The 143006-nt window shown below is 46.3% G+C and overlaps 3 protein-coding genes across 8 annotated transcripts in view; 1 reads left to right on the top strand and 2 right to left on the bottom strand.

Annotated features, from left to right (window-relative positions):
- SLC1A4 (solute carrier family 1 member 4) overlaps positions 1 to 6722 on the bottom strand; it is a 31650-nt gene extending 24928 nt beyond the window's left edge. Inside the window, exon 1 of the mRNA XM_042825012.1 lies at positions 6199 to 6722. Within this exon, the coding sequence (XP_042680946.1) occupies positions 6199 to 6722 (524 nt within the window). The remainder of the gene's footprint in view (positions 1 to 6198) is intronic.
- A 35848-nt stretch (positions 6723 to 42570) lies between these two features.
- SERTAD2 (SERTA domain containing 2) lies at positions 42571 to 116851 on the top strand. 3 transcript variants are annotated; one of them, XM_042815862.1, is made up of 2 exons: positions 42571 to 42590; positions 112326 to 116851. In XM_042815862.1, the coding sequence occupies exon 2, from the start codon at positions 112330 to 112332 to the stop codon at positions 113278 to 113280; it is 951 nt and encodes a 316-aa protein (XP_042671796.1). In that variant the 5' UTR covers positions 42571 to 42590; positions 112326 to 112329; the 3' UTR covers positions 113281 to 116851. The 3 variants fall into 3 exon arrangements, with proteins under 3 accessions (XP_042671796.1, XP_042671788.1, XP_042671780.1); XM_042815854.1 differs by lacking the exon at positions 42571 to 42590 and adding an exon at positions 98288 to 98498; XM_042815846.1 differs by lacking the exon at positions 42571 to 42590 and adding an exon at positions 107184 to 110188.
- A 9746-nt stretch (positions 116852 to 126597) lies between these two features.
- AFTPH (aftiphilin) overlaps positions 126598 to 143006 on the bottom strand; it is a 43798-nt gene continuing 27389 nt past the window's right edge. For 3 of the 4 annotated variants that reach the window (XM_042834194.1, XM_042834115.1, XM_042834270.1), the window contains exons 7-10: positions 138416 to 138476; positions 136746 to 136829; positions 132808 to 132931; positions 126598 to 127802 (exon numbers count right to left, since the gene is read on the bottom strand). In XM_042834194.1, the coding sequence (XP_042690128.1) occupies positions 127658 to 127802; positions 132808 to 132931; positions 136746 to 136829; positions 138416 to 138476 (414 nt within the window). In that variant the 3' untranslated portion in view covers positions 126598 to 127657. The remainder of the gene's footprint in view (positions 127803 to 132807; positions 132932 to 136745; positions 136830 to 138415; positions 138477 to 143006) is intronic. The other variant, XM_042834337.1, reaches the window with a different exon arrangement.

Below are 143006 nucleotides of genomic sequence, written 5' to 3'. Positions count from 1 at the left end.
CCAGCTGTCAGCAAGCACTGAAGCAGTTAAATGGCATGGATGGAAGCAGTTGCAGCTTGGATGGAAAGCTGGAACATCTGAACTCAGCAGTGCCTTCATACAAACACAAATGGAGCATCAGGTCAGAGAGGGCAGTGTGCAACCTGCCAAACGTTTACACTGGGTGCAACGTGGACAGAAAAAAAAATTATTAACTGGGGTATGTAAGGAAAAAGTTGCTGGCTTCTTGTATTTTATAGTTCACCAGTTCTTTTTACTGCTCCGCTTCCTTTCTCCCCCTTCAGTGGGTAAAGAGCATGTGTTCTCCTGGCCAAACAGCATCTTGTTTTGCTGTGTCAGAAAGCAAAATGAGAAGGGAAACAGCTCACCTCTGGGCAGAAAACGAGACCCCAGGTGGCAAGGGCAGGAATTCTGTGGCTAGGAAATGAGAACGCTGCCAGCCAGCCGAGTGCAACAAAGATGCACGTGAATTCTCCTGATAAGAAAACAGAAGAGCTTACCTACAGCCTATCACCTGTGGCAAGAAGAACTGGGGGAAGCTTCTTCTCATCCTTTGTTCTGTGCACTGCATAAAAACAGCCTTCAAGAAAGCTCGAGTTCCCTTCTAATCCCACCAATAAAGAAAAAGGGAAAGGAAAATATGTTGTTGGGAAAAAAGAAATAAATCAGAATGCTTCCTCTCAGCTTTTCAAGATCAGGGTGGTTACTTCTCTTTGAGAATAGTCTGGGTTTTGAAGGAGCAAAGATGACCAAAAAAAAAAAAAAAAACAAGACGGAAAAACGAGCAGAAATCAAATTACTTTTTTAAAATCAGCATTTCCATCCTGACAAAACCAAACCGCAAGAAGCAACCCCAAAGCCTAAACAATATGGTTCTCCAGTGCTTCCATGTGGCTGAGGAACCTAAAAGCCCATAATTTACACAGTACGTCAGGCAAGGGCCCCAGTAATTAAACACTGACTGAACAACAAGCATATACTTATGGCACATACTGAGCAATGCCAGCAACCCTGCTACATGAAGGCAAGGGGCAGGTTCTTGCTTCCAATGCTGAGCAGCACACAATGCTGCACAAACATGAGCGTATTGCCATCACTCTGCTTCATCTCTGGAGCACTGCTCACTGCACTTGTTTCTGAGAACTGAAATAAGCATTTCTGACAATTGACCAAGTTGTACATTTGGATTTCGGTTCAGCAGCCCAGGAGGACCCAAAGATTTCCTTGCATGGTGTGTTCTGTCCAGCCCAGCTTTTAAGCACGCCTGACTACTGATTTACAATGACATGTAAAGAAACAAGTTCTCTCCTCTTTGTTCCAAACCCTGAAGTTTAACAAAGAATGTGCTCCAGGTCATAAAAAGCAATTAACAAATAAACAGCTTATCACAGAGGCACAAGTCCTGCACAGGCTATGCTCATCACTCACTAAGATCAGTTTGCGTGCAAATTAAATTAAGCCTTAATTACAGGTGAGTCAAACCACAGGTTTTCAGCTTCATTGCCCAAGACGGGTTTGTTCAAGAACACCACCCCAGTGCCTAAAAACAGGGGCCAGGATGCCGTGGGCTTCGGGGAGAGCCAAAAGCTGGCTGCTGACCTGCCTGGGCTCATCTGTGCTCACAGGCTTCACTCAGCATGTGCAGCCAAGCAAAGCTCACAGCCCCACAGAAAACCAGACCTCTGTCCCTACAGTCAGCAACCCCAGGTGAGCTGAGGAGTCGCACAGGGAAGTGCAAACATCCTCCTGGCCAGGTGAACCAGCAAGTAGAAAGGGTGTGTGACTGGGTGTGCAAACTAAATGCGGGTGTCTGCCAGTCAGAGTTCTTGCACAGATCAAACCTTCAGCTTTCTCGCCTTGGATGTGGAGTTTAAAGAAATCAGCATGGTTCTATCACAGGATTACTGACTACTGCTGCTTGTTTCTCGCAGCCCTGCCACCGCCGTGCCCCATGCTAAAGAACATGGTCAGCTCTCCAAAGCAGACTTGTGCTATTGCAAGAGCACGCCTACACAGAAACCTGAGTCTGTGTGATAAGGAGCCCCGCATGGAGCTTGGGATCAGGCAGCCCAGGGCTGTGATGCAAAGAGTGCAGCAGAATGATGCAATGTAGCAAGGCTTGACATCATGGCAGTGTGCACCTCGGCAGCCCCACTGCTCTACGCATCAGACAAGAACAGTTTTTGTAGCCTGAAGCTGAAGTACATGATAGAGGGAGACTGTGCACCGTCCTCTGAGCTACAACCAAACAGAGAGACAGCCCACCAGACAGCTGTCATACATAACAGCTGCATCCTGGGGCTGGAGCAGCAGCTGGGCTGTGCAATGAGATCTCCATGTACCTGCACACTGCCCAGTACAGGAAAGCACCACCTCAAATCCACTTAAAATAGGAACCACATACTGCAACAGTACCAGCTGCACAAGTTTCAGGGTTTGACTACAGTAAAGAACAGCATATATAAATGCTAAAGATGGATATGTTTTGCCATGCCGGAGCTCTTACAGAGGGGAAATGGGGTTACCCTTCTATAACAAAGCACAGTATATCCCAAACGTGCAAGTGCAGCTTCACTTTGGAGGCTGTAGCTTCCATCCTTATCAATTTTGATGTTACAATCAAATTCCTCTCTCCCTTACCTTGTGGAATAAAGCTGGCAAAGGAACTCCTTTGTTGCATGTATAAGGGATTATTATTAATCACTGTTTCTAAATGTTTCTTTTGCTAGAGCTCTGCAAACAGCTTCACTCTGGCAGCAAAACCATGAAGGGAAATCCAGGCGAGCAGAACAAAACCCTAAAATAACATGCATTCCTCTTCTGTTGCTTCTTACACAAAGGTTCCACTTTTAAGGCCAAAAGTCTTCTGTTGGAAAACATTTTTCTGAGGAAGTCTGGACTAAATGAGGTGAACATTAGGAAAATATTCTGTGCTGCTTTATCTCCCGGTTTTCAATGAAGTCTTTTCAATGGTAAGAGTCCACAGACAGCAACTTTACTGCCATCTGAAAACCTGCCAGAACACATCACAGCTTGGACTGCTCTACTAAGAGGCTTTCTTCTTCCCTCTTTCTCAGGATTTTCATTCACTACTACACAATCTTCTTTTTCTCATCTGTTTTTCTCATATCACTGTGGATGTACTATGCTTGTACATTATTTTTGGGCGTGCGCCACTGCTTTAACTCAAAGGAACTTGAGAATGTTACTCACTTATAGCAGGTATTTAATACTTTCCTGCCCTAAGGGTCCAGTCTGTAACTATTTTGTCTGGGAGATAAAGCATGACTGGGTCAAGTCAGTAGTAAAGGCAACTACCAAAGAACAAAAGAAAGGAGTAGAGAAGATCAACTTTCTACAAATAACATTAGAAAAATACACAGCGTAGGCATGCAAACAAAAAAGCCAAATGCTTACTACACAAAGAACCAAGTCAGCAATCCCTATACTTTGAGTGAGGATCCAGGCTCAGAAAATGACAGAAGCAAAGGCAGGCAGTAACATTCACTATTTCTCCTTTTTCTGCGAGCACCCCCAAGTTTCAGCCATCCAGCCTCAGTACTGTGGTTAGCGTGTCTCTGCGTAACTGCAGCTGCTCCCAGCCACTTCTTAATTCTAGTCATCACTACGATGCTAACATCTCCCCCTCCTTTCCTAACAGTACAGTTTTGCTGTTTCCAGAGCAGGACTTCAGAGCATACTCTGAGACCGCCTTCATGGATGCTGCTTTGGGTGAGTCACTGGAAAACCAGGATTTGAAGCAGCAAGTGCTACCGGGGTGACTGGTGTCTGAACAAGAGCCCACCTTCCCTGTGGTCCATCCTGGCCCTCAGCTCTGTAGCCCAGCCAGCAGAATGCAGCCACTGCTTTTCCTTGTGCTCAAGCTCCTGTGTGCCTCCCTCCGGCTCTGACGGCGCTAGGAGGTAATCCTAGCTTGCTCACAGCGCTGTGGGTACTCCTTTTGGCAGCCCAGCTCGTAACCTCTGGCAGGGAGACAGAAAGGGCAGGAAGGAGCAATAAAAGGAGCAGTAAAATGTAAATGCTGCAGACTCATCTGTCATCCCAAGAAACCCTGACACTACTGCGGGAGGCACACATCTTGGACCTCTGCGTACCTTTCCTATAAAAAGCAAACGATGCTACGCCCATCCCACTCACCACGTTACTGTGAGATTAAAAACAAAACCAGAATTCCCAATCCAAAGCCAATCCCATGGTTTCAAAACACATTTTCATCCCAAAATAAGGCAAAGAACGGCACCGTCTGAAGCCTTTCCTTCCACTAAAAATATTGCAAAATAGTCTGTTGAAACGTTCCTTTTTGATGAGCGAGACTTTCTACTGAAGTCTTTTGTATAAAGTTTCATCAAAACACTGATCTCACTAAGATGAAATGCCAGGCTCATCTGCTGTTAGAAATTTCAACAGAATCAGAAGTTCCTGCAAAACTGTTCGATTTCATTGAATCAGCAAACAAAGATCAAAGCCAAAGCAAAACTCCGACCCTATTTAAACACGCAGTCTTGACAAGAGCCCATCAGAAGTGACAAGAGCCCATCAGAAGCGTGGACAAATCAATACAGATTCTTGCAAAATATTTGCTCTTGCTCGTTCCATAGCACTCTGATAAAGCACAATATGTTAGCTGGTGACTGCTGTTGTGCCCTTCCCAACACCTCAGCAGCAGCTAAGTATCCAAACGTCCTCCAGACATTGTTGTGACAGTGGAAAGCAATGGCTTTGGTCACTCATTAATAAACTTCCCAAAAGCAGAAAGGATTGGCATCCTGGGAAAGAACAACCTGTGTCACCTCCACAGAAGCAAGGTAACTATCCGACTCACAGCTGTGACTTAGTCCAGTTCAGTGTGTTTTCAGTGTGGCTGTGGGACTCAGATTGCCCACTTGTACCTTCTTTCCATCTTTTTTCTGATAGGAACTAAACACTGAAGGCTCAACGGACACAGGGAGCCTCTGACACAACTGAAAACAGTTTCCTTGTATCCGATAGAAAAATTGAGGAACAAAAGTAAAACAGAAAAGCAAAGAGCGAGATGCTGCAAGATTGACACGTGCTGAAGGCAACGTTTCTGCCCTGCAGAGCTGAGGCCCCGTTAACTGAAGTCAAGGCTGCAAGAACCAAGATCAGCACTCAAATCAAAATACCCACATTTTTCAAGAATAATTGGGTTAAAAAGAAAAGAAAAAAAAGAAAAGAAAGAAGGAATTTAATGAGAGAGGTAGGTATTATTTTCAGAAGACACACAGCTCATTCCGTCCCTAGGTTCATCAGGGATTTGTTTGTCTTTGTTAAGACAGGAGCTTTTAGAGCTGATGGCACAGTGATGGCTCTCTGTCCATAAAGCTCCAAGAGAAGGCTGAATTCAAAGGTCACTACCATGCATATACTGAGGAAGGGTCCCCAGCCCTGTGCTTTCCAAAGGAAATCACTCAACAACCTGAACACTTTACCCAAGTCTCATTACTCTGAGCGTTCCTTCAGAGCTCAACCCTACCACCAGCAGGACACTTCTCAACTCTCCATCTGCATTTACAGACCAGAGCAAGAAGCAAGTTCACAACACTCAGAGGGTCTGTCCCATTTCTCACCCTACTCTGTGCAGGATGGCAACATGCAAACAAGCCACCAGCTACATCAGCTGCATTAGGACACACCGGGGAAAGCCACCACAACAGTCACCTTCTTCCCAGCTGTCACCATCATTCTAACTCCTCCTTTTGCCATTTTTCTTCACCTGCCTACACTGCTTATCTGCTCCATGTCACCTCTGCAGCCAGGCCACCTACTCGCACTGTCTTTAGTGTGGACTGTCAAGAATTGTCAGGCTCAACTGCAAGAGAGGTAGGTTATGGATATGAAATACAGCCTTGCCAAAGGGCAACTGGTGGGTCCGTGGATCTTATTTCTCTATGGCGTGAAAAGGGCATAAATTCGGATTTCTGAATACAGCCTTTTTTACTGCCAGTTTACCCAGCGCCCTGCTGAGCGCAACCCTGCATCTGCAGGCACACAGGGCAGACGCAGCCTTCCACTCCCGTTCACATCTCTTAACACAGCGCTGCGGCCGGCAAGCGGCGAGGGAGGAGCAGGAAGGAGGGGGGATCCCCCGCGGCAGCGTGCAACACTGCCGGCTCTGTCATCATCCTCCCAGGGCGGGAGGCGGCGGGGCGGCCCTACCTGACGAGGTCGAGGAAGGAGTCCACCGTCTTCTTGCTGGTGGCCGGTACGCTGCCCGGCAGCCCCAGACCGGGCGCGTTGAGGGCGGAGGCGCCGGCTCCGGGTCGGATGATGAAACCGAGCGCGACGGCGAGGCCGGAGGCCAGCAGCGTGGTGCCGAGGAAGTAAGCGATGGCGATGCCGCCCAGACGGCCGAGCGAACGCGCGTCCAGGCTGGCGGCTCCGGACACCAGGCTGCAGACCACCAGCGGCAGGATGACCATGCGCAGCATGCGCAGCAGCAGCTCCCCGGGGAAGGCCAGGTAGGCCACCTGCGCCGGGCCCAGCGCCGCGCCGCGCACCGCGGCCCCCAGCACCACGCCGGCCACCACCCCGGACACGGTGAGCAGCACCAGCGCGTTGCGCCGCAGGAAGCCCCGGCAGCCCTGCAGCCGCCCTCCGCCGCTCGCCGCCGCGCCCTCCGCGTGGCCGTTGCCCGCCTTCTCCCCGCCGTCCCCTTTCTCCATGCCGTCTGCCGTCTCCATGCCGCCCGGCTCGCTCCCTGCGTGCTTCCCGCTAGCCGCCCGCCCCCTACTGCCGGGCCCCACCTGCTCGCGCGCGGCCAGACCGGCCTCGGAGGGCGGCGCTCGGGCAGGGGGCGGCGCGGCGGGGCGGGGGGCGGGAAGAGCGCGCCGGGGCCCAGCGGCCGGTAGCGCAGCTTTTCCGCGGGGGCTGTCCTCGGCGCGCCCGGTTCCGCGCCTCCCCTTTGCGATCCCCAAAAAGCGATGTGCGCATGTCGCCTCAGCGTCCCGAGGCTACCTTAAAAGCCCCTCACAGCTCGCACGGCTCTCAAGTTTCCTTAGCGCACCCTTGGTGTCTGTACAGCTCTCCTATGTCCCCTTAGCAGCTCCCTTGCTTTGCCCCTCAGAGTACCTAGCTCGCACATGTCCCCTCAGTGTCACCCTCCTTGTCCCCTCAGAGTCTCCATCGCTCTCACATGCCCCTCTGTGTCCCCACAGCTCTCACATATCTCCTCAATGTCCCCCTCAGTGTCCCCCTTGGTATCTTTGAGGCTCTTATGTGTCCCTTCAGCATCCCCTCGGTGTGCCTCTCAGTGTACCTAGCTCTCACGTGTCCTGTTTATGTCCCCACACCTCTCACATGTCCCTTGGTGTCCCCCTCAGTGTCTCCGTCAATGTCCCCCTCGGTGTCTCCATGTCTCCCACATGTCTCCTCAGCATACCCAGCTCTCTCATGGCCCTACATGTCCCCACAGCTCTCCCATGTCCCCTCAGTGTCCCAGGACTCACACTGGTCCCTGTGTGTCTACCTGTAGCGTAGACCTCATTTCGGTTAATTTCCTCACCGCAGCCTAGCAGAAAACATGCTGTGAAAATAACCGGCCGTTCATCTGCTTTTCAAGTAGACCAGACTAATTAAACAGGCTGACAGAGCCATAATCCCTATTTAATGAGCATCTTTTCTGCTTTCCAGCCTCCTGGATAGACCTGAAGATCCTTATCCGGTAGCTGGGATCTGTCACTGCAGTAGCACCACACAAAGCAGCTGTGCCCCCCAAAGCATTTTTTTATTTTCCTCACTGCATTGAAAGCCCACTGTGACTTACTGTACCCAAAAGACCATTGAAAATTGTCCTCATGTGCCTGCTCCCTGCTGTGTTGTAATGCCCGATGAAAAAAAGCAACATGGTACTCCTCTTTGCCTTCAGCTGAGGCAAAAAGAATATTCTATTGGCTTTCATAATACTCATTATCATCACTCATTACTTACTTTAATGACTAATATTTGTGGATTATTCTAGCAGTACTCATTTTTATTAGTGTTCCCATATGCAAACTGAAAAGCTGGAGGATAAATTCAGGGAAGTGGAAGCAAGAAGTACATGTGAAATGGGAAAACCCACCTGTTGCAGCACATTGTATGAAACAAGTGCAAGAGTTAAAACAGGGCCTTTTCCACATTGTGAATCAACAGCAGGATCCTGCTCTCCTAGAGGTGGTTCTTGTGATCTTGTGGTGTTGGCTCTGCTCAGAGCAGTACTGGGAGAACCATCAGACAACATGTATGACCATATACTCACCCCAAAATCTTAGATCCTACTACATGTTTTATAACCTATGCTATGGCTGGTTGGTCACAGCCAACCTTTTGGGAAGAACAGCTCACCCTAGGGATGCATGTGTTAATCTTCCTGCTCATGACGTTATGAGAGTTCAGATTCTCAATATCTTCTCCCTTTTTTCTCTTCATTTTCTTATTCTAACAGCTATCTGAACAGTTATGCTTCTTCACATTTCTTCAGGTGACAAGACTTTGGGCAGAAAGTTGACTTTCAGGCAGAAAACAATACAGCATGTGATGCTCCCACCATAGGAATGAACATCACCCCTCTCCCCCCAAAAAAAAAACAAACCAAAAAAGTTCTAGGCAGAACTAACAGTGTTTCTACGCTCTGTGAGAGTTCATGGATGGCTGCAGTGATTAACATTGAAGCCTGCTGATTTATTCAGTAATAAGTGCTGACTGATCTGTTGTGTCATGTTTTCATTTCAGCACTTGTAGACATTGGTAGCTTTCCAGTCAATGAGTTTGCATGTTTCCAGTGTCCACCCTCCCTGGTGCTTCTAAGTTAGGATTTCTGACTTCCCCTACTGGGACTAGGAGAATATTTTTTGTCATAGAGAGCTTTCACCTGAACCAGGCCAGAGCCCTTCCTCCTGCAAACATCAAAGGGGTTCAAAGTAGGCAAAAACAAATAGGCAAACAAGCAGTTAATTCTAAACAAAATCAGATTTCCTTTGCTTTGAGGGAGGAAAGCCAACATAGTTTTCAACACTGGCCCAGAAATGAAGAAGTCCTGCTGTGTTTTAGTCAATTTCTGCCTGATATTATTTTTCGATGATGATTATTTCAAATTCCAGCCTCAATGGAAGGAACAAACAAAAACCCAGCAGCTGTAGTAGAATCAACTCCTTCTCCTCCACTTTTGAATTCCAAGCAAGCAGGGTACAGGACTTATTTTGAACCATTTCCCTCTGCATAAATAAACAAATAAGTAAATAAATAAATAAATTCCCCACTGTTTGGGGAAGTTGGTACAGAAACTCCATGATAAAAGATTTTCAGTTCCTTTTTCCTCCTTCTCATCCGCTCCCAGTATTAATGTTCTCCACAGCCTTGCTGCGCATCAGTGGAATGGATGCGTAGGATGGGATTTATGTAATCTAGAAGTTCAATTCCTACACCAGGCAAATCTTACTTTTTCCAGTGTTAACACTCCCTTCTGAAAGAAGTGGATGAGATACAGTTCCCGGGGAGGTATCTACTGCACTCCACTCAGTACAGACAAGACCTAGAAGATTAGCTTAGGATACCTAGATTTCTGATATTTTCTGTCACGCGAACCCCTCACAACTCACGTCAGTACTGTAGAAATTGTTTTCTCCCTCTGTACGTTCATCCCTCCTTACACACTCAAGCTTTTTGTCCTCAGAGCAGATGTAAGGTGGCACTCGAATGACATCCTACCTTTTTCCTGTCCTGTCCTCTAAAACGTAGGTGTACTTTGATTCTGGGGACATCCACATCTGGGGTTAACTCTGAGCTTCATGGTGGCCCCTGTAAAAGACCTCTGAAGAGCAAGGGCTGTGATGTCTGCCAAAAGTCACATTTGACTGTGAACTTCACAGTGCTGCTCATCTCAGCCAGAAATGAAGGTCTTAAAGCCAGATTCTGCTCTGCATTTCCATGGATTTACTATACAGTGTCTAATCTGTCTTGCATATGTTAGGTGTTATTATGTGCATGCACATACAACGCATGCACATACTGCACCACAGGTAACAGATCCTTTTGAGAGAACAAAGCACACAAGGTGAAGACCCTTAGGGCTTCATGTTCTGTGCTAGACCCTGCTTGACCCTTAGGGCTAGACCATGCTAGACCCATGTGCTAGACCATGCTAGACCCTTAGGGCTTCATGTTCTGTGATGATGATAAAAGGCCTGGTGGACACTTCTTCCATCTCATAGAGTAACATCAATATATTAAAAATCGTTATCACAAAAATTCTCCTGTGGCACTGGTTTTAGAGGGTGGAGAAGCCCGTAAGAAACTGAGGAGAAAGTTTTACGGAGGAGAAACTTCTCTGTACCTGAGGAAGGTTGAGAGAAAGCCTGGAAGAATTTTCTTTGCTAGAGGAGGAAGCAAATGAAGAGTTGCTTGTAGCATCTCGAGTCTCATGGTTGCTACATGCTTTCTTGGCACCCCATGGCCACCCTTGGGCCATGTTTCCTACAAAGCCGTGTGCCAGCTGCATGCAATGAACACTAATCGTGCCACCTCCGCTTCCTTCTTGCCCCCTGCAGGCAGGTATCTCCCTCTGTGTACGGCCAGCAAGATTGTTGGCAACCCTCAGAGCTTCCCTGGGTGGGACAAATCTTCAGCTGCACAGATGTGGCTGCTGTTTAGCCTCTGTCCTTCTGAGACCTAACAGAAACATGTCTCCGTGGGATTAGAACTCTATCATCAGTCCAGTCACTGTGTCTGCTTTGATTTGAAGCTGTTTGAAGACCAATGCCTCGAAGTCATGGTAGGCGGAGTAGGGAGGGAGATGAAAGGGAAGAGGGCAGGAAGGGGTTGCTAGTGTATTTTTGTTTTTTGATTGAAGCTTGAGTGTAGGTGCCCCAAAACATCCCAGCTGAGATGTTCTGGGCAGCTCTCAGTGTCCCAAGGGGCCTTGTAACAGAGCAGCCTTTTTCTAAGAAGCATGCATGAAAAGCATGTGGCAGTGGGTATGTTGTCCACGAGTCCTCAGTGGAGCTGTCACAGCTGGCCGAGGCAGGAAGGCCCTGAGCACTGCCTTGGTATGCAGACTTTAGCTTGGCAAGGAGACTTTGTTGAGCCAGGGCTGCTGAGCAATTTATAGTCTGCCTCTGGGATGTGCCAAGTCCTAAGACTGCTCCTTAGATCCCTCTGCATATACATTGCTGCCCACCAACTGAGACAACCCAGTCCCAGACGTAAGCCTAATGCAGCATCACATGTGGATTCACCATCTTCCCCGAGGCTGGGTAAGGTCTCAGGCCTGATAGAAAATACTCATTGTGAAAAAAAAAACAGGCTTTTGTGAGTCCATTTTACAATAGCAGAAGCAGGCAGGGAATTCTGCACACACCGCTTACTTGCCCAAACTCCAACAAAACATAAACTCTGCAGATGGGGGTGGTTGAGCTAGGGTAAATATTTAACTTTATTTTCCAAAGGCACATGCAGCTTTACCAACAACAAGATGAAAAATATAGAATAATACCCTCACACACACATGACATAGTTTATTACATGGCTCCCTTGAATGGTCTGAAAATAAAGCAATACTGAACCGGGAACCAGGAGTAAACTTAAAACTGGGTGTGCTGCTCACTTTTTCAATATCAGAATGGTGTGAAGGCCAAATAATGTCACACAGTGTATGAACATGAAGAAAAACAAATCTGTATGAACTGAAAAAGAAGGGCCCCAACTCATCATAACAGCTGTAGGGTCTCCATTAGGCTGTTCTTTGAAGGTAAAGAAGGAGAAGAGCAGGAAGAAAAAGAGAAGAACAAGCACAGATGCACAGGCCTTGGCCTTGTGATATCCTGTCATAGCAGGAGACATTGCCTCCAGCTGATGGGGAAAAGCAGGGTCAGGATTTTCAAAACAAGTGGGGCCGATCTGAAAACAAGCTGGCCAGCTTCCTACCAGGGGGAAGATTTGCTAGCGGAGAAGAAAGGGAAAAGAAAAGCAGTATGCATTCAGCAAGGGGAAACAGCAGAGTGAAGAACATGTGAGTGCTGAAAGCAGAAGTGCTGCTGCTCTCCTGCAATTGCAGGCAGGAGGCTGCTAGGTTGGACAGCTGAGACTTCGTGCAGATGCAGCATTAATGCACGAGCAGAGCATGCCTTGATTTACATTAGCTGTAAGGAATATGAAAACAAAAAGCTACATTACAGGAAGAAAAAGGCATGAGTAATTTCTAAATGTGATTCAGTGACTCAAAAGCAGCATAGGGAGTATCTATTCTTACACATCTTCTCCGTGACTCTGGCATGACAGTGAATCCTGTATCCCTGATTAGGGGTGGCAGTGTACTGGGATGATGGTGAGCAGGAGCAGTGCTGCTGCCACCGGGGACTGGGCACTGTGCAGCTGCCCTTTGCCCGCTGCAGAACATCTCCGACTGCACCCAGCTTGCTACCACATTAAGAGGATGCATGAGCAAGAGCAAGGTTCAGGCAGGTCTCTAAGAAGTAATGCAGTTTTAGAGATTCCTGGGACTATGAAAAATATCCTAAGGACAGTCAAACTGGAAAAGAAGAATGCAAAAGCAAGGCAAGACAATGTTGTATCTTCTGAGAACACTTTCCAAGCATCCAGCAACCTGCAGCTTGTGTGTTTTCCATGACGGATGTGGAACCCTTTGGGTTTAAAAGCCTTCCATGCATTTTTCTCCTGTGAATTCATTCACCAGTGTTTATTTGGTCCCTATGTTCCAAACTGAAGAGCCATGCAGAGCTCTCTGTACGCTTTTGTCGCCCTGTGCACTTTCCCTGTTCTCCTATACTCTGTGAGAGCAGTACACAAGAGCTCAGCATGGATTTATGATCGGTGGAAGCTCCTCTCTCCCATTGGGTTACCAGGGCAGGAGCTAATGAGGGCAGCCCATTAACCACAACGTTGTTTCCCCACTCCCAGCTGCACTTCTGCAGTAACTGCTTTGCATGAGCAGGCTGCTGCCAAGCCTGTGGCTGCTGGCTTCAGCACAGCCAGCTGTTACAAGGCCCCTGATGGCTATGCATGGATTAAGCAGGAAAGTAACCAGCCAGAGCAAAGAGCAATTTCTTGCTGGGTGTTTGTGTTGCTGCGATGCTCCAGCAGGAGGAAAAGTGCTGAGGAGAGGGCAAGCACTTCCATTTTTCAAGCCACTGCTTGAGCCCAACACTGCTCTGCCTGAGATTGTCAGATGTGACGTTTCTAATAACAGTTACATCTCTTTATTGTGGGCATCTGAAACGGCGCTTATGTCACTGCTTGGTGTAGAGCCTTCTTCTCCTCTCTGAAAAATCAGGTGTACACCCGGTTGATAGAACAAACAGAGATTGTGGAAGAGAATTCATCAGCCATTATAGCAAGCTCTCAGGGCTGTATAAACCTCTGTTGGACCAAAGGATGGGAGATGGGCAGTTATTGGGACTGCATCTCACCTGCTGCAGAAGATGGCACCTGACCTGTATGTGCTCTGTCTTTAACTGCTTGCTGCGCCCTGCAGGTGTGACATCCCCATCTTCCACATGCCTGTCCCTGAGCTGGGGGCCCTGGTGTCCACATATCAGCAGAAGACTGTAGCCACAGGGGAGGTTCAGGATGAATTTAGGATACATTCCTTCTCAGAGCAGTGAGGTACTGGCATAGCTGCCCGGGGAAGGGGTGGAATCACTGTCCCTGGGGGTGTTCAGGAACAGTGGAGATGTGGCACTGAGGGGCACGGTCAGTTGGGCATGGGGGAATGGACTGATGATTGGATGAGATGATCTTAGTAACTTTTCCCAACATTAATGATTCAGTGATTCTGTGAATAGGTTGAAAACCTACTTCTGTCTCCCTGTGAGAGTCCTATGGTTCAGCTGAAGATCTTGTGCACCCCTCAGCTTTCTGTGAGCAGGGAAATTCAGCCCTGTGTTCACCAGAAGAGGAGCAGAACTAACAAAGCAACTGGTTTCCTACAGATGTTTATCTTCCAGGTGGGTTTCCTGGGGTCTAGAAAGACAGGAGCTATACCTGAATCTTTCTCCCTTCAGGAGAACACCCTCCCTCACAGGAGAACGTGTGAGTCTTTGGATTGCTTGAACATGAGTCACAGAGAGGTTGTGCTAATACTGCAGAAATGGACAGTGTACATTTTCTCTTTTATCCTGAAAAGGTACATAGAAATGTGGGGAAATATGGAGAAGCGACACATGAATAGGGTAAGTGACAAACATATGCTGATTTCCTGGGCAGCAACATCAAAACGCCAAATTCAGGAGAAAGAGGAAACACAACAACCTGTGTAAAATGACCACAGGTTAGTGCCAAAGTAACCTCAAAAGCTTGAGAAGTCATAACCACGTGTTCCATTGCCACTCTCTCCCTATCCTCCCAGCACAGGAAATGAGGTTTTGATCCTGAAGTCCACTGCCTCAGAAATAATTCTTAGCCAGACACACATGGGCACGTAGCTTGAATTGCAATCCTCATTGATCTGAAAGCTTCTGAGAATCTGAACTTATAACATCCATCGTTCAATTTTCAAAGCTGCAAGGCTACCTGCTCACATAGGTATCTGGGATAGCTGCTGGGATGACAAAAGGCTTTCACTAACCCACACTAAAGCAAGCTGGTCTACCTTGTTAAGCAGCATCATTAGCAAATCCAGAGGGGAAAACAGCAGCAAACCCGTGCTGATCAAACCCTGCACCGCTGCAGCAGCATCAGATCCACTCACGGCACATTGTAGGGTTGTGCTTCTCAGGGGGTGGAGATCCTCACTCAGCCTTGTAACCCAAGCTTGCAATGGATCTTTAAGAAAGGCAAACCAAAGCAAAGCCACCCTTGCTCATGTGCTACTCTTTTCAGAGGTGAAAGCACAGCTCAGTTAGCATCCGAGGACGTCCAGGCAGAGCCTCAACATCTTGCTGGTGAACACCGAGAGGCAGAAGGGGCTGCAGCTAGTGTTTTCCAAGTGCCCCAGGAAAAGCAGCCTTTATGAGAGAGCACTAAAAGCCCATTCATTGCTAAGGAAAGGGCTACTGAAGAATGTGGGACCCATGCCGAAAACTGCCAGCCAGAGCAACAGGAGTTATTAAGCCCTTTGCAAAGACCCCCGTCTCCTTCCTTTGGCAGAAGTGATTCTGGACGTGAAGTTGTTTCAGGCCTTCCCATTGAAATCCTGTAAATAGCTGTCTGCAGGGAGGGAGAAGCTGGGTTACAGCAAAGGCTCCTTCTTGTGTGGGAACTGTTGGTTAAACACTCCTGGCAAAGCCAGATTTGGTTGGGAAGGAAAGCTCAGCACACCCTGAAGAAGCTCTCCTTGAACTTTTGCATGTCACAGGGAGTGACTTGGCCCTTGAATGAGATTGCTGTGCCCATAACTGTTACAAAACCAAGGCGCAATCTCGTGGGAACCCTCGTGGTAGGCGCCCTATAAACACAGCGGAGAAAAGTCCTGCCTTCAGGAACCTCCACAGGGTGAGAAGTGGAGTCACAGGGAGGTAAAACAACTTGCCCAAGGTTAGCCAGCACACACAGCTCTGATCTGCTCTGCGCCATGCTGTCCTCCCCCTGGGGCCGTAGCACAGGTTGGGAGGCAATGGGATACACAAAGAAGTGGGGTCCCCTCGTGTGCAGTGATGGCTGGCTGACTGCTGGCTGCCAGGACACACCAGCACCACTTTCACACCCAAGGGTTTTAAAGGCATGAGTCTCGTCCATCCCAAAACAAGAGGCTTTATGGTTAGAAAGCTTGGGATTTAAAGGAAAACTAAGAGCATGTTCTTCATTTGGATTCGCAGACAGCTCTTAGGGCACATTTTTGAGCTTTTCCCCCAGCAACCTAGAAATGTGCCTTTCCTGCTCCTTAGTTAGAGACCAGACAGCATCTTCCTTGTCTGCTGCCTCACTTATCTGCGTATTCACAGAACCTGAAATCTCAGAGTCCTCCGATCCACTGTTCATCTTCCTTGGATTTGGCCAATGGTTTAAAGATAAGAAGCAAGCAACTGGTAGAGAAAGACACATGCATCCACACACAGCACCACTTAATGCACCTCGAGTCCTTAGAAATAGCCTAGAAGTAGAGATGTAGAAGATTCCTGCGACCTTTTGGAAGGATAAAACGAGATCTTCTCAAAGTGGAGGAGATGAAAGGCATGGAAACTTAATGTGCTGGATCAGGAATCTCTCTGGAAAGCAAAAGGCACCTTCAATATCCAAACTACACTGAAGCAAAACCACAGAAAACAAACTGCCTGTGCCAGCAATTTGGGGAAAGGACCAATACTGGGAAAAGGAGAAAAAAGAGAACAGAGAAGTATTTAGTTCAAGTAAAAACAGAGCAGTAGATCTGAAGAACATAAAAGGGATGTGCATGTTACAACCGGCCAGGATGAAAAGAATTGAAGAAGAAAGGAGAGGCACATGCCACTTTAGAAGTACTGAACAAGAAATCAGATTTTCAGGCAGAGCTCAGACTTGCCAGCTAAGTGGAGCCTTGTGAGCGCTGCGTGATGCTTAATCCGACAGGAATCCCAAATTCCAGAAACAATATCTACTTCAAGCCAGCAGACACACGGGCTCACCCACACCCTCAGGGCACACAGAAATGCTGGTGTTTGGAAGGTTGCCTTTCCCTGCATCTACCCAACTCCTGACTCACCTGAGCAGGAAACTGGGCTCTAAATGAGGCAGGACAGAAGGTGGGAGCCGGGCCCAGCTAATGAGGGTAGTGAGGTCTGCCTGCATCAACCTCATGGTGCAAGCCAGACTGGATAGGGGATGTGTATGTTGGGGATGGGAATGCAGGTCACTTTGTTCTCCTTGCTTTCCCTCCTCAGAATTAAGCCATTTGGCTTATTAGTTCTCTGCCACAGGGCCATGCATGCTGCAGGCCCTCTGCACAGCAACCAGCTGCCTCTTGCTCAGAGCTGAGCAAATTGCAAGGCTCAGGGCAAATCACAGGAGACAGCATCAGCTACAGACACAAAGCCAATGGGGATGGGGAGTCTTGCAGGGCAGGAAATTCCTCCACAGAAAAACACCTCCTGCTTTTGCTCAATCCAAAGTGCAGCACAGAGCCCCGCCATCGGGAGCAGGCAATGAACCATAAAACATGAAGAGTCGACAATGTCACACAAAATCTGCTAGGACTTTGTCCACAGTGGGCTAAGCAAACAAGTCCGGATGGGCTGACCTATGGTCTGCACGGTTAAGGGTGGACTCTACACTTCATTTGTTTTAATCATATTAATTTACGACCCAAGTTTCTTGCTTAATTAGTCAAATGAATAATGAATAGTGAATGTGCAGCAGTAAGCCTTGACTTGTTCAGCTGGCTTATTACCTCCTTTACTGAGCTGGGAGAGCCGTGTTGCTTTGATGCCTCTGAGGTTGAATATTCTGCTCACTTAATGGAGAAAATGGTGGAGAACCCAGCTCAGAGCACGGGGCTGAGATGTCCTCCCAGTGAAAACCAAGGCAGTGACCATGGGATGTTTTGAAGGAATTAATTCTGATGATAAAGCAAAAGTGTTTTGTTTTGGGGGAGGGTCTTTTTCTTTGTTTGTTTGCGTATAGAAATAGATTTTTTCTAGCTTCAGAGGTAGTTTGTTTTCTCCATAATTAAATAAGAAAACTAATTAAAAAAAAAAAAATCTGTTGCAAATGCCTGTTTTCTTTTTTTTCTTTTCTCTTTTTCTTTCTGCTACATTTAATTTTTGGACCAGCTCTATTGTTGGGTAATTACATTGGCTAATCACATTTAAACAGTTTTAGCAATATCGGATAACTGCACTCAGGGCAATTGGGCTGAAAATACACAGAATCTGGTAGGAGCATTTCATGAGAGGCTGAACCAGAGACACAATGGGATGTGTTGGTTAATGTGAGTACACACATATAGGGAATGCAGCTCCAGCTCTAAGACAGGAAGATAGCCAAGACCCACAACCATTCCCCTGGAGCAAGAAACTTCACCTTCCTAGTTCTGTGCTTCAGTCCCAGTAACAAAATGAAATCCTCTCATTTTCTGCTCCCAAGGAAGTGTTAAGTGAAGAGCGTGTGAGAGTTGCTTGGCAAAAGGGCACTAATGTTTCCAATTTTAACTAGAGCAATTTACAGAGCTTAGGGTGAAACCTGCACCTGACTACTTTCCTTACCCACCTTCTTTCTATCTTCCTCACTCTCCCTCCCTGAAAGCAAGACCCAGGCTGGTGAGTCAGAAGCAGCCTAATTTGAGAAGAGGCACCAAGGCATCCCACCAAGAAACAACATGTCCCACGCAGCCCAGGCAAAGCGCTTTGCATTAAATGACTCTGGGAGAGAACGTTCCACCAAGGGCATTGATGGTGAATCCTTCAGGCCAGGGCTGTATAGAAGAGGTGAAGGTCTGGCTCTGTGGCACAGTCCGCTGCCCCAGAGCCTCCACAGAAGGCACAGTGGAGACTGATGTTGCTAAGGGCACAGAGGCAGCGTGTCTTGGGGAAACTGGTGTTTGCTCACACCCAGAAACCTCTTCTGAGATCAGAGCCCCTTTGTTGTCCCATCTGGTCCCAGTCAGATGGACCTTGACGGAGCTATGCTGAAACATCTGGCACTGTGGCAGCAAGCAGGCTGAGCCAGCCCCCAGCTAGCGTGAGCAAATGTAAACTCACTGGTCTCTGAAGCTGGACTGATTTGTGCAGGCTAGAGAATATAAAGAGCTGGCATAACATCCGTCGAGTCACTGTCTTTAAAAGAAGAGTAAACCCATGCATGCCCACATCCTTTGGTCATTCCCCCATAAACTTCTTCCAAACATCATATAGCAGAGCAAAGAACAGGCTCCTGCATCACTCTAAGGCAAACAAGTCTGTGTGTTCCTGGGGACACTGTCCCTGCAGAGAGAAGCCAGGTCTCACATCACTACTGCTGACCATCACAAGCCTTGGTTGCCCACACTTGTCCTGAGCCCATCGAGTGACACTGAGCATTTCCAGCTCACAGCCTGGCTTTTTTTTACTTTTTATTTACCAGGCATGACTTATATCCTCACTGATGGCTGTGTCCCACAGCCAGCATGCCAGGCTGAGCACAGCCTGTCCCCATAACCACACCTGCCTTACTGCAGCACATTATGAGGCACACAGCACATCTGGCTCTGTCCTCACCTGCCCACTTGGGTCTTCATGTGCCTCAGGGAACCTGAGCTGGTCAAGGCATCAGAACAGAGGACCTTCAGATAAAAGCCCTCTAGGGAGACAACATGTTGTTTTACAGCCCCTGCATCACCCTGCCTTCAGCAGCAGGGTACCATGTTATTTAGACTGCCCAAATAATGTGTGAGCACACAGCATTTTGCTCTCCTCACATGGAGCAGATGCAGGAGACACAGACACCTCTCAGAGTAACACACCACCTGGAAAGGATTCACCAGAACTGGGAAACTGCTCTGGGATGGCCCCAGTATGATGTATTTCTGCTCTAGTGCACAGACTGGTCTGAAACACAATGATGCTTCGAGATGCTGGGAGATTATGTGCTCTTATTCACTCACCATCAGTTCACATCAGTAGAAGTTTTGCAATGGGAGCTAATTAGGGAGAGCCCACCTGTGAGAAAGCAGATGAAAGGCAGACCCAAACATCACTCTTGTAGCAGAAATATGGGGGGAAGTGATGGCAGCAGATGCCAATCTGTTCCCCATCTCCTGTTAGCAAGCACCCCAGGACTGCCCTGCCAGCATCTCCATTATTCTGGGAGAGAAGGGGTCGCAAACTAGCACCAACCTGAAAGTGAAGAGTGGCAACGACTCCCAGTGTTTTACCAGACAGGACAACAACCTATGAGCCATCACAGCTTTCTACAATCCACGTTTCCTTGAAACAAACAAACCAACAAAAAAGGCTCAGCTTTCAGAATAACTTTGCCACTCCTGATTTTCCTAGAAAAGCATTCTCTGTGCAGCCCGGAGCTCGCTGCACCAATCCCCTCCCATTAACTCTGCTTTCGAGGTGGGAACCGGAGTGGAATAGAGCTGAAGCGACGCTATTCTGGGGATACAGTGCCACCCGCTGCCGGAGGGACAGACAGCAGCTACTTTGCTGCCTATACCGAGCGAAGGCGTACCGTACGCCCATATACCAGCTGCCTGAGACAGCTAAGATGCCTTTATTATTCTGCAGTCAGATGTCTAGGACAGCTAAGATACCTTAAAGGCAGAGAGATGCACCCAGTGAGAGATACACGCACGGCTCTGTGCTTTCCAATGGGCGAGGTGGTTGTGTTGTCCTGCTGGAGGTGTGCATCTTTATGCTCCCACATAGCTCAGTTCTGGATGGGGGAACAGAAACCTAGTGTGCTCACAGTGGGAAATCGGCCCTGAAGACGGATCACTTGTGTGCCAGCCCCTCGGTGCTCTGAAGACACAGACAGGGTGAGGGAGAAGACTGGCTGTGGCAGAGGGATGGAGATACGGAGATGCAGGAACATACAAGCCTGGGTGTATGCCTTCACAATGAAGGCACTAAATTTGCTGTTTGGATTTAATATGTGCTTTTGTTATCAGTTGTCTGTGCATGCCGGTCTGGAGGGAACTATTTGATGGAAAGATTGACCCAAAATCTCAAGCCATGCTCCGGACCACGCCATTTCCTTGGGTATCCCAACACATAACTGCAAACCTTTCCATCACCATGGACCAGCATTGCCTCCCAAGCACAGTGCAAGACAATAATAACAAAACCAAGATTAATAAGGGTCTTCTTAATGCTTCAGTGTGATTATTAGAATCCTCCCATTGCTGCTGCTTTCTGTTGCTTTTTCTCCATCTCTTTGCCCAGATGTCTGCAGGGAAGCAGACCTGTAGGTGCTTATAAGAAAGGAAGTCAGCAGATGTGTCCCATCAGCGCTGGGACACTCCTTGCCACCCCAGCAGAAGCACACACACACTCACACAGCACGGGAACAAGTTTTGACTATTTTAGGGCCTGAAATTTCCCTGTCGGCATGGCAACTTCCTACTCCGCACCTCTGATGGAAGCAGCTTAAAATAGAAAAGCGGCAGCAAGCCTGGCTCTGGCAGCGTGGGGCTGGCAAGGACAATTTGCAGGGCCACCAACACCCAACACCTGCCACCGCAGTGCTTAAACCAGCACCAAACCCTCGCCATGCTTTGGGTTGAAAGCCATCTGCTCACGGTTACCCTTTGCTCAGCAATGCTTGTCCACGACCCCATGCACGGCCATCAAACCCCGCAGATGCCAGCTCTCTCCCCAGTAGATTTTCATGCAGATCTTCCAGCATCACGGCGCTGCCGTTTTGAGAAAGTCTTCCCAACCCTTTGAGGTTCCTGTTTAGGATCACCTCTGCCCAATTTGCGAAACCCTTTCATTTTTATGTCCCAAACCATTTTCTTTTCGGCTCTGAGGTAAACAGCTGCGCTCGCGTGGGGCGAAGCGGGCATGTGGCGCATCTCCTCTAATCCCTGCTTAACCCAGTTCATGTTCTGTCTACGAACAAAACTCTGTGAGATTCATTCAAGGAGCCCGGATTACACCGCGTAGGATTAGCAAATAAAAATCCTGGAAGTCCTCTGCGGGCCGCTGAACCTGCAGCAACCCAACATCGAGAAAATCCCTCTTCTGATCATGGAAACACCCTCAGAGGTATTTTAGGTCTCTTGGAATCTGTAGGATATTTGTTTCCGAGGCTTTGGAGGGCCAAAAGGGCCTGTGCTGCACAAGCACAATCACTGCTGCTTCTTGTTGCTCCTGGGAGAGCCTGTGGGGATTTTCCCCCTCTCCTTCCAGTTGACGCCTTACTTTTTCTTTCTGCTTTAAGTCTTTTTTTTTTTTCCATTGAGTTTTGGCAGGAAAAATATTATTTATTGCATGTTTTCCTTTAAACAATTTATGCATGTTCTCTTCAGCGTGTTTTTGGAAGCATGACCATAAATCCAAACATTTTGTTTCTCCTTTATGCAGTGCAGCAGTGGCTATTGATGCAGACATCCATCAAGACTCTCTCCACCCCAGCTCCATTTTCTGCATTCCCATTGAATGAACAAGGTGAGCATGGACCTTGGAAACCATGAAACATGCTGGTTCCTGCTGCAGGCTGCTGGCTCCAGGGGGAAGCAGGGCAATGCGTGGATGAGAAGCCCTTTCTGACTACAGGAGAGCAGGCTGAGCTCCCTTTGGGAGCCTTTTTTGGGCACACAGTCCTTTCTGGGCACACAGACTCAATTAAAAGCCACCATTGGAAATGGGAACCAATGTATCTTACCTGGCTTGGTTGTTCTCCATCACTGCCAGCAGATCTGCATAGAGGATAACCAGAGATGCCTGGTGTAGAGCTCTTTTCCTCGACCTGAGGGAGCTTGCAGCTCTCACATGCAACACCAAAGGAGATTTAACGCTTTACTACCATGAATGTGTCCCCTTTTGTGGTAAACCCAAATTTTGCATGCAAAAGCTCCTCCTGAGCTCACCAACCCCAGCAGGTGGGAAGCTACTGTGGCCCCAGGGGAAGAACAAAACGTGGCTGAGATATAAAGAAGAAGCCCTCATATATGGCTCTAACCATTGTTATTACCAACACTCTCATTAATAAGAACCCCAGGGGCTTTTCTTCATGCTTCCATTGATAAGGACAAGGCACAAGGACAGCACATAGAGCTGTCACAGACATGCTGGGGTGTCACAGGGATGTCACCCTAGGAAGTGTGTTGACACCCAAAGGAGAACAGGGAACTGGTAATGCTGGTTTTCCTGGGCTAATAAAAAACAAACCAAGTGGTGATTCTTGTCCTTTGGCCTCCACCTGAACTCCTTTCTCTGACAGCAAAGCTGCAAGGAGGTTTGCTCCTGTACCAGAAGCAGGAGGGGAAATGCAAGTGACAACAGGAGCCATCTTTCATTTTTCTAGCAGTACACGTGTAATGAGAAGTCCCTGGATGGGGTTTGAAGACCACTCGAGGTCCTTTCCACCCCCTCCTTCCTCTCCCCAAATGCCCATCTGATGCTGCTTGCAGGACATCTGCCAGGGAAGGATGATACGACAAAGGAGCAACCATAAATCACAGCTGCTAATTGCAAAGCTGCTTGCATCCGTCCTTGCCCTTTTGTGCCTTCACCTTCACTCTGTGCTTGCCCATTCAATCCGTCTCCCTGTCACTGCTGCTCTTTTCGCCTCCCGGTAGTGCTCCCCTTTTTGCTCTTTTGAAGCACAGCCTCTTCTTCCCCGCTGTCAGCTTTACTTCTGGTGCCTCCAGCCTTGAGCACCTCCGGCCTTCCTCATCGAATCCCTTTTACTTTCCTCCTCTTCTTCCTCTGGCATCACCAGCCTCCTTACCTCTGCCTTTGTCTCTATAAGCAGACACACACAGACCACCTCGCTGTCACCGTGCTTTGCAGACATAAACTAATTACAGCCCACAAGCCAGCGGGCCTGAGGAATTATCTTCCTGTTTGCAGCAGGCAAGCTGCAGCCCTCCATCCTGCCATGTCAACACACACACAGGGAGAAAGGACAACAGTCTTCTGGGAACATGGCTAAGACTCCATCAACCCAAAGATTTGTCCCCTTTGCAAGCACAGGCTGCTGGAGAGAAAAGCTGTATCAGCTGCAGCTTAACAGCTGGGGGCATCCTGGGAGCAAAGCTGTGGGCCACGAGGGCATCTCTTCACCCTTAAAATACCAGTCAGCCTCCAGATTTCCAGAAATGGGGTTTTGATTGGCCAAAAGAACATTAGGGAGACTGTAAATGATAACTTTGTTGCTTTCAAGCAATAATAAATAAATAAATAGATGAACAAACAAACAAACAAACATCAACCCCAGTAAAAAGGAAAGAGGACAAGCCCACAGGGATGGCTAGGAATTAGTGCTTTCCTAGTGGGAAATATATGGCTGGGCAAACCAAAGAAAATGATGCGTAACCTCTGCTCTGCAGCTCACCCAGTGCACACTGCCTCCACCCAAGCCAAGTGCCTACACTTACCTGAGTGGCTGAGTGGTGGGGAACATCTGAGCTGTGGGATCTCAGTGCTTTCAGATCTTGTTAACGAGCTGCTCAAGCGCTCGGGTGACACATCAGGAGAGCAGGTTGTATGTCTGATTGATTTACTGACAACAATCACCTCTAGGAATTGATGCTCTCATTAGAGAGAGCAGATTAGCAATAGGCTCTTGGATGTTTGGCAAGTTCAGGAGATGTCAGGGTGCAAACGGTTTCCCCTAATAGCATATAAGTTACAGGCAAGATCTAAGAGACGAAGATCCTGCTAATATCAGCTGCTATAACAGCCCTGATTTACTGCATTAAAAAATCCCACTGTTGGTTATAGCCACTGAGTATTCTGATATGGTATTGTTATTTTGGGGAGGAGCAGTGAAATACCTGCTGAAAGGCAGTGCATGCTGCTGGACATCTTTGAAGCTCAGGGTATAGGATTCTGTTTTACTGAGCTGAAAATCTTGGCTGATGGTGCCAGCTCTACGCACGGAAAAAGCAGGCTAAAAACAGCACCTGGATGAAACACAGGCAGTGTGAGGCACAGAAATCTTCCCCAGCTGAAAAAGAATTCTAAAACAATATTGGAGAGTCAGAGGATGGTAGAGGTGGGAAGGTACCTTTGGGTCCATCAGGCCCAGCCCTGCTCCATATGGATCACTCGGAGCAGGATGCCCAGGGCCGTGTCCAGCCAGCTGCTGAAGATCTCCAAAGATGAGACCCACAGTCTTGGGGTCCTTGTGCCAGTGCTCCATTACATGCAAAGCACGGTGATCAGGGGGAGCATGCAGTGCTCCAGCCTGTCTTCTTACCCTCTCACTGTGCACCACTGAACAGAGCCCGGCTCTGGCTTCTTCGCAGCCTTGGCTCGGGAGTACATACACATGGATGGGCCTCCTCCAGGCTGCACAGCCCCAGCTCTCAGCCTCTCCCCACAGGAGACGTGCTTCAGGCCATTCAGCATCTTGATGGCCCTTTGCAGGACTCTCCAGTGTGTTCAGGTTTCTCTTGCCCAGATCTGGACACAGCACTCTCAGTGCTCAGGGGAAGGATCCCCTGCCTCCACCTGCTGGCAGCACTTCTCCAGACGTAGGACATGAGGTTGCTGGGCTTCTGTGCAACTGCTGGCTCTTGTTCAGCATAGTGTCCACCAGGACCTCTGGGTCCTCCTCTGCAGGTTGGCCCTCAGCAGGTCCGGGTGCCTGCAGCTGTTTCTCACCGGGGTGGGACATTGTATTTCCCCATGCTGAGCCTCATGAGAGCCCAGATCTTCGGCTTCCTCAGTTCCCTCTGGATGGCAGCACAACCATTTGGAGCACCAACCACTCCTCCCCCTTCTGCGTTGCCTGCAAATTCACAGTAGATGCACTCCACTTGCGCACCACTTGCCCCCAGGTGGGCTTTGTGCCACTGAGCACAGGCTTCTGGACCCAGCCATTCAGATGGCTTTCAGCCCATCTCACCACTCATTTATCCAAATGTGTTTTGCCAGCTTGCCTATGAGAACGTTATGGAGTCAAAAGCCGAGGTAAACCAATGCCAAAGCCAACCACCTCCACCGCTCCCCCCTCACTCATCTCCTTGCAGAAGGCGGCCGGGTTGGGGAGGCACAATTTCCCCTCTGTATTTCCACTTGTGCTGAAACAACAGGGAGCACAAGGACATGGTATTTTAGGGAAACAATGAGATCAAGAGACAGCCACTAAGTGTTCGCAGTGCTCCTGACAGAGATAAACGGCACTATCAGCTCCTATCAGATGGAGAGCACGTGGCCTGCGCTTCAGGGGAGAGGCTTAATGATCGAACAGGGCTTTCCTGCCTCTTAGCAGCGAGCTCCAAAGCACAGATAGGCGAGCACCAAGCAGAGACAGTCGCAGATGTAAATAAATGATGAGACCCACTGCACGCAGCAGCCTGCCTTCGAAGCTGAACCTGAGGATGCTGCTTGGGCACCTCTCACACAAGACACACACCAGGTTTTCCCATGCCCAATAACGTCCCCCCATCTCCTGGACAAGGGATGTTGTCTGGATCTCTTCTCTCTTTCCACCTCTCCTGGGGCTGGCAGATATTTCCCTTTGCTCCAGATCATTGTCAGGTATTAAACGTAGTAGCTGATCAACACACGGTTTATTTTGATAAAGAAAAGGGGAAGAACGTGGCTGAATGTACAGATCAACAAAGGGGGAAAGCCTGAAAACTCCATAAAATCTACCAGACTTCCTCATTGCCGCCACTGGGGAAGAAGGTATTTTCAAGCAGAGTGATAGAGGGCAGCATATAGACCAAAGGAGGAACAAGTGACGTGCTTCCACTCACCACCCCCGCAAGCAATCCTCCTACCAGCAGCACCCTGCACGAGCCTCCACCTTCCTGATGCCTTATGAACATCCTGCTGAGACCTTCCTACTGATGACAAACTGTATTAAGTTGCACTCCTAAAAGAGGAGGTCTGCACTGATGCACACCCCAGGAAGATCAGGTCCCAACTCCCACATAAGAGGCTCTGTCACCCCCAAGGTCTGCTTGGTTTGGGGTGCTCAGCTCAGAGGAGCTGTGTCCTCAAATGACAGAGCTAGGGAAAAAAAAGCCTCTTCTCAAAGTACAAGTAAAACATGCTTCTGATGCAAAATTAGCACTTGGCAGAGAAGTGACTCACAGTGACTGAGGGCTTCGTGCATCTCTCCTCTCAAACATCCAGGATCTTTTTTTGGTATGTGAATCACCAGAAAATGGCACTGAGCATGTCCTGACCTAGGCAGAGCTGGGGGTGTTGAGCTCTGCTCTGTTCCCTGAAGCAGCCCTATGGTGAGCTTGCGGTGCCAGGAGGAGGGGAAGCAGCATTAGCCGTGGGTTCAAAGATGGAACTGCCCAAGGAGGTGGTGGAGCCACCATCCCTGGAGGTGCTGAAGGAACGTGGAGATGTGGCACAGAGGGACATGGTGGGGATGGGTTGATGGTTGGACTTGGTGATCTTAGAGGGCTTTTCCAACCTTAACGATTTGCCAATTCTAAGATGGACAGCCTGATTTCCAGTGAATTCTTGGGATCGTGAGCTGAGAGTGGGTTCAGCTGCAGGCAGGTAAGGAGGGACCAGCACTTTCCAAATGTGTGCAAAGATGTCCCACAGGACCAGGAGCCACCAAGAGAGCCGGGAGCTGACCCCAGCTGTCCTACCAAGCTTTCCCACTGCTGAGGTCAGCCCTCGCTCCGCTCCTTGCTCCGTAATTATCCCCCTCGTGGTTCCTACATCTGCTTTAATTACTCTCCTAACACAGTTGGTTCCCCACAGCAGAGACCCTGACTCTCGCGGCCTGTAGCACAGAGAAATGTTGGTGATGCTCCTTACAAAGAGCTGCTGCACCGCGCTCTTCAGCTCAGCAACAAAGGCAGGCAGGGAGGAAAGAAAAAAAAAAAGAGGAGTAAAATTCAAATACTGCCACTGCTTTCACGGTAATCAGTGCAGCATTATGCAGAATGATTTGTAATTTTACACTGACGGCTATTATCTGCTGGCAGCCACCATGACCGAGACAAATGTCTGATATTCCAAGGGACTGGGTTTTGTGCCTCTGACAAGGACCTCCCCACAATAAGGAGACCAAGGAGAGAGGGAAACGCTGCTGTGCAGCCTCTGTGCCTGCCCTGATGTATGGATTGTGGCAGCCCTTCCTCGGAGCTCATTGTGCTCAGTGCTGACGGCGCGGCTTTGATGTCAGCCCCACTTGAAATGGCTTTTGCATAGCAATAGAGTCATAGAATCATTCCGGTTGGAACACAGCCTGGGATCATCTAATCCAACCAAAAAGAAGAAGCGGTGGCCCTGTGGACTTTGCTGGGAACTTTCTCCTCGTCCTTTGGATGGAATCATAGAATCACCAAGTCCACTAAATGATATCATCCAGTCCAACCACTCACTTTCCACCAATGTTTCCCACTAAACCACGTCCCTTGGTGCCACATCCCCACAGTTCTTGAACACCTCCAGGGACAGTGACTCCACCACCTCCCTGGGCAGCTGTGCCACTGCATCGCTGCTCTTTCAAGAAGAAATGTTCCCTAATATCCAACCTCAAGTGCTCTGAGAGGGCACACAACGAGACACTCCACAGCTCAGCCCAGCACGATGCAAAGCAAATTCCAAATATGAATAAGTGATGTAAAAGCAACATCCAGGCTCTCAGGTAAGAAGAAATATCTAAAAAAATTATAAAATACCTCCTAGACAGAGAAAGCAGGCAGGAAGACCTTGTCTACTAAGTGATAAAATATCTCCTCAGCTCTGCAGGTCCACCTCAAATCTTCTCATCTTCCCTATGGCTCATATCTATCATTAAAGAAGGGAAGGAGGAAAGGAAGAAAGACAGAAGAATATGGAGAATGAGAAGTATCCTATTTTGTCCTGACTTTTGTCTTGCATTTCAAATTAAAACTTGTAGAAATCTGAATTTTGATCTGCCTAGTTCTGGACTCTGAATGGAGAGATGGGATAAGGTGAGGTTCCAGAGCTGGAATTCTGCAGTTTGGATTCATTCATAATGCCCATATTTCTGTGCCTGGGCTGCTCATGTCTTCCCAGCCAGCAGAACACCTTGCCATCCACTGGGATTTCTTGTAATGCTGTTTTAAGAAAGTTATAGAAATCTGAAATGAAGAAAAACTGCTTGGAGCAGGAATCCACCCGGGTCAAAGCTAATTTTCAATCAAGCTTTTCCTTATGTTTTCCAATGCTGATAGAAAATGGACAGAAGATGATTGAGGATACTCTCTAGGAAAATTTTTGTAGGGAAAAATGTTGCCTTTCAAGCCAAGCAGCTATACTTTGCCCAAAGCTGATCCACACGTACCAAACTTCTTTGTTCTACAGGGATATTTCTAGTTTGTGTCTGGCCACTTCTGATGGTTTATTTAAGGATTTGTTGGCATGAGTGAGGTATTTCTGGGTCCTTTTTAAAAGCTGTTAAGGTTTTTGCTTTTATCCTGGAAGCCTTCGTGTGCCCAGCAGCTGACAAGCCGTTTCCAGCTCTAGCATTTTGTCCAATAAAATATATTAACATTCCCTGCAGCCTTGCTTCATTTCTTGGACGCTCAGACAAATAAAGAGCTGCCATTCCCACCTCAAGGCCTCTCACCAAGTCGTCTGCTTGGAATGCAAAAACCCTGCTGTCCTGAGGAGCCCGTGCCTTAAACTGGGAGGGATATGAGGTATATCCAGCTCAGTTCCCATGGGGCTGAATTCAAAGCCATGCCCTGACGACTTCAGGAGACTTTGGCACAAACTCAGTACTCCTCATTGCCTGTCGATTTTTGTCCTTTTCTGCATACTTTGTCACTGCAGTTGCACTGAGCAAACACATCAGTGGGCCAAAAGCCACCTTCTTTCACCATGCCTAAGGATCCTAACGGGGAACAAATTTATAGAGGGGAAACTCCCCCCCTTTTGTGGAAACTCCAAGCTCTAAGTCCCTTCTGAGAAACCTTGCCTGACACATCTCAAAGCTCCTTAACCCAAGAAGATATTCAGCAAGGTTTTTTGTTCCTTATTTTTCTTTCCTGACAATTCTTTGCTGTTTTCCTTTTTCCTCTTTGCTGCTCCTGTACACGGGGGAGATGTGAGCACCTCTTGGAGGTCTTGCCTGCTGCCAGTTTATTCAGGTCAGCCTGTTGCTGGTCTCTATGTGCTCAGCCAAAACCCATGCTACTCTGAGCAGCCATTCTCAGAGCATGTCCTGACAGATCTCACCAAGGGAGAAAAAAAAAGAGAGATATTACTGCCATTTCATATTACAACCCATCCTTTTCCACCCAATAACCAGCTGGGACTTTTCTTAAGGACAAATCCACCAAACACATATATCTCTGCTATTTCTCAGGGCATGTGCTCATCGCAAGGACACAAACATGGGTTTTGTTTACAGGGTCATGTCTCCAAGCTGCTGTCTCCTGCACATAATGACCTCCTGCAAGTAAGAGACCTGCTGGGCTTTCACAACACTGAGGAGAGCAGCTCCTATCAAACTTCTCCGGAGAAAAGTCTCCAGATCCTCTCAGCCTCCTCCTCCCCAGGCCTTTGCTCGGCCCTGGGGTCCTGTCAGTTTGAGATCCTCCTTTTGATCTCTGATTTAGCCTTGAGAAGAGTAAACTGTTCTCCGCCTGGCTGGAGCCGGCCAGCAGCTACTCCCCAATAAACATCTGGCCCTTTGTTCTCCCCAGCACTGTTATCTTGGGCATTGTTTTATCTTTCCTTCCCAGCCTCATTCAAAACCCATTTTGGGGCAGGTTCTGCAGTAGGTAATCCCAACATGCTGAACATCCTCTGTATTTATAAGCCATGATGCCAGCAGTTCCCACTTTGCAGGGTCCACCTTCAGCAGCCCTTTGGGCAGCCACCTCCCTGCCACGTGCTTTCAGCATCACTGCAGCTGTCCCACATCTGCCCCAATGGATTTTCTGTCAAAAACACAAAAACATTAAGGCTCAGCTCTGTAGAATAAGATTTCTAAGAAGACAGACAGACAGGCTGATAGATATGGATGGATGGATGGATGGATGGATGGATGGATGGATGGATGGCAATTAAAAAAGCAAAAGCTGACTTTGCATTTCTCCACTCAGCTTTGTGTTCACCTCTGGATGCCTGCCCTCATGGCAGGGCTGTGCTTCTTCATGACTCACCTAACCCCACGTAGCTAATTGCACTTAATGGCTGCTGTTGGTGGCTGGGTGGCACTCCTTTCCATAGGGCTCCTCGGCTCATTCCTGCTCTGCTGGCAGCTGGGGGAAAATCAGAATTTCCAAGGAAAAGACTGAGATGGGACACAGCACGCTGCCTTAGGCCAGTGGTTATCTGAGAGGTGAGAACAGCCCCTTTCATCTCAGCAAATTAACTCCGAAGGGGAAAGATGGTGACAGATCTGAGAGCAGCTGAGTTTATCGCAGCTTTTAATTTAGAAGAAACAACCCGCTAATGTATGCTCTGAGCAGATGGGTGTCACAGCAGCCAGGGTTTATGAAGTGTTCCCGAATTTTCCAGACTGAAGACCTTCTCATTACTTTTATTTAGTCTCAGAGAGATCGACAAAGGTCAGTGTGAGACTAGGGAAAGGCTGGAGGCCACTGTCTTCAGGGTTGCCAGACCTTCTGCACCATGAAGATTCACGATAGATCAATCCCTCCTGTGAGCAAAGGATTTGCTTCTGGAGCCATTGCTTCTATGCTCACACAACATACTGCTTTTCCCACCAGGAAAACGCCCTCCTTTTCCATTCCTTCCATGGAGCATACAGAATTGCTGGCTTTCTGTCATATTTTCCAAGCCCTTTGCGTGTGCTTACATTCACCTCCAAAATATCCAACCTTGCAGGAAGGTCAGCAGGGGCTTGGTGTCCACCCTTTGGGGTACAAGTAGGTGTGGGAGAGCATACGGTGCCTTGCATCCTGCCTGCCTGGCTTCTCGCCTTCTGGTCTGCTTGCTGAGAAGACAGCTTTATTGCCAAATAATTCTTCATTCTTGAAATCCTCTGCCCCAGCACTCTGAAATATCAAGTGATAAATGATAATTTCAGTGATTCCCAGAGCTGCACTCACAGAGCTTGATCACAGCGTTTCTCCGTGACACTTCAGCCAAAATTGTCGCCATACTTTTCCTTCGTAATCATTGGAAAAAGCCTCTGTGATGTGCCACCTGCCCCTCTGCACAACGTGCCCATCCCATTCTTTCACTGGCAGCTACAGGAACCAGATGCCAAGGTGCAGGAGGTAATTCCCCCGTGGCCAGGAACATCTGGCTCTTTGGCAGAATGGCAAGCCCATCGTGCTGAAGGACCGCTCTGGGGTGGCTGCTGCTTGTACAATGAGGCTGCTTGTGAGCTGGCAGTAAGACCTTGCCCCTGCAGGCACCGTCTGTCTTCGAGTGGCTTTTAAATGTGGAGGATTTGTTGCTTTACCCAGAACACCTGGTTCCTCCACAGCTTCTCACCTTACAGATGCTGTCCTCATTTCTCAGATGAACCTTTTGCTGGCCTCAGACCTATCCGCTCTTGTGATACTTCCAGCAGTCTTTTTTTCCTGATAAAAATTCTATGTTCTGTGCTACACCAAGATTTGAAGGCCTTTTCTCCAACACTCTGCTTTGTGTTTGCCTCAGCCCAATTAAAGGAGTTCTCTGAACAGTCAAAATCAGGGGCTTAGTCCTCCCTGCAGTCAGTGACCCAGCACAGTGGGGAAAACTCCCAGCAGGAGTTGCAGCTAGGTAGGACTGTCCTCTACTGGGTCTCTCTGCTGAGTTTAAATGAAACCTTGAATGGTCACAGCTCCATCTTGGACTACTTAGTGTCATCATCACTTGTGCTGTGACAACACCAGCAATGCTTTACTGAATTCTGCCTGAACCCATCGAAATACAGGAGCTTTAAATTAAACGATTTTTTTTTTTTTTTTAATACACAGTTGCATTTTTTCAAACATTATTATTTGCTACAGTGGAGTGATGAATTATTCTGGTAGGACTAAACTACTGCGGCTTGCAGTGTTTTGTAAAAACAGTTGTTTTATATTAAACAAACATGGAGTTTTGGTTATTCTGAGGTAGCAGCAAAGGAGGCAGAAATAAAAAACTTGGAATGTTAAGAGGCTGCTCTCTGTTCGGTTTGTTACTCAGGTAGGAAGCATTCTCGGTTCTTTCAGAAACTTTCTTTATCCCTCCTCTCTTAATCTGATGTCGTTCTTTGCCAGGAACTGGAATGTGAGAAATAAACTAACGGAATGCCCCACATTTAATTCCATCAGTTATGAGAAACTGACACCTCGAGTGTCTGTGGATCTGCTGGACTGTGATGCCCACTGCTCAAATTCCCTGCCCTTCCGTTTCTCTGAATTCTCTCCGATGTTTTCTTCACAGCCTTTGGAACCAGGTTCCACTAGGGGTGGAATTAAGTCCTCTCGTAGTTTCCCTCTTGCTATTAATACTTCCTATCATTCTCACAACATTAAAAAGATATGACACAGAGCAGGGGTAAAAAGTTAGGCCTTAACAACCCACCTACAAACCCTTGGGAAAGCCAAGTCCTGAAGGGAAGAAGGAAGAGGTTCTCCAGCCACTGCTATCACACAGAGCCTAGAATTTCTTCTCCTGTTAATCCTTCAGTGGAGGTTCACAGCATGCCACTCACAGGCATCTTTTAACAGTGGTGGACGAGGAAAAACCAGACATCTCTGACAACAGGCACCCCTGGAGCCCTGATGGAAGGAAGGAAGCTGGCCATGACTGGGTGGGTCCCCCTTGAGTTTCCCTGCCTACTGCTTTGACCTGCAGAGGGAAAGAGGAATATAGATGCCATAGTCTCCACTTGTTCGTAGAACATAGGGTCACAGAATCATGGAATATCCTAAGTCGGAAGGGACCCATAAGGATCACCGACCCCAAAGCCAGGCTCCACACAACACCACCCAAACCCAAACCCCACGGCTGAGAGCACTGTCCCAATGCTCTGTGAGCTCCAGCACTGGAATTGTGCCCACTGGGCAACCTGTGCCATGCCCACCGCCTCTGCAACAGACCCTTTCCCTCACCCCCCTCCACCAGAACTGCCTGTTCTGAGCAGGTTTTAACTACACAGAAGACATTGGTAGAAGCACACAAAAGCTTAGGTATGTTTAGGAGAACAAACCCTTTCATGAGAATTTCTCCACTGGGACTTTCTTTCTGGCAGCTCTGGCTCAAAAACAGAGTGACCATCACCCCATCCCTGTGGCAGAAGCCTTCAGAGCACAAAGCTAGGTGCGTAGGAGCTGCTCTCACAAAATGGCCGCGGGTTACGCGTCAGACTGGAAAAACTTTACTAAGAGGTGCATTGTGCTGCCTAAAAATAACCACCTCTTCTTCATCCAAACCACATCCCTCCGGAGGGCTTCGGTATTTAAGCACATTGGATGCTAAGAGGAATCCCAACCAGTGAGATGTTTTGCTCTGGTTACGGAGCTGGTCCGAAGGCTCAGCCTTTCCCTTTGCCTTTGCATTGCACCTGAATCCACTCCTGCCTCTGCCAACAAGTCAGCAACACAGATGGACATAACACTGGGCACATTCCTGAGCGTACACACAGGCCTTGCTCTCCTGGGATCTGCCTTCCTTTTAAGCAGGTGGATGGGATTTTGGACTGGAAGATCCCTCTGAACCCAGTAGCTCCCAAAGGCTTCCCACTTTTCTCCCATCATCACCCGACTGGGGCTGAGCACCACGCTCCCACGCCTTCCAGGAGAGGAGACACTTCCAACAGTATTAAAGTACAATTAAAAAATTGTTCCATCCCATTCCCGCTTTCTAAAGTGTCCCTTTTTAATTCTTAGCTTCTTTGAATTTAAGATGGTGCCGGTCACCTTTGCTCCAAAAATACACAAAGCTGCTGCATAACTATTTTCCAAATAATTAATCTTTCCAGTGGAATAACTTAAAGCCCCACGTTTCCTGTTATGCTATGCAGCTGCAATTTGTAACTAGAGATCCTGCGCTGCGTTACACGGGCAGAGGGCCAAGGACATGGCGCTTTACCTACACAAGAGCCCTACATAAATAATCCTTAACCACAAGCCAAACAGTTAGGCACTGTTCGGTTCAAGAAAAAGGGCAGGGAGACAAAAACCTTTCTTCTGGTCATCGTTAAAATCTCGGTGGACGTTTCTGCTATTTTATGCTGTATGCTTCAGTAACGGGAAATGCTCCTTTCTTGCACTTGTGTGTCAGGGAAAAACAAGTTTCCCACCAAGTAGCAGTTTTATCAATAATTCATGTTTCAAACAAATATTTTGGCTCTTGAAGACCTCAGCCACCTGCTTAGCTGTGATATGAAAGTATGGTGGGCACACATCTCTGTTTTCCTCCCCAGAATTGTGGTTGGTGAGGTCCTACTAACTCATAGCACTGAGCTGAATGCCATCATTCCCAAAGAACCCTGGTGAGGAGGAGCTCACCAAAATGGAAACAATCCCAAATTAGGTGACGGGAGAATGGCTTCCATAAGGCATGAAAATTGTCTTGTTTCATGCTTAGAATAACCCCATTACTGCAATATCCTGAACGAATTACGCCAAACTTGCCTTGCACACACACACACACACACACGCACACACACACACAAAGTCTCCCTTTGGGCTACTTAACAACAGAGAGAAATTTCAGAAGCAGAAGTTCCTGAAAAGAGAGAATTTGAAGAAAAGTGTACTTTGAATTTGACTACAAAGAGGGTATCATAACGCTTTGATATTGTTAATGGCACTCATTCTCCTCATTGTGAAATACATTTCTTTTGGACCTGAAAATTCTCAAAAAGCTTAATCTTGCACGCATTGTGCTAAGGGGCACGTTAGGAAACAGCTCAAATTAAGACTTCTTTGAGGCACTGATCTGTGCAGTGGGTTAGGTGGGGGGCAGAGGGCAAAAAGCAGCTCTGAGAGGCAAAATGGATTACTCCTGGCATGTTGTAAACGCAGACAGTAGGATCTTACGCGAGGTTATAAATGAGAGCATTGTGTCCTGATTTCTACAGTCTGGGAATGGAACTGGTTAATTTGCAGCCCTCTGGGCTGGCAGCATCAGGGATGATCAAAACACTGTTGGATCAGTGAGGAGTTGTGTGATTTTTCTTGGGTTGGTGTCCAATATCCAACACCTTCTCTTTTGGGAAAGATCAAGTCTGGCTTCCTTGGCACCGAAAGGAACTATCCAATTCATGGCCAACTTTGTGGAAACAGAGAGGAGTTCCTTTTAGATAAACCTGACCACACAACAGGCCAACAGCCCAACAACAGCAGAGGTTCTCTTAATGTCCCTCTGTGTTGTGTAAAGGCCATTCCAATCTAAGAGCACTTAATATCCTCATTGTATACAGATAAATATTTCACATACCTTAAACTCGGGACCTATTAGATTAGATTAAAATCGGGATCTATTAGAGCTTTTATCAAGGGTGGAGAAGCGATTCAATTGCGTAAAATGACGTTGTTTGTGGCTGTTGTGTTTGGTTGGACTGGGATAACAGAAAAGTGGAGCCCTTGCCAGTGGGCTGAAGGAAGAGACCTTCAGAAAGGAGGCACAGGGGCCAACCTTAGTTTGTCAGCATGAACATCACATTTACCCAGTTATCAAAGTGTGTAAGCAACAGCACTGGCTAATGCTTCCAAAATACCAACTGATCTATAAAAACCACAAGGGTCCTTAAGACAAAGACCTGCTTTGTATAAAGCCAGTAGTTGGAGCTGATAGCTCAGGTTCTTGGGGAATCGCCCAGGCACAGCTGTCACCTCTCTATCGTGGCCAAATAAACGACAGAGAGGGGAGATCTCTTGGGATTAACACCATGACCCAATGGGAATGGATCTAATTCCCATATAGCCCCACTCATCTTGTGCCTGGCATCTAAATCAGCCAATGGAGGCAAAGGTTTTGGCCATGGTTTTGGTTGAATGGTCATATTTTGGTTTTCTATGCAGCTTTTCTAAAAAGGGACTGTTTTCATTATTACTTTTTTTTCTCTTGGTTTAACATCTTCATCTCTTTTCCAGCAAGGAAAATTGAGAAATGCAAAGCCAGGTGAACAATAACGGACTCAAATGAAATACTTGCTTTTCCCTGGGTCTTGGTCTTAGTTTTTTATTCATAAGTGACAAAACTGTAAGTCCTCTCTTAAGTTCAAACTCATCTCAAAGACAAAGAACACCACCTGGACATATTGAACATCAGCACAAGTTCCACGAGACAGCAGAGAATCCCTACACGTGATGAAAAAAACTCCTATTAGCTCTCGCACATTGTTGGATGCAGAACACAAATCCAGGATGAATCTGGCTTTATTTTCTTCACTGATAACAGAAACCAATATTATTTTGTCATGTTGGGTCGCTTCTCCCAAATTTGAGGGAATGGGAGGCAGTTTGCTTGTGGCAAATGGACAGAGAAGGATGGGGAAGAAACAGCAAGGACAAGACTAAAGATCATATTGAGTCATGAGAAAGGATGGATGATGAAGTGGTGAAAAAAAGCAAAACAGCTGTAAAGTAAAACCAACCTGCAGAAACATGGAGGAGTTCCAGTAAAAGGGGAAAGAGAAAGAAGCTGGAAGCTTCCTGAGGCACTGGGGACAATGTATTTAGTTAAGCCACTGGCACTTTCTCTGGAGGGAAAAGTGACAATTGCAGGGTTTAGGTCTTAATCCAAAGGGGGATTTGCAACGTGGGCTTATTTTTAAAGATGTGAGTAATCCTCGTGGTTTCTGCTCGGAAAGGTAGCCCTGGCTTGTACCAACCTGCTTCCAGGATGGACATTGCTTTAGGGGAGAAAAAGACATGTATTTGTCCCTCCCTTTATGTGTGTGTCCGTGCTCTTGGTGATACAAAGATGAAGAGAGAAAGATGCTTCCTACTGCTTGTGGTAGCAGTTCTTCCCTTGTGAGCACTCTGGCGCAGCAGAAAGTAAAATAAACTCATTTATTTACCATATTCCTAGAAAAGGAGCACATCCCACACGGCAGCCTGGCATCTCTTCCTTCGACAGGTCAAGTTTTGAACGAGCAGGTGCAGAGAGGATGAACTCGGCAGCGGGTTCTCCTGCTCGTGTCTGATGGATCGGTGGAAGCAGCTCCTAACAGAACGAGGCACTGGGGGCAAGAACAGAGAAATAAAACAGGGTCACCGTGCTCAGAAATACATCAGTGTGGTAATACACGGAAAAAACGTCCGGGCAAAGCGACGAGCCTCCTGGGGTTGGATGGTTCCCAAAGTCGGGGCGAATCCCCACATTTCCATCCCTGGGGCTGCGGGTGCTGCGGGGCCGGCAGTGGGGTTGGAGTGGGGAGGGCAGCTGTGACGCACCCCGTCGGCATTACAAGACTTCAGCAGCTATTTATAGGCCCTGCCGACCGCAGAGAGCTCTCGGACTCGCCGTTCCTCCCTCCCTCCCTCCCTCCCCCGCCCGGGTTTTGTCGGGGGGGGGGGGAGCAGAAGAGCAGGGGAAGGGCAGGAAAGCAGCGGTGTGCCCAAGCGTGGCACTCCCGAGCACAGTGGGATTTCCACCCCTCCGCTACTGAGATCTGCCCGCAGATTCCATCCCAACAAATTAATTTCAGCACACTGCCTTTTTGGCCTGGTGTTCTTTTCTCTATTTTTTTTCTTTTTTATTTCTTCTTCTCTGCTTGGATTTCTTTCTCTTCTTTCCTCCCCCCTGGCCCCAGACTTTGCACAGTTTCACTTCCCAGTTCCTGCCAAGGGCATGAAGAGGAGGACCTCACTGTTGAGCAGGGCCCAATTTCCCCAGCTCCCGCTAAGCCCATCCCTATCTCCTTCAAAAGCCAGTTCCCTATTTTGCCCATCCTTTACAATTTCTGATCTCCTTACAACAGTTCCTATAACAGGGCCAGCTTATATCTCTACATCCCACCTGATCCATCACCTGTTTTGTGCACATATCCCTCCAGGCCCAAGGCCATCAGTGCTGATCCACATGCACCAACCTCATGTTCCTTTGATAATTTTCTGACTCCTTTTCCATCAGTGCTGCAGCGGGTACACATAGGTGTGTAGCCAGGCAAAAAGGAGGAGCCCTGCCCACGGCAGAGCAAAGCCATTTGGAATCCCTCCAGCGATGTGAAAAATCAAGGTCACTGGAAGTGCGCAGGGATAAAGCAATCAGGGAGCTGGTTCTAGCTGGGGGGTGGGAGAGATGAGCCTTATCTTTAAGTAAACCACTTCATCTCTCTGGCCTGCCTCATCCTTGTAGGCTCTGGGGTTATGTCCCACTGCCAGGGTACGTGCAGCACCAAGCACCGCTGCACTCAGTGAACAAACAGCATATTGGAAAAGGATGAGGATATTTCAAGAACTGCATTTGAATTTAGGGATGGTGCTTAATATCTGGCCTTTGAATAAGGGAGTGTTACCCTTCCTTTTTCAAGCTTACCCCTCTGAAAACAGGGTTAGGGAAGGAGATTTCTTACTCTTCTCATCCTGGAGATGGCCCTGCCTCTGCAAAGCTGTTCTAAAAGCAGATCAGAACCAACTGCCTGCACAGGAGAAGTTCGCTTCATTTTTCAGCTCTCAGTTTCTCTCTTTCATTTTGGAAAGGCACGTTCGTAAACTACAAAAGCAAATTATCCCTCCACCAGCACAGATCCAGCCCTGACCTTTCCACAGCATAATTAAAATTTCAGAGCGCTTTGCCAGATCACCATATGTCTAAAATTGTTCCTTTCATTTCTAACCCACTTTCTGCCAGCACTAACGTGTAAGGAATTGGTGGTCGCAGCTCACAATAAAAGCCTGCTCATTTCTGTGCAATAAAACCCTGCTTTTGAGGGACCTGCAGCTCGAGCCCAACAAACATCACACAGCATATGAGTCACTCTTGAATTTAGCATGCTTGTCCACGTGCAGCTTGCAGCTTTCTTAAACTTCTGTGCACAAAATCTTCTCATTTGTTATTCCCTGAAACTCCATTTTGTCCTCATGGACCACACCAAAGCATCACTGCTAGGAGTATTTAATATGTGGTATCCAACAGAGGAGCTGCACTGTGTTCTTTGTTGCTATTTATCCCATCTATGCTGGCATCCCAGCTCTGCTGCTTCCCTCCTAAGCAGGAAAAGAAGATGTGGCTGTGGTTGGGTGACAGCTGGCTACACAGACCAGGAACGCTCGTAAAACAGGCAATGAGGTGTTGGAGAAGTACTCCTACTAATGAAGACAGCCGAGTTTTCACATTTCTTGGGAAAGTGGTAGCACTGTGTGGGGTGTCAGGAGGAGGTGCAGCTTACAAACACGCGTACGAATGGCATCAGCTAGGGATAAAAACTTGCAGATGTTTTTCCATCGAGGCAAAGGACAGTCTGCAGGAGGGTCTGCTTTCATGCCAGGAGAGCTCTAGTGCTTCTCTCTCAGTCATTTGGTAAATGAAGAGATTTGGATGTGATGTTAAAACTCTTGAATGCTCACATTAGCCTCTTTCTGTGACAGCAGTAATGATGTTAACCTTAAATCCCTGCCTCTCAAACGACACAATTACACTGTATGCCCTGCAATAAAGCCTCATTTAAGAGAAGCAAGTATATTACACCACTATACCTCTATTCCTGCTTCTAACAATCTACAGAGGGAAAAAAAAAAAGTACTTGACATGTGCAGCAAAACGCTCAAACTGGCAGTTGACACCATCTCAGTACAAGCATTGTTATTTCTTCACTAAATTCAGATGGTCTCAGAGAATCTACAATCTTGCTGCAGCTGGACAGTGTTTATAGACATATGGCAGAGGATGGCTTTCAAAGGAATTTAAATATTGCAGGGAGTGGTTTTATATTCCAGGGCCCCAGGTCTGCTTTGTGATAGCAGTTTACTTCCACTGTTGCTCAAGAAAGGAGCTCTCTGTTCAGATGGAAACGCAGAAGGTGCAAAGTGAACAAATAAAATGAGAAATTTTCCATCCCTGGCACAGCAGAGGAATAGGAAGCAGCATGGCAGCCAAAGAGACGAGAAACAGGAGATACACGACCTGAACAAATCACTCACAACACACTGCTTTACATCCCCTGAGTCAATGAACATAAATTAACACCCGGTGAGATGACTGTGCTCACGAGATAAAATTTTGCCTTCCACGAATACCCTCTAAAATGGGCTTAAAATTCTTTCCATAAACATTTCTAGCCACTAATCTAACAGGCTGGAATGTTTTCAAAAAGCAAACACAGCTGAAGGAAATTCACTGCTTTTATTCATATATAAGTGAGTATTTGGAGGTTTTTAAAGGTATTCCCTGAGGTCAGTGGTGAGTAAATAAACTAATTTCGTAAACAGCTGTGGAGTGCTGGGCACTGTGGTCTTTGCATGAAGCTATCTGCCTACCAAATGGTCTGAGAGGACACAACACGGCTATACCAGCTAACTTATTGTAGCTCTGTTGGCTCAGTGAGCTGGAGCAAGTCTGCTTTTAAGCAACGGGCTCTACGCAACTCGAACAGCCAAAGCAGCTCCAAAGCAGCTCCAACAGAAATCCCTTCGGCAGCAAGGTGTGACCCTGGAAAACTCTGCATTCGAAGTTTTGGCTGTGATTTTGAAAGGAAAAAAGCTGAGATCTTCACATAACCGCCCCCTGTTTAGTGCTGGCCCTCAGGAAAGATGGCAGCACACCGGGAAAGCTGCAGCACTGTCACGATAAGAGATATTACCTCGGGTGCTTTCTCTGGAAGCACACTTGCAAAGCAGCAGAGCAAGATGATTGCTTACGGACCTACAGCCTATAGAAGCCTCGGTGCCCAAATCCACCAGCTCAGTTTCTGCCTCAGTTCTGTTAGAACATTAATTGCCCAGAACACATAGCTGCCAAAAGACCGTCCACCCTCAAATTCCCATCTCTTTCATCATCATCATCATCATCAGCCACCTGATGCTTTCTGCCGCAAAACCCAGACCTCGGCTGAGGAGCTCTCATGGCAAGAGGAAGGTGGGGAAACAGATTTGGATATCTCGTTTCCTTCACCGAGATTAAATGCTTGGGAGGGCTCCAGGATTTGCTGGAAACTCCGAGCGGGCGCCGCTTCCAAATCAAATTCCTCCGATATTAACCGCTTGCGAGCGCGGCACCGCTACGACCGCCAGCTCCGCACGGAGCCGGGGGAGGAACGCGGAACACCGGCCCCGGAGCCGTGACACCTGCCGGCACCCCGCAGCTCACAGCCGGCTGCCAACAGGGCTGCCCCGGCCTCTTCCTCCTCCTCCTTCTCCTCCTCCGCGCCCCCCCGCAGGAGGCGACCTCGGCTCGAGCGGCACCGCAGCGCAGCTCAGCGCCCCCGCCCTGCCAGCGAGGTGACTCCCGCCCGCCGCCTCTAGTCATGCACCCTCCTCCGCCCTGCGTGACCGGCTCCTCCGCACCCACCCGATTGGACAGCGCCCCGCCGTCCGTAAAAGCAGCTCTCGGCGCCGATTGGTCGAGGAGACAGGCCAAGCCGCAGCGCCCACCCCCGCGAGGCTCCCTCCAACCCTCCCCGGCACTTCGCGGCAGTGTCCTCAGAAGACTCATTGGGCCGAAGGGGCCGCTCCGGCGCGGGGGCTGAGCCGCGCTCCCATTGGACGTTCCCCGCGTCGATCCGCAGGGTTGTGGCGTCCCATTGGCCGGCGGGGCGGGGCGAGGGCGGGACGGGGCGGCCCCCTCGGGCCCGCCCCGTGACTAACTCCCGTGTGTGAGTCACGGCGCGCGGCCCGTCAGCGCCGTTAAATGCCGTGTGCGGACGGGCGGCGCCGCCTCCGTCGCTCCCCGAGCCGCCCCGCTCCCCTCCCGCGGTACGCGGCCGGCGGGCCGCGCCTGTCACCGTGTCACATCCTCCCCTCTGGCTGCGGCCGCAACTTCCCCCCTCGGCTCCGCCGCTCGGGCCCCCGCAGCGGCATGGGATAGAGCGAAGCCTCCTCGGCTGCCACGCGCTGCTGTCCAAGCGCTAACGTTATCCCGAGTCCCTCTCGCCTCCCCGCTGGAAAAGCCCTCCGTGCCGAGCGGGCGCATCTCGCCCCGCCGCGCCGCGCCGCCCCACAGCGCTCCTCAGCGGCCCTCGCGGCGGAGCCCCCGGAGCGGGTGAGTGCGGGGCGGGGGGCGGCGTGCGGCTCGGGCGCTCTGCTTGCCGCACCTCGGGGCTGCTCTCGGGCTGACTTTCCGCCGGGCGCGAAGCCTGAGCGATAAAAAAATCACCGTCGCCGCTATCGATCGTTCCGGGTGTATTTTTAGAAAGGTGAACGCGTTGTGGTCGCTGGAATCAAAGGGAGACGCGGGACGCTCCGCGCCGTATCCCTGCGTGCCGCAGCTCGGCGCTCCCCGCACCTCGGGGAGCTGGAAAGTGCGGGAATATCCGATAAACTTGGGTTAGATGAGGACCGGCGTCGCTCCCAGGGTCCTGCGAGTGAAGTTTCTTTGCTTTTGTAAGGCGAGCGCTTGTGTAAGGGGAAGCTTCAGTCAGGAGCTTCTGGAGTGACAGGTTGGTCATTTGGAGAAAAAATGAAGTTTTAAGCAGATCTTGGCTTGCTTGTGTCCGTGGAGAGGGGAGCAAACAGAAATCCCCTCAGAGGCGATAGGAGCGCTGCACGGGAAGCCGGCCCAAGCTCAGGTGCCAGGCAGCACCCTGCCCATAACTCCTACTCCTCCTGACAGATTTGGGTCCTTACAGCTGCACGGAGCAGGCCTGCTCCTCCTCTGGCACTGCTTTAGCACCATTAGCTTTCATGGAGCAGGTTCACATTAATGTGAGAAGTAATTAGGAAACCCACGTTTTCAGTGAGCCCCTCCATCAGAGCTCCTCACTGCTATTCCTCCTCTCCTCAGCCCCAGTTGTGCCAGCTATGCTCAGGCTGTGTGGTACGTCACTGCACGAGTCCTCCCTGTCACACTGGTGTGACCACTTGTGTGCTGCGCACCAACCTGGTGACTGGAGTGGCAGCTGGGTGGTTGTTGTGGGTTGTTTCTTTTTATCTCCTTTCCTTCTCCTTAAAAAAGAAAAAAAAAGGCTTTATTGTATAACTCTTTCTTTTGGGTTGTGAAAAAGATTTCTGAGGATTTCATGTAACGCTGCTCTGTGAAGTGACTGTACCAAAAAAGCCATTGAAGACCTTTGGGCTACCGATGAAACAAGCAAGTAAGTTTTCTGTGTGTTCAGCTTTCACCCGTTGCTATGGAAAGCAAAAAAAAAAAAAAAAAAGTTGTTGCAAAAGTTGTTATCTTGTCCTGAAATTCCTCTGTGCCTGAGGGAATCCATACCTACATGAGGTCTTTAAGTTGTGTGATTTTATTCTTGCTTTCTTTCTCCTCTCCAAAAAGCCCCCAAACTTGTTGATATCATCGCCGGCAGGATCAGGACCTCGGTTGTTTTCCTTCAAAGCGGTTTGTAGTGGCTTGGATGTGAAGTTACAGGGAGATAATATTATCTGGAGTGTCCACAGCTTGCATCCACTGTCTCAGTACAATCTCAGAAGAAAGCTCCACACAGTCTGTAAAGAGAAAATGTCTAACAAAGCAGAACTGTCTTCTTCCTTTACGTTCTTGTTTATGAATCTCTTGAAAGAACAGTTGATACTCTCAGAGTGAGGCACAGTTCTTTTGTGTTTATTTCATGTTCTCAGTTCCCTGTATGACTGTGTTCGTTGCTGAGCTATTGTGTCACTGATTGAGATGTTATTGTAATTAACGTTAATTATGCAAACTAGATTGTTTTTAGAGGCTCTCCAACTCTGTATTGATACTGTCAACTTGTTTGTCTGTTCAACAAAACTCCACACATTTTCATCCTTCTCAGAGGAAATAGATCAATTGGTTCCAAATTAATATACACAAAACCACTGCAGAATTAAGCTCCTTTAACTAAAGCACATTAATTCCTGATAGACATGGTGAATATACTTTGATCTGAAATATCAAGGCAGGCTGAACAGGGGTGGCAAGAAAGGGGACTCAGTGCAGCCATGTGGGGAGGGTGTTCACCCTGCAGACCTCCACTGCATTTGCTCCCAATAGTACTGGGTTAATTGGGCCAAATTCTGCAGCTCCTAATTGAGCAAAACTCTCACTGAAGTGTGCTGGAGCTGTCTGCTTGGCTATGGACTGCTGAGTTGGTTCAAGAAATATATAAAAGCAACAGAGCTTACTTCATTAATTGCGTAGGACATTTTGGATTTTAGACGTGGTATCTTAATTTATTTGGATTTAAAGAGTTGAGTTGTTTTAAAGAAAAACCTCTTTTAAAAAAGGCGATTATTTACTTATAAAATATTCCCTATAGCAAAGGTAATACTTTAAAATACCTTTTTGTATGTTAATTATAGTGACGCTCACAGGAGTCCTTGTCTGATTTGGAATCACCCCACTGAAACCCTACTGAGCAAAATCTCTTCCTAGAAGTCATAATTGTTGCAATATTTATTTGTTATATCATTGTCTGTTCTCGGGAAGTAAAAAAAAAAAATAAAAAAAAAAAAAAAAAAAAAAAGAGGGGTGGAGGGAAGAGTTTAAATAAGAACTTGTCATCATGATGTCAAATCTGGAAACGTGCAGGCTGGCAGATTATTCCCTGTCTTAAAAATTAAATCTCTCTGATTTCCCATTTAAGTAGCAAAGTGGGATTTGCAGTTTGCTTTGGGTTATGAAAGGGGTTTTTTCTGTTTCTCCTTTTGGTGCAGTGGTCCTCTGGAAAGTTAGAAGCAGAGCCCTGCAGCTCAGCAAAGTCAAGGGTGTATAATTATACGGGAAGGCTCCCTAGCATCAGTGAATTAGCATTAGCAGCTGAGTGAGTTTAAGCTGTAGAGATGGTATTATGGAAATCAATAAAATGCTGGTTTCTCTTTCTTATTGCAGATTCCATGCTGAAAGGGAAAGATGCTGTTTGTTTGTCTGCTTCTCATGTAGGCCTGCCAAACGGTAGTTGACTTGGAAAGGCAGGGTTTTTTTTGGATCAGGGGATGAGTTGCACATGTATATTTATTTTAAACACCTCCTTTAAATTTTGTTTCATTAGACAATCTTCTAGAAATCACACTAACATCCAGGCCTGCAGGAACCTTCAAGTGTGTCTGCTGGCAGAAGCGAGTGAAGGTCACTTATTATGACGTGCTAGTGTGATAGTGTTTGTTGTAGCTCAAATGCTACACGTTCCTTACATTCCTGTTTCTGCTTTAAATTAAATTAACTCGAGGGTTTGGAGGGTTCTGGTGAAAAGCACTGTAACCCACAGCAGAAATAAAAGAGAAATAGCGACCTTAGCTGTTGTCAGAGATGTGAGTCAGAAGGACTGATATTAATCACTGTAAGATCTGTAATGCGCATTGGCTTTTATTTCTTTGTCTCAAAGCTTCTCCTGTTTTTATACTAGAGAGGCAAGCAACCGGATCATTCATCACACTGAGCACTGAGAGAGAGAAATGACAAATTGACGCTCTCATGTTGAGCGCTACGTAACATGTATGATGCATGTAGTTCTGATGAACTGTATAAAACATCTAAATTGGGAGGAACAGCACTAATTCAAGGGCTTTATGGTGGGTTTTTTGATCACTGAGGGCTCTGAGGGAGCCTGGGGAACCTGGCTGCCTTAGTGATGGATAGCATGAGCAATGGTAACTATGGGCTTCATGGACCTCAGGAGGTTCATGCGATGAGAATCCTTCTTGTGACATGTGAGAGGTGTGTGTGTGGAGCTCAGGCACGGTGAGGTGTACAAAGCATGTTCTTGTATGAACAGATACCGTTCAAAATGACAGATGTATGATTCAGGCAACAGTAAAGGTCAGCGGTTTGAGAAATTAGTACTGTGCCTCATATTGACATTTCAGAGGGAATTCTGATGAGGGTGTGGTTCCAGCAAATGCAAACTGGTGAGTCCGGCCATACAGATAAAATAGACAGGCTTCCCCTTATCTCTTTGCTCATCCAAACCTTTTTACAGACAAACTGGCAAAACCATGTTTATAGCATATCTCGCTGTGCTTCGTTGTTCCTGCTAGTCTCCAATGAAATGGAGCTGGTGAGGGCCGGCATGGTGCTCCTAGTGCTCAGCTGTGGTTCAGAAATGGCATTCTGCTTTCTAGTGACCATAAGCAGGAGAAGTATTTGCCTGAGCTGTGCTCTACAGCATTTCCTATCTTTGGCATTTCTGTGGGTGCCCAGTGAGGGACAGCTGAGGAACACAGAAATGAATAAAACAGGGAAGAGATCTCATCTAAACCTCAACAGAACTTTCTTAGTTCCTACTATGTGAAACAGGGTTTCCAAGAAACACCAAAGGTGCTGCTTTTTTTTAACCATAAAGCTGCAGTAGTAAAGTGGCTTCAACAGAGTGGCTTCAAGACAGACAAGGAATTGCAGTTACTGTGCTGTCTTTATGAAAGCTGTTACTAATGTGGTTAAAGCATCAGTTCTGAGAACACGGCTGTTGAGATCTTGGATTCTTCCTCTTTAAAAATTAGCTTTCTAGATTTGTATATTTGCTGCAAGGGAAAAAACGTAACAGGTTGTTGGGTTATCCAAATTCAACGTTCTCATTAAAAAAGTGTGCACATTGAATTTAAGTCAACAAAAACCAGGTATTCACAGGGGTGTCATTTTTTTTACCTCTGGTTATCTTTTTTTTTGTTGTTGTTTCATTTCTTGGAAGTATCTTTTCCTCAGCTGCTTTCCTTCTTTCTCCTGCTGAATTCCTTTTCAAGTGTTTCTGGTTCACTCATTCACTCTTTGTAGCCATTTTCTCCCAGTTATTCTTTCTAATCTTCAGTATCAGATCTGCTGCTGGCTTATAGAATCACACTACTAACTGAATAATGCTGCTCTGTGCAGGTTAGTAATAAACAGCGGTGGTTCCTTCCTTAAAAAGCTTCCAGTGGCAATGTGAAATGTGGGGGACTGGCATGCAGCTCCTGTTTTTCATGGCCTGCACTTCATGTTTTGGTGTGGAGGGTGGTTGCACCGCTGTCATGCAGCATTAAGGTGCGTGTTGAGGTGTGGGACACTGGTGTGCTCTGGGTGAGAAAGTGGTTGGCCCTACTGACCCTTAGTCCAAAAGAAAAACATGAAGGGAGAGCCTGTTGGATATGTGATGTGAGTTGTTGCAGTTATCCAGGAGTCAGGGAGAGAGCCAGGAATAATACCCAGGCATCATCACCTTCAGACACGTGTCCTTCTCTGTACCAAGGCAGATTTTTTTGCCTTTACGGAGCTTGCTGTTCTTTTTCTTGTAGTTCTCCTTGTGTTCATTTGGCTGTTTTCTCTGTTTTAGTCCTTTCTCATCCCTAATACATCATATATATTGGATATACCTCCTAGATATTCCTCCTAGACTGAATGCCAGGGATGTTATTAAGCACTGATGGGTTTTCCCTTACCTTGTGCTGAAACATCTGGCCCTTGCCAAAGAAGTTGAGGTCAGGATCGTGGCCTCTTGAGTATCAGACACCAAAAAAAGGATGTGTTGAGGGTAGCCAAGTACCCTTTAAGAACAAACAAACAAGATGAGTGAAGTTAAAAAAAGGTAATATTTGGCTTGTGATGCAACACCAGAACTAAGCTATAAAGCTCAGTAGGTGTCCTGTGATGTAGAGGTAAAAGGTGAAGCCTTTTTAAAAGAATCTTTAAACTGTTAAACCTTTTTAAAGAAAAATGCTGGTCCTCTGCCGACCTTGCTGGCTTGAGGGGTTTGGAAAGCTTTTCTTCCTACGGGAGGGAATGTACCTGTTAGTGAAGTTTGTGATCAGAGCTGAATCTCTGAGCCTGCTGGTGGTTGTCTGATATCAAGAGCCAAAATGAGAGGTCACAGCTAGATCAGCAATGGGGAAGTGCTCAGTAGTGAAGCATCCTTCCACCATTCTGCCAAAACTAGAGACTCCCCAGCTGCCTTTGGTTTTTGAATATTTTGATTTATTTTACTTATTCTCAGATATTTCAGAGCAAATTGTACAGAAAAGCAGTTTGTCTTTTCAGACTTGCACATTTCTGTGACTTTCCTACCTTGGAAAGCTCAAAAGAAAAAACAAACTTTTGGGTATATTCTACTTCTTCCCCCCCCCATTCAAAATGACATAATCTTCTCTTGTTCGGAATAAGAACTGTGGTAATTCATTTCCTTTGCTGTGGTGATACATTGCCCAAATGTCCTGGTAGCATAATTTGATTGTGTTGCTTGGACAGCTATCGTATCGCTCCTATAAAACAACAGTGTTTGAAATCTTATAATCCAAGAAATCCAAACTAAAGTGCTTACAACAGTGACTAATTGCATGCTAGCGTGTATTACTGGATCTTCCTGAGTTTTGCCCCTCGCTGGCCAAGGCAGTCTTGCAGCTGAGCTCTCAACATGTAATTTAACAAGAGGATAGTGTTCTGAGTTTAAATTGCTTGTTGGTTTTGTTTTTTCTTTTTTCTTTTACCTTCTTCTTTCCCCAGTTCAGGATTCAAACCTCCCCATTTGTTTTATGGGAAAGCCACAGAGCTGGTTTCTTCCTAGAGCTGTTGCAGTATGAATGAGCAAAGTGTGCAGGTCTTCTTCTAGGAGCTGTAAAAGTAGCCTGTGCTCCTTACCCAAGAAAAGTTAAGAACCCTTTTTTGCCTTTTTTTTTTTTTTTAATCTCTTGTTTTTGGTTTTGTTCTGTTTTCTTTCCCTTTTCATCCCTTCTTCCTCACCTATACTCCAATTCTAAGGGGCCTGGAACAACCACTCCATCTATTTTACATCTTTCCATCTGGGGAATGGGGAGAGGTCTGCGTCGCACTGGAAATATTCTCTCTGGCCCCTTCAGCCATCGTCAGGTTTAATTTCTTCAACCAGAGGAAAAAATCCTTTTGAATGCTTTTTTTTGTTTGTTTGTTTGTTTTGATGAGGTATTAGGGAGAAATCTTTTGTTTACAGAGAGGCAATGGTATGGGTGAATGTATCTTTAGGAAAGGGTCAGCACCTCAGGAGTGCTGTTAAGAAAAGCTGCCAGATCTGTCATCGGAGGCTCCTGTGAGATGAAGTCTGTATACCCTGCATGTGTATGTGTATTTTTGATGGTTATGCTGGATTTCTGCCATGCCACAGAACTGATTAGAATAATTTATAATAAAAAGGGGGTGTGGATTTCAGAAATGGATATTATGATAGGGGAAGGAGGGAAGTGGAGGCAGGGTGGCCAAATCTGATATATGTATGTTCCTGTTCAGTGAATGTACCCTAAACCATAGATTTCTCTTCTGCTCTCTGTAGGAAGTTAGTACTGTCCTCAGTTATGCCATCAGAGATGATTGCTATGTGCTTGGCTAAAGACACATGACGTGCTTATGCCTTACTGTTTACTTGGAGTCGGACTTGGGTCATCCCAGGCACTTCCCAGATGCAGATGGATAATCTCTACTTCCAGTACTTACCAGTCAGAGACAGGCCAGAAGGTACATAGGTGGGAATCCTCAGATTGCTGAGATACACAGCAAGACTGAAAGGAGCCAGGAGCCTTGAGAGGAGTATGAGTGAGTGGCAAATATATGCAGATGGAGCAAGAAGGATTCATGCAGGGGGCTCCATGAAAGAAGTGGGCACCATGCAAACGAGCATTCCGACTGCTGAGCTTTCAGTCCAGTCTGCCTTTATCAGTCAACTAAGCCTAGTAAATTTGTGTATTTTGCTCCTTGGTGTGTCCAGAAAGAAAAGAGATCCTTTGCTTTGCTTCAGCATTACAAGTCAATCCCTGGTCAGTTCAGAACTCCTGACATCTGATCCATCTCTTGGATACCTTCTCCTGCATTTGTCAACACACGATATGATGGCTGTGTAAGTGGAGTTCTTTGGTCATCTTCTGCATGAAGAAATGCAGTGAAAATGACAAAGCAGTGGGTTGAGACACATGAGGTGGGTGTACAAAATGAGACTAGACAAGGCCAGCAGGAAGTCTTTTTTGGGGTTTTGTGCATGTATTCCTTTGGGCAGGAAGTGTTGTTATCCTAAGTCCAGTTTTTGCTGCTGTTAAGGCCCCTGAAAATGTCTGTTACACAAAAGGGAAAACAAAAAGAAAATGTTTTCTCTTCAGTTATCCTGGCATTGCTTATGTGATCGTGAATTGTTCCTCCTCCATCTGGAAGGATGGGATGCAGAGCTCTTTTCTAAGGAGGTATCTAATGCAAAACCTGGTAGCAGCCAGCAATTGGCATGACAAAAGGGTTCCAGCTAGAGGCTGGCACTCTTCCCATCTGTCTTGCCACTGGAAACATAATGCTTTGCAGTGTGCTTGTTCTTCAGGCGCTGCCGTGTGGAGCTGGTCCCTGGGATGTGTAACAGAGCAGTTGCACGTCGTTTGCTTCTGTTTGTGGTGCCTCCTTAGTGGCACGAGAATGGGAAGTGAGACTGAATTCAGTGGACTGTTTTTCTTTAGTAGAGTGCAACGTGAAGTGGATGAGGACAGTGAGGTTCTTGTGGAGTGTCCTCTGGTGTGGGAAGATGAGCAGCAAGGTGTCTAATAGACAGTAAAGCATCAAGTGTGGCAGGAGAGCTGGTTTTGTTTCTTGCATGCTTTGTGCAGGACAAGGTAAAATTTAGAAGTATGGAGTGCACTTGTTTTTTTGATTTAAAAAATATTGTAGATTTTGTTCATGTAAGCTGGCTGCATGGTATATATTCTGTCCTCCACTTGATTTGCAAGACCACCAAAGCTTGGCTCAATTCACTTAGTTTCAAATTGTTCCTGTGATATCAAGATTATATTGCCCACCTTTTTGTAAATAGGTATATAACATGGTGTCAGAATAAGCAGTAGAAAGGAGATCTCCTAAATTGTTATCTTTTTCTGTTGCTGAGTTTTGACAGGAGTTGTGCTCATCTTCCAGCAGTGCCCAGCTCCAGTTTGCCTTTCAAACCTTCACATAGAAGCTGGATGTCTTCTTGCTGGAGCTCCTGAGACACTCCTGAAATAAATCAGATGCATTCCCATGGGATTGGATATGTATTCATGTCTTCCCTCTTTAGAAGGAAACTTGGAGATGAGAGAGAAGAGAGCTCAGGATACTCTGTCTCTCCCCTGGGGCCTTGAGTGCTTTTCAAGAGTTGCTGCTTGGACTAGTTTGCAGTGCTGAGGTTGGTGCCTTTTTCTCCTTGGGATCTCTGTGTACAGGGGGAGCCCTCCTGTTCCCCTTTCCTGCTCTGTGTTTTAACCAGTGTTTGCTCCTCCTTTCTGCATGATGAATCTGTGACTCTTCTTAATACCTCCTTTCTGCTTCTTTATGATGGATGGATGTGAGGTGCAGCCCTGCTCCTGGTATCTCTTAGCTGACTCTAGACAGTGACACACTGAGGTCAGTGGAATACTGGCCTGTTCCCTGATGTATTTTGGGTTTGAGGAAGAAGGGAGATGGCTGGTAGGGCCTGCAGGCTTTCTATGGCAGAATTCCTGCTCCGAGCTGAGGATGGCTGTGCCCACTTCCTTCAGAGCTGTGGCAGTCAGCAGGGACTGTGAAGTTCTGTGCTGCTAAGGAGAGACCTGATCTGTCTGCTTCCTCCCAAAGGGCTTTAGGCAGAACAGCACGGAGTTGGGATGTGGAATGGTGTCCTGGAAAGCCAGGCCTTTCAGAAGGAAGCCCTGCTGCACACTAGCGCTGTTTTGTACTCCGTGCCTTTGGAGGGCTTTTCTCTTACTGTGTCCCCAGCACCCTCTTTTATCTTTCCGCTGGTACCTTATGTCCCACTGAAGACCCTTCAGGCAGAGATGCTTTGTTCCTTTAGCTTTGTGATTGTTGTTTATACTAGATAATAATAAACACAGTTTAATAAACCGTGTAATAAACACAGTTAGCATTTCTGGCTTACTTCAGGGTGTGTGCTTGTGTGAAAAAGATTTGGATACATTAACTCTATCTTTCTTTCCTGTATCTGAGACACTATCTACTTAGGACTTTTCCTGATACATAAGAGCTATGGAAAGGCAATAAAGCTCCCAATGCTCTTGGAAATGTTACAGTAGCACTGAGTTGGACAAACGATATAGCAATAAGAGGGTAAACTACACTGTCTTTCTTTAAAAACTGGCTTCTGTTCATGCAGAACAGAGTCAGAAGGTAAAGGCTGCTCTTATTGCACACTTCACCTGCAGTGTGTGTCCAGTTGCAGCATGCTGAACGTATGCAGATCTGGTTCTGGGCTCAAAATCTGGGGATTCCCAAGGCAGAAGAACTGGGTTTGCCTGTGTTCTTGCTCAGTATGCTGAGCAAGTACATTTTTCCTCTGTAATGTGCTCAGTGTCTTCCAGCCTGAGTCAGCTGTGTGTACTGCCAGTTGCTTGAGAGTTTGAAAAGCAGAATCTCATGGCCTGAATTCCTCCTTAGGCTCTGTGCTTGAAGGCCAGGAGTCAGCTGGAAGGAAATAAAAGATACAGGGATGTGCATGCATTTTATGGTGTGTAATCTGCCTTCTCCTCTCCTGTCATGTCAGCATGCTATAAGCACGTTGGAAGCTATTTTTTTTTTTTTTTGGGGGGGGGGGGGGGGGAGGGGAGGGGTTTGTTTGTTTTTTTTCCTCCTTCTTTTAAAATTTGGGACTATGTTGCAATCTTGGCCTGGAAGAACTGGGTAATGCTTTGTTACCTTTCAGCAGCAGGTGCATCAGGTGTCAATGCTTGAGCTGTGAAGGTGCTTTGCTGTGTTTCCAATGCACTTGCCTGTGGAGGAACTGAGCCTTTGGGGGCTTGTTTATGGACGTTAAGAGTCTGATCTCTCACTACCTGTGCCATGGTAATCTCTGACTGTCATCCTCTCCCCATTTGGAAGATGATAATGAGAGATGCATCAGCTCAAGTAATTTCTGTTTGAAGATATTAAGCTCTGTGAACACTGAAGAGTGTTATATCTGAAGCTTTTGAGTTCTGCCCATGGTGCAGTGCCACTCATGGAATTTATTTCAACTACAGGGCCAGTTTAAATGGAGCTATTAAATGTATGTTGCCGTTCCTTTTGCATCAAAAAGTGAAGTTCAATGAATGCGTTGTCACGGGGCACTGCAGTGAGATAAGGACTCCTCATAGCATTGCAATAAATAGCAACGCCATTAAAAGAAAAAAGACTTTTTTGTCTATAAATGTAATTGGAAAAGCCAGAAGTCTTGAGTGGAAATTTTTAGTATGCTGAGCAAATTTCTGTGTGCAGAGGATGTCTGAGACTTTACTGCATGAGCCACATAGCTGTGGGATATGATACCAGGTAAGCAATGATACTTGCTTTCTAGTCCAGGAAGGAAAATTAGTGCCTTATTGTTGGACAGCTTTACAAGGAGTGGCACTTGTCCTTAGAAGACAGCAGTGGACAATGCAGATGTATTTGACAGATGTTGACTGTAATCTGTGCGAGAAGGTTTGAATTGTTGATGTGAACAGAGAAGAAGCTGCTTTCCACATTTGCAGATCATATGGACTAGGTGTGGAAAAGACCATCCCCATTACTGAGGTTTGTAACAAAGCCACTACCTTTGAGTTTCCTCATTGCCAGAATATGGCTCTAACCTGCAGTATGTAAAGAGTTTTAAGGGGAATAATGCACAACATTGACACTGCTTTACTTCTGAGAAGTATAAACTTCGTATTGCTGTGTTCTCAGTGCTAGTTAGCAGGGCACTGAGATCTGCCCATCTGCAGCAGTTCTATTGGAAATGTCTCATCTGCAGGAGCTTTTGCTCTGAAGAGTAAAATGCAATGGAGCGTCTGGAGAGGTCAGTTCTATGGCAGAAATTGACTATAAATATATAACTGAGGATTTTTTGATCATTAGCCTTAAGCTGATTATTTCCTACCATTTGTGGGACTCATTATTTAATTAAAAAATAGTCATAAAATAAACCTCTATTTTTCTACCTCTGCTTGAAAGGTGTCAGTTTAGTAAGGAGATGTCATTCTATGGGTAAGGCAGAAGTAATAACGCAGGAGGAGGGACGGGGGGTGGGGGGGTGGTGTTTCTGTTTTGTTGTTTTTTGTTCCTAATTACATGGAGTTGAAGGAATGAGCTGGTAGGATATGAGTATTGCCAGCTGGTGAATAAGAGCTGTGGTCATGGGTGTCATGCAAGCAAGAAGCTGTGGAGGACTGGGATGTGTTGGAAGGAAAAACAAGAATAATTCAGGCTAGCACATGGCTTTCTCAGATAGAATGCAAATGCAGGGAATGTCTACAAAGCCAGTGCTCAAAGCAGGGATTCTATTCCTTGTTCCAGTTAAACCAATACACAAACCAGTTCACTTGATGTCCCCATTACTTTGGACTGCTTACCTTTCCAGTTTTTCTAGCTTGTGATTTGGGCAGAATGAGCCAGCAGGGAAATGACGATCTAGAACTGGCTTGACTCGTCTCTGTCTCTTCCCAGAAAGCTCAGTTTCTTCTCTACCACCAGAACAGTGACCGGCTCCACTACTATTGTTCAGAACACCTGAGACTCCACAGTAAAATCATCTGCCACTGCTCAGGAAAGGAAAAGCTTTCAAGCCTTTGCCAGCTCCTTCTGTGCTTCTCTACTCACTATGGCTTTTCCACACCATACACATGGTGTAGCAGCTGCGGCTTGAAATTCACTGGGGCTTTTCCCTCGCCCTGCGTTATCTAACTATATCCAGCTCTGGCACCTTTACAGGCATAGACAGCAGAAGCTGTGCGTGGGGCCAGCATCGTGTGCGTGCCAAACACTCTGATGACAGCCACGCTCTTGCTGTGCTTCCTTCTGAGGTGACCACAGAGCACAAAGTAGACTGGCCCATTGGAAGCCAAGTTGCTCTCTTCTGGCTTGATGCCTCGATGCCTGCGATAATCTTCAGTCTCCTGTCCCTGAAGATACCAGGGAGTAGTGGGAATAAACCTTTTCTTTATCGACAGAGAACCAAACTCCTGAGGAATTCCTGGGCGAGTTGAATTGAGTTTTTTTACCCTGTGTGTTTGAGATGGGGAGGTGGTAGCAGGAGACTGGATACTTAGAGCGGCATTTAATTCGATTTATAACTCCTCTCTGGTGAGCCTGTGACATGTGTTTCTGACTTAACCAAGAGCTGCTGCAAGTGCAAAGCCCCTTTGTGTCCTTCTTTGTTTCTGGAAGCCCTGAAAGTCTTCTGGCTAAACAGTTAACAAGTCCACAGGGTCGCTTTGGTATTTTGATGCCTGTGCAAAGAAGTTGGTGGTGGCAGTCTTTTTCTGGCTTATGCTGCTTACTGTCAAAAAAGCAAACAAACCCCAAAGCTTTCTTGAATTGAAAAACCACGGAGGCTGTGTACGGGCTGGAGGGTGCAGCATGGCAGTGGGCTTTCCCTCGTGCTTTCAGAAAAGATTTCCTTGACATCAAAGTAGACTCTAGTCCTTCATCAGAGCTGGCTGAAATCAGAGGTCCGTGGCTGAGATTTAAGGATTCCCTTCTCTGGTTTTCTTACCAGTTTTTTCTTCTCCACTTGTGGCAGTAATACAGACTTTGTACTGTGTTCGCACCTATTGGTAAGGGCCCCATGCTTTTGTATGCTGACTTTGTATCAGTGGATACAGCTGGTATGCTCACTCTCCAAAAGGGTTTCTTTTGTCTTACTGGTATTGCCAGAAGCCATTGTCAAGTATGTTCTGTCAGACAAAATGAAAAGAAACCTCTGAGTCTCAAGAACTTGTGAAGAAGCCTGAGTAGGGAAACAGTATCTCTGGCAGCCTCTAGGCCCTCTGACACACAGATCACAGTAATCCACGTCTTCCAAGACTCTGCGGAACAGGGACTGGATTTCTTTTCTTGCACTGAAGTTTGCCTACCTCTGACGAGAAGAACATTTTTTTTAAGGTAAAAAATGCAAGTTGGCTTCATTGGGATAAGACAAAAAAGATATGCTGAAAACCTGTAACCAACTTGTCTTGAGCTTATGATTGAAACTCTCACAGTAATTGGCTCTCAGCTGCTATAACATCCACATGTTGTACTGAAGAGTTTTTTGCCTGCTCGTAGATTTCTTTTCAGCTTTGAGTGTGCACGAAGAGGAGGGAATAGCACCAGGTGGTGAAGCAGGAAACACCCATGCATTTCAGTGACTGATGTTCAGTGCCTACAGTTGGGAGTAAGCCACATCTTAGACCAAGGAAAGAAAAATATGAAGCTGCTCAAGTTTAGTGTATGGAACAGAGCCTGGCAGGGGAGAGGCTGGCTGCAGCACTGCACGTCTTCCTGGACCGAGTGAGCAATGCTGAGCTGGGGATCTGAAGAGGCTGAAATCTACTGCTGGTTCTTGTCATGGTTTTGTCTGAGAGATCCGGTAACAGAGATTTACCAGAGGATCCAGTGGGAGAAGTGGAGAGGACTGAGAAGTCTCAGAAGACATTCAGAATGCTACATGTACTCATGTGAGGAATACTGCTTGGGAAGAGGATATTCCTGCAGTAGAAGGGTCAGGAGATCAGCTGAGACCATTTGATACAGCATTACATGGTAGTGTAAAACTCAGTCATGAGGTTTTCATTTCTGAATAGTTAGCAAACCAGGCAGTGGTGATGTAAGCAGTTAGAACTGTGATTAACTGTGGTGCTTTTAATTCTGTGGCTGAACCAAACGTGGGGGTTGGCTTCAACTGAAACACGAAAAATCACAGTTTGCTGAATGTAGTAGGGGATGGATTCACCTGCAGAGGGGAAGGGAGTGCTTGCACCCTACTGCTCACTGGCAGCTAGAATCTCTCCTATGTGATGGAGGTGTAATCATAACTGTTGAGCTCCCTTATTCAAAGCAGTGCTGAGCACACTCTCGAAACAATTATCCAGACCAAAAACTTCCTGGCATCTATAACAGATAAAACTGGAAGTCGTTCAGGGTGAGAAATAAAGCTTTTTTTTTTTTTTTTTTTTTTTCTTTCCAAAGAGCAATGTGTAACTGCAGAGTGGTGAAAATGATTCCCTAATGAAGAAGCAGTAAAAGAGCTAAAGAGCATAGCTAAACAAGGGTCACACTGTGTAGACAGAATGTAGATAGAGGCTAAGCTTACTTAAAACATGTACAGTGGCCAGTGCAGCATAAAATGAAGGTGGGCCAGCCCATGGAATATTATCACATGTAGATAATAGATGCATACATATATATATATGTGTGTGTGTGTGTGTGTATATATGTGGATGTAAATATGCAGTGATACATTCTGAAAGCCTGTCATCAGAACAAACTGCAAAGCACAGAATGCACACAAGTTCAAAAACCTGTAGCTGGAAAACAGAATACCAACATCACCATAGAAATGGTGTTCCTTAGGAGTCGCTTTGTTTACTGCAACTCTTTAAAGCTCTGCAACACGCTGGCAAGGGAATTCACAGAAAGTGAATTTCTAACTAGATGCTCAGGCTAGGTGCACGGAGATTTCCAGCACATGAATGCAGAAAGGATTGGTGCCAGCCTTGCCCAGACAAAGGCTAGTCACCCTCGGATTCCCTTGCTGGGCCCAAGGTCAGCCTATATGGCAAAGCTCATGTTGGTGTGTCTGTGTGAAGCTGGATGCTGTGCAGTGCAGGTTGGTGTGGAGCAAAGTGTCAAGAGCCAGTTTGGAAATACTCTGCTAATCAGTTTTACAGATGTATTCTTTAAAATCCATGCTCAGTGCATACAAGGAGGTTGAAGGAAGTTATACAAGATGGTGTGCAAGACTTGCAATAGCAACTGTGAGTACAATCTGTACTGTTTCCCCCTTGTCCCCTTGCCCCCAAGACAAATGTGTCTTGTCCCCAAATGTGAAAGCATTAAAAAGAGGCATTGCTGAATCAATGCAGCTATCAGCCAAATGATGAAGATACGGCTGCTGCTGTAAGGAAATAAATGCTATCTTGAATTATAGTCTTTACACAGGTCTAAATGAGGCCACCTTGAAAACTCTTTACTACAGCGTGGTTACATGAAGAAGGTACAGAGATGAGAAGACTTCCAAAAGAGGAAATCATGTCTAGACTTCAAAATGCCAATTCTCAGTTTTGGTAGTTATATCCTGTCTGATATCTTTGTGCCTATATGGAAGAGAAATAATTGACTGAAAGAAGGAAACAGACAGAAGCATAAGGAGATGCCATGCATTGTTTCACAGTACAAGATCTCAAATATTCATCTGGAAAATTATCACCAACCCTTAAAAATTGTTGCAGATTAGGAAGCTGTTATATATTTTATTGTCTGATAAAGTATCAGTTTTGTACCACTTTCTGCAGCAATGGGAAGCCTTGTGAAAGCAACCTGAAAGGTCTGGACCAACTTGCATGCTGTAGCTGATGTTCTTCAACGCTTTGTTAAGCATTAAATGTTTTTGCTTTTTCCATGTTTTAGCTATATTGGGATCTGGGATGTGTTTGCTGGTTCCCAGGTTGTTTTTTTTTTTTTTACTTCTTCTCTCCCCCCTCCCAGATATCTTGAAGATCTTAAATATAGATAGAGCATTGGACCCAAGGAGAAGAAAAGTTAGTGAATTTAACTTCACCAGTTCAAACCAAATTCGCCCCGTTTTGCATATTTTGTTCATGCTGGGGGGAAGGAAGATATCAAATTCAGTAGTTCCTTAAACGAGAAGGAAAACAATCATTGTGTTTAACTTATAGAGCAGTATTAATGGTCTCTAGAACCTCATCATTTGGTTGGCTCAATAGGAACTTGAGAAAGAGGAGTTCTGCGAGGAGACGGGATGAGGTGGATTTACAGTTGTCAGGAGAATGAGTTGGTGTGCATACAAAGATGCTTTTGTGATGCACTTGTGAGAAGAAGGCAGAGGAGTGTATATCTTGGTGATGAGGGGGGGAAATACCCGAGTGGAACCAAAAATCTTCAGTGCACCAACTTCTTTTACTCATGTGGTGGTGATCTGTGTGTGGATCTGAATGCTGGAAGCTTCACCTGAGGTGCAAATAATTGAATTCTGTGTTCCTCACATTCAAATATGTAGTCCTTTTTTTCCCCAGCAGAATTGACAGTGTAATTAAAATCCAAATGCATCCTTACACCTATTGACATTATTATTTGCAACATATGAAAGTTGTGCTTGAAAGTGGATCTGGATATTGTCTCACATCTTCTGTCTTTTCCCCTCTTTGCACACTTATTCACAGTTTGTCCCCTTACAGGGAATGACACATAAGCACAGGTGTTATTAAAAAAGGAAAGTCAGACCTCATCTGATTTCTTTATTCCTTCATGAATTGATAATATATTTTAGCATATTTTCGTACAGACTTGAGGTGTTTTACCCAACACTGACTTGGGGCTGTGAAGAAGAAGGTAACGTGGTTACTTTGAAAGCTTATGGAGAGTAAAACATAGCTGTTTCATCTGTTGTGTCAAGTATTCCAGTTTTCACCTCAGCCCTTTTATTCACAGGCATTTTTTTTAATTCTGTAAGCTTTTTTTAAAAGGCATTTTACTGGTATCCCAATCATTCTTTTACTCTATTGTGTTTTCCTGCTGTTTTTCTCTACACACTGGTGGTTTTTACAAAGCAGACAGTACTTTCTTTTTGCTTCTCTGTTTCTCAGAGGCAAGCGTTCCTTTTTTGTTGCTGTTGTACTTCTGGTATCAGAGTGGAAAACAAAAGTAAGTATCCTCTCTGACATCTGCATGTGCCCACAAATAGACATGTGTACTCCATCTCCCACATGTGCGCACGCAGGCAGGCACACAAGGAGTTTGTTCTTGCTTGTGTACGGCCAAAAGAGGCCGGACACTGCTGTCTTCGGCTCAGTGGAAATTGGCACCAGCCCATCTCCAGTAAACAGCAGCCTGACGTCAGCTCACGCAGTGGTGATAGCAGTATAACTTGAGAGATTTTTCAGCTGGCCAAGCTGTTGAAAGGCTATCACTGGGTTTGATAATCTCTGGCTGCACTTGAGAGGAGTCAGTGCAAAGGTGGGGGCAGGAATGGCTGCTTAATGACAGAAATAATAGAGCAATTCCTGATAACTTTGCAGAAGTGGAGAGGTGGCTTTTAAGGCTCATGCTGAAGGATATTTGGATTCCCATCTGGGCAGCTGCAGTCATTCTCCCCGTTGTTATTTCCAGGTTCTGAAATCCTGGCTACTTGGTAGCCTTCACGTTAGCACTGTATTGGAAGTTGGAGAATAATTAAAGTGCTGTATAACAGTCAATCAAGCAGATGATGAAATTTGACTTTTCTATTGTGTTGAATAAAGCACTTTCATCATGATTTTAATTCCTAATGTTTGCTTTATTCGGTGTAGATACAGTTGAAGGAACAGCCAGATGTGATACCAAGCTCTTCACTTGGTTCTGTATATTCCACTTACATTTCTAGGATATAAATACATAAACTGCTGACACCCCAAAGCTTGTCCAGGAAATGTTTACTTGAACAGTATTTAGTTATTCTTCGTTATCAAATTAGGCTGCAATAAAGGCACCCTTTTGTGGTGCTGAGTTCAGAGAACGTCTCTAGGAAAGCAGCAGTTTTCCTTTAGTTCTCCAAATGTGTTGATGGCAAAGTTAGCAAAGCTCCCATGGCATTTCTGAAGCGGAGCGGCTGTGACTTAAATTTAATAACAGATGGTTCTCCTCGTAGCCCAGCAGTTGAAAGAGACTTCTCTATTGTTCAGCACTACCACTGAAAACACGTTTCCATTATGAACTTACGGTATTCCTATGCCAAAACCAACAGTTAAAAATGAATGGTTTGCTCTGGTAACAGGACAAAACAAACACGAAAATCGCTGTGTTGTGTGACAGAAAATTGGAATATTACAGTGATGAAGTTGATAACCCTACCAGAACAACTACTTGATGGGTTATTCTTGAATTAATGACACTTCTAGGCAAACATTTCAAAAATATAAAGAACAGTGGGTTCTGCTTTGTTTCTTGTACTGCTGCAAAGATGGCAGTAAATTTGTGTTCCATCTAGGCCTTGTTGTGAGGGGTTTACAGGCTCAGTGAAATCCTGGAAGGGAATGTGAATAGCTGCCAATGTTAACACTTGCTAGTGTGCAAACTATACCTGTTTCCAGCGTGTATTCAAACTCTGTTAATAGTGAAAGGCCTCAAAGGAGGGACAAAGAAAGGAAAGGAAAGAAAAATGCATTTTTTTTCTGTGCTGCTGTTTGTCCCATTAATAGCTTTCAGCCAAATGTGATGGCGGTGCACAAGTCTCAAAGGTTTTCAACTTCTGTGGAAGTAGGTGAGAAGATAGGGATTTATGTGGGCCCTTACTTCTCAGCAAACTCACAGAGAGCTGAAGCAAGTGTGGAACAGATCTGTGCGTCTCACCAGAAGAGAGTGATCTAAGTGGGACTGCTGATCTTGCAGGGGGGAAGGAAAGGGTGAATGGCAGCCCTTTCAAAACCAGGAAGACGTGCAGCGAGTCTGACTGTCCTTGAAGTCTGGCGTGGCTGCTTGACGTCCTGCTCCCAGGGGGGCTGGTGTGTGGCAGGGCCTGGCCGTTTGTCATTTCTGAGAGAAGCCCACTGCGTTGTAGAGGGCACCAGCAGCCAGCCTTCAGCCAGTGTTGAGAGCTTGCAAAGCGTGAGGATTGCCCCATGCAAACCTCACCTTCTCAGCGTGCAGGAGAAAGGCAGGGCTCCTGGATTGCTCCTACTGGGCAATGCTAGGTCGTTCAGCAGTGCTGTGTGTTGTGTGAGGCTTGTCACAATCCCCGGCAGAACTTCCCCTTACAAAAGCTATAAGGGCAGTTAATCTCTCAGCTGTTGTGCCATTAGGGGGAGGAGACAAGCAGTAGGAAAATTAGGGTAGTTTCACTGTTTCAACAGTTTCTCTGTTTTGTTTTGTTTTTTTTCTTCTCCATCCTGTATTGTCTCTCATCTTGTCCAGCCAACTTGCTACTGCTCAAAGAAAGAGATGAGCTGGTGGGAAAGGTGTTTTGCCTCCACCTCTCAATGGGTGACTTGTATTTGTTGCCAGAATTAGCCAGAACTGGTCATGCTAGCCTTCCCCTAAACTGCAGGTCAGGGAGGCACTGTAGTATGTTTTCTCTTGCTGGGAACCTACAGAATGACCTTTTGTGTAGTCAGCCCTCCTCTGCTCTGTTCTGCATGTAATAAGGCTTCCTGGGTGTCCGTGGATGTTTGTGCTGAGCAGTGTTTTAAATCTAGCTTTAATGTGGCCAGAGATCCAATAATATGGAATCTTAACTGGCTAAAAATAAAAAGCTAAAAAAAAAAAAAAAAGTGCTTTAGTTTTATGGACATGAGTTGATCTGTGATCAAGGTGTAGTTTTGGTACAATTCGGTCATGCATCTTTAAAAGATCTATCCTTCCTCAAGGATTCAGAAGAGTCCTGTGGTCAGCCCATTCAAAGTGGTGTGGTAAGAACTAATGCTGGATGCTTCTTTTTGTTCGCGTTATTTTTACATCCGTGCTCGTCGATAGTTTCGAGATTTCTATGAAACAAAACCGAAGGAGTGAAACTGAAGTTCTCATTTAATCATTTGGCTCAGGTACCCACCAAAAAACCACTTCAGATTCTGTCTGAATTTTGATGTAGTTGCAGTATGTAGTAACAGTGCACGCTCCTACCATCCCATCCTTCTAAAAGGGTTACAACTTTACTTGAACAGTAAAGCACCAGCATAAGGGTGGTCTCTTCCATGCTTGATAGCAGTGCTAGATGGAAGCAGAGTGCTCAAACAGCTCTGGGCAGGACTGAATGCTGGAGGGAGGGTTTCTTAACCCTTTTGGGAGTTTTTTTGCTGCTTTAGAAGGCAAGAACTGCTCCTTGATCTGTTCTGTGTCTGTTAGAGCATGAACATTATCAAGATTAATGAGGTGGAGGACAGTCCACAGTAGCTGCTGGGGACTTCTTGTTTGTTCTAAGATGTTCCTGCAAAGTAAAGGAGCAGAATTACAACCCAGCATCTCTGGTCGGCTCCATCCAAACTTAAAAACCCAAGCACCCCCCATGTCTGGTTTCTCACCTTGGCTGAGTCCTCACAGCTTTGGCACAAAAGTGGGCCCCCAGCCTAAGGAAATCAGCAAGAGCAAAAAGGAAAGGAGCCACGGTGCTCCCATCTGTTTTGCAGCACAGAGATAGCTACCATAGCCTTCTCCTTCCTTGGTTTTATTATTATTATTTCTCCCCAGTGGGCACAGTGCTTTATGGAGCGTGTGGTGCCTTAGCATCTGCGCTCTTTCTCGTGTCTCACCCAACAGAGAACTTGCTCTGAAGTTCTCTGTAGCCTTTTTCTCAGCCTGGAAAGGCTCTTCTTGCTTCACTCTTTTGAAGATATCATCAGGCACAGGAAATTTAGTGATATCTTTGTTGGCAGTGCCATGAAAACTCACCAGAGAAGGAGAGATCAAGGGAACCAAAGCAAGGACTGGGGTAAACTCATGGAAGTGGGCTCTCATGATTCTGTGCAAAGCAAAGCAGGGATCTGGAAGCTGTTTTGACGATCTGGTGAGAAATGCAAAGCCCTCTGTTCAATTGCATGATAAAACTGCTACTTGCCAAGGTCCACTGGCTTTCCCTTACAAATACCTCATTTTTTTTTTATACCTGATTAAAACAGTGTGGTTAAAAGTGAACAAAAAAATTTCTGAGCTGACACGTGTGTTTCATCACTAAAAAACTGACTCAATTTTCTCAGCGATGCTATAGTGTGTCGAACTAAAGTGGCTGAAAACCTTTAATTACACCGAATTTATTTCTTTTTGGTAGCAGTAACACTCGAGCAGTGGCACGGCAACAAAGACTGCTTTGAAGGAGCAGTTCTGAGGGGTGCCATCCCACTCCCTTCCCCCAGCCCCATCTTCCAATTCCAGATGAAGAAAACAAGTTGCTGCCTCTTCAAGATTTTTCTTGTCCTTCCTGCTGGTGACAGAAGTGTTAGTAACATCTGCTGGCCCGGGCTTGCTTCCTCCAGCAGCACTGGTCTCTGGCAGGGCTGTGCAGCAGAGCCAGGAGCCACAGGCAAGCTGTGCCAAGCTCCAGTGTGGCTTGGCCAACCAAGGCTTCCAGCAGCACGGCTCGATGTGACTGGCAGGGCTCTGCTTATCTCCTGGCACTTTCTTAGGCCCTAACACTCACAAACGGCAGGGCTGGTGGTTTTGGTTTTTTCACTTTTTGTTTGTTTTCTTTTTTTCTCTTTTTGAATAATGAATGTTATTTTAAACAAAACAGCCTGGGGGGATAAGCAGCTCAACATGTGGGTCTGAAAACATTTTCTATTAGCTTTAGCTTAGAAAGTTACTATAAGTGACAGATGTTACAGAGAGCACTTTTCTTTCACAGTCCATTCTCTAACTCCTCTCTGTATTTCAGCAATGTTTTGTGAGTCACTAGTGATTTCTTTCTTTACCCTATCAGACTTCCTTGATGGTGACAGTAACTGGGAAGGAAAGTATATCCCTATATATTTTAAGAGGGACGTAGCATCTGTGAAATAACAAGAAAATGAGGAGTCTGTGAAAGCTGATGTAAACCATGCTTTATTTATTTTGCACTTGTCTGCTCCAGAATTCGGTAGGATTCCCTTTGGGTGGAAGAAACAAAATTCACTTTGTTTTGCTTTGCTTACTTAGAATAAGGCGTAAGTTTCTTAGCTGCCTCTTAAGACTGGTTGGTTGGTTACGTTTCACAGAATCACAGAATGACCTGGGTTGAAAAGGACCATAAAGATCATCTAGTTTCAACTCTCCTGCTTTGTGCAGGGTCATCAACCACCAGACAGGGCTGCCCAGAGCCACATCCAGCTGAAAAAATAAAAATAAAAAGCCAACAAGCTGAAGGGAGGTGTGGAGATTCTGTCACGTCACACATGAAGTCAGTGTAAAAAAAAAATGGTGTGCATCTAAGGGTAAAATTTATTTTGGATTTGTAGTAGTGATCTTTGTGCTTTCTCTCAGGTTCTGTAGTGCCTGTGGTATACAGAAGAAAAACAGGCAGTAATGCCGTGCTGCAGATTCAGTTCTGGGGGGAGATGGGAAGAGTTCCTTTTCTTTTGTGTGTGATTTCCTGATGTGAGAACTTTTAAAGACTCTTGCAATAATTTGTCCGGAGATTTTGTACTATCTACAACTAGACACAGCCTGAAATTGTACTATCCCGTATTTAACCCAAGTCAGCCTTATACAATAATGCAGTTGTTTCTTCCTTCTAAATATGCAGTGTGTGCGGGGATGATTCAGGAGTCTGCGTGCGGCCGCAGCAAAAAAGGACTTTCGTGGCTTGCTTTTGCTTTCTCTTCCTGTCCCCTCCATTTTCGTATATGGCCATTACAAGGCTGTTTCTGATGGATTGCTCATTGCAGAATCAGTGGAAAGTGAAACCGTAGAGAGCTTTGGGACTTGTGTTAATTCCTTTGGTTTTTGCATTGTACGCTGTCACAGGCACTGCTCTTAAAACAAACAAAAAAACTCAGTGGACTGAAAAATTAAAAATGTCAATTGATAAAAGTGAAAATCTGAACTTTAGAACTTTATCTGGAGGAAATAATGAAAGAAAAGCTGAGTATGTTGTGTTCTGTTCCCCCCTCCCCTCCAGCAGAATACCTAATGCAGTTTAGGAGTGACTCGAGATACTTCTGAGTAGCTGAAAGTGAAAAGATCAGAAATCGAGTTACTAATACAGTTTCTCTTGAAATGCTTCCTCTGGATGTTTAATAGTGTGTCCCTGAGGAAGTCCTGTTCTTAAGCAGTGTGACTATGAAATCATTTTGACTCTGCAGAGTGAGTATTTGAGGGGTTTTCCTCACCTGACTGCCACAGCTTCCTTTCCACGGTCTTCATTGCAGTGACTGCAAAGTTGTTGTGATCCACGTCTCTCAGAGTTCATGCTATCTCCAGTTGAAGCAAATTTACAGGGGTGGCAGGAGTTACAGCTGCAGCGTGTACTCCACAGGCATGCAAACCCAATCATGTTACTGGCCAATTCTAAAGGTTCCTGTAAACATTCTCCAGAGGGTTTTAGAGCTTCTCCACAAATGAATACCAAAGCGTTCTGTGCTTTTCAGACAGCTTTTTCTAACCATGATGTGAACTACAGTCACAATATAGCACATTCATAACACTAACAAAAGTAACTCAGCAGGTCCTACTTGTACGAGTTAATCACAGAAGATCCTAATGCACTTTGCAAACAATGTGTGCTTGCACACAGGAACTGTTTCTCTCTCCTGGTACACAGCCTGGCACTGGTGGAACACTGTCTGACAGCAGGATAGCACAGGAGGCACTGGGTCAGGAAGGGTGAGAATCTATGAGATGCAGTGGCAAGCTGTGGATAATTTAAGGTAACCAAAATGGAAGCTGATCAGTGTTTTTAATAGCTGGCTGATTGAGATGTTTCACTAATCTGCAAAGCGTTTGCTAGGTTTGTTTTCTTGTGGCATGAAAACTTGCTTGTTCCTTCATTCAACACTGCTGATTCCACTTGTGTGACAGCTAGTGAGCAAAGGTGTGAGGGTGTACAAGGTACTGTGCCTTCCTTCTCCTAGATGATAGTGCAGAATCTGGTTTGAAAGTGGTGTTATCTGTGTTGCATGAGGGCATCTTGTATCTGTTTGGCATCTGTGTGGAGAGTGGTTAGACTGTGAGATACCATACTGCATATATGCAGCTGAGTGACGATATAGCAGTTTCCCTATGGGTAGGCGAGCCTTGAGAAAGCAGGGCAGTGCTGCTGCATCCCCACCAGTTCTGGTATCTACAGCACTTGGATTCTTCCTTGGGGGCCTTTCCTTTGCCTGCTGACCCAACCTGACCCTGCTTGGCTTGCAGGGGCCGCCTGGATCACAGCTAAAGGTGGAATGGCTGTAGGCAGGAAAGCGCAAGGTCTGACACTGATCCTACCAATGAGCAGGAAGGCTTGTACCTGCTCTGTGTTCCTAATGAGTGTTGAAGCCAAAACATCCATGCATTTCTCTTTTCATCTATTATCAGTAAAGCATATTTAACAGTTGTCTGCAAAGCTAACCACAATGAAAGAAGAAAACAAAAAGTAAAAACAAAAAGTTAAACAGTTTCCAAAGTCATCTTCATATTCAGGATGGGCATGAACACAGTCAGAGTACCCTCATGCTTTTCTAACAGTATCATCCAACCTTAAATTGAAGTGGCCTCATTCTGAAGGGATGCAAGGAGCTCAGTCTCTGATTTTTTTTTCCTGCCATGGTGGTATTTACGCTTTTAGCAAGACTAAGGAGGTGGGTGGGCAGAGGATGTCTTTACGTATTGGTTACCAGTTGAAGTGAGTGTTCTTGAAGCGTTGGTTTCGTATGATTGTGTGTACCAAGAAAATAAGAAAAGAGTACTCAAAAACACTTTGTGTTCCAGAAACTGGTCAAGATCTGTTTGTCTCCTGGTTTTCTTTTTCAAGAATCTTTCCATTACCTTTGTGTTTCCTAGGGCAAACAGGGCAAACTTCAGCAGTGGTTTAAATGAGCTTGGGATAGAAGTTAAGCGTAAATGTCACCCAGTTGAGTATCCAGGTGTGATTTTAGAAGTGAATGAAGCAAAGCCAGGCAAGCTTTGGAGATGTATCAAGTGTTGAGGCAAAGCAAAAAGCAAGTCTGATACTTCTGATGCTGCTAACGCAAGTGCTGCTCGTGAAACTGCTGGCCATTAAAACCTGCTTATTACTCCAATGAGATGATGATGTTTTGGGAAGTGAATTGAACAGTTGTTGTGAAGCTCAGGCTCTGGAAATCCAGCTCTCCCTGGCTGTAATGGAGTCAGGATCACTTGCAGACCCTTTTAAAAGGGTTCAGGCTCAGTCTGTGTGGGGGATAGGTGTTTTCCTTCATGCTGCTGGAGATACGGGTGTGTGACTGTTGTCACTGCCCAGAGGCAGAGACTTGGGTTAATTAAGGAGGAGCGCAAACACCTAAAGAGAGAGAATCACCAATAACTAGACGTACAAAATTAAAACAAACTGGTGATTCTAGTTTCAGGTAGTGACTCTACTGGTTTCACACAGCAGAGAGTGCACACAGGGAGTGTTACGTTGTAGTGCCAGCAGTAGCTTTCTTAGCAGCACCCAGACAGCCACAACTGATTGATTTTGTTCCTCTAATTTTGACTCCTTTTGATCAGTGGGAAAAACAGGTCCCTCCAGGCCAAGGGACCAAACCCAGTATCTGGCAGTCGCGTCTCAGGCCTGGTTCTCCCCAGACTACATTGCGAGCAGTTGTATCATGTGTGACTCATGGCCTAATTAAATAGTCTTAAAAAGAACGCAATCCCCACATTAGCCGCATTTTTTACGAAGCATATCCAAGTATTTTCTGTCTCTTGGAAAGTCAGATAAGTGGTGTTAAATCGACATCAGGTTGCCAAAACACAGTGCTGTCTGCCCCGCGCGTGCAGAAACAGGCTGTCCTGTGAGCGTGCTGGACGGCTGCCGAGGACGGCTGGCTCAGAAGGGGAGACTCCTCAGGCTTATCAACAAGGGTGTGCAGCTAAGTGCTAACTGGGCCCTCGCTTCTTGGATCAAAAAAGCAGAAATATCTTTCCAAGCCAAGGCTCTCAAATGAAACACCTAATTTTTATTGTTTTGGTACCTGATGTTTTACAACCACGAACTGTTCTGAGGCTATTGGTAACTTGAGAGGCTTTATCCCTCTGAATTATCTTCTTTGCAGATGTGCTTCCTTTCTCTCCCATGTTTTACGTACTGCAGCTTTTCTCTGCTGCTCCAAATTTGTCACTAATATGCTATGCTAATGTGTTTTCTGGCTTTCAAAGCTGGCCTTCGTTGTTATGTATTTGGTGGTTTCTTTGGAGGGGAATTCCTTTTTCATTAAGACCTAAACTACCCAATAGCATAGGTGCTCTGCAGATTAATTTTCAAACAATCCTCCAAAACAGGGATCTGCCTGGAAGGGCTCCTAATTCCCAGGCTGCCATAAAGGAGAGGAGAGCAGGGGCTGTGCAGGATGGGGCAGTGGGACTCGGGTGACCTGAGTTCAGTGCCAAGCCCTTCAACATTCCCATTGCTGTAGTGCATCTGCCATACCCTTTGCTCTGTTGAGTTCCTGATGATAGTATTTCCTTACTATCCCCGTCCCTCCAATGTATCTGTTCAACTTCTGTGCTTTGTGGCACAGAATTGTGCATCCAGATGTGGATGTATGTGTAGAGCAGGACACAGAAATCTCCCAGCTCAGGGGCAGGACAGCAGTCAGCATCACCATTCTGGAGCTGCTGTGATCTTCCATCCTTGGAGCTCCTGTATTTGAGGCAGATCATCACTAGGTAGCTCCTCAGTGTAAGAATAAGAAATTCACTCTCCTCTGCAAGTTGTATCAGCACAGACATCCATCCAGAAGCATTTTATTGCATCCATCTTGGCTGTATGGGTGCCCCAAGCTCCATTATCCAGGCCCACCAGGATGACTGCTGTTGCCCCTTTTCTGGTGAGGTTTTGGGGATTTGCTGGCCTGTCTGCAGATGTAAAAACATTTTGCTATTTCAATTCTGCCTCGACAGATTTCCCCCTGAAAGCAGCATAGTGCTGCAGCTGCATCTGGCTAAGTGTGGCATTGCCTATTGTGCTTGCTGCTGTGAAGCCTCCTGGTTTTTGCCCAGAAAAGGCAAAAACCTCCCTAACAACGATCTGCTGGATCTGATTTATAGATGCAGGATGCTTTTTCTTTCTTCCTGCCGCATCCCTCTTACCTTTCTTGAGTAAGCCTACAGTAGGTGCTTTTTGCAGTTGGTGTTCCCCTCCCCTGCTCCCTCCCTATCAAGCACACATCACATGATAGCAGGCCTCACCCAGGCCCAAGTGGCTGCCTATCACAGCATGTCGTCAGCTGGCACTGCTCCCAATTCTCCAGAGCTGGCAACTGTCCTCTTTTCTTTGATCTTCGATAACGGGAACAGATTAGCGTTGGGAGCAGCCGGAGCGCTGCTTTATTCCTGTATACCTCTGGTTTTCCACAAATCTTGCCAAGTGAGTTTCCTGATCGTGGGCTATGTCATTTGCTATTCTCCCCTTCCCTGCCCCCACCCATTTCCTGACATCACTTTTATTTTAAATCCTTCTGTAGCAGTGGTCCAGTTCTGCTGGAGCACTCCACCCAGTACTTCCGAATGCAGTAAATCTTGCTGATCGGGGATTTATTTGGTGTACAGAGTTAGGAAAACTACAGAGCTTTGCAGTGCTTAGAAACAAACAAAAATCTTCATTTCTCTTCTGCAGTCTCCTGCAGTGATTCCTTTTTTGGTTTTTTTTTTAAAGCTCTGGTGTTAAGAAGCAGATAAAACATGTTCTTGTTGTTTTAAGTGGTCTGCTCACAGTGCTTTTGTAGGCTACCATCATCGTCTTCCGATGTTATGGACCATGTTCATTTGGACTCTGGCTGCCTTCAGATGTAGGAGTTGGTCATTCTGAGGCTGACACTGTCCAAGGCAAAGGCAAGGTTTGTGCTGCTGGTGATTATGATAATCTCTTGGCAATCTTGTTGGTGTACACCATGCTCTCTCAGCTTTCTTATTCATAAGGAGAAAGCTGGATTCCCCACTGGTGTTAGGACCAGCTACTTTTCTGCTGGAAATCCCAATAAGCCAGTGAACTTGGATTCCCTTATTTTTCTGGCATTTGATTTTGTCCCTGTGCCTGCTCTTTGAGTCACAGAAGTTAGGCACAGGCTGTCTTTTGCTTCTCTGTCAAGCATGGGAGCTGGGTGTAAAGGAACATGGTAAATTCTGAGTATTTTTTTTCCCAGCATAAAGTCAAAGTCTTTGCAGCTGCATAAGTAGGAGAGGGATTGGACAGATTGTAGTCAAATGTGTTTGTACCTGGTCTCAGCATGCTCCTCTTATTAGGAAAACTAATTTTTATAACAGTGGGCAATTGATGGAATTTATAGCCCAGTACTACGTGCTACGGGTTGAACAAACATTGTCCCATAAGACACCTACAATTTGCTGCCCTGAAACACTGCCTCAGATCAAAGAGCCCTTTTGCCATATTGCCCCAAGCTATGGATGGTGACCAGGTGCTGCTGCAGCCCTGGGCATGCTTGGTGCTTGTTCACGTGGAAGAAAGGAGGCTGAAGGGGTAACTTGTCTGTGAAATGCTTTCAGGTCCTTCCAGCTCGGTTGTCTGATAGAAACGCAGCCAGCTTTTTGCCTACTTCTGTCTCCTTGCCTTTAGCCATGTTTTAATTTTTGCTTACCTTGGACCTGTCTATGGTTACCTGCCATTGCAGCATAGCCTCAGAATTTTGGGGAGAAAGTATCTGGTGTGAGATGTCTTGCATGGATTTAGTAGGTTTTGCTTCTTTCCACAGGAGTGATGCTTAGTGGTGAGAGGAGGTGGAAAGCTTCAAGGATAGGGGTCCTGCAAAGGGACCCTGCCTGTTTTTTGGCAGGAGGCATCACCGTTGGTTCTTCTGGAGGCTCATCATCAGGCAAATGCTCCTTTTCATTTTGTGTTGCTGAGGCTTTTGCATTTTTTTATCTGTGTGTTTTCTCCCTCATGCTGGGTTGAATTGCAGCACGGCAACTGATCTGAATTATTTTTGTTATTGTACTGTGGCAGAAAGCAGCAGCCCACTGCAAGCAGAACACGTTTGCGTGATACCCTCACCACCCTCATCCTGTGCATTGCGCTGTGGCTCTTGGGTTCCTTCCAGGGGAAATTCCTTTGTAGGGCACAACATCACAAACACACTGTCCTCAGTGGTCAGTTCCTGTGTGTCCTCCCCAAAAGTGATGCACAGTGGGGATATTTCTGCTGTGAAACCTCATTACGCTTGCAAATGATACAGAGATAAGAGGAGTGCTGAACTTTCTGGAGAATAGGGTTAAGATTCAAAACCTTGACAACTTTGAAAAGCCACCTGGGGAAATAAGAGGCAGTTTGGTAAAGGGCAAGAAGAAAGTTCTACTCCTAGTGAGAACAGACAGCCCAGATGCTGTGTGGGAGATGGCTCTGCAGAAAGGGGCTGGAGCTGATGGTGGCCCCTGGGCTGACCCGAGTCACCAGGCTTGCACAGCTGTGATAGAGACAAGCTGGGATTTAGAAGCAAGGAGGGTGCAAAGATTCTTCCACCCAACCCAGCTTGGTGAGGTCTCAGCTGGGGCCTTGAACCAGTTTTTTTCTTGCAGCCTTCAAAAACAGCAGAACAACTCTCACAGGCCAGGTTTGTTTGTTTTTAGAAGAAAAAAAAAAAATCTAGAGGGAAGTGGCATGAAGGATTGGTGATTTGGCAGACATGACTGTGGGGAGAAAATGAAGGTGCTGAGGTTGTTTCTTCTGTAAAAGAGAAAATTGAGGAGATGGATGGACGTGGTCATACCTGCAAAATGTAGGAAGGAATAAGCTGTTCAGTTTGTTTCTTGGGAAGAGGAATTTATCTTTGCTCACAGAAGCTGAGTGCATGGCAGTCCTGATGGCAAGCTTTCACCAGAAATCCACAGGAGTCTCTCTCCTTTTAGCTATCGTATTTATTTCTGTGCTTATGTTCCTTCTTTCTCTTCCATTTTGCAGCAGGCCAGCGTGAGAAAGGTGCAGTGCAAAGGGAGACTGTGTTTCATCCTGCAAGCCAGGGGAGCGGGCCAGCTGCAGAGCTGACCTGTGCCTTTGGTCAGTGAGTGTAGCAGCAGAGCTTGCCAGTGATGAAAAGCAGGGGATTAGTATCCAGGTGTGGCTGCACGAATGCTTGGTCAGAGGTATGTTCTGACAGCAGGTGAGGAGATTTTTGGCTCCTAGTTCAGGGGAGTTTAACAATCAGACTTGGCTTGCACAAGAAGACCAGTCAGTTTTCTCTGGGAGGTGACCTGGGTGAAAGCAAGAATGCTGCTTTTGACTTGCTGCAGGAGTTGGTGGCAGGAGCGCACAGAAGCTCTCAGGATATGACAGATGAGACAGATGCATCCTGACAGGCAGCCCTTCAGCACCAGCAGTCAAAAGGTGGTGGTTGCTCTGCTGCAGGGGTTCGACTCCATGCTCTAGGGAGACTGTCATAGGGACAGGCTTCTTCTCCTCTGTCATGCGGCAACTACTGCAGCAAAGCAATATTAGGAAGTAACATTTCAGCTGTCTTCCACGTGATTAGTTCTGCTTGAGGGAGGGGGAAGGGCCTCACATTCTCTATTAATCATTTCTTCTTCTCTCCTCCCATCTGCTAAGTGAGTCTCTTGCTCTTGCATACACCACTAGTATTTGATCACCTTATTGCTATCTTTCTCCCTCCCCCTCCTCGTCGGTTCTTTGTTGAGCCTCTACTCTATTTGTTCCCAGCTTCTTGCAGAGATGCTGCCTAATGAATTGATTCACTCTCCTAGCTCCCTTCTCTTAAAAAAAAAAAAAAAAAAAAAAAAAAAAAAGTGTGGAGGGGAACCCCTTAAAGTGCCCTGTGCCTCATTTTCTCTCCCCATTCATTATGCATTTTCCTAGTGGTCAGCACCTTCCAAGCCAAAGTTGTGGAGCACATGTGGGCAGTGCCTGTTTCCCTCTCCTCCCCTTCGTGCCCTCCCCTGAGGCTGCAAGCCTGACTCCTCCTCCACCTCCTTCTCTTCCAGCTGCTTTCACTAGCCTCCTAGCTCTTCTTGGCAATGAAGAGCCCGGACATCTGTAGAAGCAGCTGGAAGCAAGATGGAGAGCCAATATCCTGCAGCTCACCAGATCTCTTCAAACTTCAGCTCAGGAACCAGCAGCCTAAGACAGAGTAATGCTTAATTTGCTGTGTTTTTACACTGCTTAGTTTGCACTGCACACTGTTTGTTTCTCACCATTCCTCAAAAATGCTACACCTTTAATGATGCATGCCATTTCAGAGCTATAGCAAATCATTCTAGAAATCTTGTTTCCAGTCAGTAAAAATGAGTGTTCTTACACTACGGTGGAAGAAGGCAAAGTTAAGTTTTGTTTCCATATAGATCTTCACCATTACCTGCCAGTGTCACTGGATAGCTCAAATGACAGAATTTAATCCCACATTAACTGAAATGGGGCCTCTCTCAATCAGCAGCACCACAAACTCATATTCCTGAGGGAGGAGCAACAGCGTTTTTGCTGGTTCCCCATCACTTTGCTACCTGATTCGCATAGAAAGCTTAATGGGAAAATGACTTGGTGATGTTGTGAAAGGTGATAGTCCTCTTGCCTTGTAAACACTGAGAGGCAGCGTTATGTGGAGCTTGGCAGGGCAGCGCTGCTTGCAGAAGGGAGCAAAAGAGGTCCAGGATTCCTGCTACTGTTTCACACAGAGGTGGGGAAGCTCACCCGTGTCAGAGCTGCAGCACAGCTTTTGGGAAAGGGCCCCCGAAGGGAAGCTTGTGAGTCATGTTGCTGTGAAAAGCCTCGCAGCATGTTACATGATGCAAGCTACTTGGCAAATGCTGGAACTGTGTCACCGAAGTGGCTGAGTCGCAGCGCCCAGTGAGGAGGCTTTGCCTTGTGAGCATGGGAACGTGCTGCAGTCCTTACTGGAGCACGAGGGCAGCCTGGGAATGCCGCTTCCACTGCATGCTGCCACGAGAGCTGTGTATGCAGGGGGCTCCTTGTGCTCTGCTTTGGATTTGGAATTTGCTGGCTGTGTGGCAGAGAGCTTGTAATAAGATAAATAGCCGGGGAGATGCTTTAGAAATGTTTTTCAAAGGACTTGGAAGATGAGCATGATGGTTAGGGAGAACGTTTTTATAAAGCCTTTAGCCCAGCATCCTGTTGTACTGTTGCAACAAACGGCAGTTATGCAGGAAGCAGCTATTGGCTTTTTTAATGTCTCATTCCTTTTGCAGCTAGCGGTAGCTGTTTGCTTTCAAATGCCATTATTTGTACCCTTGGCAGCTGGAGCTGTGAGGTACGACACAACGGAGATGGCTTTAAGAATCAGGCTTCAGGCTTGACTCGGGTTCGGGCTTCAGACCACCCACTCTGAGCAATGCTGTGCACCTCAGGAGGGGGTGTGGGTATGGGTACACAGCCTGCGTGTGCTGCTCCTGTCAGGTGTTGAACTCCAATGTAAAGCAAATACCATTTGCAAGTAGCCCAGGGATGTGCGTGCGTGTGTGTGTGTGTGTCTCTAAACCTTTGCTGCGAAACAGAGCTCTCATATTTTCCATTCCTAATTCGAGAGCTGGAGGGATCACTAAAGCCAGGTATCAGATTACAAGAGAAAGAGTGAAGACATGTGGTTGCAGCTTCATCTGCTCACACAGTACACCCATGCAACCGTTTTCATCAGCCTCCGAGCCAACGTTAAAATGATGTAAGGGAAATAGCTCATCTTTTCTCCAAGTCTGTCCTTGGGAAGCACGGTGTCTGCAAGGAAAGTTCCCACCAATAGAGGTGTGTGAGGGCTGGGAGAGGAGGGAGGAAAAACCCTGTAATGTTCTAAAAAGCATCTCATCCATAAAGCAGGAAATCTTGATCCTACTCATCTGAGCTACTGAAAAAAAAGAAAAAGAAAAAAAAAAAAAAAGAAAAAAAAAGAAAAGAAAAGAAGCTTCAACAATAACAGTTTTCAAATGAAATCCTTTGAATGGGTAATGTGTGAAGCTTAAAATGAAGATGTGACTCAGCCAGGAATTGTTACTATTGCCGGTACTGTTTTAGCTTTCGAACCGAGTCGACTTCAGATATTTGGCAGAATATCCTGTATGGAGTGGCAAATTCAAACTGGGATATCTTCTGCTGAAATTGAGAGTAGTCCCTTCTTGAGGTTGGACAGGAGCTTGAGCAAATGTGTAAAAGCAGACCCAAAGGCTGTAGCCTATTTCTGTATTCTGTATTCTCCCTTCTTGTTTCTCTCTTCTCCATCTTTTTCTCCAGACAAAGCCTATTATTTTCTGTGTTTACATGCTTTCATTTTGATTCTTAAACTTGTGTGTATACACATCTGGCTGCTTGTCCCACATCTGATATATACGTCTGTTTGTCCCACCAAAACACAGAGCCTTCCCAAGGTGTTTCATCCTGTAGGCTTAGATCACTCCTCTTCTCCTCTCTTATGTATTCTGAGCATCTTTCTCCTGCTTGCTCATTTTCCTTCCCCTGGTCTCCACGAGTTACTTGTTCCTGGGTTGCACTTATCCAAGCGGAAGATGTGCACCCAGCTCCTTTGCTGCTTCCCACTGTGCCTTTCTTCCTGTAGAGCGGATGGGAAATGCCGTATTTCCCCTTTCCCTCCTCCCGCCTCCTCCTTCCTCTCCTGCTCCTCTCCTGTACAGTTCTGTACAAAAATACTGACGGAGAGGACTTTCTTTGATAGAGGAGGAGAGCAAACTGGAGTTATTTCCCTGTGTGCATGTTCTCCTGTCTGCCTGTTCCTGCAAGCAGGCGCTCAGCCTTTGAAGCTGGATTTTCTTGGGAGTCAGCAGAGAGATTCATTTTGGAAAGGGTAGCAGTGGACTGACATTCGATTTCCTTATTTGAGTGGGACTGTTCTCCATCTGCTGCATACCACATGTGACTTACAACTCCATCTCTCTGCTCTTCCTCAATTTTTCTACCAGCCTTCAGTTCATTTTTAAGTGGCTATCTTCACCATGAAAAGAGGCAGAAATTCTTTCACACTCATTCACATTAGAAGCTCAGATTAAAAGGAAAATGCTTAGAGCTGAAGAAGCTCTGGGGCTGGTCTCCTACAGCCCCCAAAGTCTCCTCACGTCCAATTCAGGGTCTTTTCAGAAAGCCAAAAAGGGAAATTTGTGTTGTACACAACCTTTTTGCTTTCTGCTGCTCTTGTGGCGGCCGTGAAAGTGTCCCTAAACCACAATAGTTATCAGTGCATGATTGCTGTATTGGGATACTCTCTGAACTACTTGAACTCTAAATGTGAACAAAGTACATAAATGCATACTCGAAGGAGCAAGGGAAGCACAGATGAATCTGCATATGTTTGGTGTATCTGTTTTTGCTTGTTCTAGTGTAGCAGACAGTGATTTGTTCTGTGTGCTGCTTGCGTGCTACATAACATGAACAAAGAGCACCCATGCAATATTAAAGACACAAAATAAATTAAAACTGTCGAGCTCTTCCCCTCCTCCTGCCACTTTTAGGACATTTTTTTTCCCTGTGTGAGCTGGGTGTCTTGTATGCTTCTAGAGCTCAGTGAAACACAGCACTTCTGGATATCAGACAGAACAGAACTAGGTGCTTTGTTGTTACCCATATGCCCTGAACTAAAGATAAGAAGACTTGTCTCTTCCCTCTGTCCTCCAGACCTTCAGCACAAGGGGTCAAAGTTTGGTGAAGCTGAGTGAAATTCTCAAAGGGAGTCCAAGTTTTTCTCTATCTGTGTAATTTTAGGTGTGATACGATGTAACGCTGAGCAGAGGCACTGAACTTGTGTAACTTTGAAGCTGAGCAAAAAGAAGAAATGCCATGAGTCGGCCTCTTGTTGGGAGCTTTTCACTGCCGTCCTACAGACTGGTTGGCTGTATTCCTGAAAGACAGGTCATATCCTGCCAGACATGAGAGACACCAAATGAGGCTGTGCAGCCAGAGCTCCGCAGGACCGCAGACTAGATAGGTCCTTTGAGCCTTTGCCCATGAATACAGGAAGGACAAGCTATGAAAGGTCCTTTATGCAGGTGCCTACATATAGGTAAGGAAAAAGCAAGCCTGAGGTTGCTGCCTCTTCTTCTATCTTGTGTTACAAGTGCCTCCCACAGCTGTTAGTCCTTTGCTCGGAAGCATAAGACCCTTCACTCCAAAGGGCTGTGGATCAGGGATGGTGAGTTCATGTGCCACAGTAGCCTGTGAAGAGCCAGGTCACCACTGACAACAAGAGGAGGGTATGTAGGTGGTACCGGTGTGCCCTGCCTTACCCTGGTGCTTATGGAAGGATGTTAGGAGAGAGCTTTAACTGACAGAGTTCAGATGGACAAATACAGACATCAAATGTTGTCCAGCTAAGCGAACCACCAGTTAGCATAAGGTAGGCATCAGAAGGGAATGGGTGTGTTCAGCTTCTGCAGTTGAAAATGTAGTTGAAATGTGGTTCAGCTGCTGTGGCAGATGTGAGACTCATGTTCTGTCAGTGTGGAAGGATCCTATTGCAAGATAGAGAGGACATTTGGGTTGAAACACCCTAAGAAGCCTCAGCAGAGACAGCTTACCTGTGCTGTTAGTCACTGCCTGCCCTTTACTGCATTGAGAGCAGCAAAGCTGTGCAAAAACTGCAGTCTGGCTGCAGTCTGTTGTTGGCATTAACCCTGTAGATGCATGAGGTTTGCTTCTTAGCTAAAAGGGAAGAGCACCATTGGATTTGCTCTGTGCGGTCTCTTGATTTCTGCACCAGTATAGCCTGGCTTACAAGCTAAAGGCTTGATCCTAGCTATTTAGCAAATGTCAGCTGTCCTGCACACCTGTCAGCTGCCAAAGAATAGCTGCAGCTTTCCCTAACACAGAGCCTGGCTTCAGCAGCCCCAATAGAGCAGGCTCTGCAGTCCAGCTTTTGTTCCCTTTGGTCCAGGCATATCAGGTGATGTGAAAACAAAATATGGAGCTCTCATCTTGAGCAGCACTCAAGATGGTGTGAAGGCAAGTAGGGTATGGCTCTGGGAGGCCATGCAAAGATTCCTGGTGGTGTTGCAACCATCTGTTGGGACACAAGAAACAGCCACCTCGTACTTTCAACATGAGAGACGGATGGATGAGAGCTGTCAAGAGCAGAATTTAAGCCTCACAAACATAATGCGCGTTGTACTGATGTTGGCAGAATGGATTTTACTTCCAGACCTTTACAGAGCTGCTGCGTTGGGGTCCTTATCATTTATTTTCCCACACATATTGACAGATGGTCAGAAGAGCCTACTGAGCGCAGTAACTGCTTGAGGGCAGGACTTCTAAGGCAAGTTGTTGATTAGCTGATGTTTCACATTTTCTGTAATTCAGCACATGCGCGTGTCAAGGATTTAAAACTTCTAGGCAATAGTTTGCTTGATTGTTGGGAAATAGGCTCCTAATAGGTAGTCCTTTGTTTACATCCATTTGAATCTGTTTCTTTGCTAACTTAGAACCATGAACCTTCTCCTTATGGATTCTAATTCCCATTCCTTATGGTTGCTAAATCCTGCTGTTATCTTTTCTGCACGTGTTTCTGCACTTCTTTTTCTCCTCTTGATTTCCCTCTGTTTAAACTTCTTGTTCAAAGTGGATCATCTTTTGCTTCTGGTTTAGCAAACATCCCCATCCTTGACTCATTGCACTCAAACCTGAGTCCTAATTATTTTTATTCAGATAGAATGGGGGGAGAGGAAGTCTAAAAAATCCAAAACTAGTTTCCTGTTCCCACAGTCAGGTTTAGATCCCCCTCTTCCCTTTGCCTTTCTATCCCTACCTCCATGTTTTGAAGCTTTTGCTTGCAACGATTTGCAGTGTGCCAGTCCCCTGCCCTTCCAGGCCAAAAGCACGTACTGCTGGCTCAAGTTTAGCTTTCTTGTTCACCAGAACCCCAAGTCCTTCTTGGCTGGGCTGCTCTCAATGAATTCTCCTGATCTGTACACGTACCTCAATCCAGGTGCAACACTTTGCTCTTGGCCCTGTTGAACCTCATTAGGTTCACAAGGGCCCACTTCTCCAGCCTGTCCAGGTCCCTTTGGTTGGCACCCTGTAGGGATACATGCCACATAGCATAAACCAGCTGCAGCTCGGTACAGGCTTTGTGTGCAGACTGAGTGCACAGCACATCTTCAGGGATCTGCAGAGTTGTCCCTGTGGCTGAGGAGATTGATAGGATGGGGGTGATTAAGACCCCAATGACTTCAAGAATATACATGCAGATCAGCCGAGAATCTCCTTTAACTGAAGGAGTGGTATGCTTTGTGCAAATCAATTGCTTCTGATTTTCTTTTCTGTACAATCTGTGGAATCCCTCTGGATTTTGACTGGAGGGCAATGATGTAAATTTGAGATGTTGTTTGTATGTGTAGGACAGTGCTGGCTTCCTCTAGGGATGAAGGAGTTACTCTAAAATACAGCCACATCTTCAAGTGACAAGAAAATCAAGGATGTGTCAGCCCATGCCAAAGAAAATCCTATGAGAGGGAGAGTCAGCTGTGAAAATTTACCCTGTTGCTACGGAGCTCATTTTGTTGCATATATCGTGTGAAGGAGGAATGATTAAAGAAATCAACCTGGTGAATGAACAGATGATACATTTGCCCCAGTTACAGGACAGTTACACCCACAGAAAACCTGAGACACCTGGCAGCAGTGACTGTTAATGGTCAGGTGGGGAAGCAGATTTTTTTTGTTAAAGGAGTGAATGATCTTGTTGGAAGGCAGTGGAATTCTTGTTTGTCCTATGCTGTTAAGAAAACAGATTTGGGGAGCATTAGAAGCAACAAAGGTTTCCATTTCCCACTGTGGAATGTTTTCTCTCTACTTCCATTGCAGGCTAATGGTGAGTGAGGAGTCTGGCTGTACCAGGAGTCTGGCCAAACTCTCACCTCTGTTTTCTTGAGTGCAGAGGTGATGAACCATGGATTGCAGTGGGTGAGAACTAACAGGATATCACCATCCAAAACTGGCTTCCAGCTTGGTTTGAGGGTGGCTCTGTACCCTGCTGTAGTGGATTTTCACACTAAGATGATGGGAGGGCTGGAGCACCTCTCCTATGAAAAAAGGTTGAGGGAAGTGAGCTTGTTTAGCTTGGAGAAGAGAAGATTCTGGGGAGACCTCATTGTGGCCTTCCAGTACTGAAAGGAGAGTATAAACAGGAGGCGGAACAGCTGTTTACAAGGGTGGATAGTGACAGGACAAGGGGGAATGGTTTTAAACTAAGGCAGGGGAGGTTCAGGTTAGATATTAGGAGGAAGTTTTTCATGCAGAGGGTGGTGATGCAATGGAACAGGCTGCCCAAGGAGGCTGTGGATGCCCCATCCCTGGAGGCATTCAAGGCCAGGCTGGATGTGGCTCTGGGCAGCCTGCTCTGGTGGTTGGCGACCCTGCACATAGCAGGGGGTTGAAACTAGATGACCTTAGAGGTCCTTTTCAACTCAGGCCATTCTGTGATTCTAGGAAGTTATGCAATTTATGATACCCCTTTCTTTGTAGCTTACGCAGCTGATCTTTGTCCCTCTGTTGCAATTGGGTTTCCTTCTGCCTTATCCAAGCTTCTTGATTCCTAACTTGCAGGCTTTTCCATATGAACTCCTCACCCTAAGACCTGGAAGCAGAGATGCTACGCTGTTGTTTTGGCCTTACTTCCTTTTTTGAAGACACAGAGGCAATAAATAGGATTCACTCCTGACTTTAGTAACAATTCCCTTCTCCTCCTGCTATCACTAGATTGCACGTTCCTCACAACCCCAAGTGGAGTAGGCCAGAATTAGGTCACACACCACCACCTGCACCCACTCCCTGGACACAGGCAGCGCGTGCATCATCTGCCGGCGTGACACCCAGCAGTGCACGCTGTGCGGGCACTCGGTGAGTGGAACCGGAACGTTCCGCTCGCCCCTCCTGATACCTGCCATATGGGCACTGGGAGAGGATGGGGGAGAGCCCCGGTAATAAAGACAAAAGGGGGAGGAAGAAATAAAAGCTATAAGCTAACTCCATCAGCACATGGGTTTTCTGCCGGTTGGTTTGGGTGATTTATAATGATGTGCGGAGCTGTGTCACCTTTATGCTGACTCGTTCCAATGCTGCCCAGAGGTCAGCCCGCTGGCCTGTAAAAAATGAGTTGTTGATCTCTGGTGCTTTTGCTCGTGGCTGTACTAGCAGGGCTGCTCTGCTTGCTGTCAGGCCATTTGCAGAGCTCACCCAGGGGCTGAAGGGGCCCACCTGGGATGCTCACTCAGCCTCTCGGCACTGGCTATTTCATTTTAGAGATCCTATTAATGTGACCCTACGCAAGGCATAAACAAATGTTTTTCACTTAATAGGTAGAAGAGCAGCAATGCCAGCAGCCAGACTTGTAGCCTTTGCTCAATGCAATTTCTCATCTATGTGGGTGCTTTGGGAAGCTTGCAGGAGAGCTTTCAGGTTCTTAAAATGAGGTTAGCAAGGAGCATGGTGAAGCAGGGCTGGCTGCTGAAACAGATGCGCTGCAAAGGAAATGGGCGCATGGGATTTAACAGCTGAGACAGGTATCTGAGCATACGAATGTTTTCTTAGGACGCATACATTGTGTTCCTCCTTCCTGAGAAGCGCTGAGAACAAATTGTCATGGAAATGTGAAATACGTTCAATTTCTTTTGGGCTGAGTCAAGAAATGAGGGCCCTGTAGCCTGGAGAGACACGTATGAGTTCTGCATGGGGAAAATGCACTCTAATTAGGCTGGTTGACAGATCCTGTTTCTCTTGCTCCTTCAGTAGTTTGCAGTATTCAAGGTACGTCTAGGAAACGCCTCCTGCAGTGCCCTTACGTTCAGCCTGGCACATTCGCCTGTAGCCCTGTCTGCCATATGTGGATGGATGGTTCTGAGCCCGTGCCCTGTGCACGCCAGCTTTGTTAGTGCCCTCTGCGAGGGACTGCATCCCTCCTGGCCAGCGTGGGTGCTGGGTCCCCTCCTCTTGCTTGGCAAAGCTTGCAGTGTTACTGTTTTGAGCAGCACTTCTCTGAAAGCTGCTAAATAGACACGTTAAGCTCTATTTTGACAATACACCCTTTTCTTGAGAGAAATGAGAAGTTTCAATTTCAGTCAGTAGCCTGTTTTTTCATTAACCTGTTTTAGTCAGCAAGTCCTGGCTGTACCGTGCTGCTTGCTCCAGCAGCCTCTTGTGAGCCTAAGAGGGGAGCAAAACCCCTGTCCTGGAGAAAGCACAAAGAGAGAAGAGGCTGTTCTACCCCAAACGGGAGAGGAGATGCAGTCAAATGAACACTTCAGTAAATGTCAAATATTTAAAATTTACAGGGCACTTTAAGCTCTGAGCAGGGTGTGAGGGAGAAGAAGGGGGGGGGGGGGAGGGGATGGAGTGAAATTAATAAACCTTTTACAACTTTTGACTTAATCTTTTCTTTGGTATTCATATAACTCAGTTATCTGCTAGTTAATGTCAGTATTTTTGATACCTCTCCAGAGCCAGTGCACTGCAGACCTTCAGCCCTGTTGGGTATTTGTGCTACAGCGTATTTAACAGCCATGACAACAATTCAACAATTGTATAGCAGCCTCCCCTCCCTGTCTGAGTGTTGCAGGCACCAGAGTGTCTCCATTGGAAAACCCCTAAACACACAGTTTCAGCCAAAACTGGTTTAATGATAGTCTACTGTGAGCTTGACAGGCTTTTATAAAAAAAAAAAAAAAAAAAAAAAGAAAAGAAAAAAAAGTGCCTTTTTTTCCCCTCTCCCCTCCCCCCCCAATTTTTTCTTAACTTATTTGCTCCTTTTGAAAAAGCTGCCACTGTAAAATACAAGGCGAATTAAAAAAAATAAATTGCTTTAAATTGCTTAACAGGCTTGATGAGACAAAGACTGGTGTGTTGGAGTGGCTGCAGGGAGCTCTGCGGCTGCTTTTGTATGATTTCAGAGGTGAATTTAGATGGCTGGAAGATAGATGGGTGCCAGATGCAGTTTGACACAGATTCCGGCAGCTGCTCCCGCGCGAGGTTTCATTAGCGGTGAGTTAGCCAGCAGCAGAGCTCCAGCGAGGCCCCGAACGCCGAAACGCCAGCAAGAGCAGTGAAACAATGCAATATTCGCTAAGTGATTTTAATCTGGGAGATTAAATGACACCCAGTCGGCTTCCCGACTTAAAAAGCCAACGTGGTAGAAAGCTGTTAATGGCACTCGCTCTAGCCGGGTCCTGGTCGCGTATGTTTATGCTGCGAGTGCTTCCTCCTCCCCATGCCCCCCTAAGCCCAAAATGGGAAGGGAAAGGTAGGTTTTGTGTTGGAGTCGTATTTTTCCATCGTAGTCATATAATGTGTTTTTAACTGCGACAGGAAATGTTGCCCTCGCTTGGACGAATGCTTACATTGGATTGAAGCGCTCGCACACTCCTGCGATGCACAGGCGTAACTGTTTGAGAGATTTAGGGCCATGGTCCCTAAAGCAAATGCTTTCCTTTTTAGTAGAAGGGCTTGCCCCAGAATCAGGAAGCCATTGGTATGTACCGACTTGAGGAATTTGGTTTGATTTTGAAATAAATCAGCATACTAGGGTGGATAATTCCACAGAAATGGGTGCGGAACTGCTTTTCTCCAGGCAGCTGGAGATTTGTGGGGGGGAAGAAGAGAAAATGGTACCAAACTGATTTCCAGTGTGAGCCAGGCTGATTGTGGTTTAAAGGGTCTTTGGGGGCCCGATGGGCTGCCTTTGGGGGTCCTGCCTGTGGCAGGTCTGGCGTTGCATCCAAAACCAGCCTTGGGTGTTTCTGATTGCTCTAACCAGTGTACGCCTGACCAGAGGAGGCCTTCCCTCTGTTAGCTGGGAGAAAGTACATAAAGCAACAAGCAAACAAAAAAATCTCCTCTTTCCTTCCAGACGTGTCATCTAAACATTGCCATTCCATATTTAACTGCTGGTGTCAAGCTGCTGCAATCACTTTGAGTCGTTTCCTATCCTCAAGTAAGCAGACAAAACAGCTTTTTTCCAATTAATATGCAAGCTGAATACAGACAGGTTGCCTTTCAGTCTCAACCACAGTTTGTTTGTGAATGTAACAATTCTGTGTCTAGATGCCTTCAGTAAGCACCCCATGCATGGCTTCAATTAAGCTTTCTATATTGAGAAAGTATGCCTTAATTTAGCAGGTTAAAGATATCTCTGTTACATCAGTTTGTTCACAGTGTGTTGTGACCTAATCAACTAGAGATGTGAGCCATTTCATGAGGAGTAATTACTCAACAACAAAAAATGTCTCTTTCCTAATAGCTGGGAGTGAGTTGGCTAATTGGAATCCATTTTGGTAGTGGCAGGTCAGCAATCAGGAGGTGACTTTCTGGCTGGCTTCTAGGTGGGAGGGAGAAGCTGAAATGCAGAGACACGGCTTCCTGGGGCTGCTGCAAGAGCATCGCTGCCACTCAGGAGCCCTGCAGTGACCCATGTGTGCCCCAGTGATGCTGTGACACAGTTTGGCCAAACCCCATTCCTGGATGCTTTTGGGGGAAGGAATTTGTGAGTGGGCTGGAAATGCCAGACCTGCTCTCGAGCATTGTGAAATAGCTCTGAATTTTGTTATTGTTACTGGAGGCGGGGGGAGGGGAGGAGGGGTCAGTGATGACTTTATCATGTGACGGGTCTTCTGCATTGCCTGGTTAGGACGTGGTGAGGAGATGGTGCGAAGTTTAGAGACGCTGCTTATTATGTCTCTACTAGGAATAGCTTATGACAGTGATGGAACAGTTTTTGCTTTCAGTGCTGCACCGCTTAGGAGCATGGACTGCTAATCCTGCTACAGAGGTGCCATGCTGAGGCAGCTTTTAGATGACCCCACTGGTTGCTGTCCTGTTTTTCTACTTTCCCAGCAGATGTATAATTTGAGGTGCACTCTGATTTTATTTCCTCCCCCTTGCCCCGCGTTGGCTTCAAATTTTGCTGGGAGGGAGGTGGAGAGGAAAATCCTCATGAATTAACATTATTTCCCTGGTGGGCTTTGCTGCCATTTTATCTAATTACGCCTGCTGTTTTCTAGATCACATTGTAAGCATTTGCATGAAGGGGCTTTCACTTACCTCCTCAAGTAAATTAAATAACAGCCCTTAGGCTGGGCTGACAGCATAATGCATTTTCATGTGGGAGATCAACAGCTCCCATACCTTGAGATGGGAAAATGCTGAAATATGAGGGCAACTCTGTGCTTTGTCTTGGGTTAGGGCAACCAGAATGTGTGTGAGCTACCTTGCAAATACCCTTGCCTGACTCTTGTGCTGTGTTGGCTCTGTTGGGAAGAGGACACATGGGAGTCTGTAGTGAAGGCCATGGGGAGCAGATTGTCGTTCTTGGTTCACTGGGATCCACAGGCTACGTGTAAGATGTGCAGGAAAGCTGGGGAAAGCCAGCCTGTTGTCAGCACATGTAAATGCACAAGCCTATTGGAGAGCACCAAGGGATCTGCAAACAAGGAAAGACTGAAAGCCACAGACATAAAGCAAATGAGAGGTGCAGGCCCTGCCCTGAGGACAGTGTGACTCGTGGATGGAGGAGACTGGACCTGTCTTGAGTGCTCTGAAAATCAAAACACTTGGATTTGACTTTCATTTCCACAATAAGCTTCTATTAGCCATCCAGTAGTTTCCCTCTGCTGCGTTTCTCCAATTTGCAAAATGAGACAGTGCTGTCTGCCGAAATGACAGTCCGTTGCTTGCTTTGCCTGACCGTTACTCCAACCCCAGGAGCTGCCTTCATTCAGAGCACCCAGAGCTCTGGCAGCAGCCCGGGGGGTGACCCAGTTCCTCCCCAACATGGCCTGGCGAGCAGTCAGTGAGCAAGGAGGAGACGAAGCCATCTCCTAGGGCCGGCAGGATATTTCCTCTCTGCTCTGTCTTGCTCATCCTGGTCATTACTGAGGGGGTCAGCAACTCGAGTCTGCCTAGCCACTGGTTTCTGCATGCTGGGGAGCCTCTCAGGTATTTCATGGCGACAAAGAGGGGCTGGACATTTCCTCGTAGCTTGCTGTGGAGCTCTGTGATGACAGCAGCCCTATCAGTAGTTGTATTTCTGATGTTGAAGAGCCTTCTAGCTTTTGCTGCTAATTCTTCTTTCCTGGTGTCATTGCCTAGGGATTAAGGAAGTCATGCAGATCACCAAGAACTGCTGGAAGGAGTCTGCAGTGACTCACTTCTGACTGGGGACTTCTGTTGGAGGAGAAGCACAGTTGACTTGTTTTTCTTTTGAGTTTTCTTTTCCATCAAAACTTAGTTCCACGTTGAAGATGAGTGAGAACTGGAGTTAATGTGATGGGGTAAGAATACTTTTTAACTTGCATGTTAAAGCACTGAAAGCAGAGAACTATTCTTTTCAGTTAACTGCTGCATCTCAGTGTCTGAGATTCAATTTGAATGCTGGTGAGATTTACCAAATAAAAAGCCCATCTTTCACTTTGTTCAGGCTTGGCTTAATGCCTCAAATACACGGAGCTTAGCTTATAGTTTGCATCACAGAACCAGCCGGTGTAATTCCTGAAGGATGGCAGTGGGACACTTTGCATCTCCCCTGACATGTCAGTGTGCTCAGATGGCTGCAGCAGGACACAGGAGAGTGGGTGGTCACCACGAGGTGGCTGTGGAACAGGCTGAGGAGGCAGTAGCCCTCACAAGCCAGTAATTAGGGCTTAACGTGTCAGTCATCTTTTTAGCATGAATGTGCATGATATTCCTGATGTGAGACATCGCTGCTTTTAACAGGTTAGGTGAGATGATTCGGGGCTGATACAGCTTCTGCAAGTGATTGGGTAGTACATGTCCCATTATTATTCACTCCTTGTGGATGTTAGACAGCTTTCTAACAATTCATGATATCACTCAAGCTCCCATCCCCTTCTCTGACTTCTTTTTTTTTTTTTTAATGATTTTATTATTATTATTATTATTATCATTCAAACTCCTGCTGTACACATCCCCCAAGGAGGTGGGAGGGCGGATTGGTGGGAGATGACTTGGCTTTGTTGGAACTTCACTTAATGCAGGGTGGGGGCAGAGAAAATGAAGCTAAATTACGCAGATCCTGAAGGCACAGCAAGTGTGCTACATCACTTGTGAGCATGACTAGAACTGAAAATGAATCACAGCCTTGTTAGACGCTGTATGTGTCAGTGCATGTGGGCAGAAATATCATTCAGTGAGAGGGAGAAAAAGACAGAGGGAGAGACTGAATCTTTTAAAGTGTGCTGGTCCCGCTGAAGTAGTTGTAGTATTTAATCTAATGGGTGAGATCAGGGAAATGGTGGGACAGCTTCCATAGGATGCATTGCTACATCGATTCTTCTTCCTTTCTGAATGTTCAGGAGGAGTCTGGACCTCACAGCAGTGGCATCTGAAGTTTTTTCTAAATCAGAAAATGCTACAACTGCAAGTTCAGATCCGTACCTGCTTTCGAGTTCATAATACTACCAGTGAGATTTATTTTGGGGTGAGATTTGAATGCAGAGTTGCTTCGGCCTGAGAGTGCATTTTGCATTAGGAAGCAAATTTGATGTGCTCTTCCTGTAGACTTTTGATGGTGCACACACACACAAATACACTGGCACACCCATGTGCACATCAAGCTATTTTTCCATATTCCTGTTTAAAAAAATACATCTCCATTCTGGATCTGTAATCTCAACTCTTGCAGCTGTGTAATTTGAAAAGGGCTCATCTCTAAAGTGGAAATTGGTTTTGCAGTTAGGCCATATAGGAAAAGAGCTATGGCAGGTGATTTGATGGAAAGCTACTGGGATCAGCTGACCTCTAAAATCTGCTATATGTGTTTTTATGCCAGCAGACACTTAACACAAATGATAGCAATGTTCCTCGAGATGCATTCGTGCCTTCTGCAGGGACCTATCTGTGCCAGCTAGCAAACAGTCATCATCTTAAAATTCCCTATCTGGACACCCAAACACTTTTTTGAAGCCAGATGGAGTAAATCAGTGTATTCCTTCGCAGATTTTGGCTTTACATTTCTGTATGTTGTGCCTAGTCCTGCAGTTCTTTCCTTCCCTCTTACTTCTTCAGTACAGTACAGATTACCAGGTGCTTCTGTCCCCCGGTCTGATCCTGCCAGTTCTGTATGCAGACACTTTCGTTTCTTCTGGTTTTGAGGTACTAAGCATTCATACAGGTGGGAGAACCTGGCTCGAGTCTGCAGTGTGCATTATGCATGTTTTGGAGTTGTTCTCCTGCACAAAGGAAGCAATCATGAGGAAACACTGCAGTTCAAATCTCTTTGAGGATGGAAAGGGGAATTTATCCCCTTTCTTGAAGCATGAGATCATCTTTGCTCAGGGTGAGCTGGAAGCTATGGGAAGATGGAGATGTTCCCCAAACAACACCTAATGGAAGAGCTTGACTGCTGACAGCACCAGACCACGAATGAAAACTTTAAGGAATTAAAAAAATAACAACGAAACAGCAAACAAACAACAGTAAACCAACAGATTTTTAAAGATTTCCTCCCCTACCCTGTTACAAGAATATAGAGCTGTTTGTGTAGGTATTGTGGGCACTTCAGACTAGACAGGCTCCTGCAAAGGCAAAGATGCTACAGCCTGAAGTGTAACAAGAACAAACTTGTGTTTGTTTTCTTAATTATTATTTTTTCCCTCTTCTCCTGTTTATGTGCCCTTAGTTTCTCATCCATCCTGTGCCTAGTGTGGCTACATCTCTTGTTGACTGGAGGTGTGTTCTCTTCCAGACTGGTCCACACTTAGTCCCCAGCCTACTTTCCAGTATCTTCTACAGGCTTTTTATTCTAGCCACATCTCTGCCTGAATCCACCCTGGATAGGAGTTCTTCTTTCAGTGGGAAAGCTGTTGCCCTGTCTGTCTGACATGTGCACTGAAGGCAGGAGCAACCCATCAGCCCAGGTGAGTTAATGTGAGCTGCAGAAACTCCAGAAATCCTGAGGTGATGGTTGAAAGTGCTTTCTCTGCAAAGCACAGCCCGTGGCACTTGTTTTGTGGCACATTTGGATCCTATTGCCTTGCTCTTCTGCTGGATTTAGGAAGATTGTGTGCAGAAGAAAGCAGTGGTCTTTGCCAGTAAAGTTTGCAGGCACTGGCCCATGACATCTTGTATGGTTAAAAGCTGATGATTGTAGACACTAGCAGGAGTTTAAAAAAAGCAGCTAGAGATGTGTGGCTTCTCCTTTATCCCCCTCCCCACAGGCCAGGTGCTCTGTGCTTTCTGAGCACAGCGGTTTCTGAACGTTAAGAAGCATGTAAACCGTCTCCAGCTGAGGACACAGCGCTGCACCTCCCTCTGCACCAACACAAGAAACAAGAACAGAAAAAGAAAAGGAAAGAAAAAACACCATCAGTAACTCTTGAAAATCCTGATCATCATGTGGCATTGCTAGAATGTCCTTACTAACTGAACAGAATGGGAGTAGCCTGTGATTTTCTGACTCTTAGACGTGACTGCTTTGGGAGAAAGACAAGGAAGGGATCGATATTTACAACAAGAAAAAGGTTTTAATTACTTAGAGCAAGAACATGTTCTGAAGAGTAAAGATTTTAGACTTAATGTGCATGGAACAAAAGGCCGTTGTGTGCTATGTACAAGAGTTGCTGAGAGTTTGTATTCTGCCCTTTTTTTTTTCTGTGGGAGTTATTTCCTGTTGTTGACTAGAGTTCTTTATTTAGAACCACCTAGCTACTGAATGATGGCTAGCTCGCAAAGAGAAAAAGTATGATTAAAACTTTCTAAGGCATATTTCAACATCTTCTCACTTGCATTAATTTGTGGTGGACCTTTGCTAGATAAAAGTTCAAAACAACAAATGCTTTTTCCTTATCAGCCGTGTCAGCTAACAAAAACATGCTGGGGGGCTGAGGGCTTTCCTCTGAACATCTCATGGAAGATGGTGTTTCAGTAACAAATGTGGCTTGTTGTGGTTTGAAAACCAAAACAAAGCAGCCAAACTCCTGGTCTCCCTCCTCCCTTCTACCAGTAATGATGCGGCATTTTAAAGGGGCCACTCCTGATGGACCCCACTGTTATGGCAGGAGTGCAGCAAGCACTTGCACGTTCCCAACTATTCTGATGAGAAAGGGTTTCCTTTGCTGAGTGCTGCCAGAAAGAAGAGGTTTTTGGTTGCTGACCTGCATGGGGACACCATTTGTGTACATGTGTCAAGTCAAATTATCAGCATTTTGACATTTCACTTCTTCTTTTGCTTCCATGGCATGGGCTGAACATTCAGCTAAGGAAAGTGAGCAGAAGAACAGGTTGAAAAAGAAGTTTCAAACTAAAGGCTAAAATACTGAGTTACAAATGTGAAAATGCAGGCAAAGTTACTGATTTTTTGTTTAGCAGGAATCATGCTAGGAATGTCCCCTGGGTGTGGATGGTTAGCAAATGCCCCAGGCCATGAGATAGCAGATGGACAGTCACCCCTGCTGGACCAGGCCTGGGAGCTCTCTCAGGAGTTCTGACTTCTGCTTGGCTCTTGCAAGGAGGCTGGTGCCTTCCTGGAAAACAACGGGCAGCTCCTGCTTTTGCACACAGGTTGTGGAACAGGAGTGACGGCTGCTTGCACCCTAACAGCAGTTCATATCTTTCCTCCTGCAAATAAAACTGATGGAAGCTGGTAAGAAAAACTGGGGCTCTGCAGGCAAGGGGATCTCTCTGAAAGAGAGGACTTTGGGAGCCTTCTGCCCATCCCTTCCTGCTGGCTGGGAAGTGGCTGTCTCAGCTGCTGTGGACTTGAGGGAACAGCAAGCCCCTGGCTTTCCCAGCACTCTGCCATCCTGCCTGTAGCATAGCTTCTTTCTTCCTTCAAATGCTGTCAGATGCTGCTGGAGGAGAGAGATGGGGGTAACCAGACAGGAGAGCTGCCTCACCCCTCTCCCAGAGCCACTCTTAAGGATGTTGGCTCTCTGAAGTCACTTTGGGAAGAGGGAGAGAGCAAGTGAGGGCTGTGAGAAGATGAGCAAGGTAGCGATAAATGCTGGATCTTTGGCTTCCTTCTTTGTCCTGGTGACATTCCAGGAGAACTGGGTGGGGTTTGCAAGGCTTTCATCTGTCTTTGCTTGGGAATACGGGGTAGGTGTAAACCTCTCAGCCTTTGGCTAATGGTCACTATATGAAGAGCTTCCTTCAAAGTGAGAGTGTAAAAAAGGTTTGGAGAGAACATAAATGAGTCTGTACCGTTCCCTTTTTCTTTAATAAGCTAACATCCCTTTCTGCCCATCACAGGACAGTTTTAGGCAAGGCTGAGAAGTTCAGGCTTCACCCACAGTCTATTTACGTGCACATACAATACAGGCTTTTGCTGACTTGGGCTGGTAAGGGAACTGGGGGAATGCAGAGAGAGCAAATGAATCGTTTCCACTCACATTGTCAGTACAAGCACCAGATATGCCCATTCCCTCTCGTTACAGATCTGTTTTTTGCACATGATTAATGAATTCACGCATTCTGTGAAGGGTTAAAACAGAAAGATTTGTGCATTCATTGCACTGACTCAGTAAGTTCAGTTCTAGATTGTCTTCATTTATTCATCGTGGACCAGAATGGCAGTAGGAGTTTATGGTGCATTTGATGTTCTTGTGATACTTGTTGGTTGTTTGGGGTTTTTTTGCTGGCTTCTTTTTCTTCTCATCTAAATTTGGCTCTGCAGATTCAACTGTTTTATTGGGGTTTGGGGTTTTTCTAGAAGTTGTGTAGGTCATTAACTGCCTAAAATTAGACCCCTAGAAGGCTGTCTGTCTGAAAGGAGTTCAGATTACCATCATCTGTGAAGAATGTTGCACGTGGGACAGTTGGAAGAAGGATTTCTTGTTGCAAATTTGGATCATCCTGAAAATCCCTGTATCTCACTTGGTAAACACTGCTGAATCTAGTGGTTCTGAATTCTGAAAAAAGCCAATTGGAAAAGCCCAAGCCCTCCACGTGGTGTGGGAGCTTATTGTGCTGTACCAGTCTGCCAGCAGAAGCTGCTAGAGAAAAGGTGCATTTGATTGGATCTCAGTGTACTAACTTGTGTTTTCATTTAAGTAAGGGCTGAAACATATTTTTTTTTCTTTTTTTCCCCTTGGTAATGCATCTGAGCATGAGCACATTATTCTCCAGTGATGTGGTTTTAGGTGCTATGTAAGATTTGCAGCGCTGCATCGTCTTACATCAGCACTGTAGCTACAGCGCCATTTAGCTTGTGCCATCACAGCCTCAGACACCCCAATACTGCTGCACTGTGCTTTAGTGCCACACATCTGAGCAGGAACCTCCACGTCTGTAGCCTCTCATCACCTGCTGGTGGCCCCGTTTGGTCTATCGAGCCGTCGGCATTTCAACAAGCTTGAGCAGTGCTAAACGTATTCCAGCGTGTCTATGCAGACAGGCTTCATACAGGTCTCAGATGTGTTTAAGAAGACAGCGCGGTACGTCTGCACTCCAGAAAGCACAGCTCCATGCAGAGCTCCGCTTCTGAATAGGAGCTGCCATGTGCTAAGTCAGGTTGGAGGAGTTGCTGTCCTGTGGGGAACGGGGAGCAGAGCGTCCATCAGCGTTACAGCCGTGATGGCACCCTTTGTGCTAATGAGGCACACGTGTGGCTCTCATGTTGGACAGCCCTGTGTTGTGCAGATTTTCAGGATCAGGTTGGGATTGTGCAGGAGTCTAGTGGGTGGCCTAAGGCTTCTGGCTTGATTTCAGTGACATCTGTTTACACCAGTGGTTAATTAGGCCCAAAGACCGGCCATCTCTCTGAATTTGCCCCCCCCCCCCCCCGCTTCTGTGTTGTTGTTGTTTTCCTTTATTTGAAGTATTCCCTCTTGGTTGTAAAACAGAGCCTTCAGTTCTATCCATGGATTTTTTTCTCTTAATGTACTGGCCCCCAGTATTAGATGAGTATCAGAGTATCGACCTAGCCTCCCTTCAAAGAAGTAACTAAGTGTTCCAGAAGAGAATGGCTTGTGCCTTGGAGAGGCTGCAGAGCGAGCACTGAAAGGAGAAATAAGAAAGCAGCATTTCACAGCCCCGGATTGTTTAAAACTTAACACAATGTGAAGCACAATCCACTGCATCTCCAGAAGCATGAGTACAAAGCAGGGACGGACTGAGGATCCTGTGTGCTGCACAGCTTTGGTGTGAACAGAGCGGCCTGGCTCCACAGCAAAGCACGTCTCTCCAGAGATGCAGCCTGAACGGAATATGGGAAAAACAAGGATGTCTGTGAGAAGGCAGAAGGATGTGTGAGTAGCCAGTGACGGCAGGCAGGCAGTGCACACTTTGTCAGGGGACGGAGCTTTTCAGTGGAGCGACGATGATGCACACCAGCAGTCTCCAGAGCACTGGGAGTGCTCAGGGAATTACAGAGGGAGGGAGTCATCTCAGTGCACGAGGAATGCAGCAAAACCTCCTCTGACTAAGCCAGCTAATGCACGTTGCTTTTTTTTTTTTTTTTCTTTCCTGATAATCCAGTTCCATAATATTTCCTTAATAATTTAATACCTGAAGAGTAGCAGGCCTCTTGCAAAGCGTTCGAATCATGAAGTCTCTCTTTCAGACAAAACCTTGCCCCTCTTGTCCTTGAAATGCCCTGGGGATTTTTACCAGGTATAACTACTTTAGTTCAGGTGTTGTTTGTTGCTTTTTTAAAATTCCTTAATGAATTCACCATGCGGCACAGCCCTTGGTCCTGCCAAGCCCCAGCTTTACATTACTAGACCCTATGGGCCCGATCCTGCACCACTTGAAGCCACAGACTTTAGGAACAGAAATTGGCATCGAAATCTGCAGCAAGTCTTAGAATAAGCACACGGAGGAGGTTAGTTGTGCTCAGAGCACTGATTCATGAGCTCCACGGATTTTGCATATCTGTTCATTTTACCTAAGTAAGACCAACTGCCCAATTGGACATGTAATATATGATACTGCATTAGAAGTAAGGCTGCATTTGGTCATGCTCATTAATTAAACTGATTTCTCCTGTAGTTGTTTGTTATTTTTTTCCTAGAGAACTAACAGAGAATGATAATTAAGCATATTATGCATTCTAGGGAACGATGTTTCTCCTCCTGCCACAGGAACATTAGAGGAGAAAAACAGGAACTAAAGCAGAAAATGTTAAGAAGAAATAAAAAAGAAAAAGCTAAAATTGGAGTGAGAAGGGGGAGCATTCCTTCCTTCTGTTTCAACTGATTCCTCTGTGCCTTGGGACGTGCGTGGCAGCCTTCTTACAGTGGATGAGTTGCACCAGCAGGAAAAAAAAACAGAAGCCAACTGAAATCTAAAGCAAAGCAACACAGCTTTCCACAGGTGCAGCTCAGCTCCCTGGTGATGCGTGACTGCAGAAATGCAGCCCTCTAATTTATTTATTTTCGGAGTGGATTGCTTTTATTTGCAGCTGACCCTTGCTTAAGAAAGCCATTAGTGCTTCAGTCTCAGTCCTGCTGCTGAGCATCTCTCCCTGCTGCTCCACTGCTGTTGCTGTTGTCATCGCCTGGCCACGGCCCCTTCCAGAAGGCCATGATTGATCCTAAGCTGGCCTCAGTGGGGATGTCTTGAGGCTTTGTGATGGTTTATGATGTTTAATTCACACCTTCACTCTTGGGCTTAGAATATAGAATCATAGACTGTCTTAGGTTGAAAAGGACCACAATGATCATCTGGTTTCAACCCCTGCTATGTGCAGGGTCGCCAACCACCAGACCAGGCTGCCCTGAGCCACATCCAGCCTGGCCTTGAATGCCTCCAGGGATGGGGCATCCACAGCCTCCTTGGGCAGCCTGTTCCAGTGCATCACCACCCTCTGAGTGGTTCTTCCCTGTGGGACCTGTATTGCACAGTGGATTGCACTGCACCAGTGGGATGAGCACCCTTGGCTGTAGGCAGGCCCCTAAGATAGCTTTTCCCAAGTTATTGGTGCTGGTAGGGTCTTGCTTTGCAAGAAGTTGTCTGCTGGGGGGCAGTGTTAGGTGCTTCTCTGTCACCCCCTGTGTGCATTAATGCCAAAGCATCCAGGGAGGGAGTCAAGCCGTTTTGTTCTTAAAATTACCAGGTGAAAACCTTGTAGCACTAATACGTACTGCAATTAGAAAGGCCAGGGATGCAATTAGAAAGTGAGGAAACTGTTCAATGTGTCTTTCTTTTTTCTTTTCCTTCTATTTTTTCTTTGAACAACTTGAGAGATGCCGACATCTCAGTGCACTAAAGATAGCCCGTTTCCTAATTAGCACTCATGTTGATAGCCAGAGATTACCTGGCCATCTGTAATATTTCTAATGAATTGCCCTAGGAAGTCTGGTGTCTGTTATCCCTTCCCTCCCCCCCAGTCTTTAATTTGTCTGTTAATTGATTTATTCTTCATACAGGATGGCTTTTGAATGATCTAAAGGAGACCTGGGCAGACTTTGACAAGACAGCACTGCGTTTGGGCTGTGTCTGTGGCCCGTGTCAGGTCAGAACCCTACAGAGAAACACAATTTGGTTCCTTCTCATTAGTTTGTACCCTCTTACGTGAGCAGCCCAACGGCCTGCCCCTTTCAGGCTTTTCCCCCAGCTCCTGTGGTTTCTGGGAGCCTCTGCCAACTCACTTCCCTGCCCAACATTTCATGGCTCAGGCACAGGCTGTTTCCAAGCTCACTAACATGTTTGGGCAAATTGCTGGGCCTTGCAGACACCTCCTGGCCAGACTGCTGCGGAGCTGAGCTTCCCAGCCAGAAAGGTCTCCTGAAACCCCACTGCAGGCCATGGGAGTTGCAATCAGCAATAGGATTGTTTGCTGTGTGTTGCCTTACCTCATCCTGGAGGAGGATGCAGCAGAGCGAAGGCAGGAACTCCGCTCGGATCGATTCGTGTTGTGACCTATGCTCATCTGAGAGTGCTTCTGAGCGTGGATGCAGGTTGTACTCGTTGTGTTCGGAGGAATGATCTGAGTTACAGTGTGACTGTAAACTCCTGCCAAGAAAGGCCCAGGGGAGTTACAGTAGGAAACAGAAGGGGCGGTGAGTTTTCTCTTAGACTAGCGTAAAATTGGAGCAACCTAGCAAAGTCACAAGTGCTCACAGCTCACACTTTGGTAAAGGCTTGGGCCTTTTGCTGCCAAGTATTACATGGCAAGACTGAGGCCTTGCATGTCAGAGTGGAGCCCAGCTGCTTATTTAGCAAATGTTTGTGGTTATGCCTATAGTCCCGGCGATAGCATGCACACACCCAGGCAAAGCGCCTGTAAGCCTGCTGTGGACTTTGAGCTCCAGAAGGCAGGCTCTGCTGGGCTGGATGCGTCCCCAGCACGGTTACATGCAGCCAGATCCCACTGTGTGATCTGTCACTGTCCAGAGCAACCCCCAAAACAAATGGGGAAGGTCTATACAGCCCATATCAGAACTCGCAAGGGAGCGGGGGAACACGTAGTGTTGTAAAGAGTGAGCAAAGGGGTCAGGATTTACAGGGCTGTAACTACAGAAGGCTTAATTCTGCTCTTAAATATGCCAGGGAGAGCTCAGAGCCATCGCTGCAGTTGTCCCCCCCACTCAGCAGTGTGGAGGGTGCAGAACGTGACCCTGACATTTGGCTTCAAAAAAACCCCAAACTGATGAACATGTTGGGCTGTTCTGGCTGTCTTTTGAAAAGGCTGAAGCTCGCTGGGCAGGAGCCACCGGACTCCTAAAGAAAATGAAGCTTTTCCTTTCATTTGGTGACTATTGGTAACACTGACTACAGTTTTGGAAGTCTTGCTTGCTGAATTTCTGCACCTGTCTGCTGGGAGGTATCCAGCAAGGGGAAATCCTGCTTTTAATTTCTGCTGCCTGCTGATTGAGTCGCTTACCGGGGACAGAACTGTGAGGAGAGGTGAGATGGGGCCACACTTATGGCGTCAGTGGTAGGAAATAGCAGCCTCAGTGCTTTAAGTCCCAGCTGTATGGGGTCCCTTCAGTTGTCATTTTAAGTATGTATGGGTGTGTACTCTTAAACCAGTTTTAAGCGATTTTGTGTGTGTGTGTGTGTGTGTGCACGCGCGCAAGCACCGTTCTTTTCAGTCTTCTGCTTGGACGTGGAACTCTGTCTCTAGCTTGGCCTTCAGCTCGATTGATCCCAAATCGCTACGGGACCTTCAGAGCCTACTGCCTAAGCCATAGCGGCGAGAACGCATCGCCTTTACGGCGGTTCTTCCAGCTCCCTCGGCCCAGAGTCCGAGCGCTGGAGGCGCGGTGCCGCCGGGGCTGCGGGTCGGGCACGGGCACGCGTGGGGGAGGACGAGGAGGAGGAGAAGGGAGGGAGGGAGGCGGGGGAGGAAGGCCGGGTGAGGCGGGGCCGTGACGCGGGCCGGAGGGCGAGGAGCTCGCCGGAGCCGCCCCTGGCGTCAGCGCTGGCGGCAAGGGCTGGAGCCGGGGCTGCTCCCGCCTCCTCCTCCTCCTCCCTCCTCCTCTATTGTATAATGCTGCGTGATCGAGCGGAGGCTTAAATCCTCCTCCTCCTCTTCCTCCTCCTCCGCACCCCGGCGCAGCGCGGGAGCGCCATATGGAGCTGCTGTGAGGGGCGAGAGCCGGCGCCCCGCGTGCTCGAGTTGCCGGCTGGAGCCGCATGTGGTGAGAGAGCGGGGCCGGGGGCGGCGGGGGGACGTGGGGCGGCTGCCGGGTCCCCGCCGCAGCCCCGCCGGAGCCGTGCCGTGCCGAGCCCAGAGCTGCTCTCCGGCCGGAGAGGGGCGCGGGGCAGGTGCGCGAGGCTCCGAGCACTTTTAATCGATAAAAAGTACGTCGCATCCCGCTGCGAGCGACCGCGGCGCGTCCTAACAGCCGGAGGGGTGCAGCCTCACCGGGAGCGAGCGGAGAGAGTGGGGGGCTGGGGGGTGCCGTGGGGTGGCGGCGGGCGAGCTGGGCGACGTGGGAGATTGTGCTGTGCCGGAGCGAGGCTGACATATGGCCGGGCATGCCTGCACCTCTCCTGGGCTGCGTTAGGGCAGGGGATTAGCGGGGCTTCCCCCCCACGCTCCCTGATAGCGCAGCCGGGAGGAGCGGGAGGTGGTGGGGGGAGGTTTGCGGACAGGGGTTGTTCGGCTTTGGAAAGCGGTGTGTTCGCTGTGACTTCCTGCGGGGGAGCGCCGTGGGAGGAGAGGGGGGGGGGCGGCTTGAAGCAAAATCTTTGCATTGCCCCTCTCGTTCAGGGCGTTCGCTGCCTCGCTCGTGTCGGTGTGTCGGCCGTGGAAGCTCTCTTTAAGCGCAGAAATGGGAGTGCGGTTACCTGCTGTTATTTGCGTTTTCACGAGCGCATCTGGAAAACTCCGGGACACTTGTGTTGGAAATCTGCGGGGAGGTTCCTGCGCTGTCCTTTGAGCCCCTCGCTGGCTAATTGGCAGTGACACGGCTGTAACGTGAAACGAACGTGCCCGTTTCACCTGCTGGCCCCCTCAACCGGCGCGGGGCACAGCGTGTCACGGCTCTGGCAGCCCGTGCTCAGACGAGTACGAACTCCCTGCTCAAAGAAGCGCAGGCTTCTCCAACCGGTGAAGCCCGGGGACAGCACGGTGGCTCTCTGTGCCGTCTCAGGGTGCCGGATTTGGCCACTGCAGGACGTGCAATTGCTCGAACAATGGTGGTAGAGGGCTCGGCTGCCCCCTAACATCAGCTCTCTGCTGTGTGTAGGAGTGAACGCTTCCTATCGGTGTGAGTTGAAAAGGCAGTGCCTGCCTTTCTAGTCCCACTTGTAGGGGCTCACCTGTATGAAATACTCTCTCCAAATGTGTTGGAGACGCACCTAAGTGCAGGGGAAGCCTTTGCGATGCCAAAGCAGCAGTGAATTGTGAAGTTGCTGTTGGTTATTCTGTATATCACCTTAGAAATGAAGCAGCTGGTTAGGCAGGGTGAATTACAAGTTGCCTTTTCTGCCTAAAGTTAAAATGCACACCTTTCCACATAAGAAGCTGGTATCTTTTGAATCTGATTTAATGTAATGAGCTCGTGGTGGTGTTCGAGATAGGAGGAGGGCGAGCAATTTGTGCTGCCTGATAGGTATATTAGAGCACGTCCTAGGGAATTCTTCCATTGTCCAGGCAAATATTGCAGCATCTAAAGTAACAGCTGGAGATCTTCCTCCTTTCGTGACTGCTCCTACTTCCATTTAAGTTGGTAGTAAAATCCACCCACTCCTTTTGGGCAGGAACTGGATTGGACTGCTAACAAATGAAGCCAGGCTCTGTGCATATAAAACCCGACTTTGATTTTTTGTGTTGGGCTGATTTCTGTTTCTCTGAAGCTGATTACAAACAAACAAGAAACTTGCTAGCCGTAGGTACTTCAGGTTTTGTCTGAAGTAGGCTTGAAGAGCATTAAGTACGTCTGTAGGTGCTGATTTATGAAGAAGTGTAATTGTATTCCTTTATACACCTGCTATATTTTTATGGGATAGATGAAATAATGCCACGGTTTCTCAGTGTTTTGGTGGAAATGATAGCCTAAAAAATCTAAGCACTCCAGTCCTCTGCCTGAGAGGCATGGAGGAGTTTAAGGCCATGCATTACTACCAGGCAAGCCCTCAAATTCGATACTCTACATTCAGGAACTCTGACTTCTTTCACGCTGCTGTAAAACACTCCTGGCACAGTTCTTCTCCGCGAGCTCTCGCACCAGACAGGTGATCCAAAATACTTGTGACTATTTCTGCTTTTATGTAACATCTTAAAGTGTAACCTGTCAAGGGGGGGGGGGAAGGCGGTGCTTTGGAAGTGTGAGCAGTTTGCTGGTGATCTGCTTTTTGTAAGGCTGCGGAGATGCACCTTCTCCCAAGCTGGCTGTGCGCAGGCAGCTCAGGAGGAGCCGGCTCCGGTTGCAGCAGCTCCTCAGCACACACACGCACCAATCAGTGCCAGCAACGGCAGCTTCCAGCTCCCAGGTCCAAAGATCAGGAGCTCTCCGAAGGAGGGAGCAAGGTCCAGTTTAAATGGAGGCAGGCTGGCGGCACAGAGCTTCAGCGTGGGTGAACCCCCTGCTAATGAACGGCGTGGAGCAGGTGGAATTGGCCGAGCTGAGAGCAGCACCGACTTCCTTCAGGGCCTGGCAGTGCAGTTGGCTGCCTCTTGATCTCTGTCGGTCTCAAGGGCTGTGCTGCCTTGAAGAAGTGCCTGCTTTCTGTACGTGGAGAGGGACCCTCTGACACGTGGTAGTTCTTTAATTCTTTTACAAACAACGTCAGTCCTTGTGTTTGCTGGAGTGGAGGCTTCAGGTTTTTTTTTTTTTTTTGGTTTGTTCAGCATTACCAGTGCAAACACTTTAAAAAAAAGAAAAGAAAAGAAAAAAGAATAAATAACAAAGCTGACTGTTGAACACAAGCAGGGAAAGCAAACCTTGTAAATGCAGCACTAACTGTGCCGTTGGGTGCCCTGGAGTGGAGCAGAAAGCTGAATGCAGACGTGTGGCTGGGAGGTGGCAGGAGCTGTGCCCTCCCTGCTGCCACTGCGTGGAATAGAAACCACACAGAGACTGGCAGAGGCGGCTGCTGTGAGCGTGTTGGATGCTCTGTCACCATGAGGAGGATGGGAGGAGCTGTGAAGGTGTGCTCCACGCATGGCTGGGAGATTCCTCCAGCTCGAGGGGGAACTCCTGCCTGGGGAACAGCCGCTTTGAGGGCATTTCCCAGGCAGAGCTCTGTAGCGTGGTACAGAGCGGGTGGTCCTGCAGACTAGCAGGAGTGGCTGGAAGTGGTGCTGAGAAACAAGTTGCTGGAGAGGCCTGGAGGAGCTGCAAAGCCACCAGAGAGTGAGTTTTTGCCTCCTGCTTGTCCCTTCACTGGGGCCAGGGCTTGGCTAGCACGAGGGAAACAGCAGGCCAGCCTGTCAGCCCAGCATGTCAGAAGAGCTGTGCATTACGGTGTTAGGTGAGTGCCAGCTGTTATCCCCCAGTGAAGGTCTGCATTCACTCCTCTGCCCTCATGGTACGTAGCGGCTGGTCTTGCCGTATGACACTGTGCTTTTCAACCACCTGAACCCCAAAGTTCTCTGCAGTGCTGCTCTCAATGAATTGGCTGTGGATGCTCCATCCCTGGAGGTGTTCAAGGCCAGCTTGGATGGCGCACTGGGCAACCTGGTCTGGTACCAGATCTGGAGCTTGATGGCCTAATCTGTGGCAGAGAGCTTGGGGCTTGATGATCCTTGGGGACCCTTCCAACACAAGCCATTCTGTGATGCTATAACATCTGAAGTTGCCAACCTATACGACCCAGTTGGTGTCTTGACAAGTGGTGGGCCTAACAAGGAATTTCTCATTAAAATTACACTGGAATTGAGTTTGAAGTGGAGTTGAATGGCACGAGCCTCAGTTTGTGTGATTATTAGGAGCCAAAGCTTGTTTACCTTGCTTTCACGTTGGTAAGAAGTATTAGATTTCACCTGGCAGCTTCTGCTTCCAGGGAAGTTCGAATAAAAATGTGTTCCAGTATGTTAAGAACACAAAAAAGAAAAGTGCAAATGTGGGTTGTTTTCTTCCATGTTATTTTTAAAACTGGGCGGTATATGGAAGTAGCAGAAGAAAGAAGTTCCTTTTTCAAAGGAGCCCTGACCAGTTGTGAAGACACAGACTGGCCCAAAAGCTGGCTTGGGTGATGTGCGGTCAGTAAAGCTGTTCTCTCACTCCCTGATCTCCCCCAGAAACTCTGTGCCTCTGGAGCCACGCTCACCCCGATGGAAATACAACAATTATCAGCTCCTTCCTCAGCAGTCCCTGAGGTTCCCCGCAGAGCTGCCTCTAACTTCAGTCCTTTAAAACCTCCTGTCGTGCCAGGCGGGCGGTGAGGGCGAGCGAGCTGTGCTATAGAAAGAACCGCCCATGATTGGAGGTAAACTATGCGGATATATGTTGGGGTGGAGGTTGAAAGGAGAGTGGAGGGCATATTTGAAGCAAACTGTACAACTGCTACAGCAGGTCTGACTAGTTTCAGATGCCTAAAGGCAGCTTTGTCTCCACTTCAGGTAGCTGCAAAATGAAGTTTTAAAACCTAATTCAGAAATACACCATCATCTTCCGGCGCCTCCACAAACCCTTTACTCTTGGTGTGTTTTTACAGGCAGCCTTTCACCAGGGGAAGAAAGTGCTTTAATAGGTACACGTGCACGCATATCGTTTGCATATTTTTAAAAAGACACATTTCATCAAGATAGGAGGCGGGCGTGCATGCACAAACCACAGAGTTTTTTCAGCTAGTGGTAACGCTTTGCTTTATCTCCGTGTGCCAGTGTACGTGTGTGCCAGTGAGAGAGAGCTGTCTGCGTGTGAGCTGTGCCCACAGCGCTGTGCTGCTCCATGCGCCCATCCCGTGCAGGAGCAGTGACTCACGCTGCCGCCAGCGGAGGGATTTTGACCGGGCCGACTTTCATGCTGGCTGTCCCAGGGGCCCGATAACTCGCTTGGGTTCCCCTCCTGTTCTCGAGCACGTGCTCTCTTTCACCCTCCTGCTCCATCTGGCTCTTTGGAGCAGCCCTTCCCCTCTCCTCCCCTAACCGAGGCATTATACAAACGCCTCACAAAGGAACGGAGGCACTACCGAGTTGGTGTGCATGCCTGTGTCGCACAGCGCTGAGCTTCCTCTTGCTTCCCTGCTTCTCCTTGCTGCTGCAACTCACGTCATACATCTGTGTCGTGTGTGTGTGTTTTGTCTGCTTGTTTAATTGTGGGGAAAACTAGCATCATAACCTCTTGGGAGAGGGGAATGGGCTGCTCTGGTCAAATACAAAATGAGGTTCAGAACTCTCCGTTTCAGTTTCCCCATCTCCTTCTGTATTTTCCACTCCTGATTCCTGGAATGGGAATCGGGTTTTCATTCTGCACTAAGTGACCGATGAGAAGCATGCTTCAAAGTACAGTACATACACCGTTAAAATATGCTGTTAGAAGAGCATCCCTGTATTAGTTAAAGTGATATATTTGAGAACTAATGCATTACTTAAAACACTGGATTGCTTGGGAGCTATTTGGAATGGCACCGCTTCAGTGCGCTCGTTTTCATCGTGCAGTCCAACAGGTGCTGTAAAAAATGAAATCCCTTTCCTCTCTGGCCGTGGCTGCTGCACGTTGAGAGCAGTTCAAGGCTGGCCAAAGTTCCCTTTATCAGCTCTCAGAGGGTTCCTTGGGCGGACATGAAAACGTTTCAACAAACGCGAGCGCTGCAGCGTGCCGGGCTGAAAGGCCACGGGTGAGACAACGTGATAACATCACTGAGCGCTGTCTTAGCAAACTGTCGTGTCAAACTTTAACTTTGTTGTTGTTGTTCTCATTGGTGGAGAAACGTCCTGCAGTTTTACCACCTCCCTGCAAGAGAATGGGGGGCCAGCGAGCGCTTGTCACTGAATTCACTGTTTGCAGGGCTGCGTTCCTTTATTGGAGCAACAGCAGTGAAAGCAACTTGAGAGCAGCATAGCTGCTTTATGGAGTGCCAGGGAAATGCCTTCTGTTCTAATCTTTGGTTTTTGCCTCTTTTAACTTTCAGTAGCAAGAAACGAATTGTCGAAACGAAACCTGCAGGCCGGGAACTAAAATGACTTGTCATTGCTGGGATGTGCTTTGCATTTTGCAGCACACGTTTCTTTGGAGGTTTTTGCTCTTCCCCTCCCTCCCCCCGGTTCGCTGCTTTTCAGTTTGACTGTGATAATTTATTCAGCACTGTTTTCAGAGCAATAACCTACTTTTTGGCAAACCGTTTGGTTCTTTCTGCAGCAGTGTGGATATTTTTTTTCCCCCGTGCGTTGATGAAGGGCCGAGGACGAGGGGGGAAAAACAAGCTATCTGTGGGGAAAAGGCACGGTGATGCGCTCGAAAGCAAGGGCTCTAACCGAGCAATTATAAGTACACGTGGAAAACTCTCTTATTATCCACAAAGGAGTCTGGTCCCTCTAGGATGAACACACAGCTCCCATTAACCTTTATGGGAATGTTACACTACGCAGCCAGCAGAGATGGGGCTACAGCACACAAAAAAATACCGGCTGGCCCCTGGTGTGCGCCAATAGAGCTGTCTTGTGGCGTACAGCACAGCATCACCGTGATCTATGGCTTCCAGTGGCGTTGCTGAGGAGGAGGGATGTGTTGGTTGTGCTGTTTCATCCTTCTCCCTTAGAGGCTGACCGGTAGCATCGTGTCTTGTAACCTTAGCAGGGAAAAGGGAATGTGCGTTTGTTAATGTGTCACTTTCTGGTGGCCGCAGCAGCTCTTTCAGGTTGTTTCAAATATGATTTACAAGGAGCCTCTTCCCAGCCATGCTCTCGCTCTGCCCTGCAGGCTCTGAAGTGGGAAGAGGAGGAAGGTGGCTGGCTTGTGGCTGAGCCAGGGCCCTGAGCGGTGCACAGCCATCTTCATTGCTGCTCCACGAGATGCTGGCCCTGCTTCTCCCTGCACACAAGCCTTGGCGTGCCAGTGGGACTGGCAGCTGCTGGGCGAGGGGCCCCAGTGCCAGGAGCAGCACAGAGCTGGGTGAGCTGCTTGGCCTGTGCGTGGAAGCGCTCGAGTGCTTTTCAGGTGTCTGCAAGCAGAGCCTACTGAATCATCAGCTCATCCCGTAGTGGAGTCTGAGAAGCTGGCCTGATGTAGTGCCTGGTTTTATTTACCGTGGCTCTCATTTCCTACTACTGATGCCCAGGTGTGTTATGCAGATCCTAATCCTTCAGCTTTTGACACTGGCAGCAGACAGAGCCGCTCAGCCTGCGTGCACCCAGTGCTGTATGACTTGATTTGTGCTTGGCAGGCCTGGCGGCTTCCTTAGGGCTGCCACGTGGAGCCTGAATTTGAGAAGAACATTGGCTGGTTCGATGGGGTGGCTCTGCAAAACGTGGGGCTGCAGCAAATCCTGTCCTGGGGGGGGGGCTGAATATGGGCTCTGCACAGAGGGCATCGTGCCCTGTGATCACCCCTAGAGCCACGGCTCCCAGTGGCAACCCGCCACCGAGGCCCACGTCAAGCTGGTGTAAGACATTGCAATAGATGCGTCTTCTGCTGGGCAATCCCTTTTTCCAGTAAACACCACCGCCTTGCACGTGAATAAGAGCTGTTTTGGGCAAAGGTTTTCCAGCCTCAGAATGCTGCCTAGCAGCTCTACCTGCTCCCTGGGCTGAAACAAGCTGTCCTCGTTGCTCATTGCTGGGCTGCGGTGCTCCCAGCTAACCTGCATCGTCTTGTTCCCCTCCTGCTTCTGCCAGGGCAGATTTTAATGGCTTAACGAGCTAACAAGTGCCCGTCTGATTTAAACTTGTATTAAGTTCTGCTACCCCGATAGAATTCTTAATATTATAAACACCCTTAATAACATGGCTATAATCTAGAAAACCTGCTCTCCTTTTTCCAAACAATTACTTAATGAGGCAGTAATTTATCCTAAGCTATATTTATTGGAGCCTTATATTTATTGCAGCTTTATCGGCCGCGCTCTGCTCAGTGCGTGCAGTTAGTCAAAAACATGGGAACCGCTCGGCTCCTTCCAAGAGAACGTGTTACATTTAGCAAACTGACAGCATTAGAAACTGTTTCCAATTTAATAGAAGCATATGTTTCCTGCGAGGCTTAACACACTGCAGAGTTGGAGGTTGCCTTAGACTGCGGCTTTGCATTTATTTTTTTTTTAGCACTGGTAGAAACGAGCTGGAAAGTGAAGGCAGAAGTGGTGCTTGCGAGTTGTGTTTCTGGTTGTTTTGCTGGCTTTTTTGTTTCCCGGAGAGCCTTCTAACAGGGCCTGGGCAGGCTGAGAGCTTCACAAACTATCAAGAAAGTCGTGTGGGCGGCGCACGGAGAGCTGTGCTCAAAACGCAGTTTCTGATCATTAACAAACAGCCAGAGCTTGCTCTGCCCTCTGGGCCTCAAATAGTACAGTATGCAACAAGGGAGAGCAGGCAAGGCACGAGGATGGAAACAGTAGGATCAGATTACAGTTTCAAAATATCGCTGGAACACGTTGGCTGGCGTTACGCTATTGACTGCCTTTATAATTGCATGGCTTATTTGCTAAGGAAGGCTTCACCTTACTTTCTGATGAACACGGACGTTCCTTCAGGGCCTGGGGGGCTCTGGGCTGCCAGCACCCAAGTCAAACCGCAGAGGGGCCGCGCTCCAGAACCGCCAGCATCCAAGCTTCTGCTGCCCTGTGCCGGCTTTCCTTGTGCTAAACGGTTCTTAGACCAACCCCTGAGCATCGCCCACCGTGGCTGCCTTTATTTCCAGTTCAGCCTGAGCCTGGAAAGGCCTGTCGCTCTGCCGCAGCCTTCCAGGGTGGGTGGGTGGGTGCTGATGCTGAGCCTGCAGGGAGAGGGGAGAAATAGCCGCCACTGACAGCTACTGCTGGCACCAGCGGCCGTGTGCTGAAGGCTTGCGAACATGAAAGCAATTCCCTGTGCTCTCTGGAAGCACAGAGCTACCCAGGAGGCCAATTTTTTAATGCAGCTCTGAAGGAGAGTTTTGTAAGTGCTTATTAAACCTCGCTCTGTTCAAGAGACAAAACAAAAACCCATCCAGAATTAATATAAAATGCGTGTGTTGGGGAAAACAACCCCCACAGATGAGAGAGCGTGGTTCTGGAGGGGCACAAAGCCTGGCACGGCTCTCTTCCCCCTGCCTCTCGCATAGGGTTGGCCTTTGTGTCTTCTGCTCACCTCTGCTGTTAGAACAGATCCTTACCCAGCAGCACTCGTCAGGAGCCCTCCCTTCAGCCAGGCAGCGCAGGCGCATTCAACTCAAACAAGTAAAATCTGCATCAGATCCTGAGAAGCAGCCTTGCAAAAAAAAACCAAACCAAACAAACAAACAAAAAAGAAACCCCACCCACACGAAAGCCCCGTCAGTGCACAAAGTATGAGCCAGCTGCAGTACGCTGAGTGTAGCCGTGTGCTGCTGCATGGTACGTGCTGTACAGCTCCCTGGGATGCTGCCGTGCCAGGATTTAAAGATCAGCATTGAGACTGAGGGGTGGGTGGAAGTACTGCTCTGCCTCCCCAGCTCTCCAGGATGGATGCTTGGAAGCCGTGGGAGCTGGCTGTGGGTTCAGGTGCTCCCTGAGGCTGGGCTGGGCAGCTCAGTGATATCTGCGGGGTGCACACACCTCTGCTAGCACTGAGGAGCCGGCCCTCATCTTGCCAGTCCAACCCAGTTGGCACAAAAGACCTTTTTATTTCGGTCCTGCAGCTCCCGGTGCCAAATCCTGATCCTGCTGAAGGCTGTAACAAAACTCTCATTGACTACCATCAGGACAGGATTCAGCCAACACAGCCCTCAAGGATGAGGAGCAAGGGATGGAGGAGAAGGAAATGACGCTCCGTGCTCCAGACATGGGGAGATTGGCTGCCTGTGGGCTCTGCAGTTGGGCGCGTTCACCTCTGTGAGCAATGTGCTGCTGGTTCTAACAGTGAGCCTTGCCAAATTCACCTGCTTGTCCTCTGGGCTGGCTGATGGGGTGGAAGAGCAACTTCTTGAAGACTCTGTCTCTCTTGGTGCCCATTTCCTCTTTCTTTGTCTTCCTTCTCATCTGCCCCAGTGAGCCGGGGCTCTTGTGGGCTGTGGAAGTGACTTCCAAGAAGAGCCCTCAGCCTTGAGAGGCATTTCAAACAAAGCTGTTAAAAACCTTTGTGAGTTAACGTTAATGATCACCTTTCCCTCTTTTGTTTTTTTTTTCTTCTCTTCGTTTTTCCCAATATATCCAGTGCATCCCTGTGCCAAATTCTCAATTAATAACGACTTCTTTAGAAACAGCCCAGCAGTAACAAGGACTAATGGAGTAAACTGCTGCATGCAGCATCTCTGCCTCGATGTGTGCAACCCTCTTCTTGCAGAGCCCAGGGCTGTCAGCAGCCAGGCATCACGCAAGCTTTTTTCTGTGCAGTTGATCCAAGCTGATGATCTCTTCTGCTGAGCCCCAACCGTATTTCCTCCCAGCTCAGTCTGAAGAGCACCAATGGAAGGACACTGAATGACACGCAAATGAAAAATATGTCTATATGACTTTTGTTTTTCAATTAAGAGAAGCCAGCTCCCAAACAATGCTAGCATTTCTCTGGCTCTGAGGCACGTGCAATCACCCTAAATGGACAAAAAAGCAAACTGCATCTTTCTCAGCAACAATGGTTCAGCTTCTGGGTCTGGATCTTCCAACGCTGGGGCCAACTGGTGGATAATGTTGGGGAAAATCTCCAACTCCTTTCCCACCCCCCTTCTCTGGATAAATTCATTTTTTTCCATGGCCTTTCTTCAGCTTTCGAGTTCCACACACCCCAGTAACATTCAAAACTAACTTGTGTACCAAACCCCTGTCCCTGTTCCATAGGACTCTGACGTCCCATGCTTGGAAGGGTGCAATCCAGTCTCTTCTCACCCCAGTCTTTACCCAGCCAGCTCTGTAAGTTCAGTGCCTTCATTCTCCTGGCAGGAGCTCTGGCTGGAGAGGTTTAGCAGTGAGAGTTTTGTTGGAGATGTTTGAGCTTGCAGCTTGTTTTTATGGCGTGTGATGCCTTAAGATGTACAAAAGGGATCTCTCTAGCGTAGGCATGAAACTGCTGGTAGGAGGAGGTGGTTTGAACTGTAAAGAATAAACAGGCAGTCCGAAACTGCACAATTACAGCGATCCAGAGAAAAGCTTGCAAGGCTCAAAGCATGTCTGTTCTTACTTGCATCACTTGGTCTGAAAAGATACGGCCTCCTTGCTTCGCTTGGAGTGAGTAAAGTGATTTATGGAAGCTGGAGGAAAATGTTTTTACAATTCCCATTTGCATGCCGGAGAAGAAGGGAATAAAGTAGAACTCTACAAAGCTGGGAGCGCAGTGGAATTCGTCTGAGCCCCCATTTGGGAGAATAAAACCCTCCTGCTCGGGCTGCAGTCCTGCTTTGTGCCTTTAATAGTTAAATGTTTTTTTAGAGAGCTTTTCTGGGGAGAAGAGCACTGAAAACTGCGCTGGAGGTTAAGTTTTGAGTTCTCCTGGTCCATTTTGTCTTTTCAAAGGACAAGCTCTGAGCTCAGCTACGTGAAGATCGAGTGAGATGTGAAAGCGTGACAGTCATACGTACAGGAAACCTTGAATCATTTCTGAGCTTCCTGGAACACGTCGTAGAGAGCTTATCGTTGTGTTTACTAATGATGATCCCATCGCTGTTGGCCGGCTTAGAAAATGTCCAGCTGTACCAGCACCTCCATCTTGGGCGCGCGCGGCAGCAGCCGACTCACTGGGGCTCTTCAGAGATGTGTCCCCAGTGATACCATCCCGTAACCGACGTAGGGAGCAGAGCATGGCCACCGCAACGGCGTTTTCTTTATCCTGGGGAAAAAGGTTGGCTTTGTGCAATGAATATTTTCATACATTCCTCGCGCAGCCTGACAAGCTGCAAAACTCTCGCAGTCCCCGAGCCATTAACAAATCTCTCTTTAAATAGATAGGACGTTGCGGATGGGACGTCGGTATGTCTGTAGGACAGAGTCTGTCTTTTTTCAGGGGTGGAGAGAGGAGGAAGGGGTGGGAAGCTGCCGGCCCTCTTCGTGACCCACGGCTCCTTTAGCGTGTGCTGGAGCCCCGTAGGACCTGGGATTCGCGCTGGCCTCCAGCTGCCGTTCTTGCCGTGTTTGTCGGAAGTCACAGGAGGCGTGTTGGCCGTGAACGTTCGAACAGGAGATCCTCCCCAGCAGCCCCGGCACACGTGCGTGGCTCTGGAGTAGGCCGTGGAAGTGACAGCAGGGAGCGGAGAAAAACCAGAGCCCGGCAGTAGTGCTACATTTCAGAGGTTTTGCTCACCCGAGATTCCAGGCGCGGGGACTGCTGGGAGCTGGCCAAGGCGCTTGGATCGCAGCCTGCCTGTTCCTCAGCTCCGCCGCGCTGCTCCCTCCCCCCGCCTTGCTTTTTTTAATTGCATAATATGCTAGAAAATGATCTGGGTTCGGGACTTATTTTTAACCAGAAAAGGCTCACTTCACCCAATCTGATTTGGGATTTTGCATCCCAGCAAATGCTTTCTGAACCTCATCCCTTTTTCCATCGGAACCCCGACTTTTTTTTGCCCCTTCCCCTCTCTCCCATTTTGTGAGGGCTCTTCACTTTTCGGTGCTCCGCAGACGTTCCTGTGGCTGTCTGCATGTCCTTAGCAGTGCTGTCTGCTTGTCTGACTGGGTTGCAGTGACCAAACGCCTCACACCCGCCAGGCTCAGTCATTCTGTGGGCATGGGTCCTGCTGGGGGAACTGAGAGTGGTGCTCCAATAAGGAAGGCATGTTGTGCCTTTGTATGAGAGCTGGGAGGCAGCTGTGTAATGAAGCTCCTGGTTCTCTAGTCCCCTCCTGGTCAGATGCACAACATGGGGCTATGCCTGTCACCATCCTGAGCACGGAACATGCTTTGATTTGGGAGAAGAGAAGCCACCCGGGGCCTCTGGGAAGCCCGTCTGGAGGTGGTGAAGGAGGGGCTGAGGAGAGGATCTCAGTTGCCGTGTGACAGCATTTCCTGCCCCCACCAGCACAGCCCTCCCACGCTGCAGCAGGCAGCGGTGCCCACTGAGCCCTGTGCCATGCAGCCTTCCTTCCACGGGCCTGCTCCCAGTGTGGGGCTGGGGCTGTGCCTCAGCTGGGTGCCCCGTGGCTGCCCTGCACCTGGAGGGCTCTGTGATGGAGGTGCCCGTGTCCCCACACCCCATGCACTGCACTGCCTGGCTCTGGGGCCCCCACTGCGGCAGCAAAGCTTGCATAGAATTAACTTGGCCATCAGGGTAAATGACCCGGCAGCTCTTCTTCTTTGTCTGTAATTTGTCTAATTCTGTGATGGAGGAAATACCTGCATTTCCTCCTCCAGACATGTAGGCCGTATGCAGTCATTTAAATAAACCCATGAGGTCAGAGATGCACCTATCCGAGAAGCTCAATTCCCAGACTTCACTGAGATCTCTCTGTTCCCTGAGGACTCTCTCAGTGCATGACTGCTTGAGCCTCGCTCCCCTTCCCCCCATGAACACAGCTTCGAACGAAAAGGGAAATGACTTGCAAGAAGAGCGTGCCGTGTTTCTATGCCCAGCAGTGCTCCCGCAGCAGTCAGGAAATTCTAAGGTGCATTTAACAGAGTCTGTAGGTTGCAGATACGTGGGACCACGCGCTCTGCCACATGTGCCAGGGGAAAACCTGCCACCAGGTACACAGGGGCTGGAGTTTTCCAGGTGCTGCGCTAGTTCCTGCTTAGGATTTGCCAGCATAGCCACTCTTAAAAATGACGGAGCACGGAGTTCAGGTTGCTTCTGCTTCCCCACTGTGAGCAAAGGGTGAGTTTTAAGCAGGCAGCTCTGTGTGCTCGGGCTGACGAGGAGGGCACGGTTTGTCCGGGCTGCCCACACCTGGACGGGGCCCAGGGATTGATTGGGTAACTGCTTGGGTGGAAAAGGAGAGCGGATTTCAGCTTCGCTGTCTTCATCAGTGCCTTCTCCTTCCTTTCAGATATATGTTGGGGAAAGGAGGAAAGCGGAAGTTTGACGAGCATGAAGATGGGTTGGAAGGCAAAGTGGTGTCTCCTACTGACGGTCCCTCTAAGGTGTCGTACACCTTACAGCGTCAGACTATCTTCAACATTTCCCTTATGAAACTTTATAACCACAGGCCATTAACCGAGCCAAGCTTGCAAAAGACAGTTTTAATTAACAACATGCTGAGGCGAATCCAGGAAGAACTCAAACAAGAAGGCAGCTTGAGGCCCGTGTTTGTGACCGCGTCGCAGCCCGCCGACCCTCTCAGCGACAACTTCCGCGAGGCCCAGCCGGCCTTCAGCCACCTCGCCTCCCCGTCCCTGCTCCCCACTGACTTGGTAAGCACTACGCCCCTGGAGTCCTGCCTCACCCCGGCCTCTTTGCTCGAGGACGACACTTTTTGCACTTCCCCGACCGTCCAGCACGACGGTCCAACGAAACTACCACCTCCTGCTCTCCAGCCAGTCAAGGACAGCTTCTCCTCAGCCTTGGATGAAATCGAGGAGCTCTGTCCCGCACCTACCTCCGCAGAGGCAGTAGCAGTAGCAGCCGAATCAGCCGCCGGTGACTCTAAAGCCCACCCCTGCGAGTCCAGCGTTCCCAAGCCCGAGGGCGTCGCGGAGAGCAGAACGGCCGAGTCCAAACTCATGGAGCCGCTCCCTGGCAACTTCGAGATCACGACTTCCACAGGTTTCCTCACAGACTTGACCCTGGATGACATTCTGTTCGCTGACATTGACACGTCCATGTATGATTTTGACCCCTGCACGTCGGCCGCGGGGGCTGCCTCCAAAATGGCGCCCGTCTCGGCGGACGAGCTCCTAAAGACGCTGGCGCCGTACAGCAGCCAGCCAGTAACTCCAAATCAGCCTTTCAAAATGGACCTCACAGAACTGGATCACATCATGGAGGTGCTTGTTGGGTCTTAAAGCGTAGAAATAGAGCAACTCTCTCTCTCTCTCTCTTTTTATTTTATGTTTTTCGTTTAAGTACCAGTATATACACTCGGTAGTATTTCCATCGTCCCTCCCACCCGATTCACAGCACTGTGCATGCGTCCTTGCTTGCCTTTTTGGAAAAGAAAAGGATCACACTAGTTTTTGCTTCAAGCAGAGTTGGAGTGCCTTCATCCATGTACGACCACTTCTAATGTATTTTTTTCCAAGTGGTTCCTCAAGGAAGACCGAATATCCGGTAGAGGAAAGAATACGTATTGTAGACAATGTTATGTTATTACAGAAAAAAAAAAGAAATTGTACAAGCTAAGCACAAGGATTATGTTGGGGAAAGCTGTAAATTGCATGTGCATATTTGTCTATTTTTTCTATAAGTTTTATTGCGAGAGGTTAAAAAAAAAAACAAAAGAATTATTATTTAGATAATCTCAATACCATTTTAGCCCTGTAGAGGTTGACTCAGCAATTCAGCCTTTTGGAGGCATTAACCCGCTCCTCTTTAAGTGTTGCATTTACATGGCTGTTCAGAAACTGCTGCCCAAATTTATTTTATATTTTTGTACAGATTCTGCAGTTTATGATATTGTTTTTTCTAAAAACAAATGCTGTTTATACACACGGAAAAAAAAAAAATAGCTATTTTGATAGGATTTGCTCACATAGTTCCTGCATAATTCAGATGTACAAGAACCACTTGTACTTTTATACAGAGTTGTAACGTTTTATATGTGTATGGTGCAAAGAGAAAATTAGATCAAATAAGCCTGCGGTCGGTTTCCCTGAATGCAAACAAAACAAACCAAGTGCTTTAAGAAAGGGCTGGCAGCTGCTTCTGCAGGAGCCCGCCAGCGTCCGCTCCCTGCTGCACCCACTGCGCACTACTGTGATCCCCAAACTCAGAGCCATGTCCTCGTCCAACACGGAGCGGTCGGCAGGAACCAGCTGTGGAACTGCACCCGGCGGTGCCGGCGCTGCTCTCCTTCCCCCCTTGGCTCCGGAGGGGTCGGTGCCGCCGCTCCGTGCCAGCAGCACCCGCGGGCCCTTTCTTGGAGCACCTCTCCTTTCCTCGCCCCACCTCACTGTGCTAAGTGCTGAAAAAGGCAACTTCAGTATTACTGCAGTGAAGCTCATCTCTTACCTGCACTGGACGGACTCGCTTTCGTATCCATTGCTGTTGAAACTGGAGCCAGTCGCGTTACATCGCTCGGCATCTCGTATAGGGTTGGTTTCTCGTATCGACTGCGTTACCTGCTTTACACTTTATAGACCTGTTTTACAACAAATAGACACAGCTTTCTATGCATGGTCCCCCCCCCGGCACACCTGACAAGTCTTCTCATTACCGCACCGATTGCATCCTCTGGGTTCGTCGTGGTGTACATTTAATTTAAAGACAAAACGTTTGCAATGTATCATGCCTGTTGCTGAAGTCGCTGTGGCATTTTAGTTTTCTGATGGTACTTTAGCTGTTGAGCGCCGGTTACAACCTATATTGTTGACATGCCTATGGCTTCTTTAGGAATAACTTTTATATTTATTTAAGAAATTTTAAATTATGTTTGACGTCATTTGGCAATATTCAGTCAGCTCTGCTCCCTTCCTGTCATGGATGAAAATTGGGTCTCGCTCGCCTCGGAAGGAGGCGGCTTTCTATAAATTGGCACTTTAAACCAGGCCACGTGTATTTATTAGCGTAGAGATAGGTAGCTAGAGCATAGATCTGCACGCAGACAGCGTAGAAGCAAACGCGTTTTGCAATGAAGGAACTCCTGACGGAAGCAAAAGGCACCACGTCCGATCACCGGCCGCCTCTGCGTTCCTCCGCCTGCAGAGCGGGGCTGGGGGCAGCTGGCCTGAGGAGGGTTTGCTTTCCTTTATTTCCGAACCAAACTCAGCGATGCTGACGGATCCGGCGGACTCGACACGTAGGTGATCGCTTCCACCGCAGGTGCTGACCAAGCACAGCGCAGGGACCACGGCAGCAGGAGGGCCCTCGCCCAGCCGCAGCCCCCCGTAGCAGCTCAGCCCCTCTCAGAGCAGCGCTGGGGACGCAGCGGCGCCCGTTGCACAGACCTGGAGGCACGCAGCACCAGCAGCCATCTCACACCACAACGCGCCTCGTGCTCGCATCACCGTGGTGAAAAACCACTTGGGAGCACGCCGGAGCTGCCCTTGTTTTTTGGGGGTTATTTACACAGCCAAACAAACACCATATGTTAGGCAGAAGTTCGCATAGATGCTGTTTGGGGAGCGCTGTGCCGTTGCTCAGGCGCAGCTCGCTGCAGTTTTGTGCTCACAGAAGAGGGGATGAGCACCAACTACAGCTCGCCCCGCACAAGGCAGCACTGCAGCCCAGGTCCCAACAAGCAGGAGCCCTGTGCCAGGCACGGAGAGTGACATTAATGTGCAATGAAGTGACAAGAGGGGAGCAGAATAAAAGAGCTTTGGATTTGAAGTTTCTTTTTTTTTTTCTTTTTTTTTTTCATAAATTATTTATTCTTTTTTTTTTTTTTCTCCTTCCTTCTGTAAATATATTTATTTTATTGTGAAGCTAACAACATCTGGATTGTAACATGTACAGAATGTATGGTAGGAATGTATTCTCTTGTAGGAATGTAAATCTGTATGAACAAGGGTATGGGAGCCAGATTCAGAGCAAACCAATGGAGTTGCAGGCAGGACAGGGATGGGTCACAGGACATTTTTTCCCCCCTCACTCTTTCTAATATGGGTCCGGTTGCTGGAAATCTGCAAAACAAAACAAAACAAAACACTGTAAGAAGAAATTTGGACTTCAGGAGAGGGTTTTTTTGGTTTTTTTTTTTCTTTCCTCCCCCCTCAGTGCTGCATGATAACAGCCTGGGTTGGTGAACACCAATGTGACGAAGGCACAGCTGGCTGTTGGGGCATTCGCTGCCCTGGCACACGGTGAGCTGGCACCAGGGGCAGCTGCTTGGGTTCCCCCCACCCCATCAGGTTTTGGTATCCTGCTTCTGTGCAAGTTGCTTTCAGTGCTTCTGTTCATTAACAAGACTGAACGTTTTTCAATAAATTCGTTTTTTTGGGGTTTCTTTTTAAGCACTTTCTCTTTTCCTGAAAAAAAAAAAAAAAAAAAAAAAAATTAAAAAAAAAAACCCAACCAAACCTGATGCAATTCTGGATCCTCTTACAATACAATCGCTGATACAACCCCCTTCAACTCCCACCTAATGCATACAGGCGTCCGTAAAGGCCAAGATTCTGGAAAAGGTGTAAATAGTGTGACATGTTCAATGCATGGGTGTTTGAACAGGGCTTGTTAGTGTCGAATAAAAAAGAAAAAGACAAAAAAAAAGAAAAAAAGGCTGTACTTCCCCTTCCCCCTCCCACAGACCTTAGAGCTGTGCCTTTTCTATGCAATATTACAGACATATACATCTGAAACCAGATTACTGTATTCACATGTAGGTATGGGCTGTAATCAAAAACAATTGGACAAACGTACATGGAAATGAGCAGTCTTACTTTTGTAGTTTTATATTATACAATAAACGATTAAAATAAACGCCGGCTATTTTCCTTTCCCTTCGCAAAAAGGCACGGCCGGCTGGGCAGAGGAGCAGCGGGCAGGGATCGGGATCGGGCCGCCTTTAATGCGCGGCACGCGCTTCCGTCGAGGGCATGAAATCCCAGCGGGAAGCGAGCGATACCTTCCGCACCGCCGCCTCGTGCGGCCCCGCAGGCGGCCGCAGCCGGGAGCCCTCAGCCCTTCGGCCCTACGTGCAGCAGGCACCGCGGTCAGTTCATGGGATCCGCCCCCCCTCCCCTCCCCTCCCTCCGCCCTGGCAGACGCGGACCCGGCTCGGGGATGCGCGGACGAGGCTGAAACGCAGCCGGCAAGACACCGCGCAGGGGGAAAACCTAAAGCCACACGTAATGCGTCGTGGAGCTCCTCTGGCTCCAGGGCTGGGGGCTGCCCGCCTCGTGCCTGTGCACATCCCGCGTCTCCTCTCCGGGCAGCTCTGCTTCCAGAGCTCCTCTCCTTTTGTAAGCGACTGCCTTAGCCGCTGGACGCCCCTACAAAGCAGGCGAGAAGGAACAAGGACACAGCTGTGGCCGCAGGGCTTTCTGCCCATCTTCCCTGTCCCAGTGCACTCATCCCAAAAACCCACCGACTCCTCTCAGAACCTGGAGAGGCTGCCCGGGGAAGGCGCGTCACCAAGCCAACAGAAGGAGCAGGCGTTAAATCGCCTGTTTCTGCAAGGATTTCCTTCCATTCTTCCCCACCATCACTGCCCACCTCATGCAGCTCCCTCCTGACCGTTTCCCCTCGTGCTTCCTCTCCTTTTCCCCCCATTCACTGGGCTTCCTCCCCCGCTTCTCCCCTCTCCTCCTGCAGCTTGGCACACAGCCCTCTCTACGTGCTGCCTTTACGCCTCCCTTCCCCGTGCAAGCGGGGATGACACGGATTTTGTGCCTGCGCCAAGGCCTGCATTTGTTAGAGGAAAAAAGGCCTTGAAGCCCTGCAAGCTTGCTAGGAGATTGTACCAACATCGCAATGGTCGTTTCTCAGCACAGCCCTCAGCAGGGCTTGGGAGCGAGCTCTGATCTCAGGGCTGAGGGCACCTTTCCTCTGTTGGAGGACACCTGCCCTGCAGCTCTCCACGAGAACCAGAACATCTTCCTTTCCTCAGGTAAACCCATAGCTGTGTCCTCCAGCACCGCAGTGCTTTCAAACCGGCCCTATTTGTTCAGGGTAACTCCAATGCAATCTCCTCTGCCCTCAAAATGGGTTCCAGAAAGCCCGGACACCACAGATCAGGTCACCGGGACCCCCAGGACTGCCTGCAGAAAGGAGGGCGGCTGCAACAAGTCCCTGCTGCCCAGCAGGGTCTCCTGGCACAGCACCATGCAGGATGACAACAATCACGGCTGTAAAAATTGCCAGCTGCCAACAGACGCCATGGGAACAAAGCGAGGGCCGAACTGCAGCCGGTGAATCATCTGCTGCGGGTCGGTCTGACCAGTTTTCAGTCCCACACCCGAGAGCAGACACCCCAGCACCGTGTAATCCTAGGCAAAGGGGTGGGGGAGAACGGGAGCAAAACGCGCTAGGCAGGAGGGACGGCTCCCAGCGCGGCGCTGGGGATGAGCTCGGAGAGGCAGCAAGTCGCAGCCTGCTGCCAGAGCCCTGCTCCTGCCTCCCCTCCCACGCCCCGTGCTCCTGCCATGACCTTCTGCCTCGCTCCCCGCAGCAGGGCTGCCACCGTGGGTGCAATGGGAACCTCAGCAGGTCCCCACGGGGAGCAGGGAAGGAGAGAGGGGCCGGCTGAGTTGCTGCGTGCTCAGAGAGGGATCGGGGAAATAACAGACCTGGCTGCAGTGCAGGGGGACAGAGGCTGCTTGGCTGTGAGTGCTGAAGGCCTTCACCTCAGGTGCATGGAGACAGGAGCTGCTGAGCATCGCTGTGTGCTGGGACTCCGTTCTTGCAGCAGGATGCGCAGGCTGCATTGGGAGAGCTGGAGAGCATTCTGGGCACCGTGTGTCCCTGTCGTGCAGGAGTGAACAGGCAACCTGGCACAGTCACTCCAGGACACCCCTGTGCCACCCACAGATAACTTTCTGTTACCGGGGAATCATGCTCTGCTGAAAAGGGTTAAGGCAATCTGTTTTCAATAGCTTCATTTCATATTGAGTTTATCACCCAGAATAACCGAGGAAAAGCACATTTTAAGTGTGGTTTTTGACTGTGGTTAACCCAGAAACGGGGGACTTGATCTCTAGATTGCTACGCCAACCCGTAGCAATGCAGCTATCCCCACCGAGCAGGCTGACCCAGCTGTGCAATGTTAGCTCCTACCCAGCACCTCTTCCTAAGGCACAGAGGTCTCTGAAGGGCACCTGAAGGGCATCTGGTGTCTCAGAGAAGCCTAGAATTGGAGGCAGACATTGTTACATACCAACCATTTTGTACCTATGACCACATGTAACTGTGCACGACCATTATTTAAAAGAAATAATCAGTTGCTCACAGCCAGCTCTAGGCAGGGAAAATGGTTTGGGGAGTATAAACTGTACAAAAGCGAACACAAAGACCCTATTTAGACACTTCAGCTGAAGTGTTCTGCTAGAGAAGCTAGTCGTGAATTTATCAGCCTATTCTTCGAGCAACCCTGAAGAAGCAGGGAACAATCACACCATGGCTGCAGCTGTAATCTGTGAGCTGCACTTCTGCAGCTACAATAGCAACAGCCAAAGCATCTTTTCCTCCCCGCTCTCTCCAGCTAATTAGGATTTCCCATGCGTTTGTTTCACAGGAGGAAAGGCCTTCCTTTGCCTTGCTTTCCTCTTTTCCAGTGGCAGCTCTCTTTGGGGGAGCCCGCAGCGGCAGCAGGGTCTGCCAGGCTCCATCAGGCAGGAGAGCAAAGCAAGCCATGCTGAAAGTAGAGCATGAACTCCCCTGTGATCCCAGCAGAGCTCCCTTGTTCGCATCTACCTGTTTGGGTTGCTGAGAAGAAACCAGAGCCTATTATCAGGTCTGCTTCTTTGTCAGGTGCTTCTTTGATGTAAATTCAACCACGATCAAATGTGCTGATGGCAGCAAACAGCCACGGAGTAAGAAACATGCAGACTGCACAGTGACCTGCAGAGATTACAGCAACCAGGGCTGCAGACAAATCAGGAAGATTAAAACACAAATGAGCTAAGAGAACTGTGAGAAGTACTCAGGGAAACAGAAATAAGCAATGCAGACAGCAAATAAGAGAACAAGGCAGACTAAAGACTGAGGAGACCCTATTGGTCCATAAATGGAAGGCTGCTTCTTCTCCCTGCCCCCCAGTGCTTTAGTTTTACCCTAATGCTTCAGCAGCAGGCTTGCTGGTAGGAAAGTCGATGGAAAGAATGTCCTGGTGCATTTTAGTGCACTCAGTTCTGCAATGACAATTGCAGAACCAATTCAGCCCTTGCAAAGAATAGGAGGCCTTTTTGCTTTTTTATTCTCCCTTCCATAAAAACTTCTGGTGAGCTGCTAATAGGAATCAGAACTGCCCTGCTACTCCATGCATCTGCAGCAGCAACCTTCACCCACAGCCCGTCCAAGTCAGGGAAGGCCAACCAGGAGCAAATGGCATTATTGTTTATCATCTTCCAGCAGCGTTAGCTCTTCCAAGCACAAGAGTTGTGCCAGGAGGCTTGTGAGGCAATAAATGGGTATTAGATACCCAAACTCATCAAGAAAACAACAAAACACCTTAGAAAAGCACTGCTCCCACTCACCAAGCTTCCTGCAGCTAAACGAGGCCTGCTGTCTCCCTGTCCCATAGCTGTGGACAACACTCGTCTCCTCAAACAAACCAAAAGGATTCTCTAGTACCAACACTGGGAGATCTGTAAAATTCTCCCTGGAGACATCAGAAAATCCCCCTTGCTGCTGCAAACCTCTTTCACTACCCCTTGTAAACCAGGGTAGTGACATTCTGTTCACGCTCACAAACGAATTGCGACTCTCCTGATCAGAAGCAGCAGAATGAGGCACCAGAGAGGAAGATTTTGGGACACGAGTGCTATTATTCACAAATGAGATTTCAGGTATTCGCCAACCCTACCCCTAGGGGCAGCACTGCCCATGCAGGTCAAGGACAGCTATGGTGCTAAGAGCACCTAAGGGAATGTCTAGCACCCTTCCAGCTTGTTTTCTTAAAAAACCCATTCAAATCAGAGCTTTGCTAACAGGAAAGTCCTGATCTCCATCCTACATCCACTCCAATCTCAGATGAAGGAGGCTTTTATGATGAGGAGAAAACTCAAGCACACCCAGTGCAAAATGCTGCTCGTTTCCTGAGGCAGACTCATCTCTCGTGCCAGCAGGGTCCTCCAGCAGACTGCAGAAATGAAACACTGGGAAGAGGAGCCTGTGCCAGCTGCAATGGGCCTACAAGCTGGAAAGGCCTGAACTCCTTGGTCCTGGACTGGGGAGAGTTGGCTCAGGCTGCCTCCTGAATGAAAGAGCAGCTTTCCTAATGACTGAGCTCACACTGCCAGCCTGCTAAGGAGCTGCATTGATTTGAAGCCTAAAGGACAGCTGTTAATTCCTCCCTTTCCACCCTGCTTCCTCCTGCCTGGCCAAAAGAGGAGGAAAGTTGCCAGAATGAGCTTCATGTAGGTGGACAAGGAAAGAGAGGGTTAAAAAAAAACCCCACAACAGAAAAGGAGGGAAAATTGTGTCCTTAAAAGCAGCCTTATGTGCTGCTTTTTTCCACTGTCAGAGCAGGGCAGCTTTGTCCAAGAGACAGCAGAGTGACCTGTAATAGCCTTAAACAGCTGCAAAACACCCGTTACCAGCTGCAGGTGATTCCTAACTCAATCCAGCATTAACAAAGTGACAAAAGGCTTTAGAGCTCCTAATGAAAACTCAGTCCCTGCACTCAGTGGAGTAACACGCTCAAAAAAAAAGAAAATCTACCAAGAAGGTTGGCTTTCTTGTGCAAACAGGTTTTAAGGCCAAGTTGCTGAGACTGGCACAAAACATTTTATGAGATTCAGGCTGGGGAAGGTGATGAAAGGGAGAGTATGAAGGCACGTGCTGGGGATACTTCATGTCTATTTTCAACTTCCTTCCTGAACAGCCAAGTTTTTGTATCTGTACCATGACTCCTGGAGTTTAAGAACCAAACAGGATCAGAAAATCCCAGGGATCACGAGCCAACCTCTGTCCTTTTTGAAGGAGCTGTTAGGTACTTTCCACTACTCGACTCCCCTGTAATCTGCTCCCAGCTCTCTCCTCTGAAGCTGAACGAGGAGCTGAAGGGCCATTGGGAGATCCAGCTGAACTGGTCTTCTTTTCTGTGAAGTCCTTACACTGGTGCACCTACAGGACTAAGAAAGTCAGCAGTGCAGCTACGCTTTCAGCAGCAAACCCCTCTGACAGCTCATCTAAATGGCTGCTCCTTTAGATTAAAACCGTTCCCCCTCGCCCTATCGCCATCCACCCTATTTGCATCACAGCGAGGTTTGCTAGGATCTCTGCGTTACAGCCTGAGGCCACAGTTACCTGAGCTGTGCTGGACAGTTTGCTAAAAGGCAGCCAGCCTCCCAGGCAGTAGAAGGCCAGTCAAAAATTAAGGTCTGATCCAAAGCACTGCTTTTCTCCCTTTGTTTAATGCTTCCCAAGTGCAGAAGACAAGCTCAGATGAGACAATACTTCCTGCCATTTATAAGATTAAGGCCATCTTTCAAACCACACCTGGTTTCAGTAGCTGTGCTCACTGCAGTTCTTCACTGTCTGAAGGAAACAGAATGTTTGATCACTTGTGGGTTTAAAAAAAACCTATCGAGACACATCTGACTGGAAAAGCTGAGACAAAGGCACAGACAGGGCTACTGAGCAGGGCTGAAACTGCCCCTCTGCTTCACTCCTTCCCCATCTAATAACCTTCACTGCTTTAAATTGCTTTATGCACATGAAGGCTCACACAATGACAACCATACCAGTAGGTAACCCACGTGCATTAGGAGCAGATCTGCTTGCTGGAGTAAACTAAGCAAACACTTGCAGCACGGGACTGTGTGTGCATATTTACCAACAAACCCCTGCTGCTGTAGCCCTAAAGGGTAGAGAGCAGCCACAACAGCTGAACTGCATCAACGCAGGTGGAGCAGGTTAGCAGCAAATGCTCCCTCTGTCATACATCAGCAGGGACACAGGTGGCAGCCCAGCCCAGCACAGCACCTTGAGGCATGCAGGCCAGAAGGGTCAGCTTCATTTTGATGCCTCAGGCTTGGTTTTCTGCATGTGTGCATACAAGTTCTAAACATATAAAATTACAGCAAAAGTATCATTAAGCACAGGGGAAACGACACAAAAAGGACTAAGTCTATTTAACCAAACATTTAAAGTATCTACAGTACCCAACTCTCCTTCGAATTAGTCCTTAGTTACTCATTATTTTACCTTCTGCAGGACCATGGCCTATTCCAGATGAAAGAGAAGTATTTTTCTGCCCCTTCATTCTACAAGTAGTCCCAAGCCTTATTTAAGGCACACAGCCCAATTCCTATGTGTGGTGTTAGGGACCTCTGGGGGATATTTGCCCTAAAATTAGGTGAGTAGAGTCCAGATTAACAGTGGATCTGCAGATGAAGATTCAGAATCTCTAATATAGGAATAAATCCCTTGGGTGACAATACAGCAAATCCAGATGGAAGACAGTGAGCATCCACTATGCCTGTGAGGTATTTTTGACACTTTCATCAGTTGAGTGCTTCCTAGGTATCACTGGCAAACTTCAAAAGATGATCACAGCACATCAAACAGAGCTGGTCTCCACAACCCTGCCACAATGCAGGGATAACAACACATCTTAAGAGTCTAAGAGTGAGATGACAAGATTAAAACAAGAGCTCCAGCAGTTTCAGTATTCAGCACATGCTCCTAACACCCGATGCTGCAGAGACCTTAACATATAACAAATGAGCAAACGAGGTGCTGCTTTTTCCCTGCTTTCACGTCCCAGGTTCACCTAGGGGAGCACACAGGCTGCCTGCTGCCTTTATCACCTGTTCAGCACAGGGGCCAGATTACAAATCAACTTCTCTGCTTTTGTAAGCAGACACTCCTAGAAGCTGCTGTACATCATTTCATGCCATATGTTATTATTAATTATATTCAAGTGCATCTCACAGCTAGATATCCTTCTTTCTGCTCAGAGACTGCTCTGAAATCTAAAAGATAATTATACACAGGTACAGAAGTGTAGCAGAAGAGTTGTACCTGGAGATAAGCAGTTGCACCTGGGCTGATCCCCCTTACACACACTGAGTTAAACCTCCCTTCCATCCTATACAGATCTCTGGATATCCAGCTGAAGAGCAGTGCAGTCCAACAACTCAACAACAGTCACAGTGATTTCACTATCATGTAAAACTGTGTTCAGCAATCCAGCGTGACAAAAGGTTGGCTTCTGTACACACTAATTGCACAGGAGGGCATTTATGTACATTACTCATAAGCTTCATTCTTGGGATCTCAAAGTGAACCTGTCAAACTAACAGTATTCTGAGGAAGACTTACAGCCTCAAGTCCTGGAGGCAGTGCAGCAGGTGGCAAAGCTCATGGTAAGTCAGCACTGAACCACGGAGTGTCAGAGTGCAGTCTTGTGGATAACAGCAGCAGAGCTCAACTCTTCTTTGCAGTTATTCAGGGTCCTGCAGCTCTCTTCACACTGGGAACTTTGGACTTTTGCTTTATGGCCATGTTCCAACTCTGCTGGTTGCATCCCAACCAAGTGTCCTTTGCTGCTTCTGTTGGATGAGCACAGAAGTGCCTTGTTGCTCAATGACAGTGCTTCTCAAGTGAATGTCAGAAGGCAATGCACAGCAACACACGTGTGCAGAAAGTACCAATGACTTTACTGCCCGCAAACTTAACCAGCCAGACTGAATTAGACAAGGGCCATCTTGTCAGTGGGAAGAGCATGGAAGGGCACCTGCATGTCAACTAGATATGCTAGACAAAACTGCCTTTAAAGGACAGGAGAGAGGCAGAAGAATCTTTTTGTCCATCCCATAAGTGACAAGAAAGATGGGGTTAGATTAAACAAGCAGCTGAAAAGCAACACTGGTTTTTAAGGCAAACAGCATCCGTCTCAAAAAGCTGAATTCAGATGGAAGATTTATTTTTTCAGCGGAGAGCAGATCTGTGAGAGGTAATCTTTTATTTTTCATTTTTGGCAGAAACAACATAAAACCCCCATAAACACTCTGTGGGTAGCACCAGGTTTCACAGAGAGTCAGATTGGTTCATCACTCAAAGCAGAAATCCCTTCCCTGCCATTTCTTTCCCTTCCCCCATTTACGGCAGGCCACTAGGACCGCACTCGAGGCCTGGTAAGACAAATGGGCAGCTGCCTCTAGAGGCAATTGTGAGGAGACTAAAGATCAACTTGCAGCTGGCACTTCCACCCCCACCTCTCCTTAATACTTCAGTCCATTCGCTGCCAGACAAGGATCATGAGTCAGCTCCTAAACATATTCTCCTTGGAACAATAGCTATAGCTCTCTGCTGCAGCTATACCACTGCTCCAGCTCCAAGGGACCCACTACAGTTACAAGAACAAAAGGGTCGTTTTTAACCTACAGCAGCCAAACAGAAATGAACAATAAAATAAGCAGGCGTTGAAGAATACTATGCTAAACCTGTGAGAACAGCAAAGCAAATTTTGTGGTGAAACAGGCATGAAGTGAGCGCTGCAATGAAAATTTGCTAAAGCAAATGCAAGCTTTTTGGATGTATACAGTAAAGCAGCTGGCTGTTGCATAAATCTTTCCAACTACAAAAGAGTGCTGGTTGTATGTGTGGTTTTTTGTTTTATTTTGTTCTTTTTTACTATAGCACTGGACATTGCATCGCTGACTGGAGGCAAGAGTCGGTTTCGCCTTTACAAATTAACTTTATCACAACTATATAAACTGCTCTTCAATTCTGAGCAGCCACCACTCACTGGAACTCCTGTGCTCACGAGAGTAGAACTCCATCCAGTACTAATCTTTCAAGAGGGCTCCTACAAGAGAAAAGTCTGTGAGGACAACATTTCAGCTAATCAGCCGGTAACATCAAACTCCAACTTTACCTGTTCTGATCCAAGCGCTGTCAGAGGATGAAGAATTCAAAGAAGAGGTAAGAAAAAAAATGCATTGGAGGCTTCTCAGAACTAGTTGTCAGCTGATGAAGTGCTGGTGCCTAGCACTTAAAGAGCTGTGTGCATAGAAAAGGTTAGATGCACAGCCTCCCTGCCCACACAAAGCCCCATCAAAGAAATCTGCACCCAGAGCAGGCCTTACCTGCAGACTCCGTTCTGAATAGTTCACGATGTCCTCTGAACAGGACTTGCTGAAAGAGCTATGGTGCAAGTTAGCACATTAGGAAACTTAAGTGAATGCTACAGTTACATTCTAATTCTATGTAGGAAAGGCAAAACCAGGCGTCCCTTCCCACATCACCTGCATTTGTGTTTCTTGCAGTTCAGCACTGCCTGTTATTTTGAAGAAGTCTTTAATCTCAAATACCAACATGTCTTAAGCCACGGCACCCTCTAAGTCAGAGGCAGGAATAAAAGACTACAGCATTACATACTCCAAGAGAGGACAGCTGAAGAGAAGTCTGCTTCTCCTTCTGCAGGACCCTGATAAATGTGTGTTGTGGGACTGTACAATGAAAATTAAAAGGTTCTGCTGCTAATGCAGCACATCAATTTTAGCATCAGGAATAATGTACATATTCTGGATAAAAAGAAAACAGGCTATATACATATATATCTTTTAAATTATTTTATTTTGTGTAAGCTAAAAGGAAATTTACACACTTAAATCTCAAAAGACCTTGGGCATGCACATTGACCTTTTTAGAGGTTCTTCTACATAGCTCTCTTTTTTCCATAGGAATTTCCCCAAACATTTACAACCCATAGTTTTTACTGTATATACAGCCTAAAACCATAGCAATCTATGATTATGTCATTTTACACTGTGCAAAATCAAACAGAAATAGTGGTACAACAAAACATAAGAATTTTTAACAGATAAATTTCATTGTAAGACATTCATATAGTTTTGGTCCTTCTTTTCCAAATCAAACTGATTAAAAGCAGACAACATCCTAATGACCCCAAAATCAAGTGTTTAGACAAGGATCCGTAACTGGAACGCAAAGTTACTGACAGCATACCTTTCAAAAGGCTACATAGTGACAGAACCATACCACTCAAGTTTAAGAACAAAAATTGATCAGCCAACCAATCAACCAGGGAAGGAAAGGGGGAGAAGAAAAGGAAGAACACATCCTAAGCTTGTTAAAACAGAAGAGAAAAGATCAAGTTTCAAAAAACAACTGAAACCCCTCAATGTAACCTTCTGTTTGCCCATCAAAAAGTATTTTAATGTATGCAGGAAAGAAAAAAGACACTCAATGCAACCTGAAAACTGTTAAAGGGGACTTCACGCATTGTGAAGATTGAAGTTTTTTCATTATGTGTTTCTAGGATATATATATATTTTAAACTTTTTGAAGTTTTGTAAGAAGGACACCACCAGTGTATTTCACAAAGACATAAATGTATACACCCCAGCACAACAAAAAGAATAGATCTTCAAAAAGATTTACCCCCAATTATTTACATTTTTCTCTAATATAAATTTAGGACTTCAGTATGTAAATAAATATACATAACTATGTATACCTTTCTAGTGCTGCTTACCAACAAATCATCTGAACTTGATTTTTTTGTTGTTGTTGTTTTAATTAAAGCAAGATTGCTTTTCATGACCCATAGAGGGAAGAAAAAAAATCAATAGAAAACGTCCAATTCACATCACTTTAGTCTACCTTTTCTTGGCAGCTTGTTGAAGGTGTTAATGTGGCTGGGAACATCAACACCTTGGCATGCATGAAAGTTAAGTCAGGAAGGCTAGAAATCACCTTGGCAGCCTCTTCACTAAGATGTTCTTCCTTTTTAGGCTTCCTGTTGAGAAGAAAAGAAAAAAGTGCATTAATCTGCAATCCAACAGATCGCTGAAAGAATCGCCGATAGAAGCAATGTTCTGTCAGCTTGTCTCCCACAGACAGGCACTTCTGCAAGCTATTTGAAGCTAGGCTAATGTTATAATACATACCTGCCTACCAACAGAACATTCAATGGGAAGTCAGCAAAACGTTCCTGAATACTGTTGCAATAAGGAGAAATTATTTCCTATTCAGATGCTAATTTATCCGGGGGGAGGCAAGTTCCAGTGTGCCATTTTGGGACTATTCGTTTGAACAAACTGCCATGCTCATATTCTAGAGCTAAGACAAAAGGAACGTAAGCTTTAAACTGCCTAAGTTCAGCACAATCTTTCAGTATCAAATGGAAAAATCTAGAAAGTTCATTAAGAAGTTCCAGGCATACTGCTTTAAAAATGAAAAGTAATAGAAGTGTACTTCAGATGTGTTTCCAACACAACTACACTCAGATTATATGCCATACTTCTCTACAGTGTGATCCACAAGCCCTTTCCTCCCCCCTCACCAGGGTCTCAACCATCAGCAGAAGGTAGCTCACAACTTGCAGCTAACTTGCTTTGAAGTGCAGCGGCATGCGTAGCCATAAGGATGCACACAGCAGCTGGGGGAACTGCTGGTATTTACTTTGCCTTTTGCATTATTCACCAGAATTACTGAGCACAAATGAATGAAGAATCTGAAACCCACGGTTTGGTTCTCACTGTTCTTCACAAGGAACTCGCACTTCTTAAGTAAAATGGTTCAAACACTCACAGAAGATCCCATCCAATGCCCACAGGGCCATACGTAGTGCTTTATCATGAAGAACCCTGGCCATCACTAAAAAAACAAATAATCCCAAGAAAGGCACTAGCTATAACCTACAGTGACATTAGAAATCCTTACTGAAGAAGCTCCTTTGCCACAGAGTGAAAAGCTGAGACAAAAGGCTAGAAACAAACTGCCTTTCCATAGAGCATCTCAGAAATTTCCTTTTCATATCTTATCCAATGCTACAAACTTTCAGCTGTGTCTGTGAGAGGGAAATCACTTCTCCAATCAGAAAGCAACATATAGTCATGCATCTTTTTTTGTCAGCACCCATCAGGATGGTTCCCTAAGATGATTAGAGATCAGGAGAAAGCAAGAAGCTACGTGTTTCCTTCAGCAGCAGTCTCAGAATTTCTTGGCTAAAGGAACAAGAGAAAAAACTGGAGTTAAACTCATCCTTGACATCACTGATCATTGTGTTGACACAGAGCTATCAGTTTTGTTTGCTACTTGAAATCTCTACTTGATGAAAGATCTCAAGATGAGGCATTATAGACACTAAATCTGACTTTTCTTTGCTAGAATAGCAATATTTTCTTTTCTCTGCTGCAGTGGAATTTCATGAGCCACTGACTAGGCAGATTACCAAATTCTGGAGGATAAACAAAGCTGTGTGCTGGATTTACTGATGGAAGAAGCAGAGAGCCAATATGTGCAGCCTTCTCTAACAGCTTCACTGTCAGTACTGCACACACTCTAAGGACTATCTCTGAGCTGCTGAAATGTGTTTGTCACCCACCACTGTGTTATCAGTATCTGGTGCCACTATTAGTAATCACTTACCACAAGCCTCTTAAAGGTACAAACTCCTGGTGATCAAGGACTTACAGCTAACAAAGGAGCATTTGACAGAGGAAGCCAAAGGAAGAGGGCTGACTCAGAGATCTGCATTAAAAGGAGTTCCTGCAATTGTAATCAGGCACCAAGATGGAGCTCACACACTCCTTGCTATTTATATGCCTCTTCCTCCTCTGCACAACTGTGTCATGCAAAGAAATTGCACTGCTGGGTCTTGGAGGCAGTGCTGCGTTAGATTTGGTGTTGGTTCCTCCAGAAGAGACTGGGCACTGCAATTAGCCTTTCTGGCTAACAGACTTGTCAACACCTTCAGTAGCAAATATCACAGGGCAACCCTAAACAATTACTCATTATCTAAGTTTATAGAGAGTTAAAGCACCATCATCACTGCAGTCTAGTTTTACATTAACATCATCAACGCTTTAAAACTACCTTTAAGAAAACACTTTGCCCTCTCCACCTCTTCTCTAACATCAGGTTACGTTTCTTCCCAAGACAGGGATCTGAGGGAATACCTTGCCCCAAGCAATTATACCTGTTCTTCTACCTGTTGGCATGAAGTTTTTTTGTTTGTTTTTTGTTTTTGTTTTTGTTTCTTTTTTTAATGGCACATTAAGACCAAGCTGCAAGAAATCAGCCAGACTGACAGGCACAAAAGTTGCTGGAAGAAGGTTCTGCAAGAAACACGTAATGCTTTGCTGATGTGTCACTAACAGCCAACTGTTCCAGTTTACATTCTAACCCCTTTGTGCAACATTCAGTCTTTCAGGATTTCAGTGATCACTCGCATTTGCAAAAGGTTTGAAGGATGTCACCAAAAAGGCCAGGCTCTGATAGCAACAACGAGCCAATTAGAGACTTTAAAAATCGCTCTCTAATTAAGAGTTAGCCTGCTACATCCAACACTACCCACATGGAGTATCTCCAGTCTAAATGAGGGTTTCAGCTATTTCTTGGAATGGCATCAGGGCTCTTTCTTCCTTCCAGAAGCCAGCAGATAAACTTTTGACTGGGCAAGGCCGCAGTCTCAGTGGAATGCTGCCCCGTAGTGATGGCATTCAAAACTTACTGCTGCCTTCAAGGTGTCATACTCAAGCTGCAATGTTCCCCCTCTTCTCCCAACTCTTTCCTTTTGAGAAACTGATTTTCCAACTTCAGGCGATCATTTCACAAGCAAAAGATGGAGCTATTTCAAAGAAAGGTGGCTTCCTATAGCTGAACTGGTACCTCCCTCCAAATTTTAACCTCAAAGATCCTGAATTCAGACAATTTACAGATAAATACGGGGTAGTCTCAGAGCAAGTGAAATCACCATCACAGCAGTACTGTGTCACAGGCCACATCTTCCCCTGATTCACCAGGAATGGTGAAGTTTGTTTCCATTTTAGTGCACGTGGGCCATCTTTGTTGAGCGGCCCTTGCCCAGCTACCAGAGCTATAGGTTCATTATGAATAAAATATTCAAAAGAAAAGCAATTCCACTGGACAAAGCAAACACACTGCAACATATCTAGCATACTGCTGAGATAAGACCTTATCTCTCTGAAGGTTTTAGTTATTCAAGATACCATTTCTTTTTTCAGAGCATATGATAAGAAAAAAAAAATTAAGATTCAGAGCTGACAGAAACACACAAATCATGTTTATCACTGAAAACAGCTGCTTTAAAGCAGCTCATCTGCATGTATCTGAACATAACTGGCACATTTGAGGCCTCCAACTTTCCCTACAGCCAGCTGTATTTCAATAGCACCAGTCTAGAACCTTTTCCCGTTACCAAGCAGTGATCTCCAGAACTAAGAGCTTTGATATCTAATCATCGAGCTTCAACAGAGCAACTGAAAGTTTCAAGTGTTCTGTGAAAGCATTTACAAACAAACAAAAAACTCACCCCCAAAGAAAATAACATAGAAAAATGAAGGTCAGCATTCCTGAGCAAAGCAGACTGTGCTGCTCATTTGTAAATACAAAGCAGACATATCTTAAAAGTCTGCCAAGCAAGCAGACAAATCTAAGAATGGAGATAAAGAGAATAGATAACAGTATTTGGAGTGTGTGTATCCTGCTGCAGATTTGTGGTTACTTTTAAGTTAGACTTTTGAATATACTACAAAAATACTTCCAACTAACTATTTCTACATTTGCTAATTAGTTAAAGTCAGACTTTCCCACTACCTTATCTTCACAAGAAGCATATGCCCTCCGTGGGTAGAAACAGGCAATCCAAAAGTGGAGGAAAAATCAGCACTGAGGTATGGAGTTCCCTCTACTGGTTCTCTCTTGAAATTTCAGTGTGTTGGTCTTTTATTCAGCATTCACTTCAAACGTTTTCACTGCAGGAAAACTATCAAGACTTTCCCCAGTGAAAGAACATGTTCTAAAAGAGCTGTGAAAATTTCAGTGTTACTTATTTTACACAAGGCTGCTGTACCCAATCATTAGAATTCCTTACGTACGCTGCAGTTCTATTCAACTACACCTGTGTGCCTTAAGTGCTATGCTGCATAGAAACTTATTTGTTTAGTTTTAGAGAGCTGAAGCTCGGAGAGAAGACATCTTGCTATTAGTTGCAAAGCAACTATAAAATATACATCTATAAAATAGACATGTACCTCCTCAACAATAAAAGCATTTCACTGCTAAGAATCAGTGTCTCTCTAATGGGCATGATTGCTGACTATATATTAATAGCGTTCACAATTCTACTGTTAAGATGTATTTTAAAAATATAAACCAAAGTATTCAAGCTTAAGAAGTGGAAGACTACCTATTCACCAGGCCAGATGTCAAGGAAGACATTTGACATATAAAGCCTTTTTGTACTCTACATACAGAGCTAAGTACAGAAGAATTTTGCATGAGCTCCATGAAGCAGAAAGGATATAATGAACCAGCCACATGAGCTGTATGTTAGCTCCTAAAAAGTAGCTTGCAACAGCAACAAATCTGATGTTTGGTCATCAAAATTTTTACAGGTGCCGGAACCATATCTGTATCTAGCAACTATGTAGGAGACCATCAAAGTCCTAGCAGCCCAAACTGGAAGCTTCAGTTTGTTATGTTCTGTTCAGTTCAGTTCTGTTATTCAGAAAGTCTTATCCTCCAATTAAGTCTTTGGTTCTACCTTTTGAAGTTTATTGTGGTGACTTCTGCCAGCTCACAAGCTGTTTCCCATCTTATTTTAGAGTCTTGTGATAAAACAAAATTCAAAGTACAGTAGTACAGATGTAATGTTTGTAACATGCAACCTGGGCTTACATTTTCAACATTTTCTTCCTTCACAAACAGCACACACGTTCACTCCTCAGGGACAAAAAGGAAAGAAAAAAGAAAAAAGCATGACCCATGGTATTTACCTTGTAGACGTGCTTGCTTTCTCTACTGTGGACATGAGTCTTGCAAATGCATCTGTCACTCTGCTGCTTGCATTGGAAGTTTCCAGTTTTGACGTTGTCAATTCATACAACTCAGGATCCACACCTTATAGTATAAAATGATAATCAGTGATGGTTGGAGACAAGGATAGCCATAACTAGCCACAGACCAGCTTGCTAGAGACTGTTTTCTGTAAACATCTGAATCGTTTAAAATTTCAAGATACATGAAAAGAACTTGACAGAACATGTCTGTTTCTAAAAGAGCATCTTTTCTCCCCACCCTTTTCAGTAGCTTTCAAAGCTGTATTACGAAGTACACACACCTTGGATCAAGTCTGGCATACAAAGTCTCAGTCTAAGAGTAAACAAACTGATTTAATTTACCTTTTATAGAGAAATACCTGTAAAATGCCAGCTGCGTTAAAAGGGATTATTTCAATTACTTCAGCTCAACTGCTGCTATTAAAAGAATGCTGCTGGTTAACAGTGACCAGCTGTTTAGTGACAGATTACACAACACTGGCACATGTTACAGCGAGTTCAGTGTATTGCTTTTTTACAGGAGGATGTGATAAATCTATTTTATTTTTAAGTGAGGAAAAACAGCTTTTATGATGCATACAAGTGGAATGGCGTTTAAAAAAAGGTACACAACCATATTTATACAGCTACCAAAACTGTTTGCCTGTGCTCCCTTATCATCTTTCATTTATAAAGCATCATGTATCCAGACACTTCAGCCTGGATTTTCTAGTTTCAGCTGTCTCAGATCAGATGCCACATTTTGACTTTATGTACGTTGCACATTCATTTCAATTAAAAACTGTATTATTAAAGTCACCAGATGTCAACAATTGAAATTACTAAAATATTTCAAGACCACTGTACCACATCTTGGTGCTCAGGAGCATTTAAATTTGTTGGTACTGCTCTAGTTCCATTTGCAGCTATTTTGTGCTTTCTGGTCTTAAATGAAGTGCATGTATGCATCATCCTCAACTACAAATAACTTTAAAAAACAGTGTCAAATTTGGACAGAAACATCTCGTTTTGTAGACACCTGCATTCTAAAAGTATAATGCTGGTATCGGTTTGGACAACACAGAAGCATTTTATAGTGCTGCAGAACAAATGTTGCAAACCCTTGGATATGACAGTCACACATAGATATCTAACATAAAACTTGGTATGGTGGTGATTTTCTCAGTCTGCTTGCTCAGATTAAGACATATTTAGAAGTATTCCTGAAATATCAAAAGCTGACTGAATAATAAAAAAGTCCTGTGCCTGCTGCCCTTCCTTTTCCACCCAGTAAATACAGCACCATGAGGATAATAACCCTCATGCCTGCTTTACACGAATGCTTCACAAGCAGTGTTTGGAGCATTCCTTATTTCTATACAAGTGGTAATACTTAATTGTGAGAAAACCAAGCCAATCAAAAAAGAAAATTAAGAAAATAATCTGGTTAAGCTGAGAAGGTGGAGGCAGGGGGAAGGATTTGGTCAATTTAATATGAGTTTATGAGAAAATAATCAGCTCTCCCTTCGACCCACATGTTTCAGTCTGGATTTGCAAAAATGAATTTCAACTAGTTTCATGTGAAACACCAAAGTTTGTGCTGTACTGAGACCAGGATACCATGACTTCAAGTACTGTCAGATGTTTACAGAACATGGAAAAAGGAACAAGCCCAACAATTGCATAAAATATCCACTTTCAAACAGGGAGAGGAAGACTTGAAGATATACATTTGACTTGCAGAAGCCTGCGAAATCCCATTAAGGTACAAATTGTAAAACCAAATGAAATGAGGAGTTCTTTGACATGCAACTCTGAAACAGGCATTAAATGCAACCTTATAAATTACATCATTCAGACATTTACGGTCCTGAATTCACCCTCACTGCAATGTGATGCCTCTGCTCAATTTACTATTCCATTACACACCTTTTACTCTGCCATGTTTATGTTAAACTTTCAATGTGAAAAATAAAACAACACAGTAAATCTGTGGGAACACATGAGAAATGAGTAACTTCTAGATCATGACACAGAATGCAAATTTTTATGAAGTGTTATTTTGGCTACTGGTTAGATCAGACTGAAAAGAATACAGTATAGTTCTAGTATAAGTAAAACTAAGGTCTTCAGAGATGTAACTTCTACAACTGATAAAAAACTTTTAAGCTAAAAGACCATAACAATTTGTCTTTTGTTTTTTATATAGCTTCTTAATTTATTTTGTTTTAAATAAGAGTTGCATATTCTCCATTTTATTCAAGCAATCAGAGAATAGCTAAGGAGAGCACTGCGAAACCTTAATGAGATATTGAAGGAAAGTTAGCCAACCAAACCCCACACAAAGCTCCTAAACACACACACAAACACATGAGCTGCAAGCCAAGAAACAAATGACTTTCCCAGAAACAAGTCAGGAGGAAAGAAAAGGAAAAACTAAAAACAGGCACTATAGGGCATACCAGGGAAGGTGATAATACCTGCAACTGATGAAACAACAGACTAAAGAAATAGAAGGCTGATATGGTAGTCCTCCAGCAATGACTTCATGTGTGCACAGCAGCAGCAGGATAGTGGGACATATGTGACTGCACAAGCAGCACGTGTGCCAGGTACTGATGAATTACACGTCAATAGACTTGCACGCACTTGTGACGGAACCTTTCAAACTCTAGAATCTCCAATCTGCTACCTGTCACTTTCACGACAGACCTGCTGCTCTCTTTCACCTGACAAGGACATTTCTCATGTGGAACAAGACCACATTTGGGGTGGGGTGCCATAAAACTGCCTTCCATGATCAAACGGCAAAAGCGGGAAGGCAGTTCTTTAAAAACAGAAAATACAACTATAATTAAAGTACTTCTAAAAATTACTGGACAGCCTCAAAATTGGTTTGAAAAATTCGTTTCTTAAAATTAAAACCACTGAGACAGAATAACACCAAAACCCCGAAAAATGAAATACTAACTAACAATCCATTCCTGTAAGAAATTTGATTATTATGGCTTCCCAATTCTGACAGGCACTGGACTGAAAGAGCATTTGCCTTAACTGCTTGGACTATGCACCCAGAGAAATCTCCAGAGGGTTCCCTTAAATTCCTGAAGGAATTTATTCCAACCGTAGGTTTTCACAAGCTCACATAAAATACTGAAAGCATGTCAAAACCATACGAAAAACAAATTCAATTACTTTCACATTTGATTCAAAAGATAAAGTGATATTTTCATCTCCTCCTTAAATTGCAGATGAAGAGCTTTAGTTTTATAATCAGCACTTATGAACTTCTAACACCCCACGAACATGCAGCTATCCTTATTTTTCTATTATGAATGCTGTTAAAACACTTTTTTCTCCTCCTATCTTTAACACTACTACTTCAGACATGACAAAATTTAGTCTCCAGGTAGAAGACAATACCATATAGGTTGCGATTCATTAAGCCCTATACCTTTGTACTCAATGACTTCCAATTGACACTACAATTCTGTAATTTGGAGACATTCACTTAGAAGAGGAAACAAGCCTAATTTTATTTTTATTTTTTTTAATAGTCACATCCACATCCATTTTTCAGTTATTCTTAAGTACTTGGAAAATTTAACTTTCAAAATTTCTCATTTGAAACAAGTGTTTTAACATCTTAATTGCAAAAGCAAAAGAGCCATTCATTCCTCCAGTGTGACAATGCAGAGCTGACAGTACCTTTAAAATACTTCGACTTGATATCAAACATCAGAAAATAGAACACAGATTAAAGGAAAAATGCAGTAGAGAGACATTTCAGAGGAACAGAAAGTGCGATTTCTCCTTGTTTATAGGAAAGTCAAGTGATGTGCTCATGCTTTTAGTAAGCTGTTACACTACAGTTGTGGTTTTAACACTCTGCTGACCTGGGATTGTGGTGGTGCTGTTAGAGCTACTGTCATCCACGGGCCCAAAGAAATCAAGGTTCAGAAGAGTGGAACCTCCACTAGCTTGAAATTCAGTGACCGTGTTGGTAGGCAGCCATATAGAAGGTAAGCCAAGGGAGGGGTTTATGTGTAAAAAGGGGTAAGACACACACTTGAACATGCAAGTTATAATTAGTACTCAGTACATAATTTAAAAATTGACATGAAAACAATGCTTACAGTATTAGTTTGTACCTTTAAAACGTTAACAACTTAATTCAGTGCACATTTCCTCATGTACAATGCAGCAAGGAAATCAACACTAGTAACTTTAAAATAGAAACATTTATTTCAATCTAAAAATGGAAGAAAACCAGCAAGACCCAGAGAGAAAGATGTGATCAATTAAAGGGAAACAATATATGCATCAATTGATAGCTAGGACGTACTGAGCTTCTCCTCCCTTTAATGACATTGATAGCCATTCTTTCATCAAGGAGACTTAGCAGGTCCCCAGACAGCAAAGAACCAAGCAATTGATTATGATTATCTTAAAACAATGCGAACACATCTTAATTAATGGCACCCTCACACCCAATTCCTCACTAGTGAATTATACTGTTCCCCTTTAGTACTGAAACAGAAATTAAGCCAAGATACATTTTAAAGAAGTTGCTTGTTAAAAAGAAAGCATGATGATTTGACTGAAGTAGTAAGACACTAGACAACAGCAAGAGGGTCCATCCAGGCTTTCCTTCAGCACCATGATATTGCTATCCAAACTGGTTCAACCTGCATGTTCTGAAACTTGAGGCATCACCAAAGCAGCAAGAGATGCAATTTCTTTCAGCCTGCTTTTGAACAACTTACACATTGTAAATTAACCGTTGTTAGCAGGTTCCTCTGATAGGTATTGTTTTCTTTCAAGATCTTTAGTCTATCATTCAAATAAGTTTCCAAAATTTGCATAAACTCACATTTCTAAGACTGGAGGTGGCAGCACAACCCTTTTTGCTATTAAAACAGAGATAGGTGAAGGGTTCTAAGTGATAATTATATACATTTACAGATAGAAATAACTTTGTAGTTACCTATTCAATATATTAGCTCTAATTAACTACTGAGTTCAAGCAAAACAGATGATGTCACATTTTTGAAATATAAAAAATTATCTGTAAATCTGAAAACTTTCAGGTCAAGAAGTGCATCTTTCGCAAATAGTTTGCAGCTAAAATATTGTGCTTTGAAGTAGCCACTATACACAAGTTTGTCATTCAAAGGATGTCTAAGGAGAGTTCATCCATGAAAAATACTTTTACAAAGGAAAACTCGTCACTCCAAAATGTTCATTTATTCAGGGTTTCGTTATAATCAGCAGTTATTTATAATGAAATGTTAATATTGCCACTGTGTCGTAGGCATATGGCACAAATCTAAAATACTTCACCCGGTATTTTTCAGACTACGTAATTTTTCACATAGCAGCACAGTTAATCAGAAAGAAAGCCTGAATTTCCAAAGTTAAGAGTAAGAAATAAATAATATATATTTATATATGTATATGTGTGTGTATATATTTAAAAAAAATAATCAGCAGATAGATGTTTGTCTGAACTTTGCAGTTTTCTTATCTCTAGCTCTGGCGCTAGAGGCTCTACGGAGAGACGTACCATCTAAAGGGTTAGTAAGGCCACTGCTACTCCAGTCAAACTGGACAGGTGGTAGAGATTCCTAGAGTTGAAAAGTCAGAAATCAGATTTCATAGTCAGTTCATGTTATAACAATGCAAAGCAGTTCAAACAACAGATTCTTTGGCATCTAAATACTAAAGAGACAACTGTACGAGGAAGCCCCAGCTTTTGCAAGGGGTGAATTTTCATTACACATGCTAGAGATCCAAAGATTTGTTCTTCTATAGCAAGTCTCAGTAAGTTCTCAACAGTACAGATTAGGTCACTCAAACAGGATTCTCAAATTAACCAAAGCATATGAATTAGATAACCAGTAAGGCATAGTTGAACATTAAATTAATATTACTTTCACAGAAGACAAAGCACTGTGCGTAGAATGGTGTATATGCAATGTAGAGGACAATTTTAGAAAAGGATTATTAGTGAAAGCTGTCTATATCCATGCTTTGACCCAATTATAGACAAACCCAGTTATTTGCTATAGAACAGCATGATTGTTTTTGGTGCTTTGTTTTGGCTTTTTTTTTGAGTTTTAACGGACAGAAACCTTACATATGAAGGAAAAACTACCCAAGAAAACCCTCACAAGAAAAAAAACACATCACCTTGTGATTTATTACCCTTTTGTGATAAAACCATTTCAATATTTAAACAAACCAGCGGTAAGATGAACGAGAGGAACATGGAATCTGACTCCTCTGTGAGTCTATCCTTGCCTTTCCATTTCCTCTTGTTCAGTCTTTTTGCATATGCATACACACACGTGAATTAAACAAGCAGCAGGGACTGTATTTTACAAGGAAGGCATGTTTTGCAACTTGCAAGTGCTGTCCTCTTGCATTCTCAGAACACAGACCAATAGGACAGTATCAGAAATTCCTCAAAAAGTAGATCTTCCTTTTAATGCACCTCTTTGTGCATTTCATTTCCATTCTCTCCCCACTGAATTCAACTTCACAAGTTTGATACACCAAACACAAAAATAGCACTTGTGGAAGAAAAGCAATTGAAGTTCTCCACAACATTCCTGTGAACACATCACTAGTTGCCTGTGAACACATATGTGCCTCCTGTTTGCTTCTGTAGAAATTTTCAAAACTTCATATTACTCAATTTTGAAATAATATTCAGATTCAAGAATCGAGACTGCAGCAACCTGAGCTAACTTTGTACAATTAAGCCAATTATAAAAGTTTTTGCTAGGAGATAGGTGATTACAGGAAGAGAAGGGAACTGAAGACTTCTGCATTTACTTGGAGTAAAACCTTGCCTAGAAAAACCTTTCCTACTTAGTTACTTGGAATTATTTCCAATACTGTGGAACACAACTAGAACAACATTCACTCCAAGGAGCCTAAGGAGCTGATACCACTTTTTTTTTTTTTAATTTTTTATGATTTTTTTTTTTTAAACTTTGTTCTAATAATGAAATTACTGGCACTGAAATGATTTGGATGGAAAAATCATTTTACCATTGTAGAAGCTATACCTGAGATTAAGTTACAATCTCTACGATCAGCAGCTTGTATAAAGTTTGTTGCACTATAATATATTGCCACTAAAAAGAGGCTGCTTTTTTTTTTTTTTTTTTTTTTAAATCAAATTAAGAAAGAAATGGATGCCAATATAATTTAGCAGTCTTCTGGAGTGAACAGAAGAAACTCCAAGTGAAACAAAGTAGCTTCCTACCAATTCTCAGTTACTGAGGAACACCCACTACATTTCCTGTCAAAGAATGAGTCAGGATTGATGAGTCCTGATGAGCCCACAGCAGTATTGCATGGAAAAGGTGATACCAATGGCTGGCTCAGCTTTTCATTTTTATGATTACATGTTTGTCAGACTTGCTAAGGAGAGGGCAAAGGATATGATGAATTCTTCCTAAAATGGATAAGAAATTTATCTGACTCCAAATCAGTAAGTGTACTGCATATATTAACCCTCCTGTTCTGTGGGATGAAGCCATTACACTGATTTCAATTGCTTGCTAAAAAGAGGGTGACAAGTAAATCAGACCTCATCTATATAGGATGTTGGCAGGCCCTGGTCCACACATCAGCAAACAAACAGAAGTAGAGGACAGAAACAAAAGCCCATAAACCAGGAAGTTTTCTGCTTCTAATGTCCTTGGCCCTAATAAAATTAACTACTCTGAGGCACCTAAACTCAGATAAGGGAAACATGCCCTGCAATCAGGAATATAAATGTTCTGTCTTTCAGAGTCTTCAAGGTTGCTAGACTACTGTACTCACAGCTACTATTTTAATAACACTTTAAAGAAAAGCACCCAACCTAGAAGAATATTGAGATTCAAAGAAAACTGCTCTCACTCCTCCCTCCATCTTAGATTACAGGACATAGTACAGAAGTACACTCAACATTCCAAATAATGCTCTGGCAGATAAAGTAAGGAGCAGGTATTTTAGTTTTCATTTTACTGCATCGTATTTCATTTGGATAAAAGGAAGAGATGTTTTCACACAGTCATTTTAAAATAGCATTAAGTAAGATTTTTTTCAACATTCAAAAATCTAAAATGTGTTTGTTTCCATGTCAATGATTAGCCAAGAAAACTCCTCCCTTGCCCCTTCCCCCCATCTAAAGGGAAGTACTTTGCTGTCGTAAAGCTGAAGGAAGACTTGTAACACAGGTGTATGACCGATCTCTAAATAGATGAGTACCATAAACATGGCTTTCAGAATAAGATTTACACAGACATAATTGATACATTTTGCTGTACATAGCCATTGGCACAATTACAAGAGCTCTGAAATGTATTTTTCCTCAGACATCACCTTTAAGCAACTTAGTTGCCTCTAATAGAATATTTATGTCCTGTATTATCTCTTACCTGCAGACTTTTTCTCTCTTACTCAGTCAGAGCTACATATGTTCTTGGATCTTTCTCACATGTGTAACTGGAGAGCAGCTCCATGATGGAGTCTTTGGCTGGTGGCCAATTATATGGTAGTTTGCATCTGTCATTATTAGAAGTCCTGATGGTCCCTTATGTAATTAAGAGTGTTTTTAAAGACCGTCACCCCATGAGGTTTAATTAAGTTTCAATCCCTAATACCCAGCAAGTGTAAGACACATATTCTGTTATAAGCTTCTGAATTAGAGATCATGTTACATGCAGGCAGATGTGCTGTAATAGGCACCTACAGAAAAGAATTACTGGCAATTTTCTTCTAGAAAAGACTGAGTCACCGTAGATTTCTATTCCAACATTCAGCTTAATAAGCAAAACTAAGCAGGTAATAAACCACAATTATCCTGTATGCTGGGACAAAGTTACCACTCAGCTCTACCAAAGATAAGTATTTTCAAACAGAAAAGAGGATGCTTCGAAACAATAGCAAAACAGCAAAAATATTTATATATCTTTTTGCAAGAAAACCAAGAGAAGGTGGTAAATAAAATTTTAAATTGCACTAACTAGAGAACAAGATTGAATCAAGAGAAATCAGAGAACATTAAACCCAGATAATAACTTCTTTCATGAGCACTGGAGTATAATTTAGTTGCACTGACTGAAGACAGTTATGGACTAGAGGGCCACTTCAGCAGATGCTGTGAAACAGAAGAGAAGGGCACCTGTCTGTAGGCTTTCACAATCAATGTTGGCCTATTTGAGCAGTCTTTCTTTCTTACACTTGTGCATTACTGGGGCCTTGTATTTCAGACCAGCAAAGTCTGCAGGATACTGTGCTCTTAAACACAGGTAAAAGCAGTTGGACTTATTTCACATTCTGTTCATCACCTTACAGAACAGACGAACAGAGAAATAAAATCCCCAAAGTCTTGAGAAACAACAGATAAAAACACGTCTAGACATTACCTTCAAATACAGAACAAGTTTACGTATTATCTCTATTAAATAAAATAATGTGATACATCAATCAGTACCTTAACTTCCCTCAGATTTGACAGGTCAAAGCCTTGTCACTGCAGCTTGAATTGCCCAGATGATGATTTGCTCACTGTATTTCCATGGCCTAAACAACCCAAATGAGATCTGATGTAGGGAATGAGGCCAGAATATACAGAATTAATATAATAACAAGGAAAAATTATTGCAGCTGAATCTGCTTTGTTTCTCCTCAGTCACTTGATTTCAAATGCTATTTTAATTTTGGTTTGCTTTCTTCCATTCATCCATTACCTAAAAAACTAAGGAGGTATCCCTATGCTTCTACAAATGCTCCTCCCACCTCTACTTATTCATCAACACAATATTTTTTTCCAAAATCGTATTTCACCAGTATCATACACTCATGCAGACACTGGATCTATATGCAAGCCTCAGAAATGTTAGGCTGCCAACAACAGACCTTTTCTACTTTGTGAAGCAAAACACAATCTATTAACTAAGATCTCTTTCAAATGAGAAGCCAATATTTTGAAGATTCTGCATAAGAGTGTGACCCATCACCATCATTTGAGAATGAAACAATTTAGATTTATTTTATCAATTTATCAGTTGAGCTTAAAGATGCATACAATTGTACCTAAATTACCACTGTTAAGAATAAGTAATTTTGGGGTCCACTAAAGTCACCTATTATAT

The sequence above is a fragment of the Centrocercus urophasianus genome, unplaced genomic scaffold (assembly GCF_019232065.1).
Source record: "Centrocercus urophasianus isolate 14NV4802_14NV808 unplaced genomic scaffold, USGS_Curo_1.0 seq_10, whole genome shotgun sequence".
In the NCBI taxonomy this organism is placed as follows: Eukaryota; Metazoa; Chordata; class Aves; order Galliformes; family Phasianidae; genus Centrocercus; species Centrocercus urophasianus.
The sequence above is the reverse complement of the archived record's forward strand: the minus strand, read 5'-3'. Positions and strand labels throughout refer to the sequence as shown.

Excerpts from the sequence above, each read along its gene's own strand:
- SERTAD2 (XM_042815846.1), top strand. The coding sequence starts at position 110,148 with ATGGCCACCGCAACGGCGTTTTCTTTATCCTGGGGAAAAAG. Across the intron at positions 110,189-112,325 it reads TCTTTATCCTGGGGAAAAAG|ATATATGTTGGGGAAAGGAG; the intron begins GTTGGCTTTGTG and ends CCTTCCTTTCAG.